The sequence below is a fragment of the Ruditapes philippinarum genome, unplaced genomic scaffold, assembly GCF_026571515.1.
Source record: "Ruditapes philippinarum isolate M1 unplaced genomic scaffold, ASM2657151v2 ctg245_1_1_1_1, whole genome shotgun sequence".
Taxonomy (NCBI): domain Eukaryota; kingdom Metazoa; phylum Mollusca; class Bivalvia; order Venerida; family Veneridae; genus Ruditapes; species Ruditapes philippinarum.
The window spans coordinates 158,596-274,174 of record NW_026852039.1 but is presented as its reverse complement, the minus strand read 5'-3'; the positions used below and the strand labels follow the sequence as shown (position 1 = coordinate 274,174).

The 115,579-nt window shown below is 31.2% G+C and overlaps 5 protein-coding genes across 9 annotated transcripts; 2 read left to right on the top strand and 3 right to left on the bottom strand.

Annotated features, from left to right (window-relative positions):
• Positions 1 to 1,855: 1,855 nt before the first annotated feature.
• LOC132747681 (keratin-associated protein 19-2-like) lies at positions 1,856 to 3,849 on the bottom strand. Its single transcript, XM_060737142.1, has 3 exons — positions 3,735 to 3,849; positions 2,918 to 3,257; positions 1,856 to 2,271 (listed from the first exon to the last, which is right to left on the bottom strand). The coding sequence occupies exons 2-3, from the start codon at positions 3,246 to 3,248 to the stop codon at positions 2,246 to 2,248; spliced, it is 357 nt and encodes a 118-aa protein (XP_060593125.1). The 5' UTR covers positions 3,249 to 3,257; positions 3,735 to 3,849; the 3' UTR covers positions 1,856 to 2,245.
• A 2,976-nt stretch (positions 3,850 to 6,825) lies between these two features.
• Positions 6,826 to 33,699, top strand: LOC132747790 (elongation of very long chain fatty acids protein 2-like). 4 transcript variants are annotated; one of them, XM_060737291.1, is made up of 7 exons: positions 6,826 to 6,987; positions 15,995 to 16,062; positions 17,291 to 17,484; positions 20,032 to 20,118; positions 23,930 to 24,101; positions 29,031 to 29,155; positions 32,174 to 33,699. In XM_060737291.1, exons 2-7 carry the CDS (start codon positions 15,999 to 16,001, stop codon positions 32,504 to 32,506), a joined length of 975 nt encoding a protein of 324 aa, XP_060593274.1. In that variant the 5' UTR covers positions 6,826 to 6,987; positions 15,995 to 15,998; the 3' UTR covers positions 32,507 to 33,699. The 4 variants fall into 4 exon arrangements, with proteins under 4 accessions (XP_060593274.1, XP_060593297.1, XP_060593281.1 ...); XM_060737314.1 differs by lacking the exon at positions 6,826 to 6,987 and adding an exon at positions 12,253 to 12,276; XM_060737298.1 differs by lacking the exon at positions 6,826 to 6,987 and adding an exon at positions 12,272 to 12,394.
• Positions 33,700 to 38,074: 4,375 nt separating this feature from the next.
• On the bottom strand, positions 38,075 to 80,250 carry LOC132747763 (metalloprotease TIKI1-like). Of its 2 annotated transcripts, XM_060737259.1 has the most exons (8): positions 79,769 to 80,250; positions 76,138 to 76,698; positions 67,248 to 67,572; positions 43,873 to 43,963; positions 42,422 to 42,538; positions 41,298 to 41,390; positions 40,723 to 40,815; positions 38,075 to 40,313 (listed from the first exon to the last, which is right to left on the bottom strand). In XM_060737259.1, exons 1-8 carry the CDS (start codon positions 79,895 to 79,897, stop codon positions 40,148 to 40,150), a joined length of 1,575 nt encoding a protein of 524 aa, XP_060593242.1. In that variant the 5' UTR covers positions 79,898 to 80,250; the 3' UTR covers positions 38,075 to 40,147. The 2 variants fall into 2 exon arrangements, with proteins under 2 accessions (XP_060593242.1, XP_060593251.1); XM_060737268.1 differs by lacking the exon at positions 42,422 to 42,538.
• A 5,084-nt stretch (positions 80,251 to 85,334) lies between these two features.
• Positions 85,335 to 91,041, bottom strand: LOC132747779 (U6 snRNA-associated Sm-like protein LSm4). The gene is made up of 3 exons (XM_060737278.1): positions 90,883 to 91,041; positions 88,041 to 88,215; positions 85,335 to 86,471 (listed from the first exon to the last, which is right to left on the bottom strand). Exons 1-3 carry the CDS (start codon positions 91,006 to 91,008, stop codon positions 86,371 to 86,373), a joined length of 402 nt encoding a protein of 133 aa, XP_060593261.1. The 5' UTR covers positions 91,009 to 91,041; the 3' UTR covers positions 85,335 to 86,370.
• Positions 91,042 to 98,485: 7,444 nt separating this feature from the next.
• LOC132747682 (prolyl 3-hydroxylase OGFOD1-like) lies at positions 98,486 to 112,937 on the top strand. Its single transcript, XM_060737159.1, has 13 exons — positions 98,486 to 98,831; positions 102,364 to 102,515; positions 102,923 to 102,972; positions 103,381 to 103,481; positions 103,854 to 103,970; positions 105,081 to 105,208; positions 108,186 to 108,236; positions 108,859 to 108,972; positions 109,243 to 109,322; positions 109,998 to 110,284; positions 110,833 to 110,964; positions 111,871 to 111,929; positions 112,771 to 112,937. The coding sequence occupies exons 1-13, from the start codon at positions 98,666 to 98,668 to the stop codon at positions 112,915 to 112,917; spliced, it is 1,584 nt and encodes a 527-aa protein (XP_060593142.1). The 5' UTR covers positions 98,486 to 98,665; the 3' UTR covers positions 112,918 to 112,937.
• Positions 112,938 to 115,579: the final 2,642 nt, after the last annotated feature.

Sequence of the window (115,579 nt, the reverse complement as noted above, 5' to 3'; positions counted from 1 at the left end):
TGATTTGGAACACTTTGCGCGTTGCGTTGTCGATAGCCACAACACAACCTATATAGTTATCGCCTTTTCGTCGCACTGACGTCTTGTCGCTTGGCTTATAAGCCAATCCTTTGCTTTGAGCGACATCGCGACAACACGCCACGCGACAACGCGACGTTTGGCGTGCTTCGCTAGCTACAAGACGGCGCACAAAAACGTTCCAAATCAGCCACCATAGAAATCAACTTTATTTCTCAACGGGAATGATTTGGAGTGCGGGTAACTGATGCCTGCACTCCAGTTAACTTACTGTGCATGTATATGTATACGATTTAACTGTGACACTTTTTCAAACTGGCAGATGGCGGAAGTCTTTTGTAGAACATGGCCAAAGGAAATGCACTTTATGTAATCAAAATGATATTGCCGATGAATTCCACTATATGTTAAAATGCCCTTTCTTCTGTTTTAGTAGGAGAAGCCTAATTCCAAGTAAATATTTCAATCGACCGAACACACTAAAATTCAAAGAACTGATGCAGTAAGACCAAACTGTTAGTAATAAAGGAAGATACATGTATATTCCAAGTCTAAAGTACAACCAATGAAGTGACATCAATGTACACAATAAAGAGATTTGAATCTTGTGATTTCTAGTTTTTAGCAGACGGCTCTCCTAATATAACCCACATGGGTAACGTTAGGAAAGTCATTACTTGATAAATGTCATTACATCGGATGTCGGTTGACGTATATTAATAAAGTTACAATTTTAAAATTATTTCATTCTTGTTTGCAATGAGTTTTTTTTACAATAATTTTTAGATATGCCAAATTATGTGTTTTTGAACAGTGTGCAATAGACTGATGCTAATGACCGTCGGAAAGTTAACACTATACAAACACTTTAAAAACTAAACTTATTTAATTGTTTTATTCGAAAACAATCTTTCAATCTTGTCTAGAAATACCACTTCTGTAAATTTTCGTTTTATGTTGGCATGTAACATTCTGATTTAAAAAGTTAAGTTTAGCATATAAGATATAACTAAACACAATGTGACACAACTAAAACATAGGGATAATTTTATAATACAATTGTATTTGTTGATCAGTTTTCAAATTCATATGAAAGGGACATCACTGATTTTTTGACGTGATGAGCTTGGAAATAGTTTCTCGAGATTCATATCTCACTTGATGTAGGTCTAGACCAACAACTTGTGTACAAAAGTTCAGATCATTCACTCCGTCAATGTATTCTAATTGTGAAGAGGCATCCAAAATTGAAAAGCGTTGCGACGTTTTGCGACGTTTTTCAGTCAACTCGGGAAAAGAATAGCACAAAATATGATTTTTTTTATCCTTAAATCGATTGCTGCACAATATATCATAGAACATTATGTCTATAAAAAGAGACAAAAAAGAAGAAAACATATCCGTTTAAAACTGACATTTATTAAGTATCTTCTACTCTACTCGCAACTTATACTAAGGGTGGTTATATATGTGCCAAGTGAAACATAACCGTTAGGTCACAGTTATCTAGTAAAAATTGCAAAGTTTACTTCTATACATATTTAAAAACTGTCAACAAATATGTCAAAGCTTTTAGACCCGTTTTTGTGGGAGAGTAGCTTTAACTATGTGAAATTATAATCCTATGTTTCAGGCTTATTTGGACCTCAGTGGAGTTCCTTTTTGTTCATTTTTTTGTCATTTGTTTGCTCTTGTATTCAAAAATTATATAACCAAATTTACAAAATAGTGGGAACATAGTGCTAAGTATAAAATCATCAACTCCTAGGGAATGATTAATTCTCGAGTTTTAACATGTAAAATACATGTAAAAGGTTGCGTAAATCACATGAGATTAAGTGTTTCTTATTGCACTTTAATAATTAACTTAAATATACATAATAACAAAATACATTTACACCAGAAGAAAAGATTACATATCTTATTAAATTGATAAAACAATTACAGCAACGAGTCATATTATTTTGTTTTGTATATTAAATGTAATTAACCAAAAGAAAGAAAGAAATAAAACACGCACGCACGCACGCACGCACACACACACACGTGACTGGTTTACATACTCTATATTATTGTCCAATAAATGCCTTAATTTTTGTTGTTTACTTATGTTGTATTCCTATGGTAGCTCCGGGTAAAATTAATACACCTACATCACATGATTGGGTATTTAAATTTTCTGTTTGGCTTTCAAAATGACAATGGTGAATCAACAATTCCTTTCAGATCAATATCCGTATCCATATTTCTTATCTGAAAGAAGATACAATTGTAAAATATTCATATTAATTTGCAAAAAAAGATATAATTTCATAAATTTGTCTTATATTATTAGTTAAACAGATTTTTGAAATGGTATATATCTTACTGTATAAACGGTTGTTAGCTAATATAACTTTTATCGCTCGATGGCGGTCATATTGTAAAAATTAATATGATATTATAATTATATTAATATAAATTATACACGATCGTAAAACCTGTATAAGTTCTTCGTACCGGATTTATAATACAGCACGATTCCTTTGTTTGAGGAAAATATGCAAAAATCATAAAAAATAGAAGCAGCGTATATTGATAATCTAAAATTCAATGACAATCGACGTTAAGCTATGTCCTTGGCACACCATGGTGACAACAATGGCCAATATCCCACGGCGCAAAACGTTTCGAGCAAACTGGGATATCGTGGCTGACGGAACATAGTGTAAACGTACCACTACAAACGTTTGGTATATATTGTTACACTTGTGAGTAAACTAATATGGAACTTTTTATGCAGCTGGAGCTGGAGTTTAAAGTAATTTTATGAAAAAATGAGATTATAATCAACTTGAAATATATGATATTTAATTTTAAAATATTGTGTTTACATCTAAATATAGTAAAATGTACTCACTGGAAATGTAACGTGGGTATTTTCCATACTTGTTACCATATCCGCCAAATCTTCTATAACCTCCATAGCCTAAACCGCCATACATTGATCCATAACTGATTCCACCGTACGGATATCCATAGCCACCATACATAGAACCATAGCCAATTCCACCATATCCATAACCCATTCCTCCGTAACCTCCATAAAGGGAACCATAACCAAAGCGTGGATATCCATAACCCATACCATACATTGAACCATAACCTCTGTACATGCCGTGATGGCCATAATGTGCTGTGACTGTGGCGATGCCAACAACAGCCAACAATAAAACACTGAGGTACTTCATGGCTGAAATCTATAAACATAGTTATATTTCATATTAGATAGTTCGTGATAATAGGGAAATATTTTGCACTTTATCTGCACGTGACAATTATAACATTTGGTCGTTTGGATTGAAACTTAGGAAAATGATGAAAAAAGTAAAGAAAATATCGACATATTTTAAACAATAAAGAAATTATACTGAAGACATTAAATTCATTTGTTTAAAAGCATATATGGTTTAACTTTTGTTTCTTGAGATAATATTATGTAATAAACAAAATTTGTCTGTAACTTTCAATATACCAAACTATCATTTTCACCCATTGTTAACACTATACAAATATACAAAACATAAAATATTTAGAACTATAACAACAATAATACGCTATACATGAAGAAATAACACAAAGAAAAATTAACAGAAACATATGATAATATGAAAATATCACTGTCAAATCATTTAGTTAAATACTTGTTATTTGTAATAAAATATAAACAGCATTACCTTGTTTGAGTATTTGGTGTCTCTTGGATACAGAGAGAAGACTTCTGTTTGCACGAAAGATAAGCTGATGGCATATTTATACAAGTATCAGTTACCACAGAATGAGGAAATAAGTAATAAACATCCAAATACACCTTCATCAATCACGTCATACCTCAAACTCATTTTGAGGTAACAACTTACTCAGAAAATCTTGGTAATCAACTGAAAGAAGGTCTCACACTTCGTGTCAAGCGCCTTAGCTTTCATGCGTTGGTTAGATATATTGTCATCAATGTATATATGAGCCGCGTCATGACAAAACCAACATAATGGGTTTGCGACCAGCATGGATCCATACCAGCCTGCGCATCCGCGCAGTCTGATCAGGATCCATGATGTTCGTAACAAGTAGAGAAACTGATAGCGAACAGCATGGTTCCTGATCACACTGCGCGGATGCGCAGGCTGGATGGATCCATGCTGGTCGCAAACCCATTATGTTGGTTTTGTCATGACGCGGCTCATATATACATTGATGACAATATATCTAACCAACGCATGAAAGCTAAGGCGCTGGTCCATACTGGTCGCAAAGGCATTATGTTGGTTTTGTCATGACGCGGCTCAATTTATATTTTTCAAGTCACACCTCGTAAAATCTCCCAAAGACATTGTTTATGTGAGACCGTAATAACGTAACGTCATATCATAACGTATCTGCTTTTACGATACATGACTAACAATTTGATTATCTATAACGGTAATAAAGATAAACGTAGTAGTATTATAATGGTTTTCACGTATATAAACAAATTGTTTTTGTCTTAATTAGTAACCATCATTAGTTTTGGTTGGTGGATTATTGACAGTACCAGAAATACAATGCTCTAATTCATTTTCGTTTTTCCCCCTTTATTTCATCTTTTATTTTATTTCCTGTCGTTGTTTTGATAAAGTTGTTTCTGTTAATTCACAGATAATTTTATTTTGTTAGTCCACATTGCACTTTTAAAGTCATTATTTGTGTTTCAATACTTTGTTTTGTATATAAAAGATATCATTATAAACATCAACAATTGTTTGATAATAAAGAATAAGCTTTTTAATAATTCCGAGGCATTAGTAGTGTTAGAAAGTATAAATATTCACATTTATTTGTTCGTTCGTCGTTGTTTTTTTTTAATTTAGAGATAAATTAACATCAGTGATAACTAACATTATTACACCGATTAAAAGTAATTGTCTTGTTGCCTTTTTTATTAATTTTATAAATTTATATATAATACATATATTTCTAAATTATCCATCGCGGTAAATAATTGTATCAGGTGTAATCAGATTTTAGAACAGAACAGAACAGTACAGATATTTTATTTTAGACTTGTAAAATAAAGCAATTATCATATATCACGTGGTCATAAAAACAAAAATACAATATATAACTTAATCAAGTAAGACTAAAAACATTTGTTTATACAAAGATAATGATAAGATATGTTATGAGAACATAATCAGGTTATACGCGTGTGTCCTCTTATTTGTGTCTTATAGTACTATAATCCGAAGTTCAAGAGTTGTCGAGTTGTATCAGCTGTTGATATGATACACCTTATTACAACATGAATGTTTTATCAATCTTTTCAATGTTATCTGAAAGATTCACGCATCATAGAAAGATTTATTGTTTTAAAGGCACAGAATCTCTCAAAATCGAATATTGTTTTCTTCTTATTTAGAAAGGGTACACATGAGTTTTATGACATTAAAATAATGATTTTAGAGCATGTTAGATGTTTTATCACCTGATGAAAGTAGAAATGAGTATTAAATTTTTGTTATAAAAATAGCAAAGTGTAAACTAGGTAGTATTATGACTTCTATACAAAATACTTAATCACTTAATATGCACTTATTGCCAAAAAAAACAGAAGCAAAAGATGGTTCAGGTAATTGGCCAATGAGTAACGTTTTGAAAAATATAAAACAGGGCACCAAAACTTAAAGCTTTTGAGAAATGAAAATAAAAGCATTTCACGGGCATAATGGGCCTTTAAAGTTTGCTCTATCAAATGGTTTGGAATGTTTTATTCATTAATTTTCTAATTACATAATTATAGTCCTGTATATATGCGTGGTTACATGTACATGTAAATTTTATACTGTGTGAAAATACATAAACTTATTTTGAAAATTGTTTGTCGCATCATTACTTTTAGTGCTGGTTGGACATATTGTTTATAGACAGGCATCATTTTTCAAATGTCTACAAAATGACAGAATAATTTCTTGTCAAATCAAAAAAAATCTAGCAACAATTAAAGTTGTGTTGAGGGTGTAAAAAGTCGCCCGTATATTCAATAAGAGATTATATATTTTTTCTGATCCTTAAAGATCAATCGGCACGACATTATTGTTGTGTTTTTTGATATTATAGTTCATCTACTTGACCTTTCCTAAGAGGGGGTTGCGTTATTCCTACTGACATACTGTAGATACCCCTGTGTTGTGTGCTTTTTTTTCTAATTCTGTTGCACATGACGTTCTTTTTATGATATACAGGCTTCATAACCTCTGCTCCACTTTTTAAAATTCCATTTAATTTAGTTCCACACATTATTTTCTCGTTGAATGCAGACACATCTTTTAACATGAGGACCACAAACCGCTGTCTTATGGAATTATGGCACGAGCAACGCACAATGCAGGTTTCCTTAGCCGACGTATGAACACATTGCGGATGTATTCTGAATTCACCACCCTCTGAATTGTGTTTAGGCTGGTGCTGTGCGCGTTGATTTATCAAAACAGCCTGAAACTTTTCAATTGGTTTTTCTTTCGGGTGTTCGATTTTTAAGAATGCTAGCTATTTTTTACTGGCTAATTATAAGTTAATCCTTTCTCTTTGCACTCTTCTGTCAATGTGAATCAAAGAAGGCCGAGTATTGTGTTGCGCGGTTGTTCAGTTAAGCTACTGCTTAAGCAGGGGGAGATAATAACTCCGTGATTTACGCTGTATACTACCCGGATCATTCATTGAGTAAACTGAAAGTAGGACGACTGCATTATTTGCTCTAGTTTACATTAACAACGAATGGTTTATTTCAGCGTTTCTATTGGTTAGTGGCTGTCGGTCGATTTTACTATACTATATACATGTAGCACACGTGGGTCGAGGTTATAACTTTCCTATATCGTTCAGTGTAGAATTTTGTGTTAATTTTATATGAACAATTTTGAATTGAATTCTTATTTAGGAGATTTATAATATAAGGTATTATATTTTTATATATTTTAGCGTGTTTTTTGGCGTTTTAATATTTCTTTATTGATTTGTACATAGCAGACGACCAGTAGCGTTTCTGTGTATATTATACTGTAGGAGTGAAAATTATTTGAAGAATTTCTTCCTCAGATAAGCTCGGATCAATAGGAGTCTGTTTTACTGCTGACAAATAAAAATGATTCGTGAATTTCCTGCTCGTTTCCTTGTGTAGTATCGTCTCATAGAGGTGCTTGTCTGTAAAGAAGATTATAAGGTTAAGAATGGAATTCTTTGAATGTTGAAAAACGCACATTTTCGATTATTTATTTTGATGAGTAATTAGCATGACACTTAGGAAACCAATTTAATACAATGATGTATTTTAGTTTATTGATTACATTTTATTCACAATAATACATGTAGTTATAATATACAGATATATATACACATTAGTTGCTTCTATTTCTACATTATAATTATGTGTTATTGAAATCAGTTTGTTTGTATATATACTATAGATTCAAACATACTAGTGTGCGTTCACATGTCATTGTCTTATTACAACTTCAACTACATGAATGAGACTCAGAGTGATTTTGCAACACATTATTTTTAATACATTTATTTACAACAAACGCGACGTTATGTCTACATTGTTAGTTGTTTATGTATAAATGTGTATAAAATAGTTGACAAGGTTAGTCATTGCACGAGTATTATATAGAACTACTCGTGAATACGTCATGGCGAGAAAAAAACGCATGCATGAGTGAAATTTTTTCTCCATTAAGATCATATATGATTTATCTGATTTTAACATCGTGCAGTACACATTTAGTCAGTTGTGAACTATCTTTATTTGTCAATGAAGGCTTATTCTACTAACGAAAAAAATAAAATAATTGAAAGAAATTTTCGCTCGGATAGTTTACTAAAGCTAACATATTTGTACCAGGTATTTCAAGGTTATAAATGAGGCCTTTATATACCCTACATTTTCCATGTTTATAATCCATTGACAACCGGGTAAATATTTATTACAAAATGAACTTTTATCCAAAATTACAGCGACTAGACATCACATTCTTAAATACCGGTAAATGCACTAAGAAGATAGTGACAAACTGATATATTCGAATGTTAAACTTCTTAGATATATTTACGAACTTTGGACATCAATAAATATTTTTTTAATAAAAGAATGCATTTATTTAGTATTATTAAATAAAAAAAAAACAACAGAAAAAAAACAACAACAAAGTTACCGATGAGGCAGACGACACACTGTTGGTTGTGTGTCTGAAATTTAGGCCAGGTCAATGCTATCGCTCAAGTTGAATTACTTCTTGTTGAAAAGATATACTGTAGTTGAACTTCGCTTATTCAGGCTTTCACCTCTCAATTGACCTCTTGACTGACTGGTTTTCTCTATGTTGAGGAGAATTCCAGGAAATCGAAGACGCAAAGTGCAAAAGTGGCAGTAAGTTCACATCATTATTGATTAAGAAATGTGTGGTGGGGTAGTTTTAATCTGATTCTTATCTCCGGTGTTAAATCGTGTCGTTGTTATGTGTTTTATTTCAGGAAGTGTACTAGTCTTGTTCTTTTATGATATTGATTGATTGATCGACCATTTGGTTCTTAACTCACAATGGACTGGCCCTTTCTGTCAATATACCGAACCATCATTTCTGGGGAAATTTTCAAACATGTACTCGCTGACTGACGGAAATGCCGGGTGATCTGAGTCTGAGCCAGTCATTTGGGTAGAATCTGATGCCGACAGCAGGCTAACGGGTTGTGCAATGCAATTTCAAGCAAATCGATAAACGGTCGTTAAGTTAAATGATTGCGTTCGTTGTCAAGACGTATTTTTTCTTAAATTCTTTAGATAAACGGTCGAGCTTTTGAAGACGTGCTATTCAAAATTTTAATGTTTTCAACTCTTTATTAAGTAAACATGCAAACAATATACAGTATATAATTTAAAAGATACGGCGTGGAATGCTCTTTTCGTGTGTGTATAAAGCTTGCTAACTTAAGATCATCGTAAAAATATTTTACTACTAGAGGGCGTATTTGACGAAATTGACAAATCAAACATTTTTTTCTGGCCATATACTAGTATCTTGCGTTAATTTTAAACCAGTGCATTTCGCATAACGTTGCGATAACGTGTAGGTACATCGTACTTCTTGGTTAGTTGTGTGAATATCTTTAAAAGTTTTTCATTTTTTTTTGTTGAATTGAAATAACGTTCTAGAATGTCAGATTGCTATCGACTTATAAACTGATAAATGTAAGGTGACATTGTCTTTAAAGAATGTTATAATTTATCGAATATTAGTATTGAAAATGTTTTGTTTATGCATTTAGATCAATGTATTACCACATTATGTATGATTATGTATTATGTACAAGTCAAAAACAAATGTATCTTTAAAGTTTGACACGTGCATGATAAATTTGTGACAAACATTGTTCGTTTTTTCTGCGTTTTTATGTGAAAATCGTTTCGTTCTCAAACATATATATACATGAACATACATAGTATACCGGACGACCATACAGAGTATATCTACTGTTATTTCTTATAACATTTTAATAATAATAATGTAGAAACATTGTACTACACATGGGTTTAGAATGTTGTCGTTGTAAAACAATATCACACGTGCATTAACTCACCTTTATTCTGTAATTTATTACTAAAGTCGTGAAATTGGTAGCGAGAAGATTTTGTAACCTTAATAAAGTGATCATGACATTGTTTGGTGGTGGAATATCTTCTTACACTTATATCATATTATAAATGTATATTGGTGACACAATAGTTTTATTTAGACACAATTTCTCAGTAGCGAACATGTTTCATCCTTACAATACAAAACGTTTATGTTTATCAGCTTATATTTGCTTACAAAGATAAAAAGTATAAACATGTTTCACTTTTCCTCATTTTCCTTTGGGGTATTGCTATCTTGCTTTATGGGGAAAAAAATACGGAAATGCTCTTTGTGGTAATTTTGTGTACCTTTGTTCTACCAAATTCTCCTGCTATCAAATTGTCGATGGATTTATTACCAAAATACGAACATTTATAGCAGCCATCAATCAGGTCAAAATGTACACAGTCTGGCTGTTGATTTGTGACACAGGAATTGTATTGTCACCTGAAGAGAATTGCCTTTTAATCTATATGTTGTTTATCAAATACGGAAATAGATGATACTCTTGAAAAAGACCTCGGCGTGCTTTAAAATAATCGATTTGTTAAAAGCATGCCTCTCAGTAAGTCCAGTCTACTGGCATTGGATGGCTAATAATCAGTTTATAACGATCATATTTCGTAAAGGCAAATACTGCAATATGTTTATGTTGTTGATTTTTATTATTTAATAGGCATTCTCTTTTTTACACTGACAATAAGTGCTATTGGGTTAATGGAAGGTCTTCTGTAAGTGGGCTTTGTTTGTTTGTTTCTTTTTTCTTTTTCTTTTTTTCATTTTTTCGCTTTTATTATTTGTCATCTGTTAGCATGAAATGAACCTGTCATTCGAAGATTTAAAGAGGGCAAAAGAAATGAGGGTTACTGGAAAAACACCTTTAAAGCTGTTCGAAGTAGTTTATGTGTACATTGTATGTATATGTTTCTTTCAATATGTTTGAAATATTTGCAATTCTCTAAAAAACCGCTATCATTAAAGTATGTAGTTCTGGACAATTTGTTGGTCAACAATGTGGTCAAAATGTAGGGGTTTGGCTGTAGCAGCTCCGTATTTCACATTTGGGAAATTGTACACACTGGGATCAGCTTGATCAACTGATAATAAACATCTTTAGAGATATTTACCTAAGGATGATACAAATCTGAAAGCAAACATTCCTTTAATCCTAAATGCTTAAATGCCTTTTCACTTTATATGTGAAAAACGTGTGTTTCAGAAACGGACAAGTACATCAGTATACCTTTTTTCTGTCCACCTGAAGTAGCCACAATATTAATTTTATCAAGTAATCAAAGATTGTCTATTAATCAAGATATAACTCGACATCAAAATGCAAAGTAGGGGGGTCACCAGTATATTGTGGACATAATTATGATATCCAGGAGTTTTAATTGAATATAAATAAATGATAATCCCCTGATATGAATGTAAAATCTTTTAAATGTACATGCCTGCAACATGGTGATTTTTATATGTGATTTGGTGATGGATTAGGTATGAGCACTATTAGATGATAATATTACATATAATTATAGTCTTTATCATATACATGTAACTGAATGTGGGTGATTTTGTCGTGGTTTGGTCCAATTGTCCGTTCCCGCAATAAATAGGGTGCAGAGATGCACATGACCAGCTTCTTCCAGCACCAAACTTTAGGGTCTACATGACTTGAAATGACATGACTTTAAATCCCAACAGAAAAACGATGGTCAAGTGTTAAACATACCATTGAACTAGCCATGAGTGATAGGTGATGGATTCTTTCAAAAGTGATATGACAGCCAGACTTGCTTATAATATTTGTATTATTTTATTTATATCAAAGTCTAGCAATTGTAATACAAATATCAGCTGTGCATTCATGTGTACAGTGATAAATCAAATGGGCAATTACCTTGATATCATGAAGTAGTCGGTACACTACAGTGATCATACTGTGACACTGACATGATCATAGGTGATCAGGGACTGTCGACAGAGAGAATCAAAATTGGGAAAAAATAGAAATATTGAAGCTGAATAATACTCTAGTAGAGAAAATATATTTCAAGAAAATCAAACTTGTGAAAAATTTACTACTTTTTAAGAAAAGTAAAAAGATTAAAGATTCATGTAATGATTTACATATTATGGGCAATATATGACTGATTTTGCAGTATTTATCACCATATTTCTACTGAGTGACTAATCAGTATGGGCTATTTTTGCATATTTTGACTTTTTTTTTACTTTATGTTGATATGATGTATTATAATTTAAATGAAAAAACTCTATTTCTGCTATTTCTGCCATGCTCATTAAAGCTTAGTGTACTTGTACATGGAGTATTTTTTTAAATAAGATTATTGATAAAGTATTAACTATACAGACTAAATCTTAAAGTAGTTTGACACAGTTATTACCACCCAGCTAAACTTCATGCATGGTTGAATGAGTTCAAGGCTATTTTTCTATTCTATTGCATATTTTACTCTTTTGATGTTAATATTTATTGATTTCTAAGACAGTTTTTCTTTAAATAAGTCAATAGAGATTTAAGCTGTTTCTAACATGTATCAACAGGCAGGTATAGCTTTCATAAAAAATTTTTCAAATATTGACAGGGTTCATTAATAGAAGTTTAGCACTCTTGTGGGTCAGACAGGATTAAGTCTAAGGTGATATTTGGTTTAATCCTATACCAGGTATAATATAATATAATCTTTTTGACTGTGTATACGAGTATAAATAAATGTACTTTTATTTCTAGTATCAATAATTTTATATAAAAAGTAAATTCAGATTGACATATTTTATTTAATGTTACAGTATGAAATATTATTTTAATATATTAACTGACCTAATGTTATTTGATATACATTGCCTGCATAGATCTGAATTTTGACATATCCAATGAACCTTATTAACTTGTAAAGGTGGATTCTTTTAATTAAGGTATTTTTTTAGTTTGAATTTTGTAGACTATAATAAATTGTAACCAGTAAACATTGTTTTCCAATTTGAATGTACATATATCCTATTTAATTGTACATTTATCGAAAGGAATTAAAATCTAAGCTACAGAAATTGGAATTCAGCTGCATTACCAATCTTTGATTAAGTTATTAAACTGTATTACCAGTCTTAGGTTATTTCTGCAGTCATACAAAGTATTGATTTACAATAAATTTCTGGATTTTCTCTTTATTTTAATTTACTGTAATAATTAGATTTACAATCAACATTATGAATGATGTTTGTTATTGAACAATTGATCTCATATTTTATTAACAAAATGGTAATTGACTCTTATAATTCTTGGGCATAAGTGATTAATATTAGTCTAAATGTAAGTAAGTAGAAATAATATATACTCCCATAAATCACTCAATATCTGCAGACAGTTTTATATATTTGCTATAGCATAATATAAATGCTTATAAAAATTAATCAATGGTAATGTTTTAGGGATAAAAAAGTTTTCATAGCTCCCTGCCCCGTCTCCCCCAACTTAATATAATTGAACCATTTGTTCTTATGTCTGTACAAGGGATAACCTATTCAAGCAAGTTTGATATATCTTAATTTCCACCTCTACCAACAACTTTATTAAATAGTCTTTAATACACTTGACTCACCAATACGAAGTCCACGATCTTGGCAATATCTGTTGCATTGTTTTCCCTTTTTATAGCTGAGTCTGTTCTGGCATTATTAAAGTTGAGTGCATCTTGAGTTCACGATACATTAAGTTCACCTTTATGGTTGTAGCCTATTTTGGCATTATTAAATTTGAGTATATCTTAAGACTTCACGATACATTAAGTTCATCTATATGGTTATAGCCTGGTTTGGCATTATTAAATTTGAGTATATCTTAAGTTCACAATACATTTAGTTCATCTATATGGTTATAGCCTGGTTTGGCATTATTAAATTTGAGTATATCTTAAGTTCACGATACATTTAGTTCATCTATATGGTTATAGCCTGGTTTGGCATTATTAAATTTGAGTATATCTTAAGTTCACGATACATTTAGTTCATCTATATGGTTATATAGCCTGGTTTGGCATTATTAAATTTGAGTACATATCTTTAGTTCTACCTGTACTTATGGCTTCATACTGTACTCACTTACTTAAATTGAGTAAACCAAAAGAATACTTACCTATTGGTACATTGGTATTTAAAGACTCTGACATATAACATAGCTTTGTGGCAATCAATTTTATTGCCATTTATCTTCCCTTAATACATTTGGGTGTATGCATATTTTGTTAACTGAATCAAAGCAATGGCATGTCAATCAGATTTGTTTCTGAAAGGAACAAAAGTTCATGATATTTTTTAGTTATTTTACTTTGTCAAAATATTTTTCAGAGAAATCTTGCCTTCCTCAATACAAAGTGAGTTAGTAAACCTTTTTTGGGGAATTGGTTGAGTGTATATCAAACACTGGTTCTTGGTATATTATAACTCTGATTCTTAAGTATATTATAATATTGTTAAAATCTTAAGGACATGTTAAATGATTTACGACAGCAGTTTTCTTTTAAAGATAATTTACAGCTAGTGGCAGCTAGTGGCACTAAATCCCTTTTGTTAAAATCTTGGTTGTTGGTTGTAAAGCATATGTTTGGGACATCTTAATGTAGGTCATATATGGCTGAAGACCTTTGTTTGCCTTCACTTTTGTTACTTGATATTCTGTCTACACAATGTCAATGTTGACTTACATTCTTAACTGGCCATTGAAAATCATTGCTGTATAAAGTATTTGTTGTATTGTAGAACTATTATTGAACTTTTTACCTTTTGATGTCTTTATGTGTCAACTATACCTTAAAGGCCCATTAAGTTGATATTTTCAAAAATACTGAAGGGAATTGGCTGAAACTTTACAAACTTATTTTGTTCTCTCTGATAATCTAACTTGATGGGCACAGGTCCCATAACTTGGAGTTACCTTTTTATAAAGTTTAATGCACTTTTTCTTACTGTCAATCACGGAGAAAAGGAGAAAAGTCGAGCATACTGTCTTACATAAATGCTTGTTCATCATATGACACCAGTAATGAAGGTTACATAATTATTCAAAGGAAGTAGATTGTAGAGTAATATATTAAGTCACAAGCTTTCTTGATGCAGTCCAGCTTATTTCAAGTAAATAATAATGAATTTAAAAAAAAACAACTATACTAACATTCATATTTTATCACCATATCAGGGCAGGTAGATTTTACTGAAATCTAGATTCAGTGTTACACTTTCTGATGACTTTTAAGATTTATATGTAATAAAAAGTAGTTTAATACAGTCATTTTTCTATTAACTATATCATGTTATATTACACCAGGCCATCTTGTTTATGTTTGTGCTCAATGAAATATAGAATCACCTTATGAAATTTGAAACAAGGATGAACTTTAAAACTAAGATTAAGTTTTGATTTAGTCCATAAATTATATATTTTATGTCACGGTTCAGAACTGTTCACTATTTAGGGGAGAAGATGTGTAAGCGGCAGGATAGCTCAGTCGGTAGAGCCGCGGTACGTTATTCCGAGGGTCCGGGTTTGAGTCCCGGTCATGCTGCACATTTTTCTCACCCTGTGACATTTGGCGCCCAACGGGGGACCGTGACTGATATAGCTCAGAGTTTAATTTACATTGCTCTGTAACTCTGTGAAATTTGAGGACAAATTTCAATATAGCAGAGGAGTATGCCACGGTTCAGAACTGTTCACTATTTAGGGGAGAAGATGTGTAAGTGGCCGGATAGCTCAGTCGGTAGAGCCGCGGTACGGTATTCCGAGGATCCCAGGTTCGAGTCCCGGTCAGGCTGCACATTCTTCTCACCCTGTGACATTTATGTTTATAGTATTCTTTTTGTAAATATTTTAATTGTTTTACACAATCTAGTAATGTGACCAAGTTTTGCCTCTTATATTTTGTTGTTCATGTAAAAAGTAAAAAATCTTGTAAAATTGTCAAACCCTCCCCCAGTGTTTGAATTAATCATCATTTACCTGTACATTAAAAAGAAAATATAAAAGTCCACCTAGTGACATTTGCTTAATTGCTATTAATGTAGCTTTTACCTTGGTCTCTTTTGTGTACATGTATTTTTCATAGGTGTGAGAGATTATATTTAATAGTTGGTCATTTCTTAAGTTATTTCATTCTTTTTCATTAAAATCGTCACTGCTGTCTGCTGAAGATATTTTTTAAATTAAAAGTTAATTTGTAAATATAGTTCATAGTATTTCTGTAGTTCTAATTATCTTCTTTTTTTTATTTCAGAAAGATGGGTATACCAATAATATCACATTATTTAGATGAAATAGAGGATGCTGTAACAAAATATGGAGGTTTGTGATTATTTTTTGATAAATGGTAGAATGCTTTGAAATGTTAGAAATGATTATTTTGCAAAATTGATGTGAGCAAATGATCTAAAACAAGTTATTGCTATCTATAAACCAGTACATCAAATGGTGTAAATACAAAATGTATCTTAGAAAAACTATTTCAATCATGCTGGAGTCCCTTTGAAATTGAAGGATTGTAAAGTGATGAAAACTTAAGATTTATATTTTAAAATTTGTCTGGTACTTTAATAAAGGTAATGCTACCCCTATGAAATAAAACAGAAATTATCATTATCACTTGACAGCCTTATCAAACAAGGAAAATTTTATAAATTAAGAAATTTGATAAAACATAGGTAAACCATTACTGAAAACAAATTTTTTAAATCCATTTTAAACTTGACAAATTTTTATCCTTTAATATCTGTTACTTTATAATGTAGAGGTATTTAATTTTTTTCTAAGGACATTGTTATAATTATTTATAGAACCTTGAGATCATTACAGTGATATAACAATAACAATGTTATAATGTAATGAAACATAAACAATGAGAAGAATATCTAATATGCTCTACTTTGTTGTGGGAGTATTTGGCTATTTTTGGACCCTGTGAAACAGGGAAATAATATTAGTTAACTGCCTGGAGGTATTATGTTTGAAATACAATTACAACAGAAAAAATCTTTTGTACACATTTGAAAAAATACCTTTGTTAACATAATTTGAATAATGTAATGCCCAAGGTTGATATGTTATTTGTTACCTATTTCAGCATAATAGATATAGCATTACAAAATAAACAACCATTTTTGTTGAATGTTTCACTGTAAAGTTAAGGTCTTGCATAGGCAGTTTAATATTAACATAAGTGATATGAGCCGCGTCACGACAAAACCAACATTATGCGTTTGCGACCAGCTTGGATCCAGACCAGCCTGCGCATCTGCGCAGTCTGATCAGGATCCATGCTGTTCGCTATCAGTTTCTCTACTTGATATAGGGTTGGTAAGCAAACAGCATGGATCCTGATCAGACTGCGCGGATGTGCAGGCTGGTTTGGATCCATGCTGGTCACAAACGCATTATGTTTGTTTTGTCATGGCACGGCTCATATCTTCTATCTTTTATGAAATGTTCAAGCTGCTACATATTCTCCTAATTCTCTAATTTCTGTCATGACTGTCTTAGCTTCATGTTGTATATGTTGATACATTGATCCTTTCAGATCCTCGAACACGATATTGGTTTATGTTTTTCGGGAATCCAATACCTGTGTGGCTGCTGACAATTGCCTATCTAGTATTTGTTGTGTATGCGGGTCCAAAATTCATGAAGAATCGCAAACCATACTCATTACAGACTTTCATGGTAGTCTACAACCTGGGACTTGTAATAATGTCAATATATATGTTTGCTGAGGTAAGTTGTATCTCAGGCTTTCAGCATATTTGCTATGCCAATAATGGTCAAATTATCATAAAATAATCACCCTGTGATCATAAAGAACAAAATTACTGTCTAGCACCCATTTACTATACATGTATAAAGAATAACTTTATATAGGAATTTGACTATTATTGGCATGGTAAATGTGCAGAACGCCTGTGTGTTGTGTATGACAAATCAAGGGTTTTATTTTGTTTGATTTGGATTTAAGGCATGCTAATGCTATTAAGGTAATATGGTGACATTCAAGCTTTACTGGTGAAGGGAGACCTTAAAGTGCCCCCTCATGCTTAATTTCAAGCACAGATTGGCACTTTAGTTTAGCTATGATATAATATAGTTTCCTAGCATGAACATGATGAAAAAAACCAAATGTTCTAGCCCCCTAGTTAGGATTCCAATCCATATAGGTAAGGGGCAAGTGACCTAATGTCTGTGACCACAACAACTGAAACACAGAGGTCCCATGCACAGACAATCCAGCATGTATTGATGGCTAGGACCTGTTCTTATTCTATAATATATTATATAGTCCAGCTAGCATGCTGTTTAATGGGCAACTTTTGTCTTAAGTGTCAATTCCAAAAGATTTTTCAATCTAGGGCTACATGTTGTTATCTCATTATATAGTGTTATATATACCCTGTTGTGATGATATAAATTATGTTATACCCTGACAGGCAAGTTCAAATATCAAATTACTAGTCATTTGCCAAGTTATGTCTTCAGAGTGATGAATTTTTTATATACCTGAGTATTACATGTTAAAACACTAGGGTATCTTTTTTTCCCTTTATCAGCAATAATTGTTTCAGGGTTAAAATTGATGACATGCAAAGGCTTTTTGTTTTTGTAAATTCTTATTAAGATAAGGGTGTCAAACACTGTGAATTTCAAGTATTCAAGTATTAGGATTTATTGATTTTACCAAACACTCAGGGTGGGGTTGAACTAAGTACACATAGTGATAATGTAGTGGGAAGTGAATTTTAGGAGATAAAATAGCTTTAAAAATAACCCCTGAATTAAATATCTCGTTAAAAAATTCTCACTTGAAGTTTCTGTAAAATATATATTTAAAGAAAAGAACGAGTAAAGAATGAGTAGAATGAGTTACTGTTCGCCTAATGATAGATAGAGCAGATAGATTTATTTTTTTTGTAAGTAAATGATGATAGTTTTTTATGTCTGGTAAATTGTGGCTGTTTTTATAAAATGAATATTTATGCTTTTCTCTCAAGGAAAGTGAATAGAAATACAATTAAAAAACAAAATGTTTTAAGAATAAAGACCAAACAGGAAAATGGAGTCAGACTGTTATTTTCCCAAGCATCTAACACAACAGCATTCAGTTCTGGGTATTACAAGATCAGTATCCCAGTTCAGAAACAAATGTTTTAACAATAACTGAGCCAACTCTGTATGTTTTGTTATAATTACATATACATATTGATAATATATCAAACTCAGAAATTACAAAGTGAATGTTAAACCAGGTTTACAGAGGCCAAATATCTTTTATAAAGAAACTTTTTGCTATAAATTACCTTATAATGGTCAGTTTTGTCATACTTTTCCCAATACTCAGGCTTTTGTGCCTCAGTCACACAAAAAACAAGCTTGACCTAATTGTAATCTGTGTAATTGTACTAGTACTTTAACGCAAGTTTCTTTTAATCAAAGGTGCATGTCTTTTGTTATTAGCTTTGGAGAGATATTGGAGAGCTATTGTATTATTACCCAGGCATCAGTTAAGTTTTTGCATACAAGTTGGTATCTCCAAACTACTTAATGGAAATGAGTTGAAACTTCACTCACATATTTGAGGGCATAATAGAAGGTCACTGGCCAAGGCCCATAACTCTAATATAGATTTTGACTCATTTATGGCCCTTTTTGAACTTAAAAAATTCTACATTATCCAGGCTCTTGTTTTACTATCAAGCACTGAGAATAGTTGAGCACACTGTCCTATTGACAGCTCTTATATGTAAGATATCAAATATCATTTTAATGAGTCAAGGTTAACTTTATTTGTTTAATATTAGATAAACCAAGGCATAACACTTAATATCACATTAATACAATAAAGTTTGCTCCCTGTATTTATAATTTTTACATTCATGCTTGTTAATTATAATCTAGAATGATACAGACAAGTTTCAAAGACTCTGCTGCTTGGTTAACATATTGAGCATAATATAAGGTATTTTAGTAACAGACATTTAGATATAATTACAGCTTTTGTCACTATTCTACAAACAAATTCCCCACATATTACTTGCAACTTGTCCATATGTTATTTCTCATGTTAGAATAAAATCTGAGCATTTTGTATTGGTTACTGTGGTAACAGATATGTAATTTAGTATCAAAGGTGATGTTTTTAATCAGAGTGTTTGCAAAATAAAAAAAAATTCCTAGATATAACTATTCAATTAACATTCAGAAATCAGATTTAGAATAATGTTTATCATGATAGTACAATAAATTGATTTGTTTTTTTGTGTCATATTTCAGTTTTTGTTGAGTACCCGAGCTGCAGGCTATAACTGGCTTTGTTCTCCGTACACGGAAAATACATGGAAGGACCCACGGGAAATGAGGGTACGTATAATCAACGACAATCTCATCCTGAAAAACAGTATAATCAACGACAATCTCATCCTGAAAAAACAAAAATCTCTCCCGCATAATCTACCTCGACAATTCATCTTCGTCAATTATACGTCATCAATAAAATCAATTGTTTTATCTCCAGTAAGCAGAGAGAGAAAAAAAGGGACAATATAAATTGATCATTTAAGTTCTGTTTGTATGGTCCTGATAAGATATTCATGATCAATGTTCCTAATGATTTTATTTACTGATGATCTGACAAGGTGAGCTTGATGACAATTTACAAACCAGATAAACAGAACGCGTTCACAGATTTGACATTTTAGGAAGATTCTATTTTGGTATATAATATATAAATATGGGATGTAATATATTGATTAATATTGCAGCATTCACTTAAAACAAGAGCACCTGCAGTTGATTAGTCTAAAGCCTATTACTGAGACTATATTAGGATTGTCCTTATATTATTTGCATTATGAGCTGTCTTAATATTTATTTTGTGCTAATGCATCGAATTTGTCAGTAAAATGTGCTGTCTGTTATGGTTTTTCTACCGTATTTTACAATCAGTATCAAAAGGGAAATACTTCTTGTTTTGTTCTCTACTTTCATATTTTATTAATGAAAAACTAAGGTCAAATAACATATTAAGTTACTCAATAAGATTTCAAAGTTTATTCGTCTTGGATTACACTTATATTTGCACTTGGCTATCCTTAAAAGATTTGCACCTGACTACCATTTAATTCATACATGACTACATGTACTATTTTGTTCTCATTGTGACCTGTCTGTGTTCAAAACTTTTCAAACATTTTGTGAAAATATAGATGAACCAAGACAGACAGGCATATTATATTGGTTAATATTCATGCATCTAAAATAATCATTCCCCCTCCTCTGTGTGAACAGTCAAACTAATTAATCTCAGTGTTTACAATGCTTCACAGATCAAATTTACACAAGATCAGGAAACACCTAAACTTTTAGGTCTGAACAAATTTACTCTATAATAAATACAATAGTTTATCACCATACACCTGTCTGTTTGTATAATTAATATCTGTTTTGTTTTAAAATTTATTTTGTTTAGTCTCACTTTCTTCTCTTTTTTAAGTCTACAGCAATTTCAGGGTAATTTCAAATTATTAGCTCGACTATTCAAAGAAAAGTCACCCCGGGGTCTATGTCACACTTTGGAGAAAGTTTGTAACTCCAAAACTACAGAAGGGTTGAAACTTCACACTTATTTGAGAGCATAATAGGAGGTCACTGCCCAGGCCCAAAACATTATTAAAACATGGATTTTGACAGAATTATGGCCCGTTTTGAACTTATTAAAAGCAATTCTACATTATCAAGGTATCAATCACCGAGAATAATCAAACACGCTGTTCTACTGACAGCTCTTGTTTTAGTTGTTTAAATGACAGCTCAGCATTTCAACATATATTTTTCCATAAACTTTGTTAATTTTTCTTAAAAATAAAATGGTGATGATCTTATATTCAACAAAAATTCTTTCACTCTATTATTTATAAGAAGCTACAAACAGTTTGCTTAAGTTATGGATGATTTCTCAACCTTTAGATATTCATCTTTTTGATACACAAGTGTTATAGAATCTTTTCAACATGTGACTATAAAGTCAAAATACATTGTCTGCATGCCATAGTTATTATTCATAAAGAGCAAAGTATAAAATATTAAATGTGTCTGGTTCCAGAGTTATGTCGGAACTCATCTAAAATTATAAAGCTTATCCATATGGAAATGAAACAATTCAAAATTAATGCATTAATTTTGTAGACAAAATATTGCAGACTAAAACAACAAAAGTTTTTTTTTTTCAATTAATTGCCTTATCGGCTAATCAGCATTGATCTCAAAGTATTGACATCATTTTTGTTGAAAGTAACACACCCCAAGATGTTATTTGTGTGAAATTTGAGAAATTGTTGTAATGAATGAATATATTGCTAGAAAGAAAACAAATTAAAAGATTTCAACTGGCCTAAGTTTCATTATACTTTCCAAAGACATTACCTTTAAGTTGACAGAGTATGCAGAAACAGGGAAGAATTCTTAGGAAAACTAATAAATGTTGTCCCATCTTTCACAATACTTTCAAAGTTTCACCTGGAACAGGCATATAATGTATATACATGTATCTACATTTAAAATATGTTTTTCTTAAATTCCATTTTTTTTCTTGAAACACATCTGGCAGTGTGGCCGCTTTAAGATCAAAACCTTCAACTTATTGGTTGCAAGGTGAACACTTACTATTTTCTTTTCATTAGAACTTAAATCTTGCTGTTATAGACTAACTTAATTTTGAATTTTATTGTACATTTGTTATGACTATGAAAAAATCAAAGTAAAGTGGAATGAAGTTACAAACATGAAGCAACAAACAAAATATAGTGTCTTGGCAAACTGCATGCAGGTCTAGCCGAACGTACTTACGGAATAGTACTTATATGACCTTTGATCTTTTTAGCCATTTTTAGTCACACAAGACTTAAAAAAGACACACAAGTAAAAATGGAATGAATAGGATCAAAGAGAATTTACTGTTACCCATTGTTCTCCAAGTCACACAAGTACGTCTAGGTTTGTACGAGACTTACTAAACTGGTGGAAATTGTCTAAGGTGGAGTCTGGTGCTGTTGAGGGGATACACAATGATACATTTTTAGAATTGAGGCAAATGTCCTGGTGGAATGAGAGAGGCTAATGATAGTTCAGACATATCTTTATTAATGACATTAACTCATTTAGCTGTGTAAATCTTTGTTTCATGTAATTGATATTATCTTGAATTTGAACCCCAGGTTGTATAACTATAAATTTATCTTAAGTGATCTTGTACATGGTATACATTTCTATAATATATTATCTATAAAGGGAACTGGATCAAAGGTTATAAAAAAAATTTCTCAGCTCAAACTTTGAACTCAGAATGTATCTGCCAAATAGAAATCCACAGATTTGAGACAGATCTCAGATAAAGAAGATCTATATCCTGAAGGCCTGAGGTAAATTGAATGGCAATCTGAATTCTTATTTATGTTAAAGAAATCAAAGATATATCACTATGCTTTGAAACTGGAACAAACAAACAAACAAACAAACAATGTTTTCAAATTTTGATGCCTGTTTTATGATATTTTTTTTCACAAAAATAAAAAAGGGGGTGTTTGCTTGGATATGTAATAATTTCTAAGGAAAACAAATTGTATAGTTGATTTATTGGACAGGAAATAAGACATTTAACAAGCATTTTCTACCAGAGATATTTTAGGAATAATATTTCTGTACTTAATTATTATGATTTTCCAATACCAGATTTATATGAAAAAAAAATGTTTTATTTATTTTCGAGGGAAATTGAATAAACCAATCTAATATCTATTAAAAGAAAGAAAAAAACCTTTCTAGAACTTAAAAGTGAGCCTTTGCCACAAGTAAAGAGCCAGGCCAGGCCATCCCTGCAGTCCAACCAATCATGTCTGATTTTATGTTTTGTGGCCTGATTAAATTCAGTATATGATATTACTTCCTCAAACTAACTGATAATTCCAAATACAAACCAGCATATGTTTATCACTTAAATGCACAATGGGAAAGAGAAACATTTATTTTGTCTGTTACATTTATTTATAATTTAGGGCTAGGTGCAAGACTATAATATAACTACAGAGAAACATTTTATGTGGCTCCAAATTGACAACATTAACAATGGGTATGTAAATGTAATATCTATAATCAGGTAAATGTGATTTTATTTCAGGTAGCCAATGTTATGTGGTATTATGCCATATCAAAAGCTATAGAATTGTTGGACACAGTGTTAATGATTTTACGGAAGAAGGATGCTCAAATCACATTTTTACATGTATTTCATCATGCAACGATGCTCAATATATGGTGGTGGGTACCCACCTTTACACCAGGTGGTCAAAGTAAGTTTATACATTATTATACAATATTGAACTGTTAAAACTGCTCTTTAGGTGACCCTTCACATGTTAAGCTGTAAAGTATGAATGGTACCACTATGAAGGGGTCTTTCACATGTGTGATAAATTCATGTAGGGCTCTTTCACAAGTATGATACCTGCATTGGAGGGCTTTGTCCCAAGTGTGTTTTCTTCATGGTGGGGTCTGTCTCAAGTGTGATACATTCATTGAGGGCTTCTTTAACATGTGTGATATCTGCATGGAGAGCTTTGTCACAAATTTGATACCTTCATGATGGGCTATTTTAAGAGTGTGATAAATTTATATTTGATACATGAATGGAGTGTCCATTAAAAAAGTGATTGCTACATGCATGGAGGGTTCAGTCAAAAAAGTGATACATTCATAGAGGGCTCTGTCTCTCTGCTGCTTCATGAAATACTGAGGGACGTCATGGCCAAGTGATGAATGTTAATGACTTCGAACCACTTGGCCCTCACTGCTGTGGGTTCAACTTGCCCAGGGACTTTGTGTGTGGAAGCTTTCTAGCTAGCTTAATTAATGTTGGTTTTTCTAATCTTGTGCCTGAGGGGCACCTGAGGACTTCTTCTGAAGCTGGAATGTTGCCATCTTAACATAACCCCACCCCCCCCCCCCAGAAAAAAAATAAAAAAATAATATGAATAATAATAATAATAATAAAAAATAAAAAAATAAAAATAAAATAAAAAAAATAAAATAAAATACTTTGATATTGAAATTCCTGAGATAGTTAAAAGAATAAACACAATTTTACAGTAGGACCTCTACATTACAAAAAGGAAATTATCAAAGCAAAATATAGTTGAATTCAAGCAAACTTAACTTTTGAGTCAATTTACTTTGACTGACATATTTTTGAGACATTGTTATTCACTGACATAGTAACTTTTATACTATATTATCATTTATGTCATGGCCGTGATAGTGTAACTGATCAATTTTGAATTATTTCAAGGTCATTTTTATCATACGATGTCTTACATTTTGTAAAGGCATGTCATAAGTATGAGGTGCAACAATAGTATCAGCTAGTATTCGTATTGACCTTTAAGCTGTTCTCATTATCAGTCGGGGTGAAAAATGAAATTTGTACTATGCGATGTTGATAACAGGTATTTTTAGTTCTATACTGTCAACAGTATTCAAATTAAACCAGTTTGAAATGTATAGATTTTTTATGGATAGTAAACCAACAGTTACTGAATACACCTAAAAAAATGACTTTTTTCCAATTTTTGCATTTTATATCAAAATCCTTTTGTTACACTCAATTCAGTTTAACATGTGGTTACTGCATTATACAATGAAAGCTCTGAGATTATTGTCACAGTATACATGTATAATAATAAGTTTTAACTTACTATATTCCCTGTCTGAACCAGCATACTCTAAAATATAAAATTTCGAAGAAAATCTTAACCCAAACTGTAAAAGTGTAGGTCAAAGTTTGTGTCACTTAAAACTTTCAACAGCGAAATTTCTCAATAGAATTTGAAATTATAGATTAAATAATGAGCTGAAATCAATAAATCAGTTATCAATAAAAAAAATCCAATCAATATTCTGCATTCATCAAATGGGTTTACCATATATTTGATTTTGAAAGACTCGTAAGTCAATAAACTTATATTTAAGATGGGTTATTAGAGGTTTACAATATGTAAAGATAAGAAAGTCATACATTTTGTTTGTAGCTGGTTGCCAATAACACAAGGAATGATAGAGCACTTTTTCACAATAATATTTTATGATTAATATCTCTATGCATGATCTAGGACGGTTCACTTATTATTTATTAGGAGAGAGAATGTGTAAGCGGCTGGATAGCTCAGTCATTAGAGCAACAGTACGGTATTCTGAGAGACAAGGGTTTGAGTCCTGGTCAGGCTGCACTTTTTTCTCACTTTAACGGTGGTGCCCTTTGTGGGGCCCTGGCTGTATAAAACTTTGAGTCAATTCACATTGTTCTTTGTTCCCATTAGAAATTCGAGATCCAATTTTTCTCTGTTCCCTTTAGAAATTTGAGATCCAATTTCAATATAGTGGGGGAGTATGTCACAGTCTAGAACTGTTCAATTACTAGGGGCGAGAATGTGTAAATGGCTGAATAGCTAGGTCGGTAGAGCCACAAAATAGTATTCCGGGGTTTGAATCCTGGTCACTTTGTGAGATTTGCACATGCATAATTATAATCTTTTATAAGGTAGATAATAGGCCACCCTTCACTTTCATGCAGTACCCAAAAGGTTCCAAACTTGAAGCAATGGAAGGTAATTCTACAAATTTAGCAAGTAAAAGGTTAAATCATTGATATTAGGGGACTAGTTCTTATATAACCCTTGACCTGTTGGAACTGAAATCATGATTTAACTGGCTGCCACCCTGAGTGTAGAGTCAGGCCAGACCAGGCTTCTGTACTGTGTTAGTAGCTCAGTATTTGTGTTTTGATACTGAAAATTCATTTAACTTTGTTCAACACAAATTCAGCAGGCCCAAGAGTCAAAGCATTTTGAAGAACCATCCATTCTTTTGTACTTGAATTTCTTTTATTTGCATTAATTGAGTAAACTTTCATATGTTGTTTATTTTATCGTAAATGCAAAAAAATGTTTTATATTCTTTGCTGTTTAAACACTGTAAATTGATATATGATTTATTTTATGGCTGTAAATACAATAATGATAATACCTGGTTCAACATTTACTGTTACTCCATTTAGCATAGTCATTGAACCTACTTTGTAATATGAATATTCAATAAGCTCACAAGAATGTCCAATTAAATCAATTGAAAATCAATATTTAATTACAGGGTTTTTTCTCTCACTTATTCATACTGATTAATCAAGCATGGTTCAAAATAATCAATCATTGTGATTAAAGGGGAACATGTCAAGATTTATAAAGTCTGCATCAGATTTAATACAGCTGGTTTATGTTCAGACAGAGGGGGCAAATATAGTCCAGTTATAAAACTGTCATATTACAAAGCAAGGAGTTCAAAGTTTGACTTTTCATTTCTCCTTGTTAAGAAACTTAAAGAGGCCTTTTGATGAGACTTTTAATCCAAGATTCAAATGATTTACTAGCATACTATATTCATGAATGAAATTGGCCTTTGATAAAAGATGTTTAAATTTTTAATTTTTAAAATCAAGTTGTCACTCTTTTTAAAAGGGGGATTATAAAATAATCAATAGAACCTAAAAAAATTTATTAAAATAAAAAATAAGCTTTTCCAGAAGGCGATGCGCGTTTAACTTTCGTTTTTTAAAACAAGGGATCTTGTATTTTGCATGTTCTGGGGAATTAGGACAATGAAACTCCTTCAAATAAATTGATTGATTTACGGTGAATGAAATTGCAATTTAAGATTGAGTTTTATACGGGTGTCGGGTGTTGTAAAGATTGAGGCCAGGGTAAATTAACTTGTGTTTATAATTGCCAGGTCAACAGCAAGATAGCTTAGTTTGTAAAGCTATGGAAAAGTATTCCAGGGGACCCACGTTCAAGTCCCAGTAAGACTGCACATTTTTCTCAACGTGTGACATAATAGTCATTCTTTTGACTGTTAAAAGGATTCACCGTTGTAATTACGGAACATTTCAATTTCTCAGCTGTGTCAGTGAGACCTGAACATTTTTGCCATTTTTGGTATGGACGAGACAATCTCATAATTCACATTACGGATGAATGAGAAAAATAATTCTTTTTTTTTTTTCATTCCTGGCCACCTGTATTTATTATGGAATAAGCAAAAACAAGTTCTGTCTTACATTCAAATGATTCTACAATTGCTTATTTTTCAAGCAACAGAAATTGTACTGAATATGGGCCCACTCAATTTTTGTCTTCTTGAACTCTCAAATTTCAAACTATAACTTTAGTATTATCCACAAAGAATTGATCTGTCTGAACATTTAATTACTTGAACTGTGAATATTGAACACTAGACCGGATATAGAGCCAGTCCCTACCTTTTATATTTTCTTTGACAATCGTTTATTTACCCAAGAATAAAGTCAATATCCGAAATGTATTATTCTAGTTATTGAAAAACTATTATAGGCTGCATGTCTTTGTGGATTAAGGGAAATGAATTTATTTAAATAGTTACAGGGGCAAATTAGTTCTAGAGGTCATTTTTGTTGGTAGAATGTCACCTGGTCTTAATAATGTTGTACGTAACTTGACAGATTATATTTTTCCCATCTAATCCTGGGGTACAAACAAACTTTAAGCGTCACAGTGGTCTCAAAAGAGCGACCAATATGTTATACTTGTAATCAATATATTTACAAAGTTATAACTGTAAAAGTCTATTTATTCTTGTACCCTCTGATTACATAGGAAAAAACAACATTTCCTGAGTTTTTGAATATCTCTTCATGTAAATTGATGCTAGTTACTTAGTAAGAATGCATTTTTTGCACTTTCAACTTAAAACTAACTTTTGTTTTTTTTGATTTCTCTTTATATTCGAGACATATATTAATGAAATTTTCTTTACTTAATTAAATAAAAATTGAAATTTATAATGGCAAAATAAACCATTCAATGTGATTAAGATAACATAATATGTCTTGACAAGTATAGAAATTATCTTAATTGTATACTGCCAATATGTAGATAAATATATACAAGATTTAACATCAAGGTCATACTATAGGGTCAAAAACTGGAAAGGACATTTAATATGTTTACTAACTAATAAAGCACTGGATGCTAGTAACATCACAGAATGTTTATCTGTATAATTTTGACAGTTTACGATAACCATTGAGTTTCTCTGTATCCTAAAGGTCAAGGTCATGAGTAGAGGTCAAATGTCATGTCATGTGTGTAAAATATTTGTAATTAAAGACATGTATTATTTTCTGTATTTTTCAGCATGGTTTGGATCCTGTTTGAACTGTTTAGTTCATGTTGTAATGTATTCCTACTACGGTCTAGCAGTTATACCATCATTGAGAGATAAACTGTGGTGGAAGAAATATATCACAACATTTCAACTGGTAAGTACAATGACCATTTAATGTACATGTACATGTAGTTGATGGTTGAGTGATGGTATTTAATGCAACATACCTCCAGATTCATGCTTATTTCTCATTTTCATGAAAATTTTGAAAAATGCATTAAAAAGTAAAATATTGTGATGTGAACAAAGAAAGTAATTTACACATCGCAAATGGCTCTTACAATCCACGTTAATTACTAAAAAGAGGTCAGAATATGCAAAATTAATCCTTACTGCATTATTCAGGTGGTAGAAATATAGTAATAAGTATTGCACACAATCAATAATCACACATATATAGTATATTATTACTAGAATCTTGAATCTTTTTACTTTTCTTAAAATCACAGTCACATTAAGTTGATTTTCTTGAATTTTGGCTCATCTGGTGGAAATTATTTTTGGCTCATCAGGCATGTACCTTTAATTAAGCATAAAATATAGTCTAAAGTTCGCTCAACATAGCAAAATTGAACATGCCGCAGTCTTGGTTTGATTAAGCCTCTTCATGGATGGCAGAATTCTTTATAAGTAATACAGTGTCCATATGAGCCGCGTCATGACAAAACCAACATAGTGGGTTTGTGACCAGCATGGATCCAGACCAGCCTGCGCATCTGTGCAGTCTGATCAGGATCCATGCTGTTCGCTATTAGTTTCTCTACTTGTAATAGGGTTTGTAAGCAAACAGTATGGATCCAGATCAGACTGCGCGGATGCACAGGCTGGTCTGGATCCATGCTGGTCGCAAACGCATTACGTTGGTTTTGTTGTGACGCGGCTCATATGATGATTAAGTAACACACAAGATAACATATTATGAAGAATATAGTTCCATTCAACTGCTAAAACCTCTCTTGTTATACTTATTTTATTCATGTACAAAAAAAGAACAAGCATACTGGTTAGATTTACAAATGGCTGTAAATTTGCAGTATTAGCATGGGAAATATTTAAATGTTATCATTTAAATGTAATCAAATCCATGAATGATACATACAATATATTCCAATTATATCCCAGTTTCTCTGAAATTAGATTTTATGATTAATTTTATTGCATAATTGCATGTACAATCATATATCTTTTGGTTTTATACAACAAAATTTCAGGGGGAAAAGGAAACCAAATATAGATGTATTGTTGGTATAGATATTTTGTTTTTTATGCCACCGCAGCATCTGCGATGCGGTGGCATATAGCGATTCACCTGTGTGTGTGTGCGTGTGTTTGTGTGTGTGTTTGTGTGTGTGTTATATAGATTATATAGTGAACTTAAAAAATCTTCTTGTGAAAAACCACTAGTCCAATTTCAACCAAACTTGGCAGGATTGTTCCTTGGGTGAAGGGCTTCCAAAGTTGTTCAAAGAATTTCATTCCATGCAGAAATCTGGTTGCCATGGCAACCAAAAGGAATTATAATATAGATAAATACAGAATCCCTAAAGAAAGCCCAACACGGCAAAATTGAAAATAATAAATTTAAAAAATCTTCTTGTAAAGACCCAAAAGGCCTAGAACTTAGATATTTTGCATAAGGCATTGTCTGGTAGACCTCTAACAAGATTGTTCAAATTATAGCCCTGGGGTCAAAATTGGCCCCGCCCCGGGGGTCATTGATTTTCACTATGTACATATAGTAAAAACTTAAAATACCTTCTTGTAAAAACCCAAAAGGCCTAGAGCTTAGATATTTTGCATAAGGCATCGTCTGGTAGACCCTTACCAAGATTGTTCAAATTATAGCCCTTGGGTCAAAATCGGCCCCGCCCCGGGGTCATTGATTTTCACTATATGTACATATAGTAAAAACTTAAAACACCTTCTTGTAAAGACCCAAAAGGCCTAGAGCTTATATATTTTGCATAAGGCATTGTCTGGTAGACCTCTACCCAGATTGTTCAAATTATAGCCCTGGGGTCAAAATCGGCTCCGCCCCGGGGGTCTTTCGTTTTCCTTATATGTATATAGTAAAAACTTATAGTAAAAACTTCAAAAAAAATTCTTCTAGCAATTGACAAATGCTAGAGGTTAGATATTTTGCATGAAACATTGTGTAGTAAACCTCTAGCAAGATTGTTCAAATTATAGCCCTGGGGTCAAAATTGCCCCCGCCCTTGGGGTCATTGATTTCAATATATACATATAGTAAAAATTAAATAAATCTTATTGTCTGAAGGTACAAGGCTTAGAGCTTTAATATTTGTTAAATAATATCATCTAAAGGTACTCTACAAAAGTTATTCAAATTTTGCCTCTTGTGTCAAAATTAGCCCCGCCCCCGGTGGCCATAGGTTTTCCTTATATGTATATAGTAAAAACTTAAAAAATCATCTTCTCTAAATTTACAAAGGCTAGAGTTAAGATATTTTGCATGAAACATTGTGTAGTGAACCTCTTGCAAGATTGTTCAAATCATAGCCCTGGGGTCAAAATTGGTTCCGCCCCGGGGGTCATTGATTTTCATTATGTACAAATAGTGAAAAAAATAAAAAATATTTTTGTCTGAAGGTACAAGGCATAGAGCTTTGATGTTTGATATATAATATCATTTATAGGTCCTCTACCAAAGTTGTTCAAAATTTTCCCCTGGTGTCAATATTGGCCCTGCCCGGGGGCAGTGATTCTCATTATGTACACATAGTAAAAAAAGAAAATAAAACAAATGTTTTCTGAATGGGAGAAAGCTATAGCTTAGATATTTGACTTGAAATGTTGTTTGGTGGACCTGTATCAAAATTGTTTTGAATTAAACCCTTGGGTCAAAATTATGCCTTGCCCAAGGGGACAGTGACCTACTTTCTTGTCCTTTGATGTACAGTAATGACATTTTGACCATGTGCACAGTTTTAGTTGTAAAATTAAACTTTGATATCAGGTGACCTAGATTTTGATGATGTGACCTACTTTCTTGTCCTTTGATGTACAGCTATGAAATTTGAACCATGCGGTGGCATAGCATTTTTCTCAAATGCAATCTTGTTTTATCTATTGACTGTTTTCTTCTTTTTAGATCCAGTTTGTTGTGACATTTTCTCACACAATGCAGACGTACTTCACCGGATGTGATTTTCCAATGTGGGGACAGTATTTGCTTGGAGGTTATATGGTTGTTATGTTGATTTTATTTGGCAACTTTTACATACAGTCTTATATAGTAAAGAAGAATAGAAGGAATCAATTAAAGAAAACAGAAGCTGCCAATGGGCATAAAACAAACTCTGTCAGCGAAAATGGTAGCCATAGCAACAAAAGTAAAGTTGATAGAAAACAGGTTGACGATAATGTTACAAATGGCAATTATTTAATGAATGGACATTCAAATGGAGTGATTAAGAGACAATGATAAATAGTATTGAACAAAATTAGGTGTTTTTAGAAATTTTATACTTATTATAAACTATTACGTTAGTGAAAACTTGAACAATAATAAACTATTATGTTAGTGAAAAATTGAACAAACGGTAATGCAGGTTTTAGAATCATGTCTGTGCAAGTGTGTAATTATTATTCAAATTAATCATTCTCTTATAAATACATTTTTGTACTCCCTTTTGTTTTTTTTGTTTTTTGTTTTAAATAACAATTTCTTTGCCATTTGATTGTGTGCTGATCTCATTCCAGTGTTGATTGTTCTATTTATAGCTTATTCCTTCTATAGCCTCAAAGCCAAAAGGTTATCAGTTTTTTTTGTACGTAGCAACCTCCTATGGTTTTGATATTAAATGTCCTTGTGATAAACCATAAACCAGCTAGAACCAAAAGAGACTAACCTGTGCCATCAGTATAGAACCAGGCCAGTGTACGTCCAGTATGACCAGGCTCTATTTCTTTGCCTGCCCAATGTGATAATGGACAGTTCCAAAAATGGAAGCTGGAAAAGTCCACTTTAAGAAATTCAGGGTTATATTAAGGGCTATGTTACAAACAAAATGCATAATATATATTTAGTGTGAAATGTTACTGAACACAAAGTTATGTTTTATATTAAAGGCGTCAGGAAAACAAAATAGAATTCTATCACACTTTATTTCCATTTCTTGTTTTTTTTCTCACTTTTCTGATGTTTTCTCCGTGAGCCTTGGATGTCATCGTCGGAACCCACGGTACACATTCTGTATATACCGTACTACATTTACTGATACTGGTATACGGTAAATAGCCTGGGTTACTGAGTATGCTTGGATCCAGGCCAATATCAATTCATCTGATTCTAGTTTTGAAGATATAAGGAAAAGGTACAATGTCAGTCTGTTCATTACAATATCTGTTTCATTTAATGTTCTTGTATTCAAGTTACACTGTCAAGAAAATAAAATACATTCCTTGAAAAAAAATTGACATGGTTCCGATACCTTGTGACATTTGATATGTTTTAAAGTACAATGATACAGTCATTTCAACTTTACATTTTGCACAGATTTGTTAAACTTGGTAAGATTTGTGCATTTGGTGACAATAGCTACATGTTTTGTTTCAAAGGAGATAACTCATTTGATATAATAGTATTAGTCTTGTACAAGTTATCTTTCTTTGATGATTTTTATGCCCCCACAATGTGGGAGCATATAGCGTTGCACTTGTCCGTCCGTCCGTCAGTCCGTCCGTTCGTCAGTCCGTCCGTCAGTCCGTCCGTCCGTACGTCCCGAAATCTTGTGAACGCAACTCCTCTAAAACCGGATGGCAGATTTTACTTAAACTTACAGGGATGAACAACCTTAATGTGTAGATGGTAGTAAAGGAAGGAATTTTCGCTGCGACCAAATTTAACAGAATTATGGCCCTTTGTTGATTTTTTCACTAGATACTATATAGAAATTTTGTGAACGCAACTCCTCTTTAACCAGTTGGCAGATTTTGCTTAAACTTACAGGGATTAACAACCTTAATGTGTAGATGGTAGTAAAGGAAGGAATTTTTGCTGCGACCAAATTTAACAGAATTATGGCCCTTTATTGATTTTTTCACTATATACTATGTAGAAATTTTGTGAACGCAACTCCTCTTAAACCGGATGGCAGATTTTGCTTCAACTTACAGGGATGAACAACCTTAAGGTGTAGATGGTAGTAAAGGAAGGAATTTTCGCTGCGACCAAATTTTACAGAATTATGGCCCTTTGTTGATTTTTTCACTATATACTATGTAGAAATTTTGTGAACGCAACTCCTCTTAAACCGGATGGCAGATTTTGCTTAAACTTATAGGGATGAACAACTTTAAGGTGTAGATGGTAGTAAAGGAAGGAATTTTCGCTGCGACCAAATTTTACAGAATTATGGCCCTTTGTTGATTTTTTCATTATATACTGTGTAGAAATTTTGTGAACGCAACTCCTCTTAAACCGGATGGCAGATTTTGCTTAAACTTACAGGGATGAACAACCTTAATGTGTAGATGGCAGTAAAGGAAGGAATTTTTGCTGCGACCAAATTTAACAGAATTATGGCCCTTTGTTGATTTTTCACTATATACTATATAGAAATTTTGTGAATGCAACTCCTCTTAAACTGGATGGCAGATTTTGCGTTAACTTCCAGGGATGAAGAACCTTAAGGTGTAGGTGGCAGTAAAGGAAGGAATTTTTGCTGCGACCAAATTTTACAGAATTATGGCCCTTTGTTGATTTTTACACTAAATACTATGTAGAAGTTTTGTGAACGCAACTCCTCTTTAACCGGATGGCAGATATTGCTTAAACTTTCAGGGATGAACAACCGTAATGTGTAGATGGTAGTAAAGGAAGGAATTTTTGCTGCAACCAAATTTAACATAATTATGGCCCTTTGTTGATTTTTTCATTATATACTGTGTAGAAATTTTGTGAACGCAACTCCTCTTAAACCGGATGGCAGATTTTGCTTAAACTTACAGGGATTAACAACCTTAATGTGTAGATGGTAGTAAAGGAAGGAATTTTTGCTGCGACCAAATTTAACAGAATTATTGCCCTTTGTTGATTTTTAGTTTTCAACTTGTGGCACATGTAGTCCAAAAAATATTTGACCTAGAGTCATAAGATTGACAGAACAGTGGCATGTGGGGGCATCCGTGTCCTATGGACACATTTCTAGTTTTTTAAATGTTTTATGTGTAAGGAATACATTCATGATAAGTGTAAGAGTGAATCATTTAAAGACTTGAGTGATCATAAAATAACAGCATACATTTCAGACATCTTTGCTGTGACAATTTGATAAAACATGTTGTTGTGTGACCAAGTCTGAATTGCATTTGGGCGATGATTTAAAAATGTTACCAAGGTCTTTAAAAACAGGCTCTTTGTAATATGGTTAATGCTCTAAGATGGTCTAAAAGCACAAGTTTAACTGTACACTATAAAAAGTATTTACAGTTTTATACAATGCAAAACAAAAGATACCTTGGCTATAAATATTCCTTTAGCCTTTGAAATTCAAGTGTATGATAAGTTTACTTTGATAGACAATTGAATAAAAATATTTTTAACCCCTAACATACTGGAGCCAAAAGTGAAACCATATAAGCCCCGGCCAGCTTGCACATTCATGTAGCTAACTTTTTTATATTGTTATATTGTCCTTACACTTAAGATTGATTCTTAGACTGGTTCATGTATTTAAGATTGATTCTTTGACTGGTTTATTTAAGATTGATTCTTTGACTGGTTTGTTTATTTAAGATTAATTCTTTGACTGGTTACTGTATTTAAGATTGTTTTTTTAGACTGGTTCTTTTGGTGTATTTCTAAGAGAGTTTACAAATGCAGAAGGATAGTAAAAGTGAAGTTTATTGAGGTAAAAAATTATTAATGTTAACTGAAATTACAGTGAAGACTTTTAAACAAAATGAGTTATGTAACAGGACAATTTAATTTTATTATATTAGTTTTAAAAGATAATGTTCATTGACAATGAGTTTTTCTATTCTTGATCTTAGCTAATAGGTACTTATCAAGATTTTATGTGAAACAAAGTTTAAATTGATGTATCGGTAGAATAGGTGAAGATTAAAAATGTGATGATGTTGAGTTAATGCACATTAATGCTGATAGTTAACATTTTCTTTGAGTTATATGGTCCTTAGATGGCACTTGAAACATCCTATTTTCTTTATTAGATTGCAAAAAATGGTAGAATTTGATTTTTAGGTATTTTTATTCATCATAAAGTTATGTACTTTAATATCATTATGAATTAATTTGAGAGAAAAAAAAGTACTGTAACAGCAATATAATTATTTCAACGCAAACTTGTATCTTTCTGAATCAAATATTAGCATTTTCAAGTTTTTGAAAAAAATATGTTTGTATTAGCTCTATATTTTTTATGTTTTGTATTCAATATTTATTGATGATTTATGTGAACACAATTATATCTATATATACAAATATGAGTCATACAGTGTGTATTGTTCTCACTTTTTTCACAATGACTACAGGCAATTACACAGTAACTATCTATATCGTATTAATTAACATGTAATAACCTATACATGAACATGTATCATTAGTTTTTAATTATTTTGTATTTAATTGATGAAGCAGGTTGTTGATTTAATAATTATTTACTTTGGCAAATTTCTGTAAAATTGTTGCCTAGAAACCATAAAAAACTATTAAGTCTAGTCCTTTATCGTTATGTCTATAATAATGAGTTGTCGAACCAATCTGACCAGGCTCAATACTGCTTACTGGGTAATTTCATTATTTTGTTACTGACACCCCTCAAAGTCATAATGGGCAGGTTCGAATTAAAGACAGGAAGAGTCCATTTCAAAAATTCAGCTGGGTTAAAGCCTAAAGGGATGAAACAAATACTATTGAAAATACTGTAACATTTAAATGTTTTTAAGATGTGTTAGCTATAACCCAAGACCAATTTCAAAGTACCCTACCATGAACCTTGTCATGCATATCTTTTGTTTTAATATAGTATAACAAAAATAAGCTTAAGCCTTAATATTTCTTTAGTATAAATACAGTTATCATATACTATTCATGTATATCAATAATATTTATTTGAATCATTATCAATGTATATAATCATACAATATTAGACAAAAATAATCCTTTCTTGGAAGTCCTCATATCAGCTACTCTTCACTAAAAAAAGGTAAAAATGTTATACACAAAGGACTTCCATGACAGGCTTCATGTATGTTGTACTTAAAACTTCTGTTCTATGTTATTTTTGTGTTCTATATCATGCTTTGTGTTAAGTATGTACTGCGAGGCATGTTCATTGTAAATGAATAATTTCTTAATTGTTTGTGCCTTTGTGTAATTATAAATGCTTTGTATGATGAAAGTAAATCCATTTTTCTAGAAGATTTGTTTCATCTTTACTTTATTCCTTCACTGATGAATACATGGTTACATCAAGGTTCTGTTTTAAACCTATAGTAGTGAGATGTAAGTGATCACCATATCCATCAAGTTGTAACCCAACTTAAATCAGGAATTAATTTGAAACTTTAAAATATACGAGATTGGTCACAATAAGGCTCAGTAGGCCAAATTTCACAACAATTTAGACAGAGTTATGCCTCTTTTGTACATAGGAAATATCCTGAAATTTACATTAACATGCATATCTCTAACAACAGTCAAGGCATTAACTTTAACCTTATAATTTATTCCCCTTTTAATTTATACAAAAAGGGGCATCCATGGCAGAGTGGTTAAGATGGACTGTAGGTTCAAGCCATATATACATGCGTCTTCAGAATTTACTGGTTATTCAGCTAGCTTACAGAATGTCTGTGGTTCTACTCAGATTCTACCTAAGGCACCCGAGGTCTTCTTCCACCAATAAAGCATGAAAGTTGTCACATGACCTATAATGTGCTGGTGCAGCGTAACCCCCCCCCCCCCCCCGTTCCCCACATACAGAGATACCACAGGAACTTTTCAGATGAAAATAAAACAACAAAGTCAATTTGATTATTCAGTATTTTTATTGTAATTTATCAACAATCATGATTTATGTTCAAATATAGCAATAATTTAATGAAATACGGTATCTAAAGTTCTTTGTAAAAGAACCACAGTATGTATGTCAAGAAAGGTTTTTGTAGGGAACTAAAGACTATTACTAAATGTTAATCATTAAATCAATATGCATGTAATGTGCTGTAAATTTTGTGTAACTTATTTAATCAGAGTTATTCAATAACATAATATTATACTTTGGTCTATATGTCTACTGGTTAATTTAGACCAAATGTAAGAAGAAGAAAATAACTGAAACCTAGTAAAAATGATCAAGAAATATAATGATTACTGAATGATAAAACAGCACATTTGCAACGATATTTGCAGACAAATTATTGAACAATATAAAATATGAACACTTAATATATATCATCAAATGTGTATTAAATTGTGTTCACAACAATACAGCAAATCATGATTAAAAACAAATCACAGCTTTCACAATAATAATCAAAATAATGCTGATAAGTATAATGTAATATTTATCTTATTGGTAAAAAAATGTCTTTTTTCACTCTTTTACAAAATATTAGAAAGCTAAAGGCAAAAACAATGATGGGCATGTGACAGCACATAGAGTCAGCTAGGATTAATCGTCACTTTTGTGCAATAACTGGTTAACTCCTATTAAATTTAGAAGGATTTAACCCGTTACTGCACTAAGGTAGCAATTTGTGTTGTCTAACCAACCTCTATAACGCTGACTCCTCTATTATACACACAATTATAGTAATAAGTTTAAGTGGAGAAATATCATACTTAACTGTGTAACATCTTTCATAACAATGTAACAACAAGTTTCTTATAATTAACAAACACAAAACAAAATTTTCATGTAAATTTTTATATCAAATCAAACCATTTCCTAGTTTAGAAAGAAATATTAATGTTATTTTAAATTGACTTAAGCATGTGTTTTCAAATTCTGTCAATAAAATATGCAAATTTGGTACCTTTAGATATGCAATTAAAATAGTGTTAGCCATATCTGCAAATATGTTACTTTGGTATGCAAACAGATTTTAAAAACTTTACTGGAGTTACTGGCCATTGAATAACTAACAACCACAGTACTGGTGTACAAGTGATAAAATTCAGCAGTAACAGTAACAAGGATGTTGAGGAGATTTTTGCCATTACTATATTAATAAGTTATAACCCTTACTAATATGATATAATATCAACAAAATTATGAGAACATATTTTTACAAAATATACAAAAATAAAACTTTGAGGTAGATATGATAAAAACACATTTTTTTCTCTGCCATTTTCCTTTGTGATCAGAAATAAGAGACTGGCTTAATTAAAAGAATCCTTGCTGGTGAATACTGTACAAGGATTTACCAAAATTAGTACACATGTACTTTCAAAACCACTATATCTTGTGTGGTGTACTTTTTAAACCACTATATCTTGTGTGGTGTACTTTTTAAACCACTATGTCTTGTGTGGTGTTCTTTTTACACCACTATATCTTGTGTGGTGTAACTTGTGTGTAAAATTATTGAAAAGTAAAGAAAAGTACTAAAAATTAGTATATTAAACAAATTTTTTTATGACTTAATATAATACTTCTGGAAAACAAATGGCCTTTAAATTTTTACATTAAAAGCAAACAATCATGGAGTAAAATTAATTAAATATTGCAATAAACAATAAACAAATTTTTACGTTAAAATAAATGAGTTATTTTGTTTTTCAACTGAAGTGATATGTTTAAGTTTTAAACCAATCAATAGACTTGCAGAAGAGAATAATTTTTACATCAAACCTGTTGGACAATAAATTTTTAAATTCATTAAAATATCTTTGTTGTAGATGTTGATGTAGATTTTTTTAGCTTGTTTTATACTGAAAACACAATTGTAAAAAGTTATATTTTATATATGAGTTACAACTTAAAGATGATAATATTGCAGAAATGATCTATATTCTCGAAAATTGTTTATGGAAAAAGACCAACACCAAATTCTTCCGGTATGTTAATATGGTCTCTTGTTTTCCTAAATCTCATCTCAAATGGTATGTAAATAAAATTGCCACAATAAGAAAGTTGTAAGACAGATAGGTCAGACTTGAAGCTGCGTTATAGAGGTAGCCGGTTTGTTCTGGTGTCGGTTCAACTTGTTGTTGGTACATTTTTGATTCCTCAAACACTTGCTGTATTAAACCAGGACTGAAATAGATAATGTGTAATTCTTATTGTATAAAGAGAGACAACTCCAGGTTCAGATAATAAAATTGAAATTGGATTACTTCCCTTTTATTACAGTTATTATAGCATATCTTTGATTTATCACAGAATATTCTGTTCACCATTATATACATGGTATATCATAACAATAAATAATAAGATAACTATTATTAAATTATATATGTTAACATTCCTGTCCTAATTCTTGAATTTTAATCTAATATACCCACTCAAGTGTTCAGTTTGTTGAAAGGTATATAGTGCAAAGCAGATTAGAATATAAGACTCAAAGCATCATTCAAGAATGTAACAATGAACTCTGACATTATATATAAAAGTTAAAAGTCAAAGATCCTAACTAAATCAATCTGAGATATTCCTATAAACCTACCTAGGTGTCTCCATACGAATCCAGAGGTCATTAAAAGGTTTATCACTGTTATATTTCTTCCTTTTAGCTGTCCTAGTTTTCTCTAACCACAATCTATAAATCAGAAACCAGTAATAAATTATAAGTAATGATGCACACTTGCTATAGTTTTTAACTACTTTTTATGAATATTTATATCCTAAATCAATCCATTCTTTACATGGCATTATTCTGAGATGGTTTATTAAAGTAACAAGTAAAACAAATAAGTAATTATATAAAAGCAATCCACTTGTACAGAATGCAGTTACCTTAAAATGTTAATATAAATAAAGGGGACTGATGGCATAGTGGTTTCCACAATGTTTCTTCATGTGGCACTGCTTAGTTTAACAGAACTGAGAGTGATACATATGAGCAGTTAACAGTGGTGGGGAATATTACACATTACAATAGTGGGGAATATAAGATATTACAATGGTGGGGAATATTACATATTACAATAGGGGGGAATATAAGATAGTATAATGGTGGGGAATATAAAACAGAACAGCAGTGGATAAAACAGTTCAATACTATGTTGAATGGGAATATACCTGGATTCTTCATCCATTTGGTCCCACAAATCTCCAAACTCTTCATGTAGTTTGTTTCTATGCTTGTTTCTATTTCTGTTATAGAATTTCAATCTGAAAATATGAGGAAAATTTGAATAAAAAAACAACTCAAAAGGACATGATATTGATTCTAAAAAAGTGTCTAGAAAATGAAAGTTAAAAAGTGAAATCCCTCTTTAACTGATTACAATAGCAAATCATTAAAACTGTTACATAGTCTATTGAGTAAATTTACTTCCTTTTTTATCCACTCTAAAAGACTGTCTCAATAATTACTGACTTTTCTCAGAATGTAATATTATGAACTTGTTATACATTGTTTAAGGTCAATTCTGAATACTATTGGGTAAGTGCACAGCTGTCAAACCCACATTGGACAATGCATGCAAATTTTGCACCAGTTTACAAGTCCAATAGAATCAGTATTGTCCTTAACAATGTATCATGGCCTCTTTATTTCACATTTTTTTACATTTTGACAAACTTTGTTACTGCAAGTACAATATGGACTTAATCTTGGCAATGAAAACAATGCTATATGGGGTACAATATGCATTTGATATGGAATTTGGAACAACATTGGATCCAGCAATGATTTCTACTGGAATACAACAATCATGGTTTAAATGTTTTTATTTGATAAGATGTGAGATAAAAACATTTAACAGAGCAAAGAGAACAAAAATGAAAAACTGAAGAAAATAATGCACACAACTGAACTTTGGTTAGTAAAGCAGTTAAGTCTGGCTTCCTTGAAAAACAACACAGCCTCTTATTCAATACACATATCTGTTTTATTGAATTTACTTGTCTTTGACATGGATTTTAATTTGAAGTGATGCTGAAAATTTTACGTGAACTACAATGGAAATTAATGTTTCTTTATCAATTTAAGCATTAATTAAAATTTATCTTTTTTTTTTATTATTGCTCTCATACATATGATACAATTAAAGCAAAAACTAGGCAGCATTTGTCATCTAACATAATGGTTTGCTACATTCGTATTTGGCCATAATCATGCATATTTAAAACAAAAGGGGACAATCAATGCTAGTTTTTGAATATGCATAAGCTTTATCCATGCTGAAGCATATTCTTACCTATTAGATACAAAATATTGTATATCATCGGAATACAGACTTGCAGATAGTGGGTAAGAAGTCGATTTACTCAAATATGCCGAGTCATGGAGTGACCAATCATTTTCATAGTTTACCCTGTAAAGTTTACATATCTTATTGTAAATTACGAAGCAATTTTATACACAAGAGAAAATCAGAAAGTTCATAATTATTCTTCATGAAATTTTTACCAAAACTATTTGTGAGTAATAACATGACTTGACACAGGACTTGAATCCATAGTTTTAAGAACTATTTTAAATTCAGCAAGAAATGGTTGTTTGTTTAAGAGTGAACAAACAATATTAAGTGTATTTTTAAAATTACTGTGAACATTTCATTATTTAGCATAAAATCTTATATACATTTAATTTTGGTAGACGAAATGGCATCTTTGTGCTGGCAGTACAGACTTAAGTCAATATGCATTGACCAGACTTTATGTGCTATTGGCTACTTAATTTTGATATACTTTTATTGTGAAATCCCTAAAATTATCAATGGATTCAAAAATTTCAAATTTATTAGATTATTTTCTTATTTTGTATCATAAAAAAGCTACTATTGCTAACATTGCAAGTTATCATTAATCTATATAAAGAACAGAACATGTGAAAATGCAGTGCTGTGGTATCAAAACCTGCCCTCAGGTATCTCATACAAAAAAATTCCCTGCAATAAATTGTCTCAGCCAGAATCATTCCGAGACAGACTGAACAATTGTTTATAACTATCCCTGACAAATATACCTAACATTTATTATAGAAATAATCTGGCACCAGTCAAAACAGAAGCTGTTTATGCAAATCAAGTGTCAAAAAAGACAAATTTACAAGGAAATTTTTTGCAAATTCCAGACATCTTAGGTAACAGAAATAGCATTTTCGATACCTGTTGATAATTGTATCATATAAAATACCGCAAAAATCTAAATTAATTGTGGATTATGTTTTTATTTATTGCAATTATTTGTTTTAGGATATAAATATTTATGTAATAAAGTCAAAAGATGAGTACTTATGAAACAAAATCGTACTTTAAAGGGTAACTTATATGCGTGTTTCTAGGATGAAGTAAAAATAAGAGATATACAGATGTGCTTTTATATAAGCATCAACAATCTCTGGCCAAATTCTTAACATTGTTACTCATATGACATACAGAGTTCAATAAGTTCATATACTGGTCAAGGAAAGTTACATACATGTATTATACTAAAGAAACAATATTTTATGAAACAATGTAACAATGTAACACACACATTCAATTTTGATATTTTGTTGTAAGATGATCAACATTATTATATATTATACTTAATAACTACAATGAGCTCATAAAAACCTAAAATGTGTTCATTTCAGCATATCCGTTCTAGTGTAATTTCATAATTTTACTGCAAAGAAAAAAAAGTTGAATTTTATAAATCTTACTTTGGAATTTCTTGATCAGGATGTGTGTGTTCAATATCAAAGCCCATCCCTCGTAATCTATCAATCACGGTATTGTTGCCTAGAAAGTGTCCTGAAATATACAACAAAATATATAACTTAGAAAGTGTCCTGAAATGTAACAAAATATGTTAAACAAAATATATAAGTAACAAAATAGGTGACTGAGAACTTCATAATCAATCAAAGGGAGGTAACTCCTCTATCCATACTCAATGTAAGCAGAAAATGATTAAGATGTGGTGACTATAATAATCAAACAAAGATAATAATGTAAGCATGAAAAATGGTCCCAAATCAAATTTTTGTCATTAATTCTTTAGCATTTCAAGATTACAATGTTATTTCTAAACATAACTTGATGCAGATAAACAGTCATGCCTGTAGCCATAATTTAGTGAAATAATATCTATGTTTTTTGGTTATGGTTTGCTTTTATCTACATTCTGGATTTCAAAACCTTACTTTCTGTACAAAGTTTAAATTCTTGACCCTAGCAAACACTTTAATTACAACATTGACATTACGCATGTACACCAGCTTTTCTCTGATTTATATATCATTGTTATACATGTATTTTTATTTACATTTGTATAATTATGTGAAAAAAATGTCATTCATTACTAAGCTTTATCATTAGTGCCTATTCAAGAACCTCATTTCATTTTTTTTATGCCATAGTCATGTAAAAAATTATCTTAATTATTGAATCACTTCAGAATAAATTGAAATTGAATTTTAAAAAAAAAGACTCTTGATTTAACTAAACATATGTTTGCTTCAATGAGGGAAAGTTTCGGATAATAAATAATTGTTTCAATTTATTTCTACATTTTCCTCATCAATTTTCTGACAAGTAAAGATTGCTGTTTAATTCTAAATAGTAACGAAATATCAAACTGTTTCTATTTCGAAACATTCTTTCTTTGTGAAATCTGACTTTGAAAAATGAACATGGATATTCTCCAATTCGAAACACACAGGCATGCTGTGCCCGTAATGGTGTATGTCACTTACACATGCTCTAACATACATCATACGAAAATGTGTAATCCTAACAGTCAAACAGAATCTAACAATCAAACAGAAAAAAAACACATTCGTGCAATTACAAATTTACGATATTTAATTAACAAAAGGGTACAAATAGCTGAGTGTCAGAGGGGGATTTTTATGAGGGCGTTTTTTTCCCCTCGCCAATTATAAGGGTTTAGCTGACAATTAAGGGAAGAACGGAGGCAATATATAATGAACAAGAGAAGAATGCAGGCATGTTTTAATGAAAGGAAGAAGAAGCGGGACCAAATGTTTCCAATAATTAATGTCAACCTTCACTATTTTGGCAATAAATTCATTATAAAGAATTCACTTGTAATAATTTAGAGAGCTATAGAAACAAAGAAGAAATGTTCACAGTAAAGATTGATGAGCTTGCAATCTTGTTAACCGTTTTTGAAATGAAAGAAAATTAATCAGGGTAAAATAGTGGAGCAGATGTACAAAATTGAAATACCTTGCTTAGTCAGAAATTAGAAATACAGATAAGTTTGAACATAAAACTGTTCATAAAAACTAACTAAGTGAACGGTGATTCACGATGGATGATTAAAATCTCTTGAATTTTTTTTTTGCACCCCCTCTACATTTTATTATTATCTCTATCAATTAATGAAGTGAAATTTTCTTTTGGATTCATTCTAAGTTAAAAAAACATAAAAGTATAATTAAGTAAAAAAAACACTTTGACACTTAGAAAGTTCCTACCCTGATGCACTAAATTGATTGAGTAACAAAATAAAACTTGACTGTATGTACTGCAACACACTGAGCAAAAATGCTTTGTCAAAAGTATACATAACAGACTTGTCCTATTCAACAAATTTTGAATTGTCTACAGTAAGATTGCGGGATTTCAACCGTCCCATTACCATACTAAATTTCTCATATCATATTGTAGGACTGACTGAATAGAGAACTGAGTGCAAGCAGGGATGTTGCTTGGTAAACCAGAATTAATAAGGTTAATATTAAATAATAATAAATCCAATAAACCCATTAATAGTATAAAGCCTGGTAAATGTTATGTGCCAGATTGCCTTGTAAATGTTTAGGTATGTGCAAGATTGCCTGGTCAATGTTCAGGTATGTGCAAGATCACCTGATCAATGTGCAGGTATGTGCAACATAGCCTGGTCAATGTGCATGTATATGTGAGATTGCCTGGAAAATGTGCAGGTATGTGCGAGATTGCCTGGTAAATGTGCAGGTACCGGTATGTGCAAGATTGCCTGGTAGTAAATGTGCAGATATGTGCAAGATTTCCTGGTCAATGTTCAGGCATATGTGCGAGATTGCCTGGTCAATGTGCAGGTATGTGCTAAATTGCCTGTTTAATGTGCAGGTATGTGCAAGATCACCTGGTCAATGTGCAGGTATGTGTGAGATCACTTGGTCAATGTGCAGGTATGTGCAAGATCACCTGGTCAATGTGCAGGTATGTGCAAGATTGCCGGTCAATGTGCAGGTATGTGCGAGATTGCCTGGTAAATATGCAGGTATGTGCCAGATTGCCTGGTCAATGCGCAGGTATATGCAAGATCACCTGGTCAATGTGCAGATATGTGTGAGATTGCCTAGCTCTATATACGTCAAGCACAGCCAATTCCATCGTTGGATACTCACGGTTGATTTACAAGTAATCAAATAAATGTTAATGTTTCAGCCGTGGGTATCCGACGATGAGCTAACTCATTATTACCGCTAACATTCAAACGGTCTTAAATTGAATATGGAGTCTATAAAGAATGATTTCATTTTTCATGAATATCAATTTATATTTGAATTAACCCCTTGAGTAATTTTACGGTATTTTCAAAGTCTATTTTATGAGCATTATACAGCTTATGAAGTGACATATTATATGCATATTAAACAACCTTATTTTCATATTAAACTCAACTCAACTTGCTCTTCAGTAGAAGATGAATTTATGTGAATTACTTTTATCACAAGGTATATACAACAGTTAACTGTGTCAAAAGTTAAACAAGTGTATTTTTCTACTTGTCTTGAACTCTTCAGTAAAGAAAAACAGTTGTTATTTATTTCTCTATAAACAAGGTTTATTATTATGAACTTTGAATTTTTTAGTAAGCTATGCTTATAAGGAGATATTGTGACAATGTAAATGAAAGTGTCAATACAATGTTGCTTTAACTCTTAAAAGTTTGTTTACGGCAACAGTTAATACCCATGCTACCAGTGCAGACCAAGACCAGGCCGCACATCAGGTGCCTTCTGATATGGTCTTAACACTGTTCACTATTCAGTCAGTACAGTCATATATACATGTATGTATTTTGAAATTTTTCCTTGAAAAATAATGAATGGTTATTCCAAAAACATTCAGTCAGTACAGTTATATACATACATGTATATACCTTTTAAATTGTCCCTTAAAATGTTTTTTCCAAGGATAGACAAGTCCATTTAAAATATTTAATCAGGAAATTTCGGTTTTATATCTCATATTCTCCTGTTTGGTTTAAAACCGAATGAATACTTAAATAAGAGGAATAACAAATTTTGTTTTATGTCTAAAAGCTGTATAAATCATCCTATCTCCGTTTTGAAATTCACCAAGATTAGTGGACAGATCCAGTGATGAATACCAATTACAAAATTTAAAACAAACCACAGTGTGATCAAAGCTAACCCTGTAGCTACCAGAGTGACAATATGTCATTATCATCAAATAAAACAACATTAAATACTCATTTACAAATAGATATTTCTGCTGTTAAATTCAAATTAATGACATAAAAAACACCATTGGAATTTCATTAAAGTTTAATTGCACCCTTGTGGCTGTACTACAAGGTAAAATATCTTAAATCAACCTAAAGTGGCTGAATGCTTGAAAAGGTAAATAGCAAAATGTTTTCAGATTTTTCAATTTTTTTCCTTACATTAATTTACATAAACATCCTTTTTGGCTTCTAGTAATAATGATCGAGGTAGGTCCAATAAAAAAAAAAACATTGTTGCAAATTATCGTTAGTCCTCATATTGTAAAATTATTCAAAGTTTTAACTTTAAAGTTATGTCACTAAGTATTTGACAATTAAAATGAAACAGTAACATCAACAATAAAAGTTACTGTTTTGTATATAATAAATATAATGTATATAACTAACAGATTAAATTAATCAAATAACTAATTACAAATTCTAATGATAACAAAACTCAGGAAATTGAAAATTAAAAGCTGAAAGAACAAAAACAACTCATTCCTGGCAAACAAACTAAATCTTTTGTAATATTTTTATAACAAGTGTTATCAATATATTATCATAATAATATAAAAGTGTTGCAATTTTGTTGCAGATTTAACTTAATATTGTTTATCATGTAAATCATCACTGAATCACATTCTAGAGCATCCATGTTTTTTATCATTGGCAACATGATTTTCACATTAAGTATAATAATGCTTCAATAGTCTTATATCAAATATTAATAAAACAGTAAGACCACTTGAAAATTGCATTAAGTCTGCATTACTGGATACGAGTAGGAAAAAGTGGCAATTCACATGTTTAAATAAAATCTGCTACAACCTTGCCTTAGGGTTGATAAAATGTAAGAAAGACATGCTTTAGATTCTCATAAAACTAAGCGAAACTGATTAAGAAAATATACAACATTATTTTCTGGCTCAACATTTTAATTGTAAACATTTTTCTTTTCTTCGGCACGGAACAGAGAAAAGAGCTTTGCTGAAATAAAGTCTCTCACAAATAATATTGTTAGTTTATAATAAGCTGGAAATAATAGAAATAACGTAAAATTTGAAAAAATAATTCATTTAATTAAAACACTGAATATTTTAATAATTATATTTTGTTGTACTCACTATCTTACAAAAACTTTTTGTTTAAACAAAAACACTGTAGATCATATATCAACACTTTAATGTTGTGATATAAAAAAGCAGGATATAATCTTCAATTTAAAATACAAAGCATGTAACTGTAAACTTAAATTAAATACTTCAAAAGAAGAAGTGCATGGTTTTATGCAAATTGTTAACGTGTTAAATAACATCACTGACCTTATGCAGATTTTGAAATTTCAAAGTTGGTATTAAAGGGTTGCATAGTGATTCAAGGTCTTATACTGACCCAGGCATTAAATATTCATACTCGGAAGATTTTTATACTTTCTAGACTAAAAATGCTATTTAATAAGACTGCCATGTGTAGGCCAGTCCTTTAAACATTTAGAGGTTCAACTTATTCTGATAGTAACACAGGGCAATAATTCAGTAAAAATCTATGCCTGAGTAGTGGGTCTTGATTTTATGCCACCAAGTTTCAAGTGACCGGCTGTTGTTGATAATAGAACTTGCACTAGGTTTTTTCAAGTAAATATAGTTTATACTTTCAGCAGTTAATGAAGTATGAATTTGCATGCAATACCCTATCAACACCACAAGGCCTCAGTGTTACACCAATGCTGGTCCCAGTCTGGATATAAGCACAACGGTAAAGTTTAAAAATGACAAGATTTTGTGTCCTGACTGCATTACACTAAATTCATGTTGGACACTGTAATGAAACTGTCCAAACACTTGATGATCAAGCCAGTCAATATTTTTTCATCATTGTTTGGTAACCTTGACCTAAGACTGATTAATCTTCAGGAAGGTTTTTGTTAGTTTCTGTCAATAATCTATCCAAACATTTGTTCTTGCTGGCTTGTTGGTATATATAGCTGCTGACCGTATTCTTAGTCCAAATCATTCATGCAGACAAAATGACTTTTTCCCCTAAGTTTATATTAATTCTTTTCACTTCATTTATTTTCAATTTTGAACAGTACATTACTATTGAAACTTGAACTATTAGTAGCACACATTACTGATGTGGTTAAAGTTTGTATGTGCCAAGACATATGAAGGTTTTTAAAAAAAATGAAAATCATAGTAATGATTTTATATATGATACAAGAACACTGAAAGATTTCATAGTTTTCTCTCATTGAATGATAAGATGGAATATCCCGTAAATCAACTTTGAACCAATGAAAAAAATGCAATATGAACTTCCATGAAAATACAATTATATTGACTGCAAGCATCAGTGATATCTTATGATAATGTACTGGAACCATATGTAAATTATCATTAGTTATCAATAGATGTACATCAGCAAAACATTAGTCTCCAAACAAGAGAGAGAGAAAAAAAACCCCAAAAAACACCAACAAATCAGCAATATTCTTGACTAATCTCAAATCAGCAATATTGTTGACTAATCTGCCCAGAGTTTTTTGTATAATCAGTTATCACAATCAGTCTTAGACAAGCTGTATCAGCTAGATGCACCTTCCTACATGATCTATATGATAGGACAATATCTGTTCCTCCTGAACCTTATAATTATCTTATCTTTTCTACAAAAATCATTATCATGACCCCATAAAATTCTTTAATCTGTTTCTGATTCTTTTTTTCTAAATTTAACAAAAACAAATCATCATGATAAATAATTATCAACAGTTATCTGCCCTGCATGTTTTTTTTCTCTAAATTCTTAAAACCTGCATTTTTTATTTATGACATTTTTAATGTATAGTATGACAGTACTACAGCCGGCCAGTTCACTATCTGCTGTTTTACATTAGAGACCATGATTGTAGTCTTACAAGTTCACAACACTCAGATCAAATATCATAAATGAACTTGTCCATCATTGGACCTGGACAAAAACCATTTATCATTTTAAGATAAAATTTCAAAATATATATTAACTGTGTATCAAATAGTGCAGACCATAATCAGACAGCACAGATGTGATCATGCTCTGTACTGGATGTATAGGCCATCAGCAGGCTCAGCTAAGAGTTGGTATGTTTGTAATAAATTATATTACAGTAATTATCAGGTTATGCTTTGACTTGCTTATCCTCAGAAATGTTTTAATAAATTGTAAATTCTTTACTTTATTATATAATTATTCTGGGAGTCATTAAAGAAATCATAAATGTAAATTGAGAATTTGTTGTCTGATTTAAAACAACAGATAAGTACAAGTACCCAGTACTAACATTAAAGCTGCAAGCAAGCAAAGCTGTATTCCAAGTACTTGGAGCTATTAAAAAATGTCCTGTTGACAGTGTAAATGAAAAAAAAAATCCCACATTAAAATTTCTCTCTAATCCCGATGTTTTAATTCAAATCTGGATTATCATCTAGAAACAAAAACAGAATATATATCTGACAAGAGCATAGATTTTGCAGGTCTGTTTTCATCAATAAGCACATGTTATATGAGAGAATGCACTCATATGTTACAGGTGTTTCCCCTCGATGCAATGATCACAAGTCAAAATTGTAATCTTACAAGTATTCTTTGTTGCGAGGAAAATATGCAATACAAACATCTAAAGACACATTTTTCTACCACCCTAGTAGAAAATATAAATCTTCTCAATTTCCAATACAGTTCAAAATATGATGGATAATTCTGTTTTGCAATTTCAAAATTATGCTTCAAAGAAACTCAAGTATTTTCTTCTCCAATAGTTATCTTATACATCTTTTTTTTGTGATGAATTTCTACCAACATATCTTTTTAGAAACCTGTTTAGTGCATTTATTATATAGTGCAGTGCTGATATATTATTCACATGGAGTACAATTTTATATATTTTGTGGTTAAGCCCATCTGTGAAATCAGTCTATCCAAGGATTCTATAGGAGGCAGAGTCCTTACAATGAGCAAATTTATCCTACTAAGTATGCCTTACAGTGTATGTACTACAATGGCTTTATAATGCAGGTGATAATTGCAAATTTTTTCATGTTAACTGTATTCATCATTTTTGATAACATATAACTTCCAGGAATATTCAAAAAATAAAGAAACTCTACATCAATGGCAACACTATACAATCTGCTCATCTTTGACAAGAAATCACCTGCAGGAAAAGATCAGCACTAAAAATTCACTCCTGACTTTAATGATTAGAGTGTTGTTGTTTTTTTAAATTGTTGATCAATATAACAAGTGCTCTTCACACACTGGTCATATAATATGGAGAATTATTCTACTGCACTAAGTCTGAGATTATTGTATCACGAAAGAGGTGTTTGTTCCTTAGATAGTGATAGGAGGGTCATCAAGGGCAAGCAAGTTTTGGCAAAACTTCACGCCCAACAAAACTTCTTACGACTAATTAGCTAGGGTGGTCTGTTCCGAGTCAAATCCTGGACAATTTGGAGCCTTTACACACGGTTAAAGTCATGAAAAATCATTATATATCTAACATTTCAAACGATTCTACCTGACATTAAGTAGGATCAATTACTTTGAAAAATCAAAATAACAGAAATAACAATTTTGATAACGTCATGGCATAATATCTGCCATTTCCTAGGTTACCTATTGACATCAAAACTAAATGATCTATAAAATAGAATTCATTGGCTTTAATATATATGAAGACACAGCATCAAACAAACATCAAAGATGTTACAGCAATCACTAAAGTTCATCAATTTTAGCTATAATAAATTTGCATAAAACAGTTCACCTTCGGACACCCTTGTGCATGTTTTATTAAGTATGTCTGAAATTATTTACATTCTTAATAGTTTTAATATATAAAGAAACAAATTATTTCAATAAGTCTGTTTCATTAAAAAAATCTAAATTAGAGATCAAAATTACCCACTTATCAGTTATGTCAATCAAACTATAAAACATCTGAAAAATACTCATCAAAACACAAGGTGGTACCTTCATTTTTTCTACCTTCCCTTTTTTAATGAGATCAGACCTGGTGCTTAACCAAATACCTATGTCATAAAAACTGTCTGACATCAAAGAAATGTTGTTTGACATTTTAGGGAGTTTTATCAAATAAAACTATTAATCTAAGTGGTCCACTCTGATGAAAAAACAACATAAGTGTTCAATTTTTGGCCAGTTTCCTAGAAATATGATAAAACATGGCTTTGTTTATAACGACTTTATCTATTATAATGAAATTAAAGTACATTTCTATATACAAAGATCAAATATTCTGACAGTGGTGTTTTGTAAAATAAAAGAATTCTGTTTTTTCTTTGAAGTAAGCAGGCAGCGTAAACAGAAATCCGTTAAAACAGATTCACACTACATTCTTCTCAAAATAATCATTTAATGAAAAGAAAATATTTCACCTGAGTGAAAGTGCACTCATTTCAAAGATATGTCATCAAGTACAAAAATGTCATCTGCTAAAAAGTCTTATTTACTAGTTGCGATGCTACTTTCAATTTTATACATATTAAATACATTTGTTTTGTTTTTATCTGGAATAATGTTTTTTTTGTTTTCAAGTAAATATCCAAATGGTCAGGAATGCATATCTCTGACATAGATGAAATTTCAATATCATTTTTCAACATCAATATAAGAAGCTCTTAAACTAAATTTTGTAGTTCAGATATATTCAATAACTCATGGTTGTAAAACAAGCTTCGAGATCTTAATTAAATCACTATCAAGTCCATTTCCTGGAACTTATTAGTACTATTGATGTCAGCAATTAAAACAACCATTCTGCCCTGGATTAGGAGTTCAAACCCACAATGCCTCTGTTGAGAGGCAAACACCTAAACTACTAGTAACTTGCATTTAGCTTTGACAGATATAGTTTGGCTTTTAAAGGCTTGACAATTTGTATATTTCAAATTGTATACATAATAATCAATAATCAATCAGTATACTTAAGGTAACAATGGTTTAATGTAACATAATGAATCACAAACAAAATAAGAATGATATAAACAACACCAACATCCCCAGCTGCTACTGTTAAAAGTGAAGAGATTTCTCCCTCTATATGTTGCTATCATATATAACTATCTTTGTAGCTTGTAAACTTCGTAGGTGCTTTCTTGTAATTACCTGATTAAATTTATGAGTAATATACCAACACCAATAAATTATAAGTATTTCCTGATCTTCCTGAAGATAATAGCAGATAAAAAACTCTCTATGTAATTTGCTTATCTTCTTACTTGAAAAGTTAAAAAATAAATTAGAGACTTTAAATGCAAAGAGTATCAATCAATTTAAAACTATGGCTATTTAAATCCTCCCAATCAGGAAACTGCCAAGTCTGTACAATAATTATATAATTAATCAAAATTTAATGTTTTATAACAAAATGAAGATTGCACATTGCATTATATTTTATGTCCTATTAAATGCGTAATGTGTGGGATTTTAAAAAAAAGAACATAAAAAGAACAACTAAAAGGTGCCAAATTAATGATGCTTCTCCCATTTTTTGTCAAAGCTTCTCTCTACAAAGCAAAGACTGAAAATAATAACAATTTTCAAGCCACTGACTATCAAAGAGAATTTCTCCAAATGTTGGATATTTCTAGCAGTTCACTGTGTGGCATTCATTTTCCTGTATATTGATATAATGAAATGGTTTGGCACCAAGACTAGCCAAATATCCACAAGAGTTTTCTAGTATCTGCAGAGTTTTACCTCCTCCTGTAGGTAAATGTCTTTGATCTACACAGCTAACTTGACATTAAACAAAGATCACCTGCTTGGTAAACTTCCTTTCCAAACCTTCATCATGATCCTTATGACATCTAATATTACAGTGCAGAATAATTGTCTTACTGAATTTATCTTTGCATCAATGCTTTTAAGTTTGGCTATATTATCCTGTAATTCCCTTTTTACCTATGTGTAGCAAAAGTGGGTAAAAGTGGTCAAAACTAGCTGCTCTCTTCATTATTTCTTGCTTTCCTCAAAGTAAATTCAAAATTCAAAATTCTACTTACCTTAATACATTTTTTTTTCTTTTGCATTTACATCAATGGCTAATGACTCTGACATGGATTTTGACTGAATTACTGCCCCTTGTGAATTTTTCAGTTTTCCTTGCAATATAAATCTATCATAAAACTTCTGATTGTATTCACTTGAAACTTGATTATTGCTTTTTGTGTTTGATTCATGTTCACTTTCCAAGACCCATAACTCTAGCATGGATTTTTAATGATATCAGGCTCTATTAGCTCTATAAATATATCATAACTTATGATGTCATGTACATTATTTGAATTTTTGTGAATGAATTGTTACTCTTTGTTAATTCTTACATTTTCAAGGCTTTTATTTTACTATCAAGCTAAATGAAAATAGTCAAGCACTGTGTCCTACTCACAGCTCCTTTTAACAGTTGGATTTGACTCGGCATAGTCTGTCAATTTGTATTGCTGTAAAAATTGTGTCTACATTTATTTGATCTAGCAAAATATGTATCAGGTGGGGGAAAAATAAATAAAACTTGTACAACCTTTTAGCAGTAATGTAGGTGGTGATAAAAATACAAAAAAATCTACACCATCTAATCATACTTTCTAAAATAATAAAATAAAATCCAACAAAAACACATCTGCATTGAATAAAATTTCCATTTGCAATCTTAAAAGTGCAATTTTTATTTTTGTGGTTTTTATGGATTTATTGCTGTCAAGAAAAAAAATAAAACAATCTATGAATGTTATGCAGAAGCGGTATAAAATACCATAATCTCCGGCAGAATCTGTATTGTGGTATCTTGTCATTTTTACCTCAGGCTGATGTTTCTCCTGATTCCCTGATGTCTGTATATAAACTACTCACCATGAAAAGTAAAACTTGATCGGTTTCGATTATCATATGTATGGGTGCTTTTTTTTTTAAAGATGTACAAAAATATATTCAAGACAAAAATGCAAATTTAATGAATTTTGCAAAAAAGAAAATAGTTATACATCACATGCATTTTTTCCCTTTTAAAAGTGTGATACATTATCAAATTTCAATCTTTTTCACCCCTTTAAAGTTGATGTTGATTTTGTTGTTGTTGCTTTTTGCCATTTTTGCAATCTTTATTTTATTTTATTGCGTAAGTCATATGAAACCTAACTGAAATAAATTAAAAATATTAGAATCCTTAGGTGACAAAAGACAAAAAATAATTTCAATAAAGAAAGCATACAATATTAAAGTTTATATAATTATGTTTCTTTTTTGGTGTTCTGATTCAGTTTTATAACATTCTTTTTGGGGACTGACTATACAAATAATCTTGCATGGAAACAAGGAAAAAAACTGCTTTATTGGTCTAGCAAAAAACACACAAAAAACAACAACTACAAAACAAGATTTCTGACTGGCAAGATTTTGGATCTGATGGGTCAATCTCAAAAAGCAAAGACAAAATATTTTAATTTAGTCCCAAAGGATGTTTAATTTTTCAAATCATGTGCAATGATATAACATGTGCAATGACATTATCATAAATAGCTCCCTATCACGTATCAAGTCACTGTTCTATTTCACCTTCATAGATTGGTAATTTATTTATTTTATCTCTATCAGACAATTAATTGATACAAAAAGAGGTAGTTGTGCCCCGGAATACCAATCTTACTGTAATATTACCAGACTGACATGCAGTACATGACCGAATCACTGTTACAATGTTGAAACAAAACATGACGCCAAAATATTTACTGATCCATCTTTTTACTAAGGAAAAATAAGAAATTTCATTATCTAACTTCAGTATTGTAAACCATCAAAATTCAAATTCACTGTCAACATAACCCTGCAGTTTTTTTTACATATCATACATCAGCAATAACCTTTGTCAGAAAAGATTTTGCCGGTTTCTAAAAGATGTTACACTAGAAGTGTTAAATTAATTGTGAAGTCAAATTGATAATGTTGAGTCTAATTGCTCATGAATGTAGTAAAGGCTGTTCTACAGAAATCACACAGTAATATCAAAATGATGATTATGTGCTACAGGTTTTAATATAATGTTCTATCCATTAATGAAAATGTACCAATTCATAAAATAGAACATCCATTAAAAACAAGTCTTTTAAACATCTTTGTGATAAATATACTATAAACATAATTTGACATGATTTAATCATACCAAATTTTATTCGCATTCATCATTACATAATTAAGATTAGGATACATTAAGAAATGAAGTAAAACATAGAGAGTAAATGATAAGCAATATGCTGCATGTATTGAATCACAAATTGAGATAATCTTTTGGTATCATTCATGCTCAATCTGGGTGGCTTTCATGTAATTTTTCATTTGTGAAAATCACTTTAAAAATGTTCTTCTCAACGCCAGTCTCTTATCATTTAAAGCCTGGAACCAAATTCAAAATGTTTCACAATCCTATAAATACTTGATATATCTTTTATGATTTCCAAATGAGATTGATAATTTTGGTATTATTTTTTTTTATTTCCTGATTTGACATTGAGTTATGGGTTAAGAATGTCAGTTATAAATGATATACTGCTATAGATTGATTACCAACTAAGATTAAAGAACAATCCATCAAGAACAAATCAAGTCCGTATCATCTCCTGTATCTATTTAGAATGATAACTTCTGAGAATATTTCACACATATTTCCAAGCACAGTGACTACATTAAATTGCTTGTTTATTTGGTTTTCTTTGCCCATTTATATATGAGAAAAGTTACAAAAGTAAAGACGGGTCAATGCAATTGGCACCTAGTAGGCCCTTACAGAAATTATTTTGGGTCTTTTAAATCCCCTCCCTATGAAATCGCCTAAAAATGGTAAAAAAAATAATAAGAGAAAAAAAAATAGAATTGTTTACATCCCTAAAGAAGAAAACCCTTAACAATTTCTTTTTTTTTTCAAATAAATTATATAATACCTAAAATTTAATTATAGATGAAGTTCCTGTTTTTTTTCCAAAACAACAGAGAATACCCCTACTTGGGGAGGGGGGGGGGGCTCCTGGCCCCAGTCCCCTATGATGGGTGCTGTTAATTATCTTCAAATGTTTCAGATAAATCAGGAATATAACATAAATGTTACACTCTGTAAATGTAACTGTTATTTAACAGAAATTCAGACTCAGATAATTAAAAATAAACATCAAATATCAGCGTAACACATCAGTTTTCTTCCCACCTCAAGAGCAATGTCTTGCGCCTCCCATTTTCTAAAATATTTTCATAGTTTCCTCCTCGAAAATTAGATATGTATCTTTTAATGTTGGCTCTACTGTATTTCAATAAAAGTCTTTGTAAACTAATATCGATATAAAAATGATCTGTCTTCATAAAATCTTCAAAGTTAGATAATCAATATAAAATATAAATTTCTTCCTCCAAATCCCTATGATTTTACTTCAGATCTCCATTACGAAAAAAACATCATGATAGATTAGAATTTAAAAGGCTTTAGGGTAGGCTATAAAATTTCAAGTTTTCTTATGATAAATGATAACTTATCATACATTTTAATTACGAGTAGCTTATTCTTTGTTGTTATTAAAGCCAGGTTGGCTTGATTGTTTGTATTTGGGTTGGGATTTTTTACTATAAAAGTATTTAATAATCCATCAATTATTAAATTATATATTTGAATATTTATCATTCATAGATTCTATGTCATCTGCCAACTTCTTCATAATAAGATGTTCTAAACACAAGCAGCCAAATCTGGTTATATTAAAATGAACATTTAAACCTGACTTGGTGATTTGTTGTTCCTTTCATAATTTACAGATACAAACCAAAAGAAATTTCAAGTAAAAATATCTCTTGCATTCTAAAGTTAAAACACAATAATTTATGGTGACCATTGCCCTTAATAATGACAGATATGCTAACTTAGTAAGCTCAGAGGATGTACATTTTTTAAGCATGTTTCAGAAGTTCTCACCATGCAATTTGAAAAAACATGTCAAGTTCAGATTAACAGGAATAAAAATATTGAAACATTATACAGGGCAGCTGTGCATGACGGAACTCCCTAGAATCACTTGTTGTGACAGAGATGAAATAAGGCATAACAATATACAGTAAAACAATATCTTTAAAATTTTCAAAAGTTCATGAAATTATAAAATGTGATATAGCAACTGCCAACAGATATATAGTAACTTTATTTCCACTCATAGTAAAAAAAACAAAAACAAAAAAACAGGATTTTTTAAGTTTATGACATCAATATGCCTTTCCTCATCCCAAATCTGTCCAATTATGACATATCAATCAGGGAAATAACAAATCCTTAGAAACTAATATTTGTAATAGATAGCAAAAGCCTAATTTTGTATACTGACAATGATGGATTAATCAGTGTTGTTTACAGATGAGTATCACTCTAGCTACTGTTTCTAAGTGACTGGTTAGCAAATTAATTAGTTCAACACCTGTACCTAGTTGATAGGTTACCTAGATGCTTACATTCTTGGCCACTATCGTTACCACCAAAAAAAAAAAAAACACAAAAAATTAATCATTTTTTGCCTCATAAATAAATGAGAAAAAAATGTCTCAACTCAAGTCATTGACTAGAAATATTCCACTTCAACAATAAATTGTATAATATATCCTATCCTAAAATTATAATGTCAAAAACAAGTTTCGGTATGAGCCCCCTAATGGGCACTATAAGGAACTATAAAATTGACAACATAGGTCAGTTATATACCTTAAAAGACACAAGAATGCAAAATTTAAACAAAGTTTACCGTATGGTTTACGAGTTATGGAGATTTTTCTTAAGTAAAACTTGGCTATTAGAAGGGCTCTTTTTCAGAAATGAGAAACTCTAAATATTCTATTTTATAATCATTATGAAAAAATGTTTTCCTATAGAACATTTTTGAGAAACAAATAATAGCATTCAGCTAACAAATGACCCAGCAAAATTATTGTTTCTACTCAAAATGTTTGAAATATGTATATAAATGTTACCCTACCCCACCGATTTTAAGTTCTTGTTTGATCATTTTTCTACTAAGAGGGCCTTATTCAAAATATCCCCAAGATTTACTCAAATCAGGGGCTGTTTTCAAAGTTTGCATAAATTTTCTTAAAAGTATATTGGTTGGGCTTGTCAAATATAAAATACTTTTACCGTCTAGTTTTTATTTTATTAGAGGTACCATATTTGATAAAAAATTTGGCACAATTTAGCCAATAAATACCAAAAATAATTTCATAATTAAAATGAAACACTTTTTTCTTCTCATTAGAGTGATATCCTTTCGACGGCCATAGCGTAATAAAACGTATGAAAAATCAACCTCAAAAGCCCGGCGCTATAGTCATAAGAAGGCTTTAACGTAATAAACCGGTATAAAATTTTAGCTTCCTGAAAGCCACTACTGTTTGTCGTAGGAAGGCCAACAAAATTTAGTTTTAAATGACTAAATTCTTGAAGTTTACCTTTCATTTATTTCATTCTGTTAAATGTTGTTCAAATAAAAACACCAAATATGTTAATTGTATAGTGCCCTTTATTGACAGATATAGTAAATGTTTAGATATACAGTACACTTTTTGATTAATGAGGTAATCAAATCGATATCAAAATTAAATGAAGAAAATCTTCTAAACGGTATAGTATTTTAAAATGCATTTATTCATACATCAAACCGATGGCTCAGCGCAATACTGGTCTAAGTGACATTTTTACCAAAAATCACCTTTTTACATATTTTGATAATGTAAGGTCAAATACACATTCTGTGAAAATTTTAGGGTAATTTATGCTTTTTTTGCCTTTTTTATTTACATTTAAAATAAAAGTCTATCTCAGGTAGTTCAATTTTGTCAGTGCAATATAGGTCTAACTTGAGTTGGTCTCTTATTGCGATGTCAAATATATCAATTTTCCTCAAAAATGCTTGAGTTAGACCTTGAATGTTTCATTTCCAGGTACAGAATAATATGCATATCCCATTGAAATGTGTTATAAAGAATGTGAGAATTCATGAAAACACTAGAAATTACTTGCCTTTGTATAATTCGCAAAATATTAGCCAATTGCGTATCATGTACAAGTAACTGTAAACGAAAAATCTTGAAAAAAAGTTATAATAATTTAGTGTCACAATTAAACATTTATTTTGTCTTTGAAGTCATTACATCATACTCATACTGTATTATTTGATAACATAACATGCAGCTGAAACTATCATTTTTGTACAATTTAGTAAAAGCCAGTGTATGTTTCTCATGCACACATTTAAAATGGAAAATAACGCGAGTTACACTAGTGGATTCATAACCTCTGATCCCCCTCTAAAAATTCCTTTTTTTAGTTTGACCTTTGTTTAATCATATGCTGAGATTTCCTTATTCTTAATTTTACACTTTGTTCATATTTATATAATGTGTTCTGCTTAAGATGGTGTAAGGGGGTAGACTGTACATTGTTTCACTGCCAAATCAAACTTAGCCTGTAACACAATGAACAAATCCAGGTTTGAGAGCGTTCTTGGGTTTTTATTTTTAAATTATGTATCTACTTCTGTATCACTCTCTTTAATCAAGTAAAGTTATTTAAGAAATAATATATCCCGAACGGGGATTTTATTGCCAATTTACATCACTGTTTGGAGTTCGGATGCGAGGAATTATATCACGAGGGCGTAGCTTTCTGTCTGATGTGATATGTGCAGAAAAAATTAAAAAATATGCACACTTATATATTACTATTAATGACCTTTTCAGTTCTTGTATTCTGATAATTTTTTACATCACACAGCTCCAAAGTCCATTGAATTTCGAGAGTGCAATTGTCAAAAACTCTTTGACTTATTTGGCAGAAACAGCTAAAAGTTGATAAAAATGTTTCATTTTAGATCTAAAAGCCATTAATTTTACCTATCAAATTTAATGAAATTAAAAATGTAATGACTATCATTTAATGAAATTAAAAATGTAATGACTATTAACTGCTTTTGGTATAGTATCAGTGTCAATGAGAAAATTCTAACATTTATCCATTCTAATTGTTTAGTGCTAATCTAAGGTGTGCACATAGTGCTTCAGGTGTGCGCCTTTTCATATCTTAATGAGTAAGTGGTTGCAAGTGTTTAAAGCACATCTAACTTTACAAAAATGATTCTGAATTATATCATGTGCTAACAATACTTTGTTCTATGAATCCCTGATAGTGGGTTGTACTGCCCTACTTTTTTCTCTAAAATATGTTTGACAACCTCTTGTTATTTGGTCAAAACTTAGAGGTAAAATGACTTTGATATATAAAATGAAACACTTAAGATATGCACAGTTTTCAGCAAAACATGTCATAAAATTTGCACATTTCACTTTCAAAATTATTTTAATATACTCTAAACAGTTGAGAAAGTAAATACAAAATATGTAATAAAAGCATGGTCTAACAGCGGCTTTCATTTTTGAAAATATTTGATATTTATAAATGATTATATCATCCGAAAAGAGGACCACATACATTAAATTCATTAAGATTTAGCGCATAACAGTAATATCGGAATCACAGCATTTAAACCTTTCACTGCCATAGGGACGGCTTCAGCCGTCCCTGTTATTTTCGGCGTATTTGCCATATGGACGGCTTTAGCCGTTTCTATAATAATAATAGTAATAATAATAAATTAATAATAATAATAATAAAAATAATAATAAATATAAAGAAAATTATACCATCGACAATAATTATTATTATACTTACAATTTTGTAAACATATTTAATTATTATAATACTAATAACACATAATAATAATTATATTAATTAATAATATAGTAATTTCTTAGAAAATCCTCTGGCAAATAGGTGAACAATAAAACAATAACCCTCTGGCAGGGAAAGGGTTAAGCACCAATGGTGGTAATGGTGTGCATTGAGAAAATAAAATGTTTCTTCTTTGTACAAATGTGAGTTATAGAAAATGTACATTAATCCCTGTTTTCAAACTTTGATGATATCATAATATATACCTGGATCGTCAGTCATCATTGTTCATGACTACTGTTCATAACACTATAATTATGAATCAAAACTGTTTGCATTTTGTTTAGAATTCAAATTTATTGTACAGATAATCTGCAAAAGATCTTAAGTAAATCTGAATCTCAAACAAATTGAAAAAGAAGAATTATAGAAGTGTACTTTCATCTAAAGTCAGCTAGCATGATATATTAATAGAAAAATATTAAAGGATTTAGTCTTTGTAAAGTTCTCCTACAGACTTGCAAAAATTTTTAACAATGTTTTAATTAACAAAACAATTTTGTTCAAATTTATATCAGAATATTTAACATAAAACAGGTCTAACTCAAATATTTGTACCATTTTTACCAAATTGCAAGAGGGAATTTGAGTCTAACTCAAGTTAGTCTTGTATTGCGCTCAGAATTTCAGCGCAATAAAGGTCTAACTCTAAAATACACAATTTGTAACACTTTAATAAAAAATTATATAAATGGCATTATTTCTTATTACAATTAATGTTAACATAGCAAAAAAATATTTTCTAATATAAGTATTTTTGAATAAAATCAGTTTTTTGTCTCTCCTGAACATTTTCAAAAATAGCAGTTAGACCAGTATTGCGCTGAGCCATCGAAACAGAGTTTCTGTAAGCAGTTCTCTTATTTGAAACAAAAATAAGTTGAACTTACTAAATTCACGTTGAAAAGCATAGTATCAATCACCCTTCCTGAGAAAAATTGATTTTCATTGATTTTCAATAATTACGTTTTAAAACGTTGTGGACGTTTTTTAAAACGTTGTGGACGTTTTACTCAACAGGGTATTCTAATGGGCTATATCGGTAAATAACGTAAAATTTACCGTTTTAAAACGTTCAGAACTTGTTTTGAAAAACAAGGATTGTGAGTCTGTTTATTGCAGTTGAACGTAATATTAACAGTGTTATACTGTATGGCTTTGTTGTTCATCGTATCCAGTTGAACAGCCATAGCGTAATATTTTGATTTTTCATAAACACATTAAAAAACCAGAATGTACGAAAACGAGGTTTTTACGGGTTTGCATGACACAAAATTCAAGTTTTACGCTGATTTACGCTACGGTTTCTAGAAAGGTATATTTTGATACGTTTAACTACCCTATGGACGTCTGTCGTAAAATAAGACTGGCTTTCAGAAATGTAAAATTTCGATACGTTTTCTTATGCTTTGGCCGTCCTACGGGTATAGCGGATGGCCGTCGAAAGGATATGAGAGACACAAATAATGTTCAAAGAAAAAAAAAGAAAGAAAAAAAAGTTGCCGCTTCTGGGGCTTGAACCCATGCCCCTCAGTTACAATGCAGTTGACAGTAGTTCTAGCCTATTTGAATACTCTTCAAAGTGGAGGTAATTAATGCATTAGGTGGATCATACCTTATTAAGCTGGCTACACTTAAAAATAAAGGGATCAATGGCCTAATGGCAGTTAAGGTATCTGCCTCTCAAACCAGGTATTATGGGTTCAAGCCTCACTAGAATCACCAACCAAGAGGAGCCCATGGCCAGATTTAATGTTGTGTATACTCAGGTCTAGTCCTTTACAAGCTTTTGGTATACTTTATTTATAGTGGCAACTGTATCCCATATGGACCACTCACTACAGGAGACAGTATGGGTAATATCATTTTCAATTACGGAAATCCTTTCTCTTTTATAGTTCTTAAATTTAATGTTTCTGGTTTTAAAAGTAAGCTTTTTCCATCAAAGTATATTAAAATGCTAGATAGAAATGTGATAACAGTTTATATGTTAACCTTGAAATCTGCACAATTTCCGCATGAAATAAAAGAGATAAATTCTAAGTAAGTTAGCAGAGAATCTGTACAAATAATTACCGGGATATAGATTGGATTGTCACTCCTTATGTAAGTTAGACTTGGCACATGTCTGTTGACATTGGATGAAGGCCTGACAGATTATTTGAGAAGTAGTGGGTTGGGGGGAATAGAATTGTTAGATTAATTCATCTTACAAGTTCTGAAAGCTGATTATCAGCAACTGTTGGTGGAATTGATTCAACAGCTCTGAATCAACTCCATACAATTAATGTTGTAGAATTTAAAACTTTCATTATATTTAAAACCTGTTTCTGGAGGATTTAAATTCAATTAAATACCATTATTTGATGAAATTAAAAAAAGCTCTAGATGAAATGGTAAATGTCTATTATTTGAACCATAATAGTTTATTAACAAAGTATATTTTAAACTTATTTTTTTAATCATAAATCATTTACTGATATAATGAAAATAGCATATTAGATAGACCTATTTTAATATTAAGTCTGTTATAATGTGTATATTTAGTGTTATAACTGACATAAAGGAAAACATGTTTTCATATTACATGAATGTTTTAAAGTCTTTGAGTAAATATCTTCTGATACATTTTTATAGCAACTATACATGTTAAGCTTGAAATGTCAGCAATACAATAATCTCTCTCTTTTCTGTAAGCTAAATTCAGTGCCATAGACAAACTACTGTTGATTTATGATAACAGACTAAGAGGAGGTCGTCAAGAAATGGTAATTGGGCAAATAATAATCATTGATTTAACAACCTCCCATCAGTATATTCTAGCATTCTCCTATTACCTGCTAGCTATAGCCAACAAAGATGTGCAATAACTCATTTACTGGTAACCACCTTTTCTCGGTGATGATGGCAAAAAGTTGTGAAAAGAAATAATGGAAGAATTGCTGGTATTACACTGCATAAGAATGGGGCGTTATGTAGACAAAGTAGACTGTGCCATAATATACAGATTATTTCAACAGACTGTGCTTAGCAATTAATGTAAAGTGCCCGGAAAATCCTGAGAATGAGGCTGGAATTAATTAAAAACATAATGGAGAATTACTCTTTTATTTCTTATAGTTGTATTTTATGGCTTAATTTGCTTAAAGATAATGAATCCACCCATACATAATGGTCGTTAATTGTGGAATTTAATATGCCATTAATTTTATTCCGTTAGTGAGCTTAGATTCTGATACCAAACATTGCAAAGACAATCTAGTACATAAAAGTTATCTTCTTTTTCTGTAATGTATGATAATATGTAGCACTTTTATATTATAACAAATAGAAGATTATCGTTTTTGCTTTGCCATTTTTTCATTCTTTTTGGATGTAATATAATAATTTCTGGTCAGAGTACCTATTAACAAAGATAATAGTCTGGTCATTATAACTAAAGCTCCGAAAGACATAATACTATCATATATAATATAACTTAAGTATACTTTTAAGAATGCTTTTTTCATATTTTCATATGTATATTAATATTAGTCAGTATCAAAAATTAGACATGTAACAAAGCTGATACTGGCCAACTCAAATGATATTCATATACATCTTCATTTATTTACATTACCAGTAACTTGTTAAAAAATATCATTTCGGTAATCTATAATATTATTTATGTTTTAATAATGGATACAATCTGACAAAACTCAAACTGTTGACTGGTAGATGAAATTTCAAATCTCTGGTTAAGTCCATTGCATAAATTAAGCACACTACTAGAACCTTAATATTCAAACAATGCATCTTCATTCAATAAGTAAAGAAATTCTAATCAAACTTCTATGATTTTTACATGTAAGCAGTTACAGCATCATCATCATGATATAATGACGATACTTTCATGACTAAAGACATTTTACATTATCATTATGAAAACATTCCTTCAGGTAAAACTGACCTCTAGTATAGTATTTATAAACTGAATTCACTTTACTTCATTAATTTCACGGTGGATTAAGCTCTCTTCAAACTGAAGTGTTTGATTTCAAAATTATTTCCTTTTCATCTTGTTATTTCTGTTAAATAAAATCATTTATAAAGTTGTTGAACCTCGTTCTCCAAACATGGATTGAGTAACACATATAAAGTGGTCAGACTTTGTAATAACAAACTCAATCAGTTCAAATCCTGTTAGTGTGTTTACTTTATGTCTTAATATAAATATCTAAAATAATCTGTTTATCATTTATTTTGTCAAATCATTCTGTTTCAAACTGGGCAACATGAAAGGTTTAAGTTTAAAGTAAATATTTTCTAAACTTTACCAATTAGAGATCCCACCTTAACAAAATGTCAATGAGAATCATCAATTTCAAAAAAGAAAAATAATAATTTTTTTTTGAAAAAGGTGAAAACTGAAATTAAAGATACACATTATGACTGCATCAAATGAAAAAGGAATTTTCTCAAAAGTCAAAATTGTACTAATGAAGAGTTACATTATGTACTTTCGCCACCTTAGTATGACCAAGTCAACCCGCACATCTGTGTAGTCTGAATGAAAATAATGATTATTTGACTGCTCAATTTTACCATTTTGATCTTTAATCATATTTTCATAAACAACCCCAAGTTCATATAAAGATAATTCTGTTACATAAAATTAATGTATGAAAAGGTCTCATTATGTTAAATCAATTCACCATACTTACCAGCACCAAAGGCAAAGAAGAAACTTTCTTGCGGATTATTATTGAGAAGTCCAGCTACTCTATCCGCCATTCTCTCATTTCGCTTATTTATCAGCTCTGTCTGGAAATATTCATTTATAACTTCTGCCATTTTAATCTCACTCGGAGGTACAGAATCGTTCAGTATGTTTGGCGGGACCTGCGCAGAGTCTTTGTTAAATATAATGTCATTCAGGTCCCCACAGTTATAGTGATGAATCAGATCATCCGTTGTATAAGGTATTGCACTATTTGAGAGTCGGTATGATTCGTGTTGCCCTAACGTCCGGTTCAAGGCATACAAAACCTGAAATATATCAACATACAAATATAATCCTCCAGTAATAATGAAGCATTTCCTCTTGTCATAAATAAATCTATATGTGTCAATATATCAAACAGAGATAAAGAATTGTAATAACTTAATAACTGTAGGCAGGAAATTATGTTCTACCAAATTATTTCAATATTCTATATGAATGTGTAACTCTGGAATATGATTTCAGGAAAGAAGAATTTGATGAAACACTCTTGAGGTTTTAGTGTAAATCTTGTAAAAATGTGAAGAAAGTTTAAGTCTAGTGGTATGGAAAGGGACATTGCAAGTTTAAGTCTAGTGGTATGGAAAGGGACATTGCAATCATTACAGTGAGTTTGTCCAAGACCCTCTAGCATCACTTTACAGCTGCATGTAATTACAAACAGGAACTTAAAGATAATCAAATCTACAGGAGCTTTCATTATTATCAAACTTAAATGTATTATCATCATTACAATTCAAGATAAAACACACTTTCACAGAGAGTTTCAAATTGTTCGAATATTTAGCAAGATTCGAATTCTATTTTAATCTGTGGAAGTTAGAAGAAATCTTCATCTATTATCAGCTTAATGAAAGGTATGCATGTTCCAATTAACCACGGAAACAAAAACAACAACAAGAAACTGCTTCAGCCTCTAACTGTCAATTAAAGGCCACATAAAAAATTCATGGCTGTTTTTACGGCCCATATAATTGTAACAATACAAGGCGCATCTTTCACATTATTTTTAATGAACGTGTATGTAAATCGTCTTTTATTACTGGTCACAGTCCGATAAAGATAAAATACTACAACAAGTAAAATTTGTACGCATAATTATTTATGATTTTTATGCTACATATGTTTTCCAAAAAAAAAAAAAGAAAATGATTTATTCATACTAACATTACAAAACAAATGATATTGAAGTGTTCTCAACATAAAAAATAAACAAAAAAATTTGATATTGGTTTAAAGAAAAAATTAAAATATTTTTTTCTAATGTGGTACCTATTTTTACTTAATTTAATTGTTTTCATTTCAGGAAGGTTATAGGAGAATGGTTATTTCTAGGTCAGACCCGAACTGTATAATATTACTTTAAGAGTTTTGCTAACTAAATAATTGTGTTCAAATAGACCATTTCACAGAGAAGAAAAATGACCAGCAAGGACGTTCCATTTTGATAACCCTTCACCTGCTGAATTTCTTAAATGAACTTGTCCAGCTTTCATTTTCAGAACTGTCCATTATTAATTTAAGGGATATCAAGATGAAAATTGGATGTAAAAACAAGAAAGCTATTATCACCTTTAGTTCCAGCAGGTTATAGAATAAAATAGCACTGATTGACAGGTATAGTAAAACTCATTGTAATGTCACTCGTTATATTATAAAACTTTTCAGCTTCTACAAAAGGAATTTGAGAAACTTTCCTATATAGATTTGAGATGCTAGACTAGTTTAGTTGAAATTTCTAATTATTTTTATTTAATTACCATAATATAGCAAATGATGAGAATTAAAGTTATGTCTTTCCTCACACCATCAATGGATATATAATGAAATAACTTGTATAATGCTTTTTGAAATAATCTAACAACATGAGACTTCCTGCCAGTGTGAGATAGCTAAAAATTGGCAAAATTATTTCAGCTAACAAGACAGGTTAATGAAATGTCACCAGGAAAAAGGAAATACCATCACCAGGAGTGCTGTGTTAAAGTATAATAGTAACCTTTTACAATTAATTATACAGTAGCTGTTTTAATACATTTTTCTTCTTTATTAGGCAATACGGTTCAAGAAGTAACTAGATAACCTTGAATATGTCTTATATCACAATATTGTTAGAGAAATATAGATTGATAAATGTACACCTCTATATTGATAAACGTTTAATATACCTGCAAATATTTGATAATATTTTGTTACGATAAATACTAGTATTTTGTTATCTGCCCCAAAAGAGCTTAAGTTTCTTTTTAATGTAAGTTATAGTTCATTCCTCAAACTAAATTAAAGAGAGGATTTAAACAACTGCACATTTTAGGCCTACAAGTGAAATAAATCTTGTTATTTTGGAATGAAGACTACTGTACGTTTAGTGTGAAGCTACCGTAAATCAATGGTTTCTGTTCCTTTGTGTCCTTTGATCTGGCAGATATAATAAGCCACCTGTTATGTTAACAAAATTTATGTGTTCAATATTTCTTTAAGAACTAGTTACAGTTTATAAATGTACCATATTTCTCCGCCTACTCTGCTACTCAGGCTTGAGAATGCTATTGTTTCTTGACGCTTGATTCCACAATATGATATCATAATCATAAGTTAACCATGTTACAGTTATTCCATAATTATATCTTAATGATTTCCTATACAATTGACCATATAATTTGAAACAAACAAAATCTTATTTTCAGTTCATTAATTAGTCTTACACAGCTTTAAAATGTTAAATATGAGACCACAATGTTACCATTCTGTCAAGAAAGACATGCACAGTTTGATAGAATAGATTTTGTAAATGAACCAGGATTGAAAACTAAACAAGAAGCAGTTCAAGGATATGTACATTATCTGTTACTAGAAGGAATGTTTTCCTGTCATTATAGCACCCTCTAGTTCTTATGCACCTTAGATTTGACTTTTGATCTATAAGTGTATCAAATTATTTCAAACTCCTCTAAAATATCTACCATGCCTCTCAATATTAATTTGACAAAATGTTGCTGAAGAGATTCAATTAATGAATTATATATCATAATTATCAAAAGAATTAGGGAAAACGCTTAACATAAAATCAAATCTTATCTTATAATTCATCTAGAGAGTGGAATCTCAAATACCTTTCCTTCTTATCAAAGTATGATACACATACATTACCGTGGTAACCAATTCACTTCCTAGCAAATTTATTATCAAATTGGCCACCCACTGAAAATTTCTTTAACTGTTCAATGAGGAGGGGATTGTTTTGACACTGTTTAGTAAAATATTTAGATAACTTCTTAATCTTGCACAAGCATATCTGTTAAAAGATTGTTTGTTGTTGTTTTTTCTTTTACCATAAGGGCAAAGTTATCTTATCTGTTAATTTAAATGTTTAAGATAAACAAATTAAGTGAGTATGAACTAATTTACAAGTCATTATGACCACTCTATTTTACATCATGTATTTCAACACTGATGAAATTCACTATTATGATTGTCTCAAATTGGAAAATTGAAAAAGACTCATCAAACCTTCCTGTCCAAGTAGCTGTTACCTAATCATAATCAAAACCATACAATAACGCTCACAAATGTTTCTCAACTTCTAACTCTTCATTAAAACTTTCACTAATTATTTCCTTAATTTCTGTTGCAATTATTTTGAAGCAATTTGACCTATGCCCTGTTTCATGATTGTATTCTATCATCAAGTAATTCAAGCAATTATCATAATGTAAAAGTTCAACAACTGCATTCCATGCATTTTGCAGTTTTGAAGATTAAACATTCTGAAGTTATCAAATATTATTATTACTTATATACATAATGTATCATTTTTATTTCTCACATGTTAAGTTAATTAATTAACAATTATAATCGTATTTCACAGAAGGTAAGAAATTTCCTTATATTTCTATGAAATTAACAAAATATCCTCAAAAATAATTATACTACTGAAATATTTTCACTAATGAATTTCAATGTCTTATTTCAACTCAAATCTTCATTCCTTAACATGTAATTATACAAATCATTGCGTATAATTTAAAAACACATTTCTCTTGCGTTGGCAACTGGAATAAAAAAACTTATTTCTTTAATTACAAAGTTGTTAAAGATATCTATAGTGAAGCAGGTGAACAATTTGTTACAAGTGAAAATCCCTATGATTGTTGAAACACTTAACAAATTACCTGTATTCTATTTTCTAGAAGAAAAGACTGGGGCCTGTTTTATCTATTTATGTTTTATCAGATGTTTCTATGTTACATGCAATGTGCCTTATGTTTCACAATGTCTGACAGTCTGTATACATGGTAACACATACCCCCACATGATTATTATAACATTTACAATTGTTTAATATACACTTTATATTATTTCTCCGTTTATCTAGTTTCTCTAAGATTAGAATATGGATACAAACAAGTAACTTAATTTTTGTATTTGCCATGTAACGGTTTCTTGTTACACTTAGCAACCTTTCTGCTTAAAATTTGTCAAAATTAAATCATATACACATACATGCACAGTGTGTTAACTGGAGCGCAACAGGGGGGGAGGGGGCTATGTGCTCCCTCGTACAAATTAGAATAGCCTTGTGTTCCGATGCTCTTTCTATTACATATTGCATCTCATAGTATAAATTTTGTTTCTCTTCAATCTGTCAGATTAAAATCAGCTCTTAATTTATGCTATATGCATTCTACATGCAAAAATAACTTAAGTAGATCTAATCTTTAGTTGGATTGGATTCTCTTAATTGCGATTATCACTTCGCAAAATGGAAAAAAAAACTGGCCAAAAATCTGACTCTTGTACATAAGCTTTGTAAACATTCTTCAAACATTTTAGTTAAATATTTAAATGTAACGATATACCTCCAGTTAAACGATGCACCGACTTGAATGTCTTGAATGTTAGATAAATGACCATAAAAGTACGGAGTGGTGACACTGGAGTATAAAATGACTTTCTAAACCCTCGTTAATTTGAAAGTAAGCACACTTGAGAATCAATGATAAATCCGACACTAAAATTTACAACATGAAAGTTAAGACTGACAGAGTAGGTTAGATGTATCAAAAGTAGGAGTATCATCGCAGTCTTTGTCATATGTCTTCTCTTCACTATTTTTTATTGTCATCAAAAGAATTTTTTATCTAGTAGCTGTAATTTGATCAACTTTAATTTAGCGAAAGGGATTTTTTAAAATAAATTGCTTACAATAACTGTAGGTGAAAATCATTAACATCAGTTCAAGTACTTTCCACTATATTTTCTCAGGTTTTTTTTAATTTAAATAAAATTAAAATGAAGGCGATTTTTATGATTTTTAAAAAAAAAAATTCATATTTATACACCAAATAAAATGTTAAAGTTCGTCAGAATAAACAATACTGTGTTTTTGTTGCTTATAAATTCTCAGAATAAACAATACTGTGTTTTTGTTGCTTATAAATTCTAACATTATTTTACAATAAATTTTAGATGCATGAAGTATAAATATTAAAACAAAGCATTACCATTAAAAACATTTACAAAAAATTGCATATAATATCGTATACATATTCAAATCTATGTTCAGTTTTTTAAACAAGCTATTATCATCATATTTTAAATACATTTCAATTCAATAACAGGGGAACAATTTGCAACCATTTGAATTGCCAAAAAAAAAAAAAATAGGAATGGTTTGCTATTCATTTATTTTTTTCTTTACTTCCCTTTCATTGCATGTTTCATCAAACAAACGTTTACGGATGTGTAGTAAACAAGGCTTAATCTGACAGGTATAATTAAAAGAATATCTTATACTGCAGTAAATTTTTATTTAACTTGCAGTTTCTCAATACCTCTTTATCTAAATCTTTATAATTCAACTTCGCCCAAATATGCCTTTATAATCATTCAAGTCTCAAGCTTCAAACATTTTCCACTTTCTTTGAAATAAAACTCTTGTCACCTAAAAATTAGAAGAACGCGTATTTCCTCGCCCTTTGAAATTCTAACTATGAACAATACGATATATACCGGTACTTGTTATAATAGTTTTAGTGCTATCAATTATGATAATTAGAGACGTATGTCATCAGTATAGCTGCATGCCAGCCAATATGTCTGTGTGTACTGTGCGATCTTCACATTATTTGCTGCTTAATTTTTAAATCCCTTTAATTAACAATAAAACAGTGTCAATACTTTAGTGAAATTGGCGGGTCATTAAGATCGGAAAGACAAAAAATAAACAGGAAATCTTTCTCAGTTTCTCACAGTTTTAAATTGGACAGCTAAAAAAAAACCTTCCACAATAGTATTATATTGCCCGGCATGGCCTGTTACATTCATTATATGCAACATAATCATTCAGCGACATTCTTTCAACTTTCTTTGATGTTAACCTAATGAATATGGATGAGGCAGGCAATGGGTGGACTCAGTCATTTCACATCTCATCAAAACTTTAATATATTCAAAAACACTTTCCAAAAACCTTCAATATAAAGATTTCAATTTACACTCCAAAAAAAAAATGTGGGTCTCTTTTTTCTCTCTCTCCCTCTTTCTCTTTCATTCCCATTCTTTGTAATAATACATAATGCATCCAAGTGAATTGTGGCATGCAAGTTTTGATAAATATGCTTTGACAGAAAAAAACAATTCTTAAGAACATTGTATGCTAAATTTTTGTTGTAAAATGTAGTTTTGAAAAAATTGTGAAACTAAGTTGCGTTGTTTTTTTTACTTATCAAACATTTGAAAGGATTTTTCTGTTTTGTTTGTGTTATAGTGTACTAAAGCATTTTTTCAAAAATGAAATTGATCAGTACTTATTGTAAATTTACAATATAATATTACAAATAATGCAAGGTACATTTCTTGTTTATTTACACGGAAAAAACAACAACAAAAAAACAGAAAAAAAACATGTCTAAAAAATCTAAATTTTCCAATTTGTGTAATTATGGTTAACTAAAGTTTACAGTAGTAATGTAATCATGCCAAATACAATAGAGTTATTTTTTGTCAAAGATGCATATTAATTGTAGCGTTCTACTATTTAATCAGATGTAACTTTCCTTCCATAAGGTCGAACCAATTAATCGGTCCAGTAATATTGCATAGATTGTGAGGTTTTATTAAAAATGTATGTTAAAATATTGGATTCAGTCAGGCTATATTACTACATGTCAAATATTTTGGGGTGCGTTTTTTTCTAAAATGTTTTATATGAAATCAATGAATGTAAAATTTGCATGATATAGTATAACAAGTCAGCGGTAGGACCTGGGTTGATTTATTAACAAATGTTTATCAGCGCGTTGATTGACAGATTTACGATACAAGAAGATAATTAAACATTTACATTGATATTGAAAAGTGTACCACTTTCCTACTTTACCCGAATAGCAAGATATACAAAACTTTTAATGTGACGAAAATGCTCAAATCTCTTGACAATTTAAAGTGCTTTAAAGAAAGCAAAAAATGCGTTCAAAGTCACGATAAATATACAAGTGATTAATGCTAAAATTCTTCATTTTCTTCATTAAAATGCATGTTTTTTTTATCTTCATTAATATTCATTAGTTTGTAAAATATGTGATCCAATGTTTTTCTCAACTAAATTATCCTATGTTCACATGGGTATATGGCCTACTAAACATAAAGCTAAATCCCTCTTAAATTCATCAATCTACTTATATGAGACAATCTTAATTTGTAGAAAGAAACTGTCTCAGCACTTTTTTGCTTATTCATTCTCCCTTTGGTATAATTAGCTATGAAAACTTTCTTCTATAATCAGAAAAATCTTATCTCTTATCCCCAACAAAGTGTAATGAAATCTCCCTTAATTCCTTTACAAATCAATAAGTCCCTGCTGGGGTTTTCTATCTATAAGTAGGAAGTCTCAATAAAAGTTCTGTAATTTCTAGGACTTTTCTTATATAGAATTTTATAACTGATTTAACAGCAGGATGTCTTGATTGGACGCTCTTGTCTCAGTGTTAATACTTTTAAGGCTCAGAGGAAGGAAGCCAGGTATTGTGTAACTTTCAGGTCAACAACAATTAAGATTTTAATATTAATCACATCTATTTAGTAAGTTTTAATCTGTCTTAACAGGATTTTAGATAAGGAGAGCTTAATTTAAGTTCGGCATGCCACCTATATATTCCACAACAATCAGCTTATATTGGAAGGAATGCCACAAATGTCTAGCGCATTACATGTAAATATTAATTCAATTAACTTCACTTATTGAAGTTATTTAAGACTGTTTTTTGTTGTTGTTTGCAAGCAAAAGATTTAGAAAACATATAAAGACAATTCCCTGTAATGAATATATTTGTTTGCATAATATGGATATACATGTACGAAAAAGTAATGCTCTTTCAGAGCACGCACATATTTTATATTTTGTGCTAATCTACTGTGTGTTTAGAAGAAAATTGTGATAGAAATATTAACTTTAAAGCAAGTGTATAACTGGAAAGCAGACAGAAGCAAGAATGAATAGTCCAGTTATTCTATTGGCTAATTTATCATTATTTTCCCTAGGGAATTCTCATTTCCTTTTTACCCTCAGACTAAATTACCATAATCAGTAGAGAACAAAACAAAATGTCATTTCTGTATGTGAATGGCTAATAGTCAATACAAATGGTTTTTGACCAACAATGAACTGTCTTCTTCAATTGTTATTAGCACAAAGTACAATTATGCTTCAATTGAACGCCCCAAAAATGTGGATAATAACAACATGACTGTATGTAGAAGTGTAGCTTTAAATAAGTTGGGCTTCATAAATATAATTTAAGGATTCGTTTCTATTTCATTTTCATACTAACCTGTGAATAATTAAGATCATTTAAAGGAACACATTGTTCTTTGACTTTTTCTACGGCACCCGTAATTTTCCCAAGTCTTTCCGCCTCTTGCGCTAAATATAGATCAAGGACTGGAATTTCTCGTGATTTGATGTCACTTTCTGTCAATGAGTTCACAAGCAACATGACCCATATTGGTCTCTTCCTTTCCCAGTTTCCGGCTATTATATCAAATAAATAATCACCATATAAGCCTTTACCCTTTTGATCTGGAGTTATCCATTTTGGCATTTTTTCTCGTATATATTCTAAATGCTCTTTTAATCTCGTATAAATATCTTTCGGTAATACATTTGAAAGATTTTCACCATGAGGTAATAGCTGACAATTAGCTAAAGATGTCATTGTATATGGGCTGGTCAGGTCCAGCTCAAAGTACACATTTTCCGACTGTCTGAAAGCAACCTTGGCATTTTCTGGAATGTGGTCCCAAACTCTTGTGTATGGGACATGAATTGTTCCGAAGAAGTACGAGGGTGGATCACGCTTCACTTTCCACAGAAACGACCGCACAACTCCATCCTGAAAGAAGTATGAATGTAAAATACCAAACATAAATATAAAATACAAATAAAACTATAAATGTTAACCAGAACATGAACTTGACCTATTTCCACCTTTAACCTTTTAAAGATAAGAACTCTCAAGTGTAATAATAAGCAAATAAAAGTGCATAAAAAATCAGCACAGAAAACATAAACTTTGCCTTTGTGCAAATAAGACAGTTTAAGCTTTATTTTGTCAGTCTTTTCCATGTTTTGCTCTCTTCTTTAAAAAAAAGTCAAATAATTCAAAATAAAAGAGAGTTCATCAACATTCATTTGTGGCACAACAATAATTAATATAATAATGACCTTCACATGCTTTATAATGAAATAAATACTGTAAGCACGATTATGATAATTTTATTTGCCCATTCATTATCTGTTATAACATTTTTACCTTTCTTCTCATAAATAAAGGTTCAAAACTTCTGTTTTATTAAAAGAGAAATATATTCATAAATTTTAACATCAAAGGGATAAGCTGAACAATAATGTTTACATATTTTTAAGAAAAATAATATTTACATAGACATTTTATAATATCATTATACTATAATATAATCACTCTCAATTAAAACTTATCCACTTTGATAACAGGTTTTCTGAGGTACGTAAATTATGAAATTCACTGACACACATATTGCACAGAAAAAGGTATAATAAAATCATTGCCTGTTACATTATGATATCATTGCTTGTTACATTAAGATGTGTTTTATAACAGAGATGCTATACTAGAGGGATAATCTATTTTGATATATATACATTGTATCAATCTGTATTACTCACAATCTCTATTTAAAATACAAATGTATGATAAAGTTTTAAATATTATCATTTTTAATACCATTATTATCACATAAAACGCGGCGCGGGATTGTAATAAAGCCATTTAATAAAAACAATATTACACTAGTGTAATAACACTTTGACGTGACGTCATTTGCGCTATATAGAAACATAGCGTTAAAGTGCGCTAATGTTAGCGTTACACTATAGGCGCGTCATTGAAAAAATACTCGTTTCTACAGTTTACTGTTCTTATGTTATATATGTGATAAATAGAATATTATATTCGTGTAGATTCAGAGGAGACTCGCATAATATGATTTTATTCAACTTGTTCAATAAATTTAGTACTTAACTACACTCATTCAATATCCTCTATTTACATTATAAGGGAGCTGAAATGATAATTCTTTGTTTTCATTGGACAATTCATTTTTGAGGGTATAAAAAACTATTTTTGAAAGTGTCTGTATACTGAGAGAACAAGAAGTTAATTATGTGAAACCTATTTTACAACAAAATTTATGTCAGCAAAACAACAATATCCTTCTTCTCTGTTTAGTTGAAATAAAGGTCTAAGAAATGAATTTATATCAAAATAAATTTGAGAAACGTGTGCACTTGATTTAAATATATCTTCTGAAAAAAAAAATTGACCCTAAATCTCTTATACTGATACTTATAACCAGTGAGAAAAAATTGTGCTAACAATGTAAAACATTTTACAAGAAAAGTCAATTAACCTCTAATGTTAACTCTATTGGTCTAACAACAGGTGCTTTCATCAGAATTCAGTCAGTTCTCAATGGGAGATTAATTGATAAATTACTTCCAATCAGAAATAATATTTTTGTGTCACACTTTTTAATGTTTACATACCAGCAACTGTATAATGTGTCCATTGTTTACACATAATAGAAATCTGAGTGGTCAATCTTTAAAAGAATTTACAAAAACGTGGCTTAATCATTGTGGTATTGTGGAAATGTTTTTGTAATGTTTAAAGTAACACTCAAAGCAGCTTGGAGTGTCAGAATTTTTAAATACTCACACCTGTAACCATATGTTAATATTTATTTTTATGAAACAATATTGATGAATTCTTGAAATGTTTATCATCATATATATACAAATTTACTCTTGGGGAATGTATTTATTAGCTAAAATATTTCCTCACGTTAGAAATTTATTGGGCTAATAAAGATTCCAAAATTTTATCTCTAGAAAATTACTGGTTATATTTAGGTCTTTGCACTAATTGAAATATTTATTACTATCAATATATATAATTTCAAAATCATCAACTTTGTACCTTCAAAGATGGTGCAAATCACAGACTTTTGAAATATATTTTCATACATTTTTATGATTTTTATAATTACTAACAAATAGTATTAATTATGAAATACAATTGCTTCACATTTAAATGATTATTTTATATTTTTCAGATCTTTTTTTTTTTTTTTTTTTGCCAGGTGGAAAGAAGAAAACCCTTTTCATCTTGTTACTTTTCATTTACAATGATTAGATATGCATCAATTTTAGATTATGCCATGCTATCAGTTGCATGGATGGACTTGAATAAAATCGGGAAACATTATCTCCAGAAATTACATAAGGGAGAAGATCGCTGTGCAGCAACCCCTGATCAAATCTGTCATAGGATAGGTCTGACCACCCACACTTAGGTCATACTATCAAATAATCCTCTATAATTCAAGATACAATTGTCTGAAAACAGGGCAGAAATTTGGTTATCTTCTCCCCCAAACTTATCAGTAAACTTAATCTAAATTTGTAACTGATATCGTAAAGAGTTTGATTTAGAATGATTCAGCGGGTGACTATTACAATTGAAAGTGATGAAGATGTTGAATGATTATAAAGTCTAAAAAACTTTTATTGCATTAAAAAAGTTGAAACATGAGAAGAGAAGGAAAAGTAATATCACTCAGATAAACTTTTTGAAAAATTCTTACCAATTCATACAATTAACTAATTAATATTGTAAGCAATTTTATCATGCTTTAAATTTTGTTTCATAGATATATCTAAATTTACTTTAATTTCCATACGACTACAAAATTTATCCAATATATTCACGTAAATTATATTATTTTACAAATGATTTACACTATATAAATTTATCTCCCTATATTTTCAAATGATTAAAAACTCACCTATAATTTCTAGATCTACTAAAAAAATAAGTTCTTATCAATTTGAAGAAATACTTATAATTACATATTTAATTATACCTGGTTGTCTGTTTCACACGATCTGTATTTTTCTTCCTCTTCATTTTGTCTCTCCTTTAAAACTGCACACCAAGTTTGATGTAAAACTGTTACATATATTATAACTTTGAAAGTTACAATTTTCACCATCTTCAGGCATTATAACAATATTTTCTGTACCATACATTCCATTAATTGTAAGCTGTCAGTTTAATTTACTACATGTAAATCCAAGTTTTACTATTTTATTAGATCTACCTGTCCTGGTCTAAATCTATAGTAAAAACATTTGCGTATTTCTATCTTGTAAAAATTTAGCGGCCACAAAACGTAGTAAAATTATAATGTATATATTTATCTCCGTATAATAACTGTGTAGTGAATCTGTGCCGACGAATGAATGAATGGATTTTCTCTTCAATAGAAAAGATCAAAGGCTTCTGCTGCTAATCTCCTATAGTTTTGTCTGTCAGCTCCCGCTGTACGGCCATGAATGAAATATACCGAATAACGAGACAGGTGCGTGTAATTTGTTAGACGCGCTCTCATTGGTCAAACGTCAGCACGAGTAGGGCCGCTCAAAAAGTAGTGATTGGCGCGATAAACAAATTGATTAATTGTTTTGATTTGTGTTTTAGGGCCGCCAGTTTATCAGTGTCAGTTTATGAAAAACTGCCACCACACTTCTCTATGTGTCTGCTCATTACTCCACAAATGCCCATAAAAACCTATGTAGAAAATGTTGATTTAAATCTTTAGGTTTCATTAACAAATGTATCTTTTTTTAGCTTTTTTTTTTTACAAGATTTTTGTTTCAGAAAAAAAATGTAGATCTAATGACTTGGGAGAAGAAAATTACATTACTGTATTTTTGGTGGGTATTTTACGTTTTCAAAATCAAGTTTAATCAATAGTAAGAAATGTGTGTAACATAGATTGCCTGTGCCAAAATGTATTTATCCACATAAAATATTATAAACATACACTTTTGGGCTTAAAGCAAATGATTGCTTATTAATATATTATGTTTTGCACAGATTTATATTGCCAGCATGTATGGAAGACTGCATACGTAATAGCAAAAATCATTAAAATTCTTGACAAGTTGTTTAGTATTGACTGTATGATACCGAATGACCTTTTGTGATACCATATGACCTTTTTGAGAGTGTAGCAAATAAATGTCACTGTGTATGACTTCTTGCAAGCTTCTATCCTGATTTTAGTAGCAATTCTTTGGAGAAACTCACACAAAACAGTATGTAATCTGGGACTTTTGACTTAACCAAACTATTAATTGCTTATATAATGTTATAGATAATATTATGCAAAGATATACCAGTATTGCATAAGGCATTGAAGGACACATTATGACAAAATTGTTAAATTCTGCTCATTTATCAAAACTGCAAGAATTTTACATACCAAGTGAGATGTAGATGGTTCTTAATAAATTTGCAAGAAATCATACAGGTGTCATATGACAGTAGTGACCAGAGTTATTAAGGGCTCAAACCCATGATCTCATGACTTCTAAGAAAATGCTCATTTGCAGTTTCTCATAGATATATTGAAGAAATAAAATCCTAAAAAACTATGTACATTGAGTATTTCTGGATGGCATATTTAATATAGAATTAAAACCTTATTTCTCTTTAGATAAAAATAGCTGATGGTTTATACCCTTAACATAAAGTTTATTATCTTATTATACCATGATTATTTGATAAAATAAATTATAACAGTTGATACCAGTATTTAGTCATTAATTTTGTTTTACACATTTTAAACAGCTTATAAATATGTTGTGGTTATGTTGTGCGAACAATCAGTATGTTTTACAACAGACAATCTAATATTACATCTCAGCTCTGGCACCATTCAAACTTTTTTACTACCAAATGAAGGGAGTAGCTGGAGTACAAAATGTGGCCAAGTTCATCAGTGGAGACTTACTTTTTTGACCTCATTAAAATCAAAGCAACCACATTGCTTTGAAGAAATAATTTTTGAACAATGTTTTTTCCATGCTTAATTAACAAAACACTAAACAAATTACCCTTATAATTAATTTGTGACAGTTGAATTTGTAAGTTCTTTTGTACTCTTTCTTTGCAGGATGGAATTCATCATAGTTTATATCACTCAAATTAAACTGTCTTGTATGTTTTAAGTGGTGCTTTAAAGCTGCATGCTTCTAAATGAGCCAAAATATTTTTTAAAAATCCAATTTGAGAAAACTGCACTAAGAGTTTAAGAAAAGTAAAAAGATTCAAGATTCAGGTAATAATTTACACGTTATGTACATGTACGATTAATGACTGATTTTATCACCATATTTCTACTATGTTACTTAAAGCAGCACGCCTCCAGATTTATGCTAATTTTAATGAAAATTTTGAAAATGTATTTGAATGTGTAATATTGTGAAGTAACCAAAAGGAAACAATTTATACATTATCAATGGCACTTACAAACCACGTAAACTACCAAAAAAAGAGTCAAAATATGCATAAATAGCCTTTACTGCGTTAGTAACGCAGTAGAAATACGGTTGTAAATACTGAAAAATCAGTCATTAATCGCACAAAATATGTAAAATATTATTTGAATCTTGAAACGTTTTACTTTTCCTTACACCATAGTACATTTCTGTCAAGTTTGATTTTATTGAAATATTTTGACTCATCTGGAGGCACGTAGCTTTAACACAGTAAGGGCTAATTTTGCATATTTGGACCTCTTTTTAGTAATTTACTTGGATTTGAAAGCTCCATTTGCAATGTGTAAATTGCTTTCTTTGTTCACAGAACAATATTTTACTTTTAAATACATTTTCAAAATTTTCATGAAAATTAGCTTCAATCTGACGGAATGCTGCTTAATATGCACTTGAACATGTCATTATACATATTGATAGAGTTAAAATATAAAGAAATCATATTGGTCCATGATTTAATAGTTCTTAAAAAATACATGTACCTAAATTCTTATAAATTACCCAATCATCTTACAGTAATAGTTTTCATAAATGTACATCTATTCAAGTAAACTATACTATTTTCCAATGCAACATAAAGACTTTTTAAGTGCAAGAAAATATAAGAAATAAATTTTTGTTACCTTTATGTTCTTTTTTTAAAATTAGATTTTTTGTTACCATGGCATTAAATTCAAAAGTGTATATAGGGGAAATACGAGTAAAAAATAATTAAATTTTCTACTTAAAACTTGGCGCTATTTCTTTGAAACATAAACCTATGAAGTATATACTACGCTCTTAAAATTGTAGTAACTTTGAAATTATTTGTAAAGATCATAAACTTGTTTAGATAACCAAGATTTTGTTTATCATCATCAAAAATCCTTTTATCAAATAATTATCATTTTACACATGTAGGGATAAGATCTTGTTTTTATACCTTTAGATAAATGATAAATCAAGGTTTTATAAATAACAACAGAAATGAATGTTATCCAGTGTTTAAATAGATAAATATCAAGATGAAGGTTAATACCTCTGTCGAAAAATATCCCTATATCCTCTGGCAGCCGTTTGAAATTTTGAAAATTACATTATATTTTAATTATTGTAGAGATTTTAACTGTAACAACTATTTTCAAAATGAAATAATGTTTTTAAAAAATCCAGAGAAAATAATTAAACTTTCTTACTGTTAGATAGTTTAAATTATTCATACATTTATTATATTTGTAGATAATTTATATTTAATGATAATGATTTACGGTAAACTAAAATATTCTGATCTGCTTAAGATCTCACTTTGACAAAAGCTAAAATATGGTCTTAATACCGTATATTGTACGAGAATAAACTTGGAGGGAAAAATCTAATTTTAGCCCCAGTGACCTTGACCCAAGCATATATGTCCATCAGAGGTATCAAATAAACACAAATAATTTCCAAGACATTCGTTGAGAAATAATTTGTAGTGCATTAAAGTTAAAAACTAAGGGAAGCAATCAGGTAATATTATGAAGATTATCTACCAGAATTATCTCCACTGATAAACCTTGTCACAACTTTTCATAAGCATTTTTATATCATATCCAAATATACAGACTTATAAGGGATTAACACTAACCTAAGGTGGTTACACCCCGATAAATAAGTGTCTATTTGATGAATTTTATTTATTAATCAATCAAACCATTGACTAGCAGATGTATGTACATGCCAAGAGTATTTTTTAAATGACTGAAGTACTAACTGACATTATGAACGACAATTTCTCGACAATCTCATGAAATAAAAATCATGATACACAAGGGATCTCATTGGCAGAGTGGTTTAGGTTGCCAACTTCAAATCACTTGCTCCTCAATGCTGTGGGTTCAATTCTCATCAAACATTCTTTCATGTGAAGAAGGTATCCATCTAGCTTACAAAAGGCCTATATACAATTTGGGCCTAAAATTGTTAGTGGGCACATGAGGTTTTCCCCCATCAGTAAAGCCAAGATATCACCTTAATGGCCTTAACAGAGTTGGTGTGACTTAAAACTGAACAAATTGGGATGAAAATTTAAGCAAATCTCCCTCTTTTTTTGTTAATCATATTGAATTCTATTGAACAATTTGTAAAATTGGTATTGTGAATGTCATATAGTCACTTTTATACATATCATGTTAATTAGAACCTAAGCTACACAAGATAATTCATTTAGGCACAAGCTAGAACCCCAAGTAAGATCACTAATCTTCCCTAAGCTAGCACAGGAATGTTGTATATATATAATTATATATGTATATCTATATTGAACTATCCGTGGCTAACATGATAACATCTTAACTTGAAAAATTCAACCTCACAGAATTCGAACTTGATGGTCTCTTAGTTGTAAAACTTTAAATTTGCCACAGCTCCAGGTGTGCAGACATAAAAAAATTCAAATTATAACAAGCCTTGAAAAATTTATATGTCAACATTTGAAATTAAACCTACATGTAGTTGATGACATGCCAAGTGAATGTCACAAGTAACATTTTTCTTTACGGTCAAGATAATTAAGGACAACAAAATTTATATACATGTATTCAACAAAGAATAAATTCCAACATTTCTTATCCTTCTATTTTAGTTTTATTGTTTTTTATTCATTCAATAATAACTTTTTTTATCAAACATGTTATCATTTTATACATAAATGTATTATGACATGATATACACTGATCAAAATGTAGACAGTACAATAACAAACAAAAGAAAATCTAATGATGACAAATGATAAACATCTTATAATGTAATGATGAAAGCAGAACATGTCCAAATGATAGACACTTCCATTAGCCTAGTATAGATAGAGAGACAGTGTCTGATGTAAACATGATTATTTTACACATGTAAACAATGGTAATGATAATGTCATTTTTCTTATTATCATACAAAAATGTGTTTACTATTAATTAAGTATGTTTTCACAACTGGCTCAGATTCAATACTTAATAGATATATTTCAAAAGAAACTCAAACAAATAAAACAAATAAAATTTATCTTGTAAAAGTTTTGTAACCTACAATTTTCCATATTTAAATTATTTTTTTTGTTGCATTGCATCATTTCCCCCCCAAAATCATGGTGTTTGTGTTTCCATGTTACTTTAAAGAAAACGAAATTTCGATAAAAAAGTGTAATTTCGTTTTGTCACCAAAACAACCATTCAGAAGTTTGTCAATTATTCTGCATTAATTAGATATCTGTATTTTGAATTGTTGCTTATAACACAAACAAAAAACTATTTTGGGAAGTCACAAAACACTGCGGTATATAAATAGATCTATAGTACATACATTTTCTATAATCAATTTTTAATCTTTGTGTAAGGTCCATTTCTGGTACATCCTACCAGGTAATAAAAAATAAATGAGCCGCGTCATGACAAAACCAACATAGTGCGTTTGTGACCAGCATGGATCCAGACCAGCCTGCGCATCTGCGCAGTCTGATCAGGATCCACGCTGTTCGCTATCAGTTTCTCTACTTGTTATAGACTTTGTAAGCAAACAGCATGGATCCTGATCAGACTGCGCGGATGTGCAGGCTGGTCTGGATCCATGCTGGTCGCAAACCCACTATGTTGGTTTTGTCGTGACACAGCTCAATTGTTAAGTTGTTGATATCAAAATATGAAGTAATCTCAGGATTAACATTACCTTATTGTTTTGCTGTTGTTGTTTTTATTGTTAGACAAATCTGAGGCTTATATGGTGCATCTTAATCATCATAATGCTCTCTTTTAAATTCATATTTAATTACATCTACATGTATTAACATTTGATTTTATAAATTATAGATCTTCAACAAAATCCTGACTAAAGAAAAATGGTCATGAATGAGAAACAATTGAATTCAGATCAATATTTCTTAGACTTTCTTCAAAGTTAAACAAAAAACAAATCTTAAACCTGATCAACAAATGTCCTCTAGCATGTTGAATGCCTATATACAGTATATATAGTATATAGAACACAATTTGATCTGCATCTTATATCTTAGCACATTTCAATGGCAACTAATAACTGTAACATTACAATGTTTTCACAATTTCTTTCCATTATTTAGTTCTTGTGCACAAAATATTCACAGAAATAGAAACATGTATTATTCTCCTCTTCCTTTACCAGGTCTGTTACCTCCCCCACCTCCTCCTCCTCCTCCACGGCCTCCGCCACCACCTCGACCACCTCCTCGACCAAATGCTCCTGTATACATATATATTCATTTATTATATACTTATAAATGAAATATTGAGAAATATTGATGAAATAAAATGCATATTTTCATTTTCCGTATTTTCACTGTAAAAATTTATTTTTCACTGCAGTGAAACATATTTTCCGTATTTTCACTTGTGTCTTGCCGGACTACTTTCTTTTAAATTCTGCCAGTACACAAAATTTAAGGGAAAGTCTTTCAAATTTTAATGTCAATAAAGAGAAAAATGTATATAATAAACAGAAAATTCAAGTTTTTTCTATAAATACACGATTTATTTTCATCTTGTGGCATGAAAATTACCATATTTCACTCGTGGCTACCGCCACTCGTGAAATATTTATTTTCATACCACTTGATGAAAATAAATCATGTATTTATAGAAAAACCTTGAATTTTCTGTTTATTATATACATTTTTCTCTTTTTTGAATATCCTCTATTTATTATATACTTATAAATAAAATATTGAGAAATATTGATGAAATAAAATGGGTATTTTTATTTTCCGTATTTTCACTGTCAAAATTTATTTTTCATTGCAGTGAAACATATTTTCCGTATTTTTACTGGTGTCTTGCCGGACTACTTTCTTCTAAATTCAGTCAATACACAAAATTAAAAGGGAATTCTTCCTATTCAAAAGGTTAAAAAAATAGAAAAGTTAATAATAAACAAAAAATTCATCTTGTGGTATGCAAATTTTCATATTTCACTCGTGATATATCTAAGCTCTAAGCCTTGTACCTTCAGACAAGAAGATTTTTAAGTTTTTACTACATACATATAAGGAAAACCTATGACCCCCCCCCCCCCCCCCCCCCCCAATTTTAACCCCAGAGCTATAATTTGAACAACTTTGGTAGAGGACCTATAGGCGATATCATATACTAAATATCAAAGCTCTAGGCCTTGTACTTTCAGACAAGAGGATTTTTTAAATTTGCATTTTTTAAACTTCTTTTCTAGCCCTGTGACCTACTTATGCAACATACCAGAATCATTTGAACAACTTTGGCAGGGGACCACCCAAGGATCATTCCTGTAAAGTTTGGTTATTGTGCAGTCATTGGTTTTTGAGCATGTTGTGCTCAGGTGAGCTAATAACATAATTTAATCTTATAACAATAAATCATCTGCTTATAAACTTTTCTGAAGCTTTCCTTTGCCAAGTTCCTGTTGCCATGACAGGTTTTTAGGTCACAGTTTTAATCTTTCAATAGTTCCACTCTGCATCAATATAGACCCAAGCAAGAAATTAAATAAAGCAAAGAAAATATTAAATGAACCTATCACATTATGGGATATCCTTTTTTTACTGAAAACAGAGATATGTATACAACTAAAAGATCACAAAATGATCTTACTTGCTATTTACATATAGTTTATAATCTATTCTCTCCACCTAGAAGTCTATACTAGATACTTGCATTTACAGTCAGATGATATGCAAATGACAGTCCACTGGATTTAATCAACTCTATATAAATCCTTCATTTCCCCCCCCCCCTAAAACTTACATACAAAATGGAAAAAAAAATACAAAAATATTCTAACCTCTGCCTCCACGACCTCTCTGACCACCACCACGACCTTTCATCTCACCACGACCCTTTGATTTTTGGATGACCTCTTCTTTGACCATGTCTATAACTTCATCAGGAATTCTTAAGTATTTTATAGTGCTTCCTCTGATATAACATTCTGGCATCCTCCAAAATCTGTCTCCATCCTTTATATCAGACAATAATATTTGTTAATAATATGGCAACATTTCTACAAACATATGTCACAAAACTACTGGCCTTCTGCAAAATATAAATGATACCCATAGCCTGTAAGCATTTTTCCACTTAATAAGAAGTGTAAATTCAAAATGGATAGTTTGCCTTTTGATTCCAATACGGATCTTGGTATCTTTAATATTGGTATTGGCTTTTTACAAACTTAGATACAAAGGAATAAAAATAGTCAAATATTTTATTCTTTTTATACAATTTCTATTATTTTTAATTCATAATTTAGAACAAGAGCCCGGTTTGAGCCGGGTGATGCTCCCCAAATAGGTTTTGGACACAGGAAAGTACACCTCTTGTATTTTCAGAGTTATGTCCCTGGAAAAAGTTCAAAGTGTAATAATTCCAAAATTAGGCAAGTCAGAGTTACTGTTCTTTGCACTGCACTTCTATCAATGTGATCTATCAACCTACAAAGTTTCTTGATGATATCTCTTATGAGTTATGTCCCGGACAACTTCAAAAAGTAAAAATAAACAAAGGGCAATAACTCCAGAATTAGGCAAGGCAGAGTTATGATTCTTGTGCACTGCACATCTACCCATTGAGATATATCAACCTACGAAGTTTCATGTTGATATCTCTTATAGTTTTACAGCTATGTCCTGGACAAGATTTTTCTAAAAGGGGAGATAATTCAAAAATGAGGCTTAACAGAGTTATGGTTCTTTTGCACTGCACCTCTACTCAATGATATCTATCTACCTACAATGTTTCATCTTGATATCTCTTATAGTTTTAGAGTTATGCTCCGGACAAAGTTCAAAGTGTTAAAATTAACAAAGGGCAATAACTCCAAAATTAGGACAAAAAGAGTTATTTTTCTTATGCACTGCACATCTACCCATTGAGATCTATTTACCTACAAAGTTTCATGTTGATATCTCTTACAGTTTAAGAGTTATGCCCCGGACAAGATTTTTCTATAAGGGGAGATAATTCAAAATTCGGGCAAAATAGAGTTATGGTATTTTGACACTGCACTCCCCCTCAATGCCCTCTACCACTGTATGAAGTTTTCACAATTTATCTCCAAGGGTTTTCAAGTTATGCTCCGGACAAGACAACGGACGGACAGACAGACGGACAAGGCGCCAACTATATGCTCCCCCGAAATTTTTCGGGGAGCATAAAAAATAATGAATATTCTCTGTTTCTGACGAATGTTAGCATTTTGATATTGAAATCTCTAATATGGATAATAAATCATAAAACAGCAAGTACATGTATGTGACAAAAATTCAGCATTATAAAGGTTAATAGGAAAAGAATAATTTCATAAATTCCTGATTAATTTGTTTTGAAAACAAAATAATAACAAGAGCCGGTTGAACCGGGTGATGCTCCCCGAATAGGTTTTGGACACAGGAAGGTATACCTCATGTAGTATCAGAGTTATGTCACAGACAAAGTTCAAAGTGTAAAAATAACCCAAATGTTGTGCATGACACATTGTCTCAATATGGTGATCATTTTTGTGAAATAGTTGTAAAATCCAACTTCAAATAACGAAGTTATGGGCCGGACATGATTTTGCTGCAAGGTCATGCTGTGACCTTGACCTTCAAGGTAGCAACCCGAATGTTGCATGCGACACGTGGATTTAATATGGTGATCATCTCTGCGAAATAGTTGTTAAATCCGTCTTCAAGTAATGAAGTTATGGGCCAGACACGATTTTGCTGCAAGGTCATACCGTGACCTTGACCTTCAAGGTGGCGACCAAAATGTTGCGCGCGACACATTGTCTCATTATGGTGATCATTTCTGTGAAATAGTTGCAAAATCCGACTTCAAATAATGAAGTTATGTGCCGGACACAATTTTGCTGCAAGGTCAAGATGTGACCTTGACCTTCAAGGTAGCGACACAAATGTTGTGCATGACACATCATCTCCATATGATGATAATTTCTGTGAAATATTTTTAAAATCGGACTTCAAATAACGAAGTTATGGACCGGACACGATTTTGCTGCAAGGTCATGCTGTGACCTTGACCTTCAAGGTAGCGAGCCAAATGTTGCGCGCGACACGTCGTCTCAATATGGTGATCATTTCTGTGAAATAGTTTTAAAATCCGACTTCAAATAACAAAGTTATGGGCCCAGACACAAATTCGTGTACGGACGGACAGACAAACTGACGACTTTATGCTCCCCCAAAATTTTTCGAGGAGCATAATAACTGTAAAAAGCATTCATTGCAAAAAAACATCTTTTCAAATTTGATGGCAAATAAGAATGAAATTAAATTTGATGACAAACCACACTGAGCAGTAAATAAAATTGGATATTTTAATCAGAATGGGTACATTTGGTAACGAAAATAAATGAGCTGTGTCATGACAAAACCAACATTGTGCGTTTGCGACCAGCATGGATCCAGACCAGCCTGCGCATCCGTGCAGTCTGATCAGGATCCCTGCTGTTTGCTTACAAACCCTTTTACAAGTAGAGAAACTGATAGTGAACAGCATGGATCCTGATCTGACTGCGGGGATGCGCAGGCTGGTCTGGATCCATGCTGGTCGCAAACCCACTATGTTGGTTTTGTCGTGATGCGGCTCAAATATAATATCATATTAATAATATAATAGTTTACCCTTGAAGTACAAATAACTTCTCTAAGATTGATATTCATCCAGTTATCACAGCTTACTAAATGTCCGTTGTATGTTTCTCCATTCTTCAACTCCACCAACTGAATTAAACAAAACAATTCATTCATAGAAATTATAACCAAAGAATGAAATAATTTACAAGCACCATATGTGAATTTTTATTTTCAATTCATTTATTTGGTTGGATTTTTATTTACAACAACAGTGTAAAGGTCATACAGCTATAAATAGGAAGACGTCAGGTACAGTAACCTGAGTAGTTTCACTAACTTACCTCCATAAGTGAGTCAATGTGATATACATACATGTAATTATATATAGTCACTTGCAGGACCTAAAGGGGATAAAACACTTTGGAAATTAACCACTCAGCCACCCATTTTATTTCATTAGCAGCTGTAAAAAAGTTTTATGTTGGCAATTGGTATAATCATAGTGAATGAGTATTTTTTATGGAAGTCAAAATAGTGAAAATACTAGTACTTTGTTTACATTTTACTACCTTCATGTCACATAACTTCAGTGCTTCTTAACATAAAGGTGTGTCTTGATTTGATGTTGTATCTTGACATTAGAGTGTAAGGCACTATTACACTGGATCTAAAGACTGAAGACTTGCGAGTAACGATCAAAGTTGTGAAACCCACATTTAGTCAGTGTTATGTTACCAGAAAAAAGTAGGTAAGTGTCAACTCTTGGGTTTTTTAAAAAATGAAATTAAACCGGGGAATACAGATGATTATAAATTTTAAAATTTCAAAAAAATTTTTTTAAGCAAAAATAAACATAAAAAATGTATGTTTTGTTTTCTTTGTACGTTTTTGGGTTACAAAATAATTTTTTATTGTATAAAAATTTTTGCATTTTTATTTAAAAAATTTTAACCTTTAAAAATGGTTAACTCCCAGTTCTCAAAATTTGATAAATGGAAGCTGAAATATATAAAATTAGATATTTTGTCGAAAGAAGACACAGGTTTTATCAACAGAAGTGACTTAGACTGTTTCAATGAGAGGTGTCAGTAGAAACATTAAACTCAACTAAACTATTATCTAGTAAAGAAAGATGATTGTAGATAAGAATCAATAGTAATATACGGTATTGCTTAATTAATAAGACGAAAGCCCAGGGCTTTTATTTGAACAAACTTTGTAGACACTTACTAGAAGATGTTTCATGCTTAATATCTTAACTCTAGCTATTTGGGTTTTTTCAAAGAAGATTTTTTTAAGTTTTTGCTATACACATATAAGGAAAATCAATGATCCCCGGGGCGGTGCCAATTTTGACCCCAGGGCTTTTATTTGAACAAACTTGGTAGACACCTATTAGAACATGTTTGATGCTAAATATATTAGCCATAGCTCTTTGAGTTCTTTAAAAGAAGATTTTTTAAGTTTTTACTATATGCATATAGGGAAAATCAATGACCCCCCGGGGCGGGGCCAATTTTGACCCCAGGGCTTTTATTTGAACAAACTTGGTAGACACCTATTAGAACCTGTTTGATGCTCAATATCTTAGCCATAGCTCTTTGAGTTCTTTAAAAGAAGATTTTTTAAGTTTTTACTTTATGCATTTAGGGAAAATCAATGACCCCCCGGGGCGGGGCCAATTTTGACCCCAGGGCTTTTATTTGAACAAAATTGGTAGACACTCACTAGAAGATGTTTCATGCCAAATATCTAAGCTCTCTAGCTCTTATGGTTTTTTAAAAGAAGATATTTAAAGTTTTTTCTTTCGGTTGCCATGGCAACCAGAGTTCTGCATGGAATTAAATTCTTTGAACAATTTTTAAAGGTGACCACCAAAGGAACATTCCTGTGAAGTTTGGATGAAATTGGCTTAGTGGTTTATGAGGAGATGTCATTTAAAGTAAAAGTTTACGGACAGACGGACGCCAGACGAAAAGCGATCACAAAAGCTCACCCTGTCACTTTGTGACAGGTGAGCTAAAAATGAAAACTAGAAATGTGAAACGGGTGCCCCCACACTTCACTGTTTTGTAAATCTTATGACTCTAGGTCAAATATGTTTTGGGATACATGTGACACAAGTTGAAAACTAAAAAGCTTTTACTAAGTCAAGGGCAAAAACTTTACAAACACTGAATAAATCCACAAGCAAAGCCCAAGATACATTAGTACACATGCTGACCAACATTCATGTCACTTTCAATTGTCAGGGATCATTCTGGTCAGGATTTTTAGTGAGAGATTTTCTCTCATTTGAGAAATTTTAATGAGAGAAATTAGATTTTCTTGAGAGATTTAAGGTAGCTCGCTACTTTCCGACCGAAATTTGACAATATCTCAGATCTTGATGATTTCTGGTATACAGACATGTAGATATGTAAGCTTTACTTCTGCAGCATTAATTTATAAATAAACAGCGTTACTATGACGTCAAAGCGCCCTCTATCGGTGGCGGCGAAATTGCGTGTTTTTTTATCAATAAACTGTCTGTTATTATCAATTTTTCATCCGATTTCCTTCATTTTAATTTTATAATGTTCAGTAAATGTATGTCTTTGTAATGATGTCTTTCTTGAACATTTGCTAAATACTCTGCGATTCTACGTTATTTTCCCTCTCGTTCTGACGTCATATTTGATGCAAATATCGCGCGATATCGCAATAAAGATTGTGAAATAATAAAAAATCAACACGGTGAATTTTGCTTTAATTTTTTTTAGCATGTAGTGAAGTCATAAAAGAAAATATTTATGCAATAAAAATATAGGGTCAACGCGTAAGATATTTTGCTATTACTATTTGAATATAAAATAAAGGGTGAGTAAAACGTAATGATTTTGGTGACGTCAAATATTTTTCTCAAGGAAATTTTCACGACTTTTTTCGATAAATAACATACTGACAGGAATAAAAATGTGTGAAAACCATCAACAACAATAGTTTGTAGACATGTTCCGTAAAAATGTTCTTTAAAAGTCCTGGCAGATGCCTGCATTTCGATGAATATCTTCAATTATATACATGTACAACAAAATCAGGGTATAACTGTCTGCAAAAGTTGGTATCAATCGCTGAAAAACTGCAACGAATGGATATAAATACCTCGAGGACTGAAAGACAATTCAGAATATTGAAAGATATAATTAAAGGGCCACCTAAGTGGAAATTATAAAAACATAAATTTTGCAAAGAATGTCAGAAAAAAAGAAGAAAAGGCTGATGCAGTCGCAATGTCATCATGTTATGTATATCTCGGTACAACATAAACTTCCATGTTATCATATGTAACAATTTTGAATTGTATATATCAGTTAGTAGGAACAGAGACATAGATAACATCTATGTCTGTGGTAGGAAATAAATCAAATTTACGTTTCAAAAATATATGATCAACTGGAAGTAGCAACGATTTGAACGTAAGCCATGATTCACTGGTAGTCTTAATTATATTATAAATCTAGCAGACATTTAATTCAAAAATTTTCTAAAACGTATAAAATTTATTTATTAACAGCCATCAGATATTCTATTTTTTCTCTCGCAGCTAAATACCCTGCACTAAGCGTGAGACTCACATTTAAAAGCAGGAATCACGCTCTCATGCTTTGGCTTTAATTTCTCACGTATTTCACATAATTACAGATATTCTTATTTATTTTAAACTAGCTGACTCGCGGTATGCGTTTACTAGCGCATCTTTGAGGCGACCTGAAGCCGCGATCATTTCTCGATTAAAGGCGAAAGTTCCGTTGATTTATTTTGTATGTTCAGAAGCGGAGAATTTTGCATATTAAATACAGATTCCCTTGTATTGAAGACCATGTAGGGATCCTCAATTTTTGAGAATATGGTTGTGGGAGAAGCTCGTTTTTTTGTCTGCACATAATGCAGTGCTATGTAGAGCCTATGAAAATAATGAACTATGCATTTTATGTTTTATATTTTCTTATTTTTTAATATTGGGTTTAACGCCGCTTTCAACAGTATTTCAATTAAAGCGGAGGGAATTTAAACGGTACCAGTGTTTCCCACAGTATCAACTTCTCTTTGGAAATGAATGACAGGAGTCCGAGGTGGACCTTGAAACATTTCATAGACAGTAAACAATTCTAAAATATAATCTATTAGTAACAATAAGCAATCGTGTCTCGAATCCATGCCTTCCGAATTCAGCGTAAGACCACTTTACCGATTACAACGTGGCAACAGAAGAATATTCAAAGTAAAAAAAACCTGATTATGATCTCCGTTAATAAGGGAGAAGTCCATTTTATTGCTAACATCATAAACACGTGTTGTTGGTGTGTGTTTGAGGTTGTTTTTTTTTTTCTTGTTTTTTTGTTTATTTTTGTTTTAAAGCAAACTGTATTGTATTAAAAAATGAACAAGATAACGTCAACATAATACATTATTCGTATTCAGTGGTAACAAAAGTTGCACAAGTTAGTTAATAATTATATTTTGTATTTAACTAAAATATACAGTATAACCTCTACAGAGAAATGCCCTTTGTTGCCTAGAGTGGTTGCTCTACAGAGGTAAAATGTAGTGGAACTCTTTAGAAATAAATAATACTTTGAGGGCCGCTATGTTATACTCGATACTGTACAGTAATGAAAAAACGGTAATGAATCCGAGTTGAGTAATGGTTATATTGGGTGTACATTCGAGTCTGCAGTTGCGAATATGCATATATATTTTTTTTATTCAGTATGATTTTGCTTCCAAAATAGTTTATAGTTTGTCACATAAGTGCTCATTTTCTAATTATCATGACATTTTAATTAGATTATAATTATATAATCTATGTATTGCACAGACTTAGAAAATGGTAAGCAAAAATAAAAACAAAATAAAGGTTTTTGTTTCTTGTACAGTTTGTTTTTAAATATTCTTAAAGGGACTCCAATGAGGTTGAAAAGATAAACACATAACATTTGAATTTCTTACATAAATGAGCTGGGCACTTTTAAACAGAAATATATGCGAAAATAGTTAAGAATTATATACTTTGAAATAAATTGAAAATCGTATTTTTATGTTTTTGTTAGCCCGATTTGGGTGAAAAGCGTTTAAACACTTTTCATTTTGAATAATTATTCTGGAAAAACGAAGTGCGCGAATGCTCTGAAATTTTGCACAAATATTCGTGGAAAAAAATATTTTCAGTTCCATCATGTCAAAATACCTCAGTCCCTTTAACATATTTGAATATTATTTCTGAATTTTATTTATCACTTATTTCGGCACATTTGTATGCATATCTATTTGAATTGTATTTTTTACGATGTGTTTTGACACCGAGGCTCGTCTGCCTTTATATGATTTTATGAAAGTGTTTAAGACTGAATGTAACGTAAAATAAATATTCTACGGGTAAGCGACCTTATATTCTTACTACATCCATACAGCAATATGTGAATCTTATTTTTTGCGCTGAAACTAGTTAATTCATATAATAATATAACACTTTAACAACATCACATTATAAAATTAGAATTAAAAGATGTATGAGACTGTGTCCTGCAAATTAAAAAAGTATTTAAAAAGGGATTGTCGGATTAAACATTGTAAAATGTGCTCATCTAGCGCATGCTTTCAATGAGAAAATAATCAACAAATTTAAAAAATATATACATTTCATCAATCCCTGTGTTGTTTTTACTTACTATCGTAATGTTTGACGTAAGAAAATTGTTATTTGGTATTATTCTTTGAACTCCAACAACTATTAACGTCACCAAAATCATAACGTTTCACTCACCCTTATTTTATTTTTAAAACAGTAATAGCAAAATATCTTACGCGTTGACCCTATATTTTTATTGCATAAATATTTTCCGTCACTATCTCACTACACGCTCGGAAAATTATAGCAAAATTCACCGTGTTTGAATTTTTTTTTATTACACAATCTTTAATGCGATATCGCGCGATATTTGCATCAAATATGGACGTCAGAAAGTAGAGAAAAATGACGTAAAATCGCAGACTATTAAGTAAATGTTAAAGAAAGACATCATTACAAAGACATACATTTACTGAACATTATGATATTAAAATGAAGGAAATCGGATGAAAATTGATAAAGAACAGACCGGTTTTATTGATAAAAAAGACGCAATTTCACCGCCACCGATAGAGGGCGCTTTTACGTCATAAGTAACGCTGTTTATTTATAAAATAATACTGCAGAAGTAAAGCTCACATATTTATATGTTTGCATACCAAAAATCATCAAGATCTGAGATGTTGTCATATTTCGGTCGGAAAGTAGCGAGCTACCTTAATTTACATGATGGGCGAGGTTAAAATATGGAAATTTCTAACTTTTTAAAATCACTGCACATATAAACATGGTTTATCTAATGAGGATATAAGAAGATGTAGCTCTGTTTATTACAGTGATTTTTGTTTTCACTTTTTTGATTCATTCTATGCCTTTTCTTTTGTGAATTTTTAAACATAATAAAATTCTAATTGTGAAAAATAAATATAACACTTTCATTCTGAAATATAAAAGAATTATACATGGATATCCGCTACAACTATTATTTGCATATTTTTGTGTGATTTTAGCATTCTTTAGATTGTGATTAGACATTTTCCGGCTCAAATTGCCGTGCGAGATTTTCTCTCATTTCACAAATTTCTCTGCGATTTTGGTGATTTTTTTGCGAGAAATCGCGGAAATCGCCCCCTAGAATGATCCCTGATTGTAATAGCCGAAGGGCCTGCTCCCAGAGCGAGCTTTACAGTAACACGAGTACCTGCTAGATAGTGATGGTTTTGAAAACTTTCGTCTGAAGTACTGAGTTGACACATCGCAACTTTTCGAATAACAAGATAACAATAAAAGCAGAATAATTCTGATTGAAAACGGAAGCATAGACTGGTGTCCTGCCACTTACATAGGAACCATAATAGAAAGTGGGAACCAGAATAAACGGAAGCAGTGTATAAAATACCGAATAACAATTTTAAAACAGAAAACGTAAAATAATAATGAATGATTATTTTATACTATTTCACGATAAAAGTAAATCAAGCTAGCTTTGAGGCTTTGCCTTTTTCATATTAGATACTTACATTATTAATCTCTTATTAATTTCTTTTGATTTACTACATAAATTTTGCTTTGAACAGGGTTGTTAAGCGATATGTCATATTAACTTATTTCAGTTTTCTATTCTGATAACAATTTTTGTTAGCATATACTATTCATTTATGTGTTTAGATTTGTTTCTAGAACAACTATATGTTTTCCTGGTCCCAGGTATAGGTGTTACCCGATCCAATTCTCGAGTACTTTTCTGGGCAATTCTAATGATCATTTGGAAATTTATAAAGAAATATCCGAAATTGTTGTATCCGAATTGTTGTAAGCATGAACAATTACTAAATTGAAATTTCAGACGAGATGTGGAAGCACATGTACTCCTAAATGAAGTTAATAAGGCGGTTAAAAGATATATGATAGACGATTACAAAATTTTGGACGAAATTATAGGATAATTACCATTTTTATTTCGACGTTTTCCCCTTATGTCGGAATGCCAAATTTGCCGGAAAGCAGACGATTTTAATTAATGAAATAAGCTGTTGTATTCACACAACGGACAAGAAATAGTTTATTAGATTCTCTTAACAAATGTAGGACATGTCTTCTATAAAAGAATTCTTTAAATAAGAAAATGTGATGTCGTAAATAATAATAAAAGACCAACTTTAGGCAATACGGAAAACGTGAAACTATAATCAAACTTTTAATTAGGACTTTTCTATAATTATGTCTTCCAAACGGAAATCTACATCACCTTCAAAGGAAAGTGCTTCAAAAATATTGAAAGATGCATGCAGCAAAAATATTTTAAGTAACCAATTCAATTCCCCTACCTGCATCAAAAATTGCAAAAAAGCTTGGGAGGATAACAACTGTTATTCCTTTACTGATGGTAAGCATCCAGGAAATATCTTACTATATTAAGTATCTTGATAGCAAATTTCAATAAACTAACAATTTGACCACAACTAGAAAAGAAACATCTGCAAAACAATAATCTGTTTAAACTGGTTTATAAACTTCATTCAGTTGTTGGAACAGTTGGAGATTTACATACTGTACATGAGTAAGATACAATCTGGAACGCACCTAATGTAGATCTTCTGTATATCTCCTGTCTGTGGTGCATCTAGATTGCTGATCGACCTCCATCATCAGCATGGTGCTCGCCGTCATTGATATTTCGGCCCTTATCCATGTATACATTGTATCTGCTGGCGAGTGGGCCCACCGTCTTACGGTGTGGAGGTTGATTGCTTCCAGCTCTTCTCCTTTCGTCTCAGCCACAGCCAGCTAGACGCACGCTCGGCAGTTTGGCTCAGTCTCTGGATTGTCCTACGTCTATCCTTTCCAGTAGTTCCTATCGCTGTCATCAGTCGGCACACAGATTGCAAACAGAACCCTCGCACACCTACTTCAATAGGAAACAGCCATGTATGCCAGCCTCTCTGTCTACATTGGTTGAGTAGCTCTGTATACTTTGCTTTCTTCCTCTCGTAGGCCTCTTCACATCTTGTCTCCCAAGGTACTGTTAACTCAATCATGATGAGTTTCTTTCCTTTTTCAGACCACAGTACAATATCTGGTCTTAAGTTGGTCTGGACAATACTTGGGAAAACAAGCTTCTTGCCAAGATCCACCTCCATGTTCCAACCTGTTGCGCCATCTAGAATTGATGGTTGGTGTGGCGACTGTGTCTTGGCAGTTTCACCCGGTTTCACAAAGTTGATGTGACAAAGCTTGGGGTTACCCCTTCGTTCCTTTTTCCTTTCACCTTCAAGCCAGTCAGCCACCTCCCTGAGGACGTTGTCATGACGCCATCTGTACCTTCCCTGTGTCAGTGCAGTGGAACAGGAAGAAAGGACATGCTCCAGAGTGCCAGGACGATCGCACAGGTCACATGCTGGATCCGTTGTAAGTCCCCACCGGTGGAGATTAGCTGGGGAGGGTAAGAGGTCATGAACTGACCTGATAAGAAAGGATAACCGTAATGGTTCATACTTCCATATGTCTTCCCAAGTCAGCTTCCTGTCTATGGTGTTCCATGTAGTCCATGCTCCCTGTGCTCCCATCTCTACTGCTCTAGCCTGTCTTGCACTCTCCTCTGCCCCCCTGACTTCTGACTGAATCATGGCACGTCTCTCCTTCTGGTCTGCCTGGTTCCACAGGGGTGTCTTGGTAGCACCAATTCCCTGTCGTCCCACAGCGGTCATTCCCACAATGTCCTTGAGCTTAAGTGAGCTTTCAGCCTGGTTAACGGTCTCTGATGCTGACCACTTCCTGCCTGTACGGGTTACAATCCCTGCTTCCCGGATTTGCTCTGGGGAATCTCTGAGGGTGAGCACCAATCTTGTCTTCGCTGTCTTGAATTCCTCTACCAGTGAAGAAAATGGGAGTTGAAGCTGATTGCTCTTTCCATACAGTCCTACACCGGAGAAACTGGGTGGTATTCCTAACCACTTGCGAGGTGTCTGCTTGTTATCCTCTCTAAGGCTTCAATTTTAGAGCTTGGTATCTCATACATCATCATAGGCCAGATTAGCCTTGGAAGTAAGGCATGCTGGTATAACCAGGCTTTGAACTTCCCAGGGAGATTGCTTTTGTCAATTTTCTTAAGCCCGTCTTCCACCTGGTTTTCTAGCTTCTTGACATTGTCACCATCTTGCAAGCTTGCATCAAACCACTTCCCTAGGCACTACAATAAATTACTATCAGATTAACACTTGATCATCGTCAGTTACCCACAGTTTATACTCTGTAAATACTACATTATCAAATCTATTTGTATCTTTTGACATATACCGCAAATTTGAAGCTAGTTACTTGTATTACATAGGTCAAATCTGTATTCTTCCAACAAATGTAAAAAATAAAAATGTGAAGTCTTCTACTTCTACATATCGTACTGCTTTAAAATCGTTTTCGATCACTGTAAGCAGGTATACATTGTATACATTAAAGAGACAGATATGAGATACAAGGGAATCCTGGAACCAGTCCCTAGCTCTTATTGAATAGACCCCTTGGTTCTTTTACATGCCCAGTGTATAAGATTAACGTGTATAGCACTGATACATGTGAGGATTACCTGGATTTCTTACCAGTACACCTCTAGGTAGGTGGGAAACTCTGAAAGTGTCTCTGAAAAATCCCAAGGGTGTAACCCAGGATCGAACCCGGGACCTCAGGAGTGATAATCAGTGGTTTAACCAACTGAGCTACCACGCCACCTATAAATACTGTACGGGAAGTCAAAGGCTGTAAGCCTGGGCTTTTGATTGCCCGGCTATAAACTATATGTGTATATTTAAAAGGAAATCAAATAAAAAACAATTAAAAAAATATAAAATTCTCTACCCATCAGTCAAATTTTCAGTATCTTTTTTAGTTGGGCGCCATAATCTTTAATGTAACTCAATGATAAATGCTAGGATATTCCGATAACATAGTAATGAAATACTGGACGACACTGTTAAAACAAAAATATAAAATTAAGAATGTTTTTCTCTGACTTAGCCATTCATAGACTTTGCTTACTTTCATACTAAGGAAAATGCATGATTTTTATTATTCAAAACTAGATGGCTCTCACTTAAAAATTTATAAATAAATAAGCAAATTACATATTTTCATAATGTGTTTTGTTATCCATACTTTATGTCTTTAATGATGAAAGCTTTCAAATTTACTATTTTCAGCTTACTAATCTTGAGGTATGACATTAAAAAATTAAATATCAAGGTTTAAAAAACAGGTGTAAAATTGTTGTAATCAGGCTTTGACACTTAATACTTCTTGAGCAACTTGTCAGTATGACCACTTGATTATAGAAGTCAGTTTGTCCTCCATCTTTCAGTTTGCCTCGCTGTCCTGTTATCACAGTGTCTGGCTATTATGCTGTCCTGTTATCACAGTGTCTGGCTATTATGCTGTCCTGTTATCACAGTGTCTGGCTATTATGCTGTCCTGTTATCACAGTGTCTGGCTATTACGCTGTGCTGTCCATCTCAAGACTGACAAAACAGAGGAATGTGGAGGGACATATTTTTAGTTTATTCAATCAGATACTATTTTTTTTAATGATTTATGTTAATAAGAGTGTATTAATAACATTGTGGAGTTGTGATGATTCCTTTCTCATTTAATTGAGAAAAAAAAATGCAAAAGACATCAACAAGTAAAATGAAGTGGTCTGACAGACTAGATGCTTAGAAAATCAAATGGTCTACTTCAAAATCCAGGGGTCTAATAGACCATTGGACTACGCTTATGTCAAGGCCTGACATTCAATTTCCATGCAAACAATTTTAGTGTAATAGAATCAAATGAATAACAGTCATACTCATATACTTGTAATGTGGTAATATATTAATAAGCAGTTGAATAAGTTGAATGATACATTGTAGGCAATTACTAAATTTCAGAGTCATCATGTGTTGAGGTCTGTCACAAACCTTTCCGACATTGTGTTGTACCAAACTTTCTGAAGGATCAGGAAACTGTTGAAGGATTACAAGATGAATTGTTAGATCTTGAATTCTCTGAGAAAAATAATGACCTCTACAAATTTCACCAGGTAAATGAATAAAGTCGAAATTGAACAGATATGTTAGACAGCTTGCTATGTTACCTGTGATGTTTTACGATTATAGTTTATCAAATTTTATGATCAGTAACTATCTATCAGATCTGATACAATAAAAGCAATGAAGTCTTTTTAATATTGATATTGACAAAGTATTATTAGTTATTTACAGGGTACAAGGTCTGATTATGATTTATTTTTTAATTGCAAGTCTTTTAGCCTATTTTTTATATAATTATTACAAGAAATTAACTGATAAATTAATTGACTAATTTACTTATTAAGAGACTATTTAATTTATATTGTTGATATGTTTTACTAGACCATTTGTTAAAAGATACCCCAGTACATTCTTAAGGTAGCAAAAAGTTATCACAGTCATAGTGCCTTTATTTCAGAGCACTGAAGATCTGAAAACTGCAAAAACTGAAAATATAATGTCCTTCAGGTAAATATGATATATATCGTGTAAATACAGTTTTTTATAAGTTTCTGTAAGTTAAAACTTGACATATTTTCCTAGATAGTATTTTTTTAAACAATAACATTTTAGATTAATATTGTACTGACTTGTCATTTTACATCATTTATTTGTTTGAATGCAAATATGTGTTGAGCCACACCCTTATTGTGATTTTCATAAATATATAAATGATAATATAAATAAATAAATTTGGCAGTATTTTACATGCAGAGCTTATTGTTACAATGACTATCAATTAATACCAGTAATGGAAAGAAATGGTCTACTTGAGCACAAGATGTAATAGTTAGAAAAACATAATGACATAAGGAATTCAGGTAAACAATCCTTTTTGAATAAGAAATAATGTATACATTTTATGTTTTATTACAGGAAAATGTTATGTGACACATTTAGAGACTGGTTGATACAGGTGACTGGTATAACACTGAATGAAACAATAGATGCATTTTGTGCTCAATATGTACATACAGGTTGGTTCTTAGATATTTTATCCCTTCATTGTTACAGTAATTAATGCATTTATCAACATTTTATGAATGGTTAAGGTTTATGCATTGCATAAATTGGAAGTGAGATTTATTTCCAGTTTAATGCATTTTTCCCTTACAGTTATATTTCTTGTATGTTTAAGGACTGTAAGTAGAGCTAGTTTTGTCTGATATATGTTTAAGACTGAAATAATACTGAGACAGATGAAGTGTTATTACACTTCTCATAGTCATGTCATTTATTGAATAATACATGTAAATAAAAAAGATGTGGAAAAAATATTGTTTTCTGTGTGTTTCCAATATTATGTTATAATAATAAACTATATGTGTATATAGATTGATGTATTTTAGATACCTTGTTATGTCATGATGATGAGCTTGAGGGGCGGAGAATAGCGTACATTTATTATCTGGTCGATTCTTGGTCACAGGAAGATGGTGGATGTTTGGATCTCTTTAATGTTGATGGTATGCTGAATGTTTTCAATAAATTTCATGAATATATTTTAAAATGTTAACTTTATATTCCCTTGCCATAAAATAATGGGAGAAGGGGCATCATTTAATGAAAGCCTTGTCCGTTTGTGCTTCTTATTATAAAATGTGTGGATTTATCTCTCTGTTTGCCCCAAAGGTTGGCATAGGATACCTAGGTGGTTACCAGAGCAAATGTAACAGTAAACATTTTTTTATGCTTTTGATGCTATTGGATCAGTAAGCCCTTATGTGGCCTTATTTTCTCTTACCTGACTAAAACACAATAAGGAGAACAAAAGTGTAGCCACATATTTTTCTGTCCACTTTCTGCCAGGGCCATAACTTTGTTATTCATGGATGGATTTTGAAATAGCACATTGAGATGATGTGTCAAATGTCAGTTCAAGGTTTGTTGGCCAAACAAGGCCACACTTAGACTTGAAAGGAAGTTTTCATTAAAGTACAAAATGTACATTGAAAGTTCTGTTTGTTCCACAAATCTGTCATTCCTGGATGGATTTTTTGAAATAACATGGCAAAAGTGTGTTTAACATGACGATATTGCATCACCGGTAAGACACAGGTCTCTAACCCAAAAGATCAAGGTCAAACTTGTACCTACAAAGTCATAATATGATTATGAAGAAATGGTAATGTCTAGAACACTACTTTTTATCATCAGTAGACATATTTTAAAATAAGTTATTCATAAATGTTTTGTACATTAAGCTGATGTGTGTTATGCATAACTAAGGCTTATAGCTAGCTTAAAGGTGAAGGTAACACATATCTTAAAAGAAAAATGAGCCATGTCACGACAAAACCAACATAATGGGTTTGCGACCAGCATGGATCCAGACCAGCATGCGCATCCGCGCAGTCTGGTAAGGATCCATGCTGTTCGCTATCAGTTTCTCTACTTGTAATAGAGTTGGTAAGCGAACAGCATGGATCCTGATCAGACTGCGCGGATGCGCAGGCTGGTCTGGATCCATTCTGGTAGCAAACGTACTATGTTGGTTTTGTCATGATGCGGATCAAATATGTTCTTATTTTTGCTATCCTTATAACATTGTTTTGATATTCATCGTTGTATTGCAGAAAATATACAGCCAAATGAAGTGGTGAAATCTATTCTACCAGTGAGAAATAATTTTGTATTTTTTGAAGTGACACCTGGCTCCTATCACCAGGTAAGATTATGTAATGATTATAATTATACATTTATAGTATCACTTGCAAATAGATTGTTACCAAAAGGCATATCATTATTTAGGCATTGAACAAGGAAGTACAATGTACCTGTTTACCTGAATCATACAGTGTTTCTGCCAGCTCTGATTTTCTGAGGGTCTTTTATGAACCCCTGTATGATATTTTAGGGGTCATTTCAAATTCATAAGGGTCATGCCAATAAATTTAACAAAAATGTAAAAAAACAACAGGTAACACTTTATAAGTTTTATTTTCTAAGGACTAAGGCACTTTACTTCTTGCCAGAGAACATTTATGTACCATCATGTAGTCCAACTATATGTGAATAAAAATATTGTTAAATACTTGTTTTTGTATTATATTTTTAAATAGTTATTTCAATTTTTTTGTCAATTTATTCACCTGTATATATCATCAACAAAATTACACCATTTATACTGTGCTCCTCTTAGTTCACGGTACTTAATGCTTTGAAACCAGAAAGAAAACAACAGATGAATCTTATGGTACAAAAATTGTCATAAGCAATAACATATATTTATCTATATCATATCTAGGTATTTTCTGCTGTAATGGCACAAGGAAACAACATTATATTCAGGCATGTCAATGTTAATGGACCATACGTAGACCATATGGCGGCTATTTTGAAAATAGTATGTCATCATTTAAATCGCGGTAATGGTGTTACATTTCATGTTTTTCATGCTTCAGTTGAAATTTCTACATGTTATTTTGCTTGATTTTAAATGTTAACATTATCCTTACTTTGTAACTCAAAATTTATTTTTTCAACAAACAAGAACATTTAGAAAATGATGATTCTTTCAGACGTATGCACAAAGTTAACGGACTATTGTTGCTTTTGGCAGAAATCTGTAAAATGTTGTTGTGTTTTACATAAAAATCTTGAGATTTATTTTTTTTTGCACAAAAGCTTTGGTGTATGAATAAAATATGTCAATTCTGACCAAGTTTAACACCGGTCGTTTGAAAATATGCCATTACCGTGAATTAAGTGATGACGCGGAATTAGTGATGTTGAGTATATAATGGATTGTTTTTCTTTCGGGGAATTAGGGTCATTGTCAACATTTTTTTATATGATACTTCTTGATGGTCATGGACAACAATATTTTGTGTAATTTTCGTAAAGAAATTGGTCAATCTCCACTATTTTAGAGCAGACGGCATTTTCCAGCAGACAGTTAATTCGTTTGCGGAATATGACGACAACAAAATAAATAATTTTGTCTGGGCGCTTTCAATATATGCAGTATCGTATAAATGAAAGCGTTTATTAACTAGTTGAAATTGGCTAAATGCCGGACCACGGACCCGGTAAATTTCATTTCTCATTAAAATTATATAGTGGAGCCCACGATAAACATTCCGTACATTTTATTTCTGTATATCTGACTCGTGTTGAAATCAGCGACGGTGAAATTCTTGCGTCACAAAATACGCACTAACTAAAATTCATTGCGTCATGGCCGAAAATAGTGCGCCAAAAACGCGCTCTGGCAGAAACACTGATCATAAACTTTTTTGCTTCAAATAAATGATTAAATAAGCACCTTTTGCATGATTTTATTTACTAAACTTATTCATTTATATTGCTTCAGTGGCTATTAAAAAGTTTGACTTTATAGTATCTTCATAAATATTGCCCATAAAACCACTTTTATAGTATGTTCATAAATATTGCCCATGAAACCACTTAGTAAAGACATTAAATATTGCCCATGAAACCACTAAGTAAAACATTAAATATTGCCCATGAAACCACTCAGTAAAGACATTAAATATTGCCCATGAAACCAGTTTGTAAGACATGAAATATTGCCAATGAACATGAAAAATTGCCAATAAAACAAGTTTGTTAGACATGAAATATTGCCAATGAACATGAAATATTGCCAATAAAACCAGTTTGTAAGACATGAAATGTTGCCAATGAACATGAAATATTGCCAATAAAACCAGTTTGTAAGACATGAAATATTGCCAATGAAACCACTTGGTAAGACATTAAATATTGTCCATGAAACCAGTTTGTAAGACATGAAATATTGCCAATGAAACCAGTTTGTAAGACATGGAATATTGCCAATGAAACCAGTTTGTAAGACATTAGATATTGTCCATGAAACCAGTTTGTAAGACATGAAATATTGCCAATGAAACCAGTTTGTAAGACAAATAATATTGTCAATGAAACCAGTTTGTAAGACATGAAATTTTGCCAATGAAACCACTAAGTAAGACATTAAATATTGCCCATGAAACCAGTTTGTAAGACATGAAATATTGCCAATGAAACCATTTTGTAAGACATGAAATATTGCTAATAAAACCAGTTTGTAAGACATGAAATATTGCCAATGAAACCAGTTTGTAAGACATGGAATATTGCCAATGAAACCAGTTTGTAAGACATGAAATATTGCCAATGAAACCAGTTTGTAAGACATGAAATATTGCCCATGAAACCAATTTGTAAGACATGAAATATTGCCAATGAAACCAGTTTGTAAGACATTAAATATTGCCAATGAAACCAGTTTGTAAGACATTAAATATTGGTAATGAAACCAGTTTGTAAGACATGAAATATTGGTAATGAAACCAGTTTGTAAGACATGAAATATTGCCAATGTAACCAGTTTGTAAGACATTAAATATTGCCAATAAAACCAGTTTGTAAGACATTAAATATTGCCAATGAAACCAGTTTTTAAGACATGAAATATTTTCCATGAAACCATTTGTAAGACCATTTTGTAAGACATGATATTGAATTGAATTTTGTAAGACATAAGATATGCAAAATTTGGTATGGTAAATATTGAAAAAAATTTTTAAATAATTTTGGGAAAAAGGAAAATTTGGGTTTAAAAAAAATTGAAGTTTAAATATTCCCATGAAAAGGGAAAATTTTTTTAAAAGAAAAAAAATTTTAATCAGTGGGTTTTTTTCATGTCCATACAGAGACCCGTCTTATTAGAAAACCCCCCCAACTTATCATATGGCTCTATAGATGTTGTAGAAGTTATCTAATTTTTAGAGAAAATAAATTTTTTTATGTTTTTTCTTTATAAAAAATTTTAAAATAGAACTTTTAAATGTATAAGCTTTACTGGGGATTCCCCCTTTTTTGAAATTTTGAAATGTGTTTTAAAAAAATTAAAAGCTAAAATTGAGAAGTCATCAGTATGGAGTCTGGTCAAACTGGTCTTTAAACCATTGGCCAAAGCAAGTCATTTTTAATGGTTAGATCTTGAGTAATTCCATTTAGTGATTTTATGTTGTATTCAAGCTTATGGTTTGAACTGTTAACTGTATTTGACTGAAAAAGTTTGTCTTACTGTCTTATTGTCCAACAGATAAACATTTTCAAACTGTTTAGTTGAGTTTACAACGTCTTTGTCATGGGAAGTGACAGCCAGTTAAAGGGAGTGGTGTCCTAGTGGTTAAGGTGTTTGCCTTACAATCCAAGAGCTGTGGGTTCAAGCCTTACTGGGGTAATGAACATGTTTCCTAATAGGACACCGGTACTGGTTAGTTCTAGAAAGCAGACCAAAGAGGTTTTTTTATTCCCATGTTTATTCAATTTGCTTGAAATAGAATCTTGTAGATTCATTTTTCATTGATACTTTTTCAGGATGATATATTCTTTGACTGGATAAACCCAGTATATCTGAGTGTTGGTGCTCAGGGCAGTATTCAAGAGAAATTTGAAAATGAATCTGAAATTGAATTACAAGATTTTCTTCAGGTATTGTGCTTCATTTTACTTTGACATGAAATTTATTTACTATTGTTATATGGCAGCAACATATTTTAAATGTACCGGTAACCCATGTTGTTATCTTTTTAATTTCACATTTCACAATATGTTGTTTTAAAAAGTGAGGTACATTATATATATGATAGTTATATTATATGTTCATTGATACTCAAATGATTAAAACCTGAAAGTAAATACAAGTACATTGCTTATAAAGTTCATTAATAAAATGATCATGAGCTAAATACTCTGTTTCAGAAAGACAAGTATGAAGCTCTTTTAGAGGCTTTGAAATCTTCCAAAATGTGCTGGAAAAAAGTAGGACCATCTAACAAAAGGTATCTGTTGTAGAGAATTTGTAAAATACAAATACATGTATATTAAAATTTAAGAAAAAATGGCAAAAACACCAAAAATCACTTGTACTGTTAGATTTGTACTGTTGAATAATAAAATCTTAGAAGCAGTGGTCTAGTGGTTAGAATGTTTGCTGCTCAATCAGAGTGAACTAAGGGTTGGAGCCCTATTTGGGTCTGAGAAAGACTGAAAAAAGGATTGGAGCACCACACTAATACAGTATTCCGGTTTATACCGAACCAGGTGCTTGAATGATTAAATGCTAAAATCTTGCCTTTTCATCCATCAAAATCGATTTAAAGACTCCTAATTCATCACTTTAAATCGATTTACTGCTTATATATAAAAATGTAAAAATCAGCAAAAAAAAAGTAGTATTTGTCTATTTTGTGATCATGATTTCTGTAAGTGTCTAGAGGTTCTGCTCCAACACTGTATTGAGTTAAATCCTTTGGGTATTGAGCATGCTTCTACATGTGACACCAGAATTGGTTAGCTCCAGGAAGTGGACACAAACATGATTCATAAAAGTTACACAATTAAGTTTCAGTATATATGTTTAAACCAAACAACATGCAACAAAATCTTGAAAGTAGATTTTATTTTTTCATTTTCCTATATTAGTTTGATCTTGGATACATATTTCTGTTCAACAGGTGCTACAATCAGGCAGACGACACTAGATTACCAGACATTGTTCAGACATGTATCGATCTGTTCAAATCAGATGCCATGTTTCTATTGTTGTCAAATATGTCCGGCCTTAAACTGCATGAGTTGGCTGGAGGCAGTTCTGAATCCGAGTCTGAAGTAGAAAATGAGGAATCTAATCCTGAATCACAGGGGTCTTCATCTGCAAAATCAAGAACAAAGACAACAGAAACAGAAGAGGATAATGGGGATACTTCCACCAGTAATAGTGCTAGCAATACAAAAGATAAAGGTGCACTTATATAATTTTAAACTAATTTTTAATTGCCATGTTACTTATGTCTTAATTAAGGCAGAACAGTGAGATTATAACATGTTTATTAAATCAGTAACTTGCCAATAATAATGTGTTGTGAAATTGTCCTGCTTTGAATATATTTATAACTGTCCAATCATTGTAAGGTATTTCGAGAAACTAAACTACAAACAGTATACATTTTGATAAGACTGTGTAACTGATCTGTCTAAGTTCTGGTGTTATAATAAATTTTGTAAGTCTGATTTTGTCCCTGAATTGTTTAGCGTTCTCCCAAACTTATTTGCCTATATTCATATGCATAGTTTTAAAAATGACTATATTCTAAGATTTCCATTGGAAAAAAAATTAAAAAGATTTTAAAATGGTTCTACTGTAAGCATACAAACATGTATATACAAACTATAAGTATTAGGGTAAATAAATATATCAAACATCCTAGTTACAATTTACATAAATGACCACCAAATCAGGAAACCTTTTATTAGAACATAAAGCAATGACATAATTTTCTGACATTTCAGACACATCCTGTACTGCCAAGTGCCGGGCTGAAGTAAGACACTGGAATCATAAATGTTATACCCTGGTACATGACACTGACACCGAGGGGTCACAGTTTGCTCTTGATGTTATGTTTTATCTGGGTTGTCAAGGTATATCTTCCTCTTTCTAGAGAATGCACCATCTGGTTAATTTTTACTTGTGTATATTTTTTTCTTTAACTCTTTCATAGGTATAAAGATATATGTTGTTGAAATTTTCTTCATTTAAAGTATGTTTTTTTTTTCAACAATTTTCATCGGACCTTGTTAGATTTCTAGGAATCATTTCATGAAAATTTGTATGAAGTAAGAGGTCAATACCAGCCTAATTTATAGAAATTTTTCTTGTTTTACTCACTGTGACCTATTGTATCATGATGGTAATTTAATGTATATGGTTAAATACCAGGTATTTCACATTTGATCACATACGACGGCTGTTCCAAAATGTCATAGACAAAGACAGTCACTTTATCAGATATAACACAATGTATTGATTCAGTTAAAGGTTAAATGAGGCCATCATGAATTCTGTCAGTCAACATGAAAGTTTTTCATATACATGTAATTATAAGAATCATATTCAGAATAAAAAGCTTGTAATCAGGTAGCTTACTAACAACATTCAGTAATTTTGTATCGTGTGCCAGGTTAGTTTTACTGTTTATGATTTTAACATCATACAATGTGATATTTTAGATATTGGCTTTTTAATTCTTAATATGAATGGAAAAAAATCATGAAGAAAACAAATAAATTTTCTTCAGAAGTGGCATAGGGTTCAATTGAGAGTAACATTGTCTACAACATTTTGGGACAACCCTTGTACTTCAGATAGATACAAAAAAGTGTTGTCTGATTTACTCAAACCACATATAGTAGCATTTTGTAACAGCAATATTTGTTCATTGGTTGAATTGATTTCTTTAGTTTATTTATCTTATGCGCTTACTATCATTATTTTAGATTTAGTATATTGATCATATAGAGATATAGTGAATTTATGCTATATTTTAGACTGGGAAATGGATTATGGAGGATTTACATCTTATATTGCCAAAGGTGAAGATGAGGAGGTAAGAAATAAAATTACAAAATATACATTTGAGCCGCGTCACGACAAAACCAACATAGTGCGTTTGCGACCAGCATGGATCCAGACCAGTCTGCGCATCCACGCAGTCTAGTCTGAACGGGATCCATGCTGTTCGCTTACCAACTCTATTACAAGTAGAGAAACTTATAGCGAACAGCATGGATCATGATCAGACTGCACAGATGCACAGGCTGGTCTGGATCCTTGCTGGTCCCAAACCCATTATGTTGGTTTTGTCGTGACGCGGCTCATTTAAGCTTGATTAAGTTTTTTTCAGATTTTTAAAAAATAAAAGGTACATTTGTGTGCATTTATGTTTTGATTATATAGCTCTCATTGATTGTATATAATTGTAGTTGTATTACACTCTACAGGCTCAAGGAGATACAACTTTACACAATCAACTTTAGGTGTATAATCCTCCAGAATAGCACTTTTAATATTCACTATGTACAATAATTGAAGACAATTTTTTATAGCGTTTCATAACAGCAAGACTTTTTCCTTGGTTTTTCATTGATTTCTGTTGTTAATGTATGGACTTACTATAATTATTTTAGATCTAGTATTTTAATCATTAGAGATAAAGTAAATTTATGCTATATTTTAGACTAGGAAATGTACAACCATCTAGAACAGCACTTTTAATATTCTCTACAATGATTGAAGACAATAATTTACCAGAAATTATTTTATTCATGATGAGATACATTAAGGCAATATTAGTACTGCCAAGTCTTTCATTGAAATAAATTTCAAAACTTTTGATCAAATGAATATTATTAACTTAATTTAAAAAAAAATTTTTTTTATTACTATAGCTATTGACAGTGACACCACAACAGAATTCTCTTGCCTTGGTGTACAGAGACCAGGAAACATTACGATTTGTGAAATATCTCAACACAGACGTGAATAAAATGCCAGAGAAAGGATTTTATGATATATCTGCTGTATACTATGAATAAAACTGATTTTATATAAAATCCAGTTATTTGTCATGAATGGTGGTTTGATAATTTCCTTGGTAGTTCACCGGAGCATATCTTGCTCAAAGTTGAGCTATTGTGATCACTCGTTGCCTGGTGCCAATCCATTTGTATGTCTGCCCCAGCCACTCTTTTCTTTAAATACATGTACATGTATTTTCTAAATTGCTGAAACTTCATAGGAATGTTCCTTGGGTGAAACTTTTTCTTAAGTTTCTTAAAGTTGTTCCCATGCAGTACACTGGTTATCATGGCATCCAAAATTAAAACTTTAAAAATATTTTTTTAAAAACTTGTTTGTATAGTTTTAATACTATTTCACAAAAATGATCCTTTGGTCTACAAACATTGTTAAAATCATTTTATATAGTAAAAAAGACATGACCGATATGGTTTTGGGTTACTTTCTGGTGTATTCAGGAGGCAATGAAAATAACTTTGGTTAAACTTGTTGGTCAGATACTGTTCTGTTTTTCTTCAGCAATCTTAATGAATCCCCTCAATAATTTTGTCGGATCTTATGTGTTAGACCAACCTATATATTTACGTCAATACATTTTGTGTAGGAAAATACAATTAAGTCTTATTTTGGTGAAACTACATAGCCAAGAGTTTAGATATTTGTCATACAGCATTGTCTTGTTGGCCTCTAGAAAATTAGTATTAATCATGCCCCTTAGGTCAAGGTTGCACCTACCCCCCGCCACCCACCCCAACCCACACACCTGGGTCACTTACTTGATATGTAGTCTTGTATGAGAAAACACATTTCAGTATGATTTTTTGAAACTACAATACCAAGAACTAAGATGTTAGCATATAACATAACCTGGATGTCTTCAAATTTGATATAATTGTCTCTGGGGTTGATTATTTTTACAAAGTTAAATTCTGTGTATATTGCCCTGGCGTAATTTGCTGTGCTCTTGTTTTAATTGTCAGATTTAATGTGATGCTATGTCCTGCTTATATTGCTTATTATTCTAAAAAACCATATTTACCTTTACTGAATTCTCTAAATGGATTTGGATGCTTTTAATTTTTGGAACTGTACTATCAATTTTGGTGATGTTAAGATGAAATTTCAAAGATTCAAAATCCCACAATTTGGAAGTCTCACCTGAAAGACTGGTTTTAATTAGAGTCGGTATAGCAAGGAATCAAACTTGCGACCCCCTTGATTTGTAGTAACACAGTGTTACCACTGAATTACTGCATCCATTCTATCATAACCTTCTGGCAGCTGCTAAATTTTTTAAATTGACTGTTCCAGCTGTCATTTTAAGAACTATCCATAATTAGTCCCCTACCAGTTTAACCGGAGGGGACTTTAGGTTTACCCTCCGTCCGTCCGTCTGTCTGTCCGTCCGTCTGTCAGTCCACAAAACTGGATCCCGCGATAACGCAAAAAGTACTTAAAATATTTTTATGAAACTTGATATATGGATAGATGGCAGTATGGAGATGATGCACGTCTTTTTTTTTCTTCCTATGTTGAAAATTCTGGTTGCTATGGCAACAAATAGTCTGAAAATATGGCAAATTTAACACATAAACTGGATCCAGTGATAACTCAAAAAGTACTGAAAATATTTTTATGAAACTTGAAATATGGGTAGATGGCAGTCTGGAGATTATGCACATCTTTTTCTTTTCTTCTTATGTTGAAAATTCTGGTTGCTATGGCAACAAATAGCCTGAATTTCAAGATTTCTGATTTAAATTTTTCAGATTTCACCCTATATATTCTTTATTTCTTAAGGTGTTTACTTCAAACTTTAAATATAAGTTTCTGGTCATCAACCACATCATATGTGACAAGGTTTATAACTCTAGCACAAAAAATATCAGTATTACCTCCCTTGAACTTAGATTTTTTAGGGGAAAAAATGTTGTCTTTTTTAAATAACTTCTTTATTTCCTAATGTATCTACTTCAAACTTCATATATATGTTTCTTATTATCACTCAACATTTTTGAGAAGGTTAAATACTCTAGCAAGACTATTTCCAGAATTATGTCCCCCTTGAACTTAGATTTTTTTCGAGAAACTGGTATTTTCACTCCAACTTCTTCATTCCTTATAGGATTTACTTTAAAATCCCACATCGTAATAATATGACAAGGTTGTATAAACATAATTTCCTTACTAAGCATGGAAACTTAACACATTACTGTGATATAGACAAACTTATTTTATTATGTTTTGTGGTCGATATTTTCAAATACAGACTTCATCCTCAAATTCATTATAAATGGCAATACACAGGAGTGTATGACAATTAAAGAACTTTTTGAGGGACCGGTAGGGGACTACTGTATTGCCCGCAATACTATCATATGCTTGTTATTATTTGGGGTTAAAATTTAATCAACCAATTACAAATATTGACCCTGGTCAGACCTATGCAGACTGTCTTGGCTCTATACTGATAGCAAAATCTCATGAGTTTTGTTTCCAGCAGGTTCAGCTAATACAGCAGCCATAATCCCTTAATCCAATTGTACCTGTCTATTGGTGACTGCTTAGGGGATCAATTTTAATTGATTGATAGTTGATGGTAAGGATCACAGCATGAAAGTATTGCCCCTAGCATTATAACTGCACAATAGTTCATACGTAACTGCATGTGTGACCTTG

Excerpts from the sequence above, each read along its gene's own strand:
- LOC132747682 (XM_060737159.1), top strand. The coding sequence starts at position 98,666 with ATGTCTTCCAAACGGAAATCTACATCACCTTCAAAGGAAAGTGCTTCA. Across the intron at positions 102,973-103,380 it reads GAAAATATAATGTCCTTCAG|GAAAATGTTATGTGACACAT; the intron begins GTAAATATGATA and ends GTTTTATTACAG. Across the intron at positions 108,237-108,858 it reads TATCATATGGCTCTATAGAT|GATGATATATTCTTTGACTG; the intron begins GTTGTAGAAGTT and ends ATACTTTTTCAG.
- LOC132747779 (XM_060737278.1), bottom strand. The coding sequence starts at position 91,008 with ATGAATGAATTGTTTTGTTTAATTCAGTTGGTGGAGTTGAAGAATGGA. Across the intron at positions 88,216-90,882 it reads AAGTTATTTGTACTTCAAGG|GATGGAGACAGATTTTGGAG; the intron begins GTAAACTATTAT and ends TCTGATATAAAG. Across the intron at positions 86,472-88,040 it reads GAGAGGTCGTGGAGGCAGAG|GAGCATTTGGTCGAGGAGGT; the intron begins GTTAGAATATTT and ends ATATGTATACAG.
- LOC132747681 (XM_060737142.1), bottom strand. The coding sequence starts at position 3,248 with ATGAAGTACCTCAGTGTTTTATTGTTGGCTGTTGTTGGCATCGCCACA. Across the intron at positions 2,272-2,917 it reads ATACCCACGTTACATTTCCA|ATAAGAAATATGGATACGGA; the intron begins GTGAGTACATTT and ends ATCTTCTTTCAG.
- LOC132747790 (XM_060737291.1), top strand. The coding sequence starts at position 15,999 with ATGGGTATACCAATAATATCACATTATTTAGATGAAATAGAGGATGCT. Across the intron at positions 16,063-17,290 it reads TGCTGTAACAAAATATGGAG|ATCCTCGAACACGATATTGG; the intron begins GTTTGTGATTAT and ends TGATCCTTTCAG. Across the intron at positions 29,156-32,173 it reads ATATCACAACATTTCAACTG|ATCCAGTTTGTTGTGACATT; the intron begins GTAAGTACAATG and ends TCTTCTTTTTAG.
- LOC132747763 (XM_060737259.1), bottom strand. The coding sequence starts at position 79,897 with ATGGTGAAAATTGTAACTTTCAAAGTTATAATATATGTAACAGTTTTA. Across the intron at positions 43,964-67,247 it reads CTTCTTTGCCTTTGGTGCTG|GACACTTTCTAGGCAACAAT; the intron begins GTAAGTATGGTG and ends TGTATATTTCAG. Across the intron at positions 42,539-43,872 it reads CCTGATCAAGAAATTCCAAA|GGTAAACTATGAAAATGATT; the intron begins GTAAGATTTATA and ends TAAACTTTACAG.